A 144,179-nucleotide genomic window follows, 5' to 3' on the forward strand; every position below is an offset into this window, starting at 1 on the left:
ATAGTAGGAAACTGTGTCCTAGTAATCTAGGTTGAGAATGTCCCCAAGAGGAGCTCATAAGGATTGTCATGTTAAACCCTGCAGGTGGACTTAGTCCGACATGACGATGAAGTTGAGTGGTACTACTCTTGGAGCTAGATATTAATTAAGTGAGTTGTCAGTAACTTACTTAATTAGTGGACATTTGTTATCTTAAACACAGGGAGACTAACACACTCATAATAAGAAGGAGCCCAAAATGTAATTTGGGATTGGTGCGGTAGTTCAATAATAGTTCTCTAGTAGAATGAATTATTATTGATAAAATTAAGTTATGTGTTCGGGGAGAACACGGGATGCTTAATTTTATCGGGAGACCAAAACCAATTCCTCCTCTCGGTCCCTATCGTAGCCTCTTAATTATAGAGTACTATACCCACCTATACCCACCTTCTTACCCATCCCATAGGGGCCGGCCAAAGTTTGGTTCATGGGTGCTTCAAGGTGGCCGGCCCTAGCTTGGGTTCAAGCTTGGTGTGGTCGGCCCAAATTAAAATAAAAGGATTTTTATTTTTAAAATTTTTCTTATGTGGATAACATGATTTAAAAGAGAGTTTAAAAAATTTAAATCTTTCCTTTTATAAGATTCTACAAAAGATTAAGAGAAGAGCTAAATCTCTTTCCTTATTTGTAGATTAAAAGGTTGATTTTAATTTTGGTAAAAATTTTCCTTTTAACCATGTTCATGATTTAAAAGAAAGTTTAAAATTAATAATTCTCTTTTATTAGTTTCTACAAAAGATTAAGAAAAGATTTGATATCTTTCCTTATTTGTAGATTGAAAGGAGATTTTAATTTTTGAGATAACTTTTCGGAAATTATCCACATGTTTAAAGAAAGATTTAATTTATAAAATTTCCTTTTAACCAATCATGAAGGGATAAAAATTATTGGAGAAATTTTTTATAAAATTTCCGGAAGCAAATAAGGAAGTTTTAATTTGTGTTTAAAATTTTTATTTGCTTGGAGATTTGGTGTGGCCGGCCATTATAATAATGAGAAGAAAAATTATTTTTAATTAAATAATTTTTTTCCTTTTCATGGCAAAAGAATTAAGGAAGTTTTTATTAAAATTTCCTTATTTGGCAAGACCAAGGATTATAAAAGAGGAGGTGGAGGAGCCTTCATGGTTGAACAACCTCTATTCTTTTCCTCCCTCTCTTCCTTAGTTTTGGTAGCCGACCCTATTTCTCTCCTCTCCTCTTGTTGGTCGAAACCTATCTTCTTGGTGGAGCTCTTGTTTGTGGCCGGATCAAGGAAGGAGAAGAAGAAGAGAAAGCAAGCCTCGTCTCTAGCATCCCTTGGAGCATTGGTGGTGGCCGAAATTCTTCATCCTTGAAGAAATTTATTGTGGCCGAAATCTAGAAGAAAGAAGGAAGGTGGAAAGGTGGTTCTCATCTCGGAAGATCGTTGCCCACACCGTAGGTTAGATACTCGGAAAGATCAAGAGGTCTTTGTCTTCAAAAAAAGGTATAACTAGTAATATTTTTCTGCATCATGCTAGTTTTATTTCTTTGTAAAAATACCAAATACAAGAGGCATGCGATTCTAGTATTTCGAATTTATTTTTGATGTTGCGTTCTTTTGTTTTTCTTTTTCCTTGTGATTTGATTGTTCTTTTCGGTTGACCTAAAGTTATTTAAGGAAATTAAATATTAGCTTTCCTTAAAAGGCTTTGTCTAGTCGGTGGTGGTTGCTCCCATATCCAAGAAGGCCATGTGCCGCGCCACGTCAGTACTAGAAGCTAATTTTAGAAATTAATATTTATTAGAATTAATAACCTAGGTGATTTGGATCGAAAGTGTTAAGTTCCGCAGGAGATCCAAGTCTAAACCTAAAAGAACAAATAAATTAAACTTTGGATCAAACGTGTTAAGTTCCGCAGGCGATCCAAGTTTAATTTAAAAGAACACATGGTAGCTAGGAAAAGGTTCAGACCTTTGTACAAAATTTTTGTACAGTGGAACCATTAGGCTTTCCGAGTAGCAACCAACACAAGGAATATAAAAGAGAGGGTAGAGGTGCATCACCTTACAACAATCTATCTTCTATTCCTCTCTCTTTTCTTCCTTGGTGTGGTCGGCCCTCTTCCTTCCCTTCTCTTCTTCTTGTGGTCGAACCTCATCTTCTCTTGGAGTCCTTGTGGTGGCCGGATATTGCTTGGAGAAGAAGGAGAGAAAGGAGACTTTGTTTCTAGCATCCCTTGGAGCTTGGTGGTAGTGGCCAAACCTCATCTTCTCTAGGAGTTCTTATGGTGGCCGAAACTTGCTTGGAGAAGAAGGAAGCTTGGGTGGATTTTCGTCTCGGTAGATCGTCGCCCACACGACGTCCGAGATAAGAAGAGGAATACGACAGAAAATCGTGAGGTCTATAAGCTATAAAAGGTATAACTAGTTATTAGTTTCCACATCATAACTAGTTCATCCTTTTATTTAGATCTTGAAATACCAAACACAAGAGGCTAATGAATCTAGGTAATCAAATTTATGTTTTCGATTTTGTGTTTCTTTTGTTTTTTGAATTTGTGATTCGATTGTTCTTTTTGGTTAAACCTATGGTTACTATAAGAAAATTAAATATTAAATTTCGTTGAAAGGCTTTGTCTAGGAAGTGGTGGGTGCCTAAACCCATACCCAAGAAGGCCTAGTGCCTCGCCATGTTTAACCTGGAAGTCAATCTCTGAAATTAATATTTAATTAAATTTGTAACATGGATAGATTTGGATCAATAATGTTAAGCATCGTTTGCGATCCAAGTCTAAACCACTAAGAATAGATAAGTTGAATTTGGAATCAATAATGTTAAGTTTCGTTTGTGATTCCAAATTAAATTTCTAAAGAACACAATAGGTTGTTAGGAATGGTTCAAAACTTGTGCAAAATTTATGTACAAGGGAACCGGTACGATATTCCCAGTAGCAACCAACAAGTTGGACCGAGCGCCCGGAGTTGGTCCAGGCGCCCGAAAGGGATCCAGGCACCCAGAAGACAAAAGTTATCCTGATAGTTAGGCAAGCGATGATTGGATGACCAACGTCACGATCCAGTCACTCGGAAGGGATCCGGGCGCCCGGAGCATGCCTATAAAAGAAGGCATCCACACAGCATCAAGACAACAACTTCTTCCTACGACTGCTCCATTGCGCACTACTCCTGCGACACTGCGAGGCTACTCCGACAACCTACGATTTTAGCTTATTGTTTTTCTATTGTCGGTATTTCATCTTTATTCCTGTACTTAACGTTGTAATCAATTTTTGAGATGCTAGTGAATTGCCCAACGAAAGCACTCGACGAGTGCGGACCTTGGAGTAGGAGTCGACGAAGGCTCCAAACCAAGTAAAACTGGTTCGTGTTAGCGTTGTGTTTTGTCTTTTCTTTCCGCTGCTTACTCTATTTCGATAACGAATTTTTGATCGCTATTCACCCCCCCCCCCCCCTCATCTAGCGAGCTCTACGATCTAACAGTTTTGATATTGTTAACCAAATTAAGTTAGGTCCTGTGATATTTAATCCTTGTGTCTAAGTCTGCAGGAGCTTAGGAACACAAAAAATTGAGCGAAAGACGCAGCTAGTGAGAAGGATGACACAGGAAATGAGCCGACGGGCTCGGTGCATCCGAAAGATGAGATGTTGCTGAAGAATACACCGGTAGATGAGAAGAATATGCGCGACATTCGAGGGATGAGAAGCTGTGGAGGAAGCTTCCTTGAGAAGAAGGTTGGAGTTGGGTTCGAGTGAGCTCAACTCCGGTTAGCCATAAAATCACCTAAGTGAAGAGATCGACTACTAAAAAGCTGATCTGTCACTTGGAAGGTGCCTTCCATGGTTGGAAGGCACCTTCAATGAACAGTACGAAGGCGTATTTCAGCCTTTGAATGCACCTTCGTTTTATCCTCGACGGATAAACTCTATCCAATTAAAGGCGCCTTGGACCTCTTTGGAGGCGCCTTCAAGCTGTTGGTTGCTATTCGGAATATCGTACCGGTTCCCCTGTACAAAAATTTTGTACAAGTCCTGAACCTTTCCTAACAACCTATTGTGTTCTTTAGAAATTAAATTTGGAATTGCAAACAAAACTTAACATCAGTGATTCCAAATTCCACTTATCTGTTCTTAGTGGTTAAGACTTGGATCGCAAATGATGCTTAACATTATTGATCTAAATCCACCCATGTTATAAATTCAATTAAATATTAATTTCATAGATCGGCTCCCAGGTCAAAAAATTAAAGGAAAGTTTTATAAAAAAATTAGAATCTTCCTTTTAACTACAAATAAGAAAAGATATTAAACCTTTCTCTTAATCCTTTGTAGAAAGATATAAAAGAAAGATTTAAATTTTAAACTCTCTTTTAAAACCATGACTTCCACATAAGAAAATAATTTAAAAATTAAAATCATTTTATTGTGTTGTGGCCGACCACCTAAGCTTGGGTTCAAGCTAGGGTCGGCCACCTCTTGAAACCAACTCACCTTGGTTTTGCCGGCCCTAGCTTGGGCTCCAAGCTAGGCTTGGCTGGCCACCTTAAGGTGAGTAAGAAGATGGGTATAAATGAGTATAATACTTTATAAATAAGAGGCTACGACAGGGCCTAAGAAGAGAAATTGGTTTTGGTCTCCCGATGAACTTAAGCTTCCCGTGTTCGCCCCGAATACCCAACTCGAGTTCATCAATAATAGCTCATTCCACTAAAGAGTTATTATTGAACTACCGCACCAATCCCATATTACTATATGGGCTCCTTCTTATCATGAGTGTATTAGTCTCTCTGTGTTTAAGATATTGAATATCCACTAATTAAATGAGTTACTGACAACTCATTTAATTAATATCTAGTTTCAAAAGTAGTATCACTCAACCTTATTATCATGTCAGACTAAGTCTACCTGCAAGATTTAACATGACAATCCTTATAAGCTCCTCTTGGGGACATTATCAACCTAGATTACTATGACACAGTTTCATTCTATAATCAACAACACACCATATAAATAATATCATTTCCGAACTTATCGGGCCTATTGATTTATCGAACTAAATCATACCCTTTGATAAATCAAAGAAATGAATATTAAGTATATGTGCTTGTTATTATATCATGATTAAGAACACACACTTCCATAATAACAAAGGTCTTGTTCTTTTATTTAGTCGGTATAAAAAGAACTTACCTTAAATGTTCCAACTCAATACACTCTGATTGTACTAGTGTAATTTTATAGTCAAGATAAACTAATACTAAATTACACTACAACTATTCCAATGGTTTGTTCATATCCAACTTAGTCGTGAGCAACAGTTTATAATTTATAAAGAACTGATAACATGATCTTCTGTGTATGACACCACATACCATGTTATCTACAATATAAATTAATTGAATAACTACACTTAGCTTATAAATGTAGATATTTGATCAATATGATTCTTATTTCTAAGTAAATGTTTATACAAAAAGCTAGGCTTTTAGTATACATTCCAACAATCTCCCACTTATACTAAAAGACTATGCTGCCATATACCCTGCCATACATCTGATGCCCAACCCTTCAACATGCCCATCAAAAGCTCTTCCCTTAAGAGTCTTAGTCAAAGATCTCCCAGGTTATTGTTGTAGGATCGAAAAGAATTTAGATATATCCACAATGACATGATATTGTCCACTTTGGGCCTAAGCCCTCATGGTTTTGCTCTTGGGCTCTACCCAAAAGGCCTCATGCCAATGGAGATATCTTTTTCTCTTATAAACCCATGATCTTTCCCATGTGTTTCCAATATGGGACTATGTTTGCAACCTTGCAACCCCAACAATCCCCCCCCCTCAAACAAAGGACCATAGGCTTCCCACGTCCGATCCTCGACCCACCAGGTCTTCCTGCCCCTCGGTCCACCCGACCTACTAGGACTTCCTTGCCTAGTCGCAACTAGGACTTCCTGCCTGATGTCTGGTCCTCTTGATCCAAACATAAGAGACCCCACTTTCTTTGTTCGAGGTCAATATTGTACCCACATGGCTCAATCAGACCATAACTCTTGTGCACAGTCGGTGGTTAAACCTTCTGGCAGTCCGGGCTCTGATACCAATTGTAGGATCGAAAAAAATTTAGATATATCCACAATGACATGATATTGTCCACTTTGGGCCTAAGCCCTCATGGTTTTGCTCTTGGGCTCTACCCAAAAGGCCTCATGCCAATGGAGATATCTTTTTCTCTTATAAACCCATGATCTTTCCCATGTGTTTCCAATATGGGACTATGTTTGCAACCTTGTAACCCCAACAATTGCCTGATGCAATTTAGGCGGCAACAACTTCTCCTCGTTGTACAATATCTCGTATTGGGTGGTACTTGTGGTCTATTGTGTTTACTTGCCTTATGGACTTATGGTTTCTTCGAGTTTGCTACTGCACCACTATTATTACAATAAATTGTAATAATTTTTGGATAAACCAGAAATCATGTCTAAGTCCATGATGAAGTTTCTGAGCCATATAACTTCTATGGCTGCCTTAGAGGCTGCCACATACTCAGCTTCTATGGTGGAGTCCGAAAAAGCACCTGATCCGGCAGTAAGGACGGGGGACCCCCTTTAACAGTTCTTTATGCTTCGGCTGTCGGAAGCCTAATGTATGCTATGCACGAGATCAGAAATCTGTTTTGCCAAGGACATAGTTAACAGATATCAAAGTAACCCTGGACAAGGACAGTGGACTGCAGTAAAGCATATATTGAAGTACCTTAGAGGCACTAGAGATTATATGCTAGCTCACAAGGCAGTTAATTTGGTTCTTGTGGGTTGCATGGATTTTGACTTCCAATCGGATAGGAACAATAATAAGTCAACCTCGGGGTTTTGTGTTTACTTTAGGAGGAAAAGTCATAACTATGGAAGAGTGATAAGCATAGGTGTTTTTCTAGACTCCACCATAGAAGCTGAGTATATGGCAAGCCTCTGAGGTAGCCATAAAAGCTGAATGACTTAATAAACTCAAGATAGACTTAGATATGATTTCTAGTTTCTCCAAAGATTATTACAGTTTATTGTAATAATAATGGTGCAGTAGCAAACTCGAAGAAACCATGAGTCTATAAGGCAAGTAAACACAATAGAGCGTAAGTACTACCCAATACGAGAAATTGTATAACGAGGAGAAGTTGTTGCCGCCTAGATTGCATCAGATGATAACCTAAGGTCCTTAAGGCAAGAGTTTTTTTGAAAGGCATGGGAATCAGATGTATGGCAGCAGATATGGCAGCTTAGTCTTTTAGTATAAGTGGGAGATTGTTAGAATATGTACTAAAAGCCTAGCTTTTGGTATAAAACATTTATCTAGAAATAAGAATCACATTGGTCAATTGTCTACATTTGTGATAAATGTAGTTGTTCAATTAATTTATATTATAGATAACATGGTGTGTGGTGTCACACACAAAAGATCATGTTATCAGTACCTTATAAATTATAAACAGTAGCTCACGACCAAGATGGAAAGAAACAAACCATTGGAAGGTCGTAGTGTAATTAGGTATTAGTTTATCTTAACTATATAATTACACTAGTACACTTAGAGTGTATTGAGTAGGACCATTTGAGGTCGTTCCTTTTATACTGACTTTATGAAGGAACAAAGACCTCAGTTATTATGGAAGTGTGTGCTCTTAATCCTAATATAATAACAAGCACATATATTTGATATTTATTTCTTTAATTTATCAATGGGTGAGATTTAGTTCGATAAATCAATAAGCCCAATAAGTTGGGAAATGATATCACTTATAGTGTGTGTTGTTGATTATAGAAGGAAACTGTGTCCTAGTAATCTAGGTTGAGAATGTTCCCAAGAGGAGCTCATAAGGATTGTCATGTTAAACCCTGCAGGTGGACTTAGTCCGACATGACAATGAAGTTGAGTGGTACTACTCTTGGAGCTAGATATTAATTAAGTGAGTTGTCAGTAACTTACTTAATTAGTGGACATTTGTTATCTTAAACACAGGGAGACTAACACACTCATAATAAGAAGGAGCCTAAAAATGTAATTTGGGATTGGTGCGGTAGTTCAATAATAGTTCTCTAGTGGAATGAATTATTATTGATAAAATTAAGTTGTGTGTTCGGGGCGAACACGGGATGCTTAATTTTATCGGGAGACCAAAACCAATTCCTCCTCTCGGTCCCTATCATAGCCTCTTATTTATAGAGTACTATACCCACCTTCATACCCATGAGAAAGGGGTCGGCCAAGCCTTGGTTCATGGGTGGCCGGCCCAAGCTTGAACCCAAGCTTAGGTGGCCGACCCCCATTAAATTAAAAAGAATTTTAATTTTAATTTTTATTATGTGGAAGATATAATTTATTACAGAGAATTAAAATTAAAATATCTCTCTTTAAAAAGATCTACAAAAAGATTAAAAGAAAGAGATTAGATCTCTTTCCTTATTTGTAGATTGGAAAGATATTTATTTTTTCTCTCTGAAAAAATATTCACATGTTGAAAATTAAAATTATAGAAAAAAATTTTTATCAACCATGAAGGGATTTTAAAAGAAAATTTTATTTTTTTAAAATTTCCAAAGACAAAAAAGGAAGTTTTAATTGTTGATTAAAATTATCCTATTTGCTCTACATGAGGTGGCCGGCCACATACAATTAATTAGGAAAATTTATTTAATTTTTTCTTAATTAATTGTTGTCAAGGAAAGTTAAGGAAATTTTATTATAAATAAATTTCCTTATTTGCCAAAGCCAAGGAATATAAAAGAAGGGGTAGGGGTGCCTTCATGGTGAACAACCTCTATTATTTCTCTCCCTCTTTTGTTCCTTGGTGTGGCCGGCCATCATCATCCTCTCCCTCTCTTCCTCTTGTGGTGGCCGAACCTCTCTCTCCCCTTGGAGCTCTTGTGGTGGCCGGATACTACTTGGAGAAGAAGAAGAAGGAGGAGAGAAAGCTAGCATCTCTTGGAGCTTGGTTGGTGTTTTGATTTTCTTCCTTGGTGAAGCTTCCTTATTGTGGCCGAACCTAGCTTGGAGGAGAAGAAGGTGGTTGGTGGTTTTCTCATCTCGGAAGATCGTTGCCCACACAACGTCCGAGGTTAGAAGAGGAATACGGTAGAAGATCAAGAGGTCTTTCTAGAAGGTATAACTAGTAGTTTTTCCTTTTCCGCATCATACTAGTTATTTATGGAAATAATACTAAATACAAGAGGCTTACATTCTAGTATTTCGAATATGTTTTTCAAAGTTGTGTTCTTTTGTTTTATTTTTCCTTGTGATTTGATTGTTCTTTTCGGTTAACCTAAAGTTATTTTAGGAAATTAAATATTAGATTTCTATAAAAGATTTTGTCTAGTCGGTGGTGGTTGCTCCCATATCCAAGAAGGTCATGTGCCTCGCCACGTCAGTACTGGGAACCAATTATGGAAATTAATGTTTAATGGAATTAATAACTTAAGGTGATTTGGGTCGAACGTGTTAAGTTCCACCGGAGATCCAAGTCAAAACCTAAAAGAACAAATAGATTAAGTTTTGGATCAAACGTGTTAAGTTCCGCAGGCGATCCAAAATTTAATTTAAAAGAACACATGGTAGCTAGGAAAAGGTTCAAATCTTTGTACAAAATTTTTGTACAGTGGAACCTCTAGGCTTTCCGAGTAGCAACCAACAGTTTCTCCACCCAGAAGAAGTTCATATTAGCCGGTTATCCGGGGTTTCATCCACCGACGGATTGATAGGCTTCGTCCACCTTACGGACACGCCGAGGAGTAGGAGTATCATCTCCGAACCTCGTTACATCATCGTGTTTGAGGTTTGATCTTCTCCACTTTCGTTTCTACATTGTATTTTAGCTGCGCTAACCTAAATTGTAGGAAGAAACGAAAATTTGGGGTCGGCTATTCACACCCCCCCTCTCTAGACGCATCCGAAGGTCCTAACAAGTGGTATCAGAGCAAGGTTGCTCTTCGATGGATTAACACCCGGGGGAGCACAAGCTAGAGAATGGATCGACTTGGATAAGACATCACGATTCCACCCTTCTACGATCGCGACGACTTCGCGTATTGGAAGGTAAGAATGAAGTATTTTCTTATGACTAACCTAGTAAATTGGAATTGTGTACAAGTAGGTTTTATTCCTCCGGTGGATAAAGAAGGAGAACCTCTTGAGAAGAAGAAGTGGACGAAGGAACAAATCCACCGATCCATGATCAACGACGAGGTAACGAAAATCTTTGAATTTTCATTATACAACGATGCCAAGGAGTTGTGGAACAACTTGGCTAAGTTCCATGAGGAGAGTTCCAATTCAAGTCATGAAGAGGAGTCAAGTGAGCCAAGTAGCTCACATCATGGAGGTATGGAATTAGAAGTTGAGGGCTACTCAACATCTAAAGAAGAAGAGGAGAAGAGTTCTTCTTCAAGATTGGAGCAAGAAGAAGAAGTCTCTACCTCCGGAAGGGATGAAGAAGAGAGCTTATATCCATCCTCAACCCTAGGTAACTCAAGCAACTTAATTTCAAGTAAATTACATATAATGTGCTTTGAGTGTAGGGAATATGGGCATTACAAGAGTAAATGTCCAAAGAGGATTAGGAAGACTCCACCGGCGCCAAAGGTCAAGGAAGTCGGAGTCCCGATACGCAAGGGCAAGGAGCACGTGGTGTGCTTCCAATGCAAGCAAAGGGGACATTATAGGAGCCAATGTCCGAGGGAGAGGCAACCTCATAAGGACAAGAGACCAAGCACCTCTATGGGGGGAGCTAAGGCAAACCCTAAGGTACCCTTTAAGGCATATCCTTGCAATTCTAATAAGACACATGCTAGTAGCTTTATTGCATTTGTCAATAATGATAAGCATGATAACTATAGAAACCGATACATGTGCTTAGGTGCCAAACATGTTAGTCTAGATAAGGACAATACTAGAAGTACCAACCCTAGAATTAATTCATCTAAGGTTAAGGAAAACCTAAATAGGAATCCCAAAATAACTAAACACATGCCTAGGAATACCTCAAAGAAAAATGGCAAATTAAAACTTGAGGTATTAGAGAAGGAAAATCAAGTCTTAAGGTCAAGACTTGACACTTTAGAAAAGGCCCTTAAGAATTTGGAGAAGTCATCTTTAGGGTCTAAGGGTCAAAAACAAAAGCCCAAGGACATGAGAGGTTTGAGTCACAAACCTAAGTCTCAAGTGGTCAAGCCCACTTATCATAATGTTCCATTCGATTATGGAACAAGACCTAGGGCTAGGAAGACCATCACCAAGGTCACAAGGGGAGTCACCCCTAGAGTTGATCTTGATGAGTCCCAAATGACCAAGGCTTTAAAGCCTAGGAGGGTCATTAGGAGGGTTGCTAGGGAAGTCATCCCTAGTGAATATTTAGTGAACCCAATGAGCTCAAATAGGTTTTCGGTTCCTAGGAGCATGATTCCATCACGCTAGATGGGTTAGGGTGTGCCAACCTTAATTGGATAGGTAGTTAACCTAATCATGGCAAAATGTGGCATTTTAGGAATTTTTAAGGTGTAATCAAGCCTTGAAAATGAAATTTAAAATTTTACTCATTCCTAAGGTGATTAGGATGTGCCAACCACACTTGAGGAATTTTCTAGGGTCAATCTAATTGGCACATAGTGATCTAAAAATCTTTAGTATATGATTTTAGATCTATTACACTTAGGAATATAGAATTTATGGCAAAATGATCAAAATTATCAAAAATGGCAACTAAAGCTAGAATTAGGTATTTTCTATACCTTTATATGTTATTTGCCATATATTGTTTGCCATATGCCATGTCATGACATCATATCTAATTTACTATCATTTGAAATGTCATGATAATGCTTAGGTTAGTTATATGTCATGCTTTATTTAAGTTTCATACTTTATGCCATGACATCATGACATTGGCACATGTTTCCACTTATGATATTATTTTATGTCATGTCATCATCTCTTGCATGTATGATCAATTAAATTGATTTAAGGATAAAAACACAATTTGATATGGAGATCAAATTGTTGTTTAGAAAATGCATGAGAACTTAGCTTAAGATGACCTAAACCCATATCTCACATCAAAATTGACTTGGATGTGTTTGATACACCTTAGATGTGTGTGAGATATTAGGATTATAAGTTAGGATCAAGGTGCATAGTTCTTGTACCTAGATGAGCCTAATTCGAAATTGAGGATCATAGGGAAAGCTTGCGTACAAGTCATGTACACTTAGCCCTAAGATTGTGGTCCTAAATTAAATGGTTTAAAATCATTTCAAAATTGATTTGAAAAACCTTGATGAAGCTTTTCTAATGATAGCATTCATCATTGAGCAAGTTGACACAAAGATGGATTAACCTTGAGCTATTTCAAAGTTTTTTGAACTTTGTATCAAGATTTAAAAATGGAAGTTATTTTCATAGAAAACTATTTTTCCATGATAATATATGTTATGAGGAATGTATCCTCAAAATTTTACAATTCTTGGAATTTTCTGTGATTTTTTAGGGGTTTCTGAATTTCGGGAGAAAAAAACAGAAATCCCTATCAGAGATTTGTGGACCGATCAGAAGGGATCCTGATCGGTCCAGGGAAGTCTGGATCTGTCACTGGACCGATCCAGAGAAGTGTGGATCGGTCTGGTGACCGATCCAGTGAGGTTATGATCGGTCTGGTAACCGATCAGAGCGTGTCAAAATGCTGATTTTCGATTATTGTCTGAAATTTCAACTTTGGAAGTTGGTGTTTTTGATTTCTAAAGGGTTGAAACTCTCCAAGACATTGTTGGTGCAATGGTCAAGGGGGAGTTGACCTTTAGGGGGAGTTTTACCTATTGGTCAAAGGGGAGTTGACTTTTAGGGGGAGTTCTTACTCGATTTCTGAGAATGAGTGATATGGGATTATCACTAAGTTGATTATTGTCTTTAGTATCAAGGGGGAAATTAAGGGTTTCAATGAAAGGTATGGGACTTTCATTAGGAAGAAACTCTTAACCTTGATTCACTCTTTTTGATGTGTGTCAAAAAGGAGGAGAAATGTCTAGAGAATGTTCAAGGAAGAACATTGGAGTTTGGGGAGAATGTTCAAGGAAGAACATTGATTGGAGAACTATTGGAAAACCTAAGTTAGGTTAACATTGGAGTTTGGGGAGAATGTTCAAGAAAGAACATTGATTGGAGAACTATTGGAAAACCTAAGTTAGGTTATTGGGTTAACCTAACTTGATTATGGTTTTTGTCAAACATCAAAAAGGGGGAGATTGTTGGTGTAACCTTAGGTCAAGGTTGACCTGGTTGACCCGACTCGAGTTGACCTGACTCGAGTTGTATTTTGATGTTTGACGAGAATAGAAAAGTTGTATCTTGATGTTTGACAAGAATACAAACTTGGGAAATTGTGGGTGCAACCTTCGGTCAAGGTTGACCTGGTTGACCCGACTTGAGTTGACTTGATTCGGTAAAGTCCAAGTATGGAGACTTGGCATGGGAAAAGTCCAAGTATGGAGACTTGGCACGGAAAAGTCCAAGCAGGGAGCTTGGCATGGGGAAAAGTCCAAGTATGGAGACTTGGCACGGAAAAGTCCAAGCAGGGAGCTTGGCACGGGAAAAGTCCAAGTATGGAGACTTGGCACGGAAAAGTCCAAGAAGGGAGCTTGGCACGCAGGGAGCTTGGCACGGGAAAAGTCCAAGTATGGAGACTTAGCACGGAAAAGTCCAAGCAGGGAGCTTGGCACGGGAGAAGTCCAAGTATGGAAGCTTGGCATGGGAAGTCGGAGAGGGCTCAACAGCTCGTTCTCCGAACAAGGTCAGAGAGGGCTCGGGAGCTCGTTCTCTGGACCAGACGAAGTCGGAGAGGGCTCGGCAACTCGTTCTCCGGACTAGGTCAGAGAGGGCTCGGGAGCTCATTCTCTGGACCAGACAGAGTTGGAGAGGGCTCGGTAGCTCGTTCTCCGGACTAGGTCAGAGAGGGCTCGGTAGCTCGTTCTCTGGACCAAACGAAGTCGGAGAGGGCTCGGCAGCTCGTTCTCCGGACTAGGTCAGAGAGGGCTCGGGAGCTCGTTCTCTGGACCAGACAGAGTTGGAGAGGGCTCGGTAGCTCGTTTCTCTAGACTAGGTCAGAGAGGGCTCGGTAGCTCGTTCTCTAGACCGGGAAGGCTTTAGGATTTAGGGCTGGGAAGCTCTAAGGCATTGGATCGGTCTGGTGACCGATCCAGTGATACTCAGGTTTATCTGATCGGTCTGGTGACCGATCAGTAACCAAACAGTGGTTCGCTGTAGATTATCTGATCGGTCCACAGACCGATCAGAAAACGATCAGGAAGCTACTGATCAGGCTTTAAAGCCAACCCTCACAGAGATGGCTGACCGGTCTGGGGACCGATCAACCTAGGGCCTGATCGGTCCACAGACCGATCAGATGGCTCCCAGACCGATCAGGGTGGAGCATGATCGGTCCAGGCCTAGCCGTTGCGACATAACGGCTAGATTTCTGTGTTGCTCTTTGTCTTCTTCACAGGTGCAGCAGGTGGAGGATATATATCGAGGTCGAGGGCCTCTATAGAAAATGTTCTTGCTCTTCCTCCTTACTGCGATTTGAGCTTTGCTGAGCTCCTCTTTGCTGAAGCTTCGTGTGAGCTTCCCTCGACTGGTTGATCAGCTGTTGTTGGCATCATCCGTGAAGTTGCTGCTTCATCAACGGACTCCAGTCGACGAGAAGAAGGCAAGCAAACTTGGTAGAGTGTATTTACATTCATATTATCCATTGTTTCTTGCTTTATTTCTTGTACTCCTTTATTGATGTTGCAAAAGAGATTGTGGCGAGGTTTCTCCACCCAGAAGGAGTTCATATTAGCCGGTTATCCGGGGTCTCATCCATTGACGGATTGATAGGCTTCGTCCACCTTACGGACACGCCGAGGAGTAAGAGTATCATCTCCGAACCTCGTTACATCATCGTGTTTGAGGTTTGATCTTCTCCACTTTCGTTTCTACATTGTATTTCCGCTGCGCTAACCTAAATTGTAGGAAGAAACGAAAATTTGGGGTCGGCTATTCACACCCCCCCTCTCTATCCGCATCCGAAGGTCCTAACAAAATCAAGTTCTTTTTAAAACTTGGTACGTAAAGACAATCAATGTTTTATTCCTTTCAAAGGATAAACATCTCCCACTGCAACAGCTGCTACCTTTGTAGCGGTGCCCATGTAGACGGTATTTTCCCTTTCATATAGTTGTCAGGTTCCTAGAACCCCTATAATGAATTGTAGACATAATCAGTGGCTCCCGTATCTACACATCATGTATCGGTAGATAACACCACTAAATATGTTTCAACAACTAATGAATAAAATACACTTTTATTGTTCTCATTTCTGAGAGGACAGTTCACCTTAGAATCCAAGTTTTGTTTTCAATCATTATAATTGGGACTACTAAGTTTATTCTATAGTACAACAGCTAGGGGATTGACAAACATTTGAAATCCTAAGAATCCCAAAGATATTTGGTCAAGACCAACACCTCAAAATCCCCGTGAATTTTGTATGTCACGTTAGTGTGGACGTATACAAATCCAATTTTTAAGAGGAGATTTTATCCATTAATTTTATTATCTCGTCAACCTAACTTTATGATAAATAAAATTAATAATTGGTCTGTCTTTGATTAAATATTTGGTCAAAACTTTGAATTTAAAATAATATTGATTCCTCACAACAATATCATTTAAATTCACCAACACCTCAAAAACCGTGAATTTTACATGACACGTTAGTGTGGACGTATACAAATTTAGACATTTGTAAGAGGAGGATCTTACCCATTAATTATCTTGTCAACCAAACTTTATGATAATTAATAGTTGATTTTCCTTTGGTCACACAAATAATAGCAGTGACTCCGTTGGGGAGGATACTATTGAATGTGCCTAAGTGTATACCATTACTTGATTACTTATAGGATTGTGCTCCTTCACCTAGAGAAGATCACACAACCCTAAACAATTTCATATAATTACCCATAAAGGAAGTTTGATCTAGTGATCCACAATCAAACTCATCCGTTGTGGAGGAAGACACTCAGAGCCAACACGCAAGTTTGAATGCATCGCCTACAAATCAGTAATTATAAAGGAAGTTTGATCTAGTGATCCGTAAACAAACTCATCCGTTGTGGAGGAAGGCACTCAGAGCCAACACGCAAGTTTGAATGCATCACCTACAAACCAGTAATGATTCATAAAGGAAGTTTGATCTAGTGATCCGTAAACAAACTCATCTGTTGTGGAGGAAGGCACTCATAGCCAACATGCAAGTTTGAATGCATCACCTACAAACCAGTAATCATTCATAAAGGAAGTTTGATCTAGTGATCCACAAACAAACTCATCCGTTGTGGAGGAAGGCACTCAGAGCCAACACGCAAGTTTGTTGCATCACTTACAAACCAGTAATGGAGACAATGGAATTTATTTATAAATCTCTCTCCCACTTAGTTATTTAAGGTGAGGAATTTTAACTATGCAAGCACACATCACATGCACACACACATCATAGTAAATAAAAGTAATAAATTTGAAAATTAATTTTTCAACTATTATGACTTCTTCCATCACTATCCTCCGTGTGTTGCCAGCCCTAGGGTTCATGTCGTCGGGTCCATCGAGCTTCCTTTTCTGCTGCGCCTCTGGTCCTCCAATAGTACCACGCCTCGCAAGAATACGATCCGCGACAAAAAGGAAATTATATATCGATCCTATATTCCACAAGGGAATGTACATAAAATCTAGATCGAACAAAAAGGTAAAATTCTAGAGTTAATACAGCTCCTGCTGTATTTAATAAATACAATCATGCACACACATAAAATGCCCTTGACATGTCCAAGGCTCCAATCACACACAATCACATTAGGCCATAATAGTTGGAGCCTACAACCATAGAGTTAGCATATCCTACTATTATCCTGCCTAAAATATGTATGACATGTGCATAATTAAACTGAAAACCAAACACACAGAGGCAAACACTAGCTCTGATACCAATTGTTGGTTGCTATTCGGAATATCGTACCGGTTCCCCTGTACAAAAATTTTATACAAGTCCTGAACCTTTCCTAATAACCTATTGTGTTCTTTAGAAATTAAATTTGGAATCGTAAACAGAACTTAACATCATTAATTCCAAATTTAACTTATCTATTCTTAGTGGTTAAGACTTGGATCGCAAACGATCCTTAACATTATTGATCCATATCCGCCCATGTTACAAATTCAATTAAATATTAATTTCAGAGATCGGCTCCCAGGTCAAATATGGCGAGGCACTAGGCCTTCTTGGGTATGGGATCATCCACCACTGCCTCGACAAAGGCTTTCAACGAAATTCAATATTTAATTTCCTTATAGTAACCCTAGGTTTAACCAAAAAGAATAATCGAATCACAAATTTGAAAAACAAAAGAAACACAAAATTGAAACCATAAATTTGATAACCTAGATTCATTAACCTCTTGTGTTTGGTATTTCAAGATCTAAATAAAAGGATGAACTAGTTATGATGCGGAAACTAATAACTAGTTATACCTTTTATAGCTTATAGACCTCACGATCTTCTGCCGTATTCCTCTTCTTATCTTGGACGTCGTGTGGGCGACGATCTACGGAGACGAGAATTCTGTTGGAGTGTATACTGAAAGCCTAAGCTTTGTAAACATTTATTATGAATAAAGAATCACATTTGGTCTAATTGTCTACATTTGTTTGTAGTTGTTCATTTAATTTATATTGTAGATAACATAGTATGTGGTGTCACATACAGAAGATGATGTTATCAGTACCTTATAAATTATAAACAGTAGCTCACGACCAAAATGGAAAAGGAACAAACCATTAGAAGGTCGTAGTGTAATTAGGTATTAGTTTATCTTGACTATATAATTACACTAGTACACTCAAAGTGTATTGAGTAGGACCATTTGAGGTCGTTTCTTTTATACTGACTTTATAAAGGAACAAAGACCTCAGTTATTATGGAAGTGTGTGCTCTTAATCCTAATATAATAACAAGCACATATATTTGATATTTATTTCTTTAATTTATCAATGGGTGAGATTTAGTTCGTTGAATCAATAAACCCGATAAGTTGGGAAATGGTATCACTTATAGTGTGTGTTGTTGATTATAGAAGGAAACTGTGTCCTAGAGATACTAGGTTGATAATGTCCTCAAGAGGAGCTCATAAAGATTGTCATGTTAAACCCTGCAGGTGGACTTAGTCCGACATGACAATAAGGTTGAGTGGTACTACTCTTGGACTTAGATATTAATTAAATGAGTTGTCAGTAACTCACTTAATTAGTGGACATTCGATATCTTAAACACAAGGAGACTAACACACTCATAATAAGAAGGAGCCCAAAGATGTAATTTGGGATTGGTGCGGTAGTTCAATGATAGTTTTCTAGTGGAATGAATTATCATTGATAAAATTAAGTTGTGTGTTCGGGGCGAACACGGGATGCTTAATTTTATCGGGAGACCAAAACCAATTCCTCCTCTCGGTCCCTATCGTAGCCTCTTATTTATAGAGTTCTATACCCACCTATACCCACCTTCTAAACCCACCCAATAGGGGCCGGCCAAGCTAGCTTGGGAACAAGCTAGGGCCGGCCTAGGTATAATATTGGGTGGCCGGCCCTAGCTTAAACCCAAGCTAGTGGGGGCCGACCAAATTAGATTTAAAAGGGATTTTAATTTTAATTTTTATTATGTGGAAGAAATAATTTATTGAAGAGAATTAAAATTAAAATATCTCTCTTGTAAAAGATCTACAAAAGATTAAAGAAAGAGATTAGATCTCTTTCCTTATTTGTAGATTGGAGAGATGTTTTATTTTCTCTTTAAAAATTATTCACATGTTGATAAAATTAAAATTATAGAAATTTCCTTTTATCAACCATGAAGAGATTTTAAAGAGAAATTTTATTTTTAAAAATTTCCAGAAACAAATTAGGAAGTTTTAATTGTTGATTAAAACTTGTCCAATTTGTTCTCCAATGATGTGGCCGGCCATTGGTTTTAATTTGGGAAATTTTATTTTATTTTTCTCAATAAAATCATGTCAAGGAAATTGAGGAAATTTTATGGTAATTAAATTTCCTAATTTGCCTAGGCCAAGGAATATAAAAGAAGGGGTAGGGGTGCCTTCATGAGACACAACATCTATTATTTCTCTCCCTTTTTTGTTCCTTGGTGTGGCCGGCCAACCTCTCCCTCTCTTCCTCTTGTGGTGGCCGAACCCTACTCTTCCATTGGATCTCTTGTGGTGGCCGGATACTACTCGGAGAAGAAGAAGAAGAAAGAGAGAAAGCTAGCATCTCTTGGAGCTTGGTTAGTATTTTGATTTTCTTCCTTGGTGAAGCTTCCTCTTTGTTGGCCGAACCTAGCTAGGAGGAGAAGAAGGTGATTGGTGGTTTCTCGTCTCGGAAGATCATTGCCCACACAACGTCCGAGGTTAGAAGAGGAATACGGTAGAAGATCAAGAGGTTTTTCTACAAGGTATAACTAGTAATTTTTATTTCCGCATCATGCTAGTTATTTATGGAAATAATACCAAATACAAGAGGCTTACGTTCTAGTATTTCGAATATGTTTTTCGATGTTGTGTTCTTTTGTTTTCTTTCTTTTCCTTGTGATTTGATTGTTCTCTTTGGTTAACCTAAAGTTATTTTAGGAAATTAAATATTAGCTTTCTATTAAAGGTTTTGTCTAGTCGGTGGTGGTTGCTCCCATATCCAAGAAGGCCATGTGCCTCGCCACGTCGAACCTTTTATGGAAATTAATATTTAATGGAATTAATAACTTAAGGAGACTTGGGTCGAACGTGTTAAGTTCCGCAGAGATCCAAGTCAAAACCTAAAAGAACAAATAGATTAAGTTTTGGATCAAACGTGTTAAGTTCCGCAGCGATCCAAAATTTAATTTAAAAGAACACATGGTAGCTAGGAAAAGGTTCGGACCTTTGTACAAAATTTTTGTACAACCTCTAGGTTTTCCGAGTAGCAACCAACAATTGGTATCGAGCTAGGGTTTTGCCTCTGTGTATTTGGTATTTAGTTTAATTATGCACATGTCATACATAATTTAGGCAGGATAATAGTAGGATGTGCTAACTTTGTGGATGCAGGATCCAACTATTATGGCTTTTAGTTAATTATGTGTGTGATTGGACCCTTGGACATGTCAAGGGCAATTTATATGTGTGTGCATGATTGTATTAAAATACAGCAGGAGCTGTATTTAGTTTTATTAGGATTTTATTTTTGATCTAGATACATGTACATTCCTTTTATGGAATATAGGATCAAAAATGTAAAATTCTATTTATGTCGCGGATCGAATCTTGCAAAGCGTGGAACCTTCTAAGGACCAGAGGCGCAGCGGAACTAGGAGCAAGATGGATGCGACAGCTAGACCCGGAGGCGGTGGCCAAATATGGCAGCAGCTTGGGATGACAACACACGGAGGACAATTAAGAGATAAAAGCCATAATAGTTGAAAATTAAATTTTCTATTTATTGCTTTTATATTGTGCTGTGTGTGCATGTTAGTTTACAAGTTTAGTAGGCTAGCATATAAAATTCCTCATTTATAAATAACTAAGTGGGAGAGGGATTTTTAAATAAATCCCATGGTCTCCATTACTGGTTTGTAAGTGATGCAAACAAGCTTGCGTTGGCTCGAGTGCCTTCCTCCATAACGGATGAGCTTGTTTGTGGATCACTAGAGCAGACTTTCATTTTGGATGACTATAGGAAATTAATTAAGAGCGTGTGATCTTCCCCAACGGAAGGGGCATAATCTTATTAATGGACTTAGTGTCAAGTAATGGTATACACTTAGACACATCTAATAGTATCCTCCCCAACGGAGTCACTATTATTATTTGTGTGACCAAATAATACCAACTATTAATTTTATTTGTCAAAAAGTTAGGTTGACAAGACAATAAAATTAATGGGTTAAAACCCTCCTTTTACAAATGTTGAATTTGTATACGTCCACACTAACGTGGCATACAAAATTCACGGTGTGATGAGGTGTTGGTTAATTTAAAATAGTATTGTTTGAGGAATCAATATTATTCTAAATTTAGAGTTCTGACCAAAAGTTATTTGTGATTCTTAGGATGACTTTCAACACACTGTCCATCATATTTCAACAAAATAGACTTACTGGACCTAATTACATAGATTGGAAAAGGAACCTGGACATTGTTCTGACTGCTGAAAGCTATAAATTTGTACTGAATGAACCTTGTCCTGATGCACCCACTGGTGAATCTACCCAAGAGGAGATTGAATATCATAAGAGATGGGTAAAGGCAGATGAGATGGCGCGGTGTTATATTTTGGCTTCAATGTCAAATGTATTGCAACATCAGCATCAAGATTTACCAACAGCTTATGATATTATGAACAATCTCAAGGAGCTCTTTGGTCATCAGGATAGGGCTTCTAGACAAGAAGCTATGAGAAAGATAATGATGACCACCATGCAAGAGGGTACTCTGTAAGGATCATATCCTAAAGATGATGGCTTATCCGAACGAGATCTGATCCTTGGAGGAGAAATTGATGGGAAACCCGGATCGATATGATCCTCCAAACGCTACCTAGAAGTTTTGAGGCCGACTGAACTATAATATGAATAAAAGGATTTATTCATTAGGGGAACTACCAAGCAGCAGAAGGATTATTTCGTCACAATGCTCAAATTCACTATCGAAAATGGTTCTACTTCTAAACCGAAAGGAAAGAAGAAGAAGAAACAAGTGGTTCAGAAAGAAAGTGAATAAATCTCAGTGTACGGGTTAAAGTTGGAATGAAGAAGCCAAGGGCAAGTGCTTCATCTGTAAGCAGGACATTGGAAGGCGGATCGTCCTCGTAGGAACCAAAACAAAGGTATATCTCATACTCTAGTTGTTGAAACATGTTTAGCGGTGTTATCTACCAAAGACCTGGTGTGTAGATACGGAGTCATCGATCATGTCTGCAATTCCTTGGGGTTCCAGAAACCCGACGACTATCTGAAGGAGAAATTACCCTCTACATGGGCAATGCTACTAAGGTGGCATCTGTTAGTGGGAGACGTCTACTTATCTTTTAGTAGAAATAGAAATTTGATTTTAAGAAATTGTCTTTATGTACCCAGTTTTAGAAAGAATTTAATTTCAGTTTCAAAACTGTTTTTAGATGGATATTCAGTTTCTTTCAGTAACGATGTAGTTATTAAAAGAAATAAAGTGATTATCTGTTCTGGTGCATTAGTTGGCAATTTGTATATTTTAAATCCAATTTCTTCCACAAAGCAAAACATGGAAATTTATAACTCATCTTCTAATTCTAATAAGAGAAAAGAACCTTCAGAAATGAACCAAGCATATCTTTGGCATCTAAGACTTGGTCATATTAATTTAAGTAGGATTCAGAGGCTTATAGCCGATGGACTTTTGAGTTCATTAGAGTTGGAAAATTTTCCAACTTGTGAATCCTGCTTAGAAGGTAAAATGACCAAAAGGCCGTTCAAGGCCAAGGGGTATAGAGCCAAAGAAGTGTTAGAATTGGTTCACTCTGATTTGTGTGGTCCTATGTCTGTCCAAGCGAGAGGAGGTTTTGAATATTTTGTCTCTTTCATAGACGATTATTCAAGATATGGATACATTTACCTAATGCGCCGCAAGTCCGAATGCTTTGACAAGTTCAAAGAATACAAGGCTGATGTGGAGAAACGATTAGGTAAAAGTATCAAGACACTACGATCTGATCGTGGTGGCGAATACCTCTTAGGAGAGTTTAGGAATTACTTATCAGAGGCTGGGATTCAATCCCAATTGTCTGCACCTGGAACACCCCAACAGAATGGTGTAGCAGAACGAAGGAATAGGACTCTTATGGAGATGGTTAGATCGATGATGAGTTATTCAGAATTACCAAATTCGTTTTGGGGATATGCTCTGGAAACAGCAGTATATGTTCTGAACTTAGTACCTTCTAAATCAGTTTCTTCTACTCCCATAGAATTGTGGAATGGGCGAAAACCCAGTCTAAGACATATTCGGATTTGGGGTAGTCCAGCACATGTGCTGAAACCAGATGCTGATAAGTTAGAATCTCGTACAGAAGTTCGCGTATTTGTAGGATATCCCAAAGGAACGAAAGGTGGTTTATTTTATAGTCCTAAAGACCAGAAGGTCATTGTTAGCACCAATGCCCAGTTTTTAGAAGAAGACTATATAATGGATCACAAGCCCAGTAGTAAAGTTGTTTTAGAAGAACTTAGAGAGGACATGTCTACTTCAGTACCAACAGTACAAGATGAAGTACCACAAGAGACTGCAACACGTGTCACACATGATACACAACCACGCGATGCCTCGTCGTAGTGGGAGGGTTGTGAGGCGACTGAAGATTCATGTTTTGGGAGAGTCTTGGACTTGATCCGGTAAACATGAAACCTGATCCCCGTTATATAACGAAGCACTCCAAGATATAGATCGCATCTTGGCAAAAGGCAATGAATTCGAAATAGAGTCCATGTACTCTAATAAGGTTTGGGAGCTTGAGAACCACCGATGGTGTAAAAGCCGTTGGATGCAAGTGGATCTACAAAAGGAAAAGAGGGATGACGGGAAGGTAGAAACCTTCAAAGCTAGGCTTGTTGCAAAAGGGTACACTCAAAAGAGGGAATCGATTATGAGGAGACTTTTCACCGGTAGTCATGCTTAAGTCTATCCGGATACTCTTATCCATTCTTTGCTCATATGGATTATGAGATTTGCCAAATGGATGTCAAGATGACTTTCCTTAATAGAAGTCTTGAAGAGAACATCCATATGAAGCAACCGAAGGGTTCATTGAAAAGGCAAAGAGCATCTAGTGTGCAAGCTCAATCGGTCCATTTATGGACTGAAGCAAGCTTCAAGGTCTTGGAACATCCGGTTTAATGAAGTAATCCAGTCATATGGATTTATTCAAAGTCCGGATGAGTCTTGTGTATATAAGAAGTGTAACGGAAACGTGGTGGTATTTCTTGTACTATACGTAGATGATATTTTGTTAATCGGCAACAATGTCAAGGTATTATCAGACGTAAGGGTATGGTTGTCCAAACAATTTGATATGAAAGACTTAGGAGAATGTGCACACATTCTTGGGATCAAAGTTATAAGGGATCGTAAGAAAAGAATGTTGTGTCTATCCCAAGCTTCATATATAGATACAATCCTTGCTCGTTTTAGCATGCAGGATTCCAAGAAAGGTTTCTTACCTTTTAGACATGGAGTAGCTCTATCTAAAGAGATGTCTTCAAAGACATCAAAAGAGATAGAGGACATGAAAGCAGTTCCTTATGCTTCGGCTGTAGGAAGCCTAATGTATGCAATGCTATGTACGAGACCTGATATCTGTTTTGCCGTGTGCATGGTCAGCAGATATCAGAGTAACCCTGGACAAGGACATTGGACTACAGTAAAGCATATATTAAAGTACCTGAGAAGGACTAGAGATTATATGCTAGTTTACCAAGCAGACGATCTGCTCCCTGTGGATTACACGGATTCAGATTTCCAATCAGATAGGGATAACAGTAAGTCTACATCAGGCTATGTGTTTACTTTAGGAGGTGGAGCCATTTCATGGAGGAGTGTTAAGAAGAAATGCGTTTCGGACTCAACCATGGAAGCTGAGTATGTAGCAGCCTCTGAGGCAGCTAAAGAAGCAGTATGGCTCAGGAACTTTCTAATGGACTTAGATGTGATTCCTGGTTTGCCCAAAATCATCACAATTTATTGTGATAATAGTGGTGCAGTTGCAAACTCGAAGGAACCACGAGCTCATAAGGCAAGTAAACATATAGAGCGCAAGTACCACCTGATACGAGATATCGTGAAGCGAGGAGAAGTTGTCATCGCCAAGATTGCATCAGCGGATAACCTGGCAGATCCTTTCACTAAGGCCCTTCCGGCGAAAGCTTTCGATCGGCATGTGGAGGGAATGGGAATCAGATGTATGGTAGAAGATATGGCAGCTTAGTCATTAGTATAAGTGGGAGATTGTTGGAGTGTATACTGAAAGCCTAAGCTTTGTAAACATTTATTATGAATAAAGAATCACATTTGGTCTAATTGTCTACATTTGTTTGTAGTTGTTCATTTAATTTATATTGTAGATAATATAGTATGTGGTGTCACATACAGAAGATGATGTTATCAGTACCTTATAAATTATAAACAGTAGCTCACGACCAAAATGGAAAAGGAACAAACCATTAGAAGGTCGTAGTGTAATTAGGTATTAGTTTATCTTGACTATATAATTACACTAGTACACTCAAAGTGTATTGAGTAGGACCATTTGAGGTCGTTTCTTTTATACTGACTTTATAAAGGAACAAAGACCTCAGTTATTATGGAAGTGTGTGCTCTTAATCCTAATATAATAACAAACACATATATTTGATATTTATTTCTTTAATTTATCAATGGGTGAGATTTAGTTCGTTGAATCAATAAACCCGATAAGTTGGGAAATGGTATCACTTATAGTGTGTGTTGTTGATTATAGAAGGAAACTGTGTCCTAGAGATACTAGGTTGATAATGTCCTCAAGAGGAGCTCATAAAGATTGTCATTTTAAACCCTGCAGGTGGACTTAGTCCGACATGACAATAAGGTTGAGTGGTACTACTCTTGGACTTAGATATTAATTAAATGAGTTGTCAGTAACTCACTTAATTAGTGGACATTCGATATCTTAAACACAGGGAGACTAACACACTCATAATAAGAAGGAGCCCAAAGATGTAATTTGGGATTGGTGCGGTAGTTCAATGATAGTTCTCTAGTGGAATGAATTATCATTGATAAAATTAAGTTGTGTGTTCGGGGAGAACACGGGATGCTTAATTTTATCGGGAGACCAAAACCAATTCCTCCTCTCGGTCCCTATCGTAGCCTCTTATTTATAGAGTTCTATACCCACCTATACCCACCTTCTAAACCCACCCAATAGGGGTCGGCCAAGCTAGCTTGGGAACAAGCTAGGGTCGGCCTAGGTATAATATTGGGTGGCCGGCCCTAGCTTAAACCCAAGCTAGTGGGGGCCGGCCAAATTAGATTTAAAAGGGATTTTAATTTTAATTTTTATTATGTGGAAGAAATAATTTATTGAAGAGAATTAAAATTAAAATATCTCTCTTGTAAAAGATCTACAAAAGATTAAAGAAAGATATTAGATCTCTTTCCTTATTTGTAGATTGGAGAGATGTTTTATTTTCTCTTTAAAAATTATTCACATGTTGATAAAATTAAAATTATAGAAATTTCCTTTTATCAACCATGAAGAGATTTTAAAGAGAAATTTTATTTTTAAAAATTTCCGGAAACAAATTAGGAAGTTTTAATTGTTGATTAAAACTTGTCCAATTTGTTCTCCAATGATGTGGCCGGCCATTGGTTTTAATTTGGGAAATTTTATTTTATTTTTCTCAATAAAATCATGTCAAGGAAATTGAGAAAATTTTATGGTAATTAAATTTCCTAATTTGCCTAGACCAAGGAATATAAAAGAAGGGGTAGGGGTGCCTTCATGAGACACAACATCTATTATTTCTCTCCCTTTTTTGTTCCTTGGTGTGGCTGGCCAACCTCTCCCTCTCTTCCTCTTGTGGTGGCCGAACCCTACTCTTCCATTGGAGCTCTTGTGGTGGCCGGATACTACTCGGAGAAGAAGAAGAAGAAGGAGAGAATGCTAGCATCTCTTGGAGCTTGGTTAGTATTTTGATTTTCTTCCTTGGCGAAGCTTCCTCTTTGTTGGCCGAACCTAGCTAGGAGGAGAAGAAGGTGATTGGTGGTTTCTCGTCTCGGAAGATCGTTGCCCACACAACGTCCGAGGTTAGAAGAGGAATACGGTAGAAGATCAAGAGGTTTTTCTACAAGGTATAACTAGTAATTTTTATTTCCGCATCATGCTAGTTATTTATGGAAATAATACCAAATACAAGAGGCTTACGTTCTAGTATTTCGAATATGTTTTTCAATGTTGTGTTCTTTTGTTTTCTTTCTTTTCCTTGTGATTTGATTGTTCTCTTTGGTTAACCTAAAGTTATTTTAGGAAATTAAATATTAGCTTTCTATTAAAGGTTTTGTCTAGTCGGTGGTGGTTGCTCCCATATCCAAGAAGGCCATGTGCCTCGCCACGTCAGTACTAGGAACCTTTTATGGAAATTAATATTTAATGGAATTAATAACTTAAGGAGACTTGGGTCGAACATGTTAAGTTCCGCAGGAGATCCAAGTCAAAACCTAAAAGAACAAATAGATTAAGTTTTGGATCAAACGTGTTAAGTTCCGCAGGCGATCCAAAATTTAATTTAAAAGAACACATGGTAGCTAGGAAAAGGTTCAGACCTTTGTACAAAATTTTTGTACAGTGGAACCTCTAGGTTTTCCGAGTAGCAACCAACAAATTCACCCAAGCTTCCTTCTTCTCTTTGCAAGTTTCGGTCAATCAACAAACTCCTTGAGATGAAGAACTTCGGCCACCAACTAAGCTCCAAGGGATGCTAAGAAACAAAATCTCCTATCTCTCCTTCTTCCTCTAACAAGATTCGGCCACCACCAAGCTCCTTGAGATGAGATGCTTCTGGCCACCAAAGAAGAAGAATAGGAGAAGATGAAGGATGAGAGGGCCGACCACACTACCAAGGAATAGAAGAAAGGAATACTAGATTATGTGTTATGAGGTGAGGCACCTCTACCCTCTCTTTTATATTCCTTGGTCTTGGCAAATAATGAAAGTTTTATAAATAAAATTTTCTTATATTCCTTGCCAATGTTTAAGAAGGAAAATTTAATTAAAATTTCCTTATCAAACCTCTAATTGTCGGCCCCTACAATCTCCTCCAAATAAGGAAAGTTTTAAACACAAAATTAAAACTTCCTAATTTGTTTCCGGAAATTTTAAAAGTAAAATTTCTCTTTTAAAAATTTCCTTCATGGTTGGTTATAAAAGGAAACTTTTATAAATTAAAATCTCTCTATTAAAACATATGGATGATTACAAAAAGGAAAGTTTTCTCCAAAATTAAAATCTTCCTTTTAACTACAAATAAGGAAAGATATCAAATCTTTCTCTTAATCTTTTGTAGAAAACCATAAAAGGAAAGATTTATAATTTTAAAACTCTCTTTTAAAATCATGAGGATGGTTACAAAAAAGTAAAGTTTTATCAAAAAATTAAAATTTTCCTTTTAACTACAAATAAGAAAATATATCAAACCTTTCTCTTAATCCTTTATAGAAAGTTATAAAAGGAAAGATTTAAATTTTAAACTCTCTTTTAAAACCATGGCTTCCACATAAGAAAAGATTTTAAAAATTAAAATCCTTTTATTGTGTTGTGGTCGGCCACCTAAGCTTGGGTTCAAGCTAGGCTTAGCCGGCCACCTTAAGGTGGGTAAGAAGGTGAGTATAGGTAGGTATAATACTTTATAAATAAGAGGCTACGACAGGGACCGAGAGGAGGAATTGGTTTTGGTCTCCCGATGAACTTGATCTTCCTGTGTTCGCCCCAAACACCCAACTCGAGTTCATCAATAATAACTCACTCCACTAAAGCGTTATTATTGAACTACCGCACCAATTTCATATTACTATATAGGCTCCTTATTATCATGAGTGTGTAAGTCTCCCTGTGTTTAAGATATCGAATATCCACTAATTAAATGAGTTACTAACAACTCATTTAATTAATATTTAATTTCAAGAGTAGTACCACTCAACTTTATTGTCATGTCGGACTAAGTCCACCTGCAGGATTTAACATGACAATCCTTATGAGCTCCTCTTGGGGACATTATCAACCTAGATTACTATGACACAGTTCCATTCTATAATCAACAACACACCATATAAATAGTATCATTTCCGAACTTATCGGGCCTATTGATTTATCGAACTAAATCACACCCTTTGATAAATCAAAGAAATGAATATTAAGTATATGTGCTTGTTATTATATCATGATTAAGAGCACACACTTCCATAATAACAAAGGTCTTGTTCTTTTATTCAGTCGGTATAAAAAGAACTTACCTTAAATGGTCCTGATCAATACACTCAGAGTGTACTAGTGTAATTTTATAGTTAAGATAAACTAATATCAAACTACACTACGACTATTCCAATGGTTTGCTCATTTCCATCTTAGTCGTGAACTACTGTTTATAATTTATAAGGAATTGATAATATGATCTTCTGTGTGTGACACCACACACCATATTATCTACAATATAAATTAATTGAACAACTACACTTAGCTTATAAATGTAGATATTTGATCAATATGATTCTTATTTCTAAGTAAATGTTTATACAAAAAGCTAGGATTTTAATATACATTCCAACACAAGCTGCGGATAACTTTTTCTATAGACTATAAAAAGACTCCTGTACTTAGGAAATAAACAACAACTATTGTATTCATTTTCTCACAACTTTTTGAGTGTTCAACGAGTGTAAGAGACTTCTCCGCCTTCAAAAAAGAAAATTTTTAGTGTTTTATTTTGTCTTGAATTAACAACCACCTAAATTGTAGCCAAGTAATTTCTTTGTCTCTTCTTTTTAGTTGTTGATTTAATTTAATATAATTGTGCTACTAATTAAAGTTGAAGGATCGAGAAAGATCAATTTTATTTTATAGGGAATTCACCCCCCCCCCCCTCTTACTGGCCTACCTGCCCTAACATTATAAGGGTCAAATTGTAAAAAATCCTAGGAATTATATTCCATAAATTTTTTTGATAAATATAATAGATAGGAACTTATTTTAGATTCCTAAATCATACTTAGTTTGATTAAAATTAATTTTTAGGAATACTTTAATTTTAATTTACTTACATTTTTAACATTATTTACAAAATTAATTAGCTCATATACAAACTCTTTAAAAAATGAATTTTAATGATTAAAGTTATTTCAAAAATTAAATTTAGAAAACTTAATTTTCTTTGATAATGAATTATGTTTTCTGTTAGATTAAAAAATTTTGAGATTTTTTTAAGTTTATATAGTTTTTTATTATTATTTTTGAAAAAAGGAATTTTAAATTTTAAGAAAAATAGATAAATTTTGAAAACCCTAATTATTTTTGACTAAAGACCGTTATATTTTGAATGTTGAGAATAATCAGCAAGATTTTTATATAAAAATTCTATTTTTAAGCATTTAAATTTGAAAATGATTATTTCGAAATAAAATATTTATTCTAGTCAAAATAAAAATATATTTTTCATGAATTTTTTTTTATCCAACTTTTTCTATTAGAAGTTTTTAGTACTTTTTGAAACTTAAAAATATTTTTTTAATTATTTTTATCAAAACATAGAATTAATTAGTAAAATTCATTATATTTGAAAAATAATTTCGATTAAAATACATATAACTGATAATTTTGTTTTAAACCCTTAGAAAAAGTTTAAATATTTTTCTAATTGTGTTTCAATTTTCCCTAACATGTTTTTGATTTGATCAAATGGGAGAAAATTAAGGATTAAGTTAAAAGTAAGGTATATTATTTGATATTATTTTCCCTAACATGTTCTTGAATTGATTACAATTTTTTTTAATAATTACAACTTTATTTTGTTTTATTATTTTGTTATAACTCTAACTTAACTTGGGTTAATGCACATCAAAAAGGGAGAGATTTTAAGTATCCTAAGTTGATTTTGATGTATTCAACTGAGTTAAGTTAGACTCTACATTTTTTATATATTATGTCTAACTATGTAGCGACTTAGGAACATAAGAAGTCGAGTAGACGACGTAGGGAGTGAGAAGGATGACACAAGAAATGAGTCGACAGACTTGGTGCATCCGAGAGATGAGGAGTTGTGAAAGAGTACACCAGAGGATGAGAAGGAAGCGCATGACGCTTCCGACCGACGAGAAGCCTAGGAGGAAGGTTGCTTGAGGAGAAGACCAAAGTTGAGTTCAAATGAGCTCAACTCTAGACGGTCGAAGGATCACAAAAGTGATCGAAGAAGCAACCGGATAAGCAAATGCTAAGTCAACTTTGTCCAAGCGTCTAGACCTGGTCCAGTTGCCTGGATACAAAGTATTAGTACAATTTCCCTAGGTTAAGGTTAATCAGTTTTACTAAGCTTGAGTTGGCTCAAACTTGAGTCTTAATGTTTGAGTTTTGATATTTGACAATGTATGGAGATTGTAGTTGCAATTGTCTATGTGGGGAGATTGTTGGTGCAATTCTCCTCTGGTTAAGGTTTGACCAGTTTGATGAGAAAAAGAGTCAAGTAGGTCAAAAAGTTAACCAGATACTTGATTGGGAAAGTCCTAACTAGAAGTTAGACAAGGAAAAGATCAACGGGAAAGTTGGCAGCAAAAGGAAAATCCTAATGACTGAAGCAAAGTGAAAGTCCTGGTGAGTGAAACTAGGCAGTTGGAAAATCCTGGTGAGTAAAACCAGGTGAAAAGCCCTAGTGAGTGAAGGTAGGCAGATGAGAAGTCCTGGTGAGTGAAGCCAGGCAATTGGAAAATCCTGGTGAGTGAAGCCAAGTGAAAAGCCCTAGTGAGTGAAGCTAGGTAGTGAGAAAGTCCTGGTGAGTGATGTCAGACATGTGAAAATCTAGGTGGGTCAAAGTTGACCGGACACTTGGTGATTGGAAGTCCAAATAGGTCAAAGAATTGACCGGACACTTGGTACAAGGAGAAAAGTCCAAGTGTGTCAAAGGATTGACCAGACACATGGTAAAGAAGTTCTTGCAGGTAAAAGTTGACCAAATGCTAGGCAATGAGAAGTTCCTGTCACGCCCCAGAGGAGTCTCCGTCCGAAGAAATTTCGGCAGCATCTCCCCTGTACGGGTGACAATATGAAACATTACTACATATAAAATATACCTCAGCCACACTCGGCTAGAATATATATACAAAATATAAACAACATGACACGCAGTTTAATATACTCAGCCTACCCGGCTGAACAAAAATGAAATAAACACAACCACGCAGTTTATATCATCAGCCCACTCGGTTGGAACAAAATAAATACCACCACGCAGTTTAATAAGCCTACACGGCTGAACGTAAACACACAGCAGCGGAAGACATAAAGCGATACGAACGTAAAACACAGACCAACTCATACAATACCAAAATCACTGTATACTAAAAATACAAGTAAAGCGGAAATAAAACCGATATAGCGCAGGACCCAGGACTGGTAGCCGACATCTCTCCAAGCATCCATGACTCATCTATCTATTACCTGGCGAAAGAAAACCATTTTGTGGGGTGGTGAGTATTGGAACTCAGCGGGTAAAGAGAAGAGATAGTGCATGAACATAACATGTAAGTAGAGAGTATCAACAGTATACAGTCTCATAAGAGAAGTAGCATATACAAAATGAAACCATAATCAATGTTCATACCTGGAACCATATCCTAGGCTAGATATAGAAGGTCAAGAATGGTACTAATCTGCTACAATACTGCTCGTAACTATAGAGGTAATGTGTCAGACATATAAACATTTCCAATAAATACACCAAGGTCTATTCGCCTACAACGAGAGCATATCTCAACATAAGACAGCATATCAGCATAAGTGAACAACAACAAGAAGCAACGACAGCATAAATATACCACATCAGCATAAGTAAGCAATAATAACATACGTAAACAGCAGCAGCCAAAGCAGGCTTAATAACAGCGTATGTACGGATGGTCACCCCGCCCACCTCTCTGCACCACGACCCATGTATGGTCGAGAGGCCGGATCAATGACAACTGTACCACCCAAAGGCCGCCACTCCCGCGAGTGACCGGATGGACAGGTGCTGAGTAGCGAACTAGCTACACAGCGAAGGGGGTCCCTGCTGCTCGTACTCCAGCTACCACTCACACGAGTGGCCGAGTGCGGCACGACAGGACAAGTGGTATCAACTCCAGCTACCACTCTCACGAGTGGCCGAGGATGCGACATGCATGCAATGACATGATGCGAACAATGCAACAGTCATCATATATATATATATATAAGCAGAAACAGGTATGCTACATGAAACCAGTATGCTCAACATCGTACATAAATAAGCAACAGTCAAAACATACAAACATGGTGTCTATTATCTGCTACTGATCATGGACAACAACAAGAGACTATATAGATATGGAAACGAATTTCTCAAAGATTGCGTGGAAGTATCAAGCGCAGGAAAATAAGAGTGGAGTCAAGGTAAACAGTCCTTATCCAAAATAATTCATGCACTAAGGTCAAAGTACTAAAAGAAAACAAAGCAAGAAGTACCCGCCTTTACTAGGTAGTCTGAAACAAATCACGCTCCGTCACGTCAAAGTGCTCGTTTCGAAACAATGGCCTGCAATCATGTACTATACAATTAAGCTAATCTCACAAGAACAACAAACTAAACTCAAACCCAACTTAGGTTTCTTAAGAAAACATTGTAGACACATCCACCTAACCACACTAAATCCTATCCCTTCGAAAATCAAAAAGACATGACATGAAGAATTAAAACTTCAGATCCATCCCGAGCTCAGGAAAACCCACAACCAAAACCACCTTCCAAATTAAGCTCCCATCGAATCAAACTCATCCACATGGCAAGACAATCTCAATGAATTCCATGGTCGTCAAATAAACTCACAAACCAAGGCTATACAACAACAAAGAGAACCAAACAGATACAAACTTAAACCTCCAGAAACTTTAACTATTTAATGATACAGAGCATCAAGAATTAATTCCACTACAAATTGACCGAAACCTTCTTGTATCAAAAGGAAACAAATTCAATCAAAACTCCATCGAAGAATAAGAGCAGCTTCATTCAAATCCCAACAATCCAGTACAAAAAATTCAACCAGAATTTCGGTAAATGAAGTGCAGGGTAAACCATATCGTCACCCCAATGCTAATATAAAAACTCAAGTGTGAATACAAAGAGATGTGCGACATCAATAATTTAGAAATCAATCATTTAGCAACATGGAGAGATCTTGCGAAGTGAAACCAATTAGCACTGAAACACCTAATCTAGCATAAGAACAGACTCATAACAATTCCAGTCCGAAATTTCCAGGAAACCGCATACGATTTCAGCCAACAGAATATGCATTTTCAAGTAAGACTTCACAAGGTATCGAACCAATCTTCACGGAAGACACAAATTAAATCCTAATGTCACAGAAATTCTCAATCCGAAACTAGCATATCCTAAGGAACCCAAATCGTAACTCAATCCGCTGTTAGGCAGTTCTGTCAAGCATTTAAACAAGCAGTTGTCGCACCAAAACTAAAACATCGATACTCATAGAAGAATTCATACACAAGCTCATTCCTAATAGATCGGAAACCACAAAACCACGGCAAAGAACCCTCCGGCTGACAATCCAAACCCGTTGTAGAAATCACAGAGAAATTGAACAATCAAAAACGCACAGTAACAACCAAGAACATCACATAAAAATAAAGAAAACCTAAATCAGTCAAGAACTTCATAGAACGAGTCAATCGGAGCTCATAGAAGACCATCCAGCTGTTAGGACCTTCGGATAGCGGCTAGAGAGGGGGGGTGTGAATAGCCGACCTCAAATTTGCGTTTCTTTCTACAAATCAAGTTAGCGCAGCGGAAAAATAACAACAGAAACGTAAATGGAGAAATCAAACCTCAAGCACAGCGATGTAACGAGGTTCGAAGATGAAACTCCTACTCCTCGGCGTGTCCGTAAGGTGGACGAAGCCTATCAATCCGTCGGTGGATGAAACCCCGGATAACCGGCTAATATGAACTCCTTCTGGGTGGAGAAACCTCACCACAAAGTCTTTGCAACAGCAAAACAGAGGAGTACAACAATAGAGGAAACAAACAAGAATAATAGAAATTGTAAACACACTTGCTTGCCTTCTCGTCGGAGTTCGTTGATGAAGCAGCAGCTTCACGGCTCCAGCAGCTAGAAAACCAGCACGAAGCTCACGCGAAGCTTCAGCAAACCGAGAGCTCAGCAAAGCTCAAGTCGCAATTAGGAGGAAGAAGAGTTGTTCCTGTAGAGGCCCTCGACCTTGATATATAACCTACGAAGAAGAAGACAGATAAACTAGCCGTTGTGTCGCAACGGCTAGGGCCTGGACCGATCAGGCACACTCCTGATCGGTCCAGGAGTGTTCTGATCGGTCTTGGGACCGATCAGGCCTTAGGTTGGGCCCCTCCCGATCAGCCAACTCTGGGCAGCGTCGTCGGATGTCGATCCTGTCTAGTGAGCTCTCCTGAATGTTCAGGGTTCGTTGTCCCTCTTCTTCTCCCGATCTTCTTTTTCATATTTTTAAACGATTTTTTTCATATCAAAATAAAAATAGATACTTTCTCGGCAATTCCAGTGGATCCCCTAAAACTTAATTTGATCCGATCTTGATCTTGATCTTGATATGAAGAAGACTACTCCTAATAGCCCTTCGTATGAAGAAGAAACTGCAAAGGCCCTCTCTGACCTAGTCCGGAGAACGAGCTGCCGAGCCCTCTCCGACTTCGTCTGGTCCAGAGAACGAGCTCCCGAGCCCTCTCTGACCTAGTCCGGAGAACGAGCTGCCGAGCCCTCTCCGACTTCCCATGCCAAGCTTCCATACTTGGACTTCTCCCGTGCCAAGTCTCCATACTTGGACTTTTCTGTGCCAAGTCTCCATACTTGGACTTTTCCCGTGCCAAGCTCCCTGCTTGGACTTCTCCGTGCCAAGTCTCCATACTTGGACTTTTCCCGTACCAAGCTCCCTGCTTGGACTTTTCTACGCCAAGTCTCCATACTTGGACTTTTCCCGTGCCAAACTCCCTGCTTGGACTTTTCCATGCCAAGTCTCCATACTTGGACTTTTCCCGTGCCAAGCTCCCTGCTTGGACTTTTCCGTGCCAAGTCTCCATACTTGGACTTTTCACCAGATGTCTGGTCAACCTTGACCTATCTGGATTTCCCTTGCCTGGCTTCACTCACCAGGACTTTCCAACTGCCTGGCTTCACTCACCAGGACTTTCCAACTGCCTGGCTTCACTCCCAGGACTTTCCCTTGCCTGGCTTCACTCACCAGGACTTTCACCTGGCTTCACTCACCAGGATTTTTCGAATCAGGTCGACTCACCTCGGGTCAACCAGGTCGACCTTGACCAAAGATTACACCCACAATCTCCCAAGTTTGTATTCTGTCAAACATCAGAATACAACTTTTCTACTCTCGTCAAACATCAGAATAGAGCTTTTCTATTCTCGTCAAACATCAAAATACAACTCGAGTCAGGTCGACTCGAGTCAGGTCAACCAGGTCAACCTTGACCTAAGGTTGCACCAACACCAGCATCCTAGTTTCTAATCCCCTACCTCACAGATCTCCCAAGTTCATAAGGAAGTGTACTTGCCGGATCAATTAGGGCACAGCGCGAAGAGAGGAGGTCGGCGGCTGTGGCTCGTCACAGTGTCTCTGGTGTTGGCGCAAGGAGAGGCCAAGGCTCGGGAGTAGGTGGCGGCGGCACGTCTTGGCGAAGAGGAAAAGAGAGGATCACAAGAAGGGAATCGGCCGGTGCTCGCCTGGGTGAGGCTCAGGGAGAAGAAGCTCGGCGCGGTCAAGGGAGCTAGGGGACGACTAGGGGGGTTTCGGCGGTGAAGAGATTCAGGGCTCCTTGCTTGATTTCCGGCAATCTCCGAGTGTCTTCGGCTAGGAGAGGAAAGACAATGGTCGGATCGGAGCTCAGGGGTCGGTGTCGGCCATCCGGTGGCTGGCGATCGGTGTCGGGCCGAGGCGGTCGGCGGTGACGCAAGAGAGGAATCGGCAGGGGAAGAGGAGAGGTGCGCGGGTGAGGATGCTAGGCACGGCAATTTAGGTTTTTATAATATAAACTTAGGTTTAGCTAAATTAAAACCTAAGTTTATTCCTCAATCAACTGCCATGTTTCGGTATTCCAAACGGACCTTTTCCAAAACCTATAATTTTATCCTCTCAAAATATGTCATACGAGTTCCGATTAAATATCAGAAAATTTCTAAAAATTCCTGAAAAATCTAATAAGATTATTTGTCAAATAACCCTATTTTTAAATTATTATTTTGTTACCGTATTTTACATTCTCCCCCCTAATAAAAATTTGGTCCCCAAATTTACTACTCAACTCGGGGATCCTCATCCAAGGATAACAACCAAACAAGATACTCTTATACCATTCAATCCAAGTATCCATAAACAAATCTCCAATCGTAAGATATGACTCTGTGGGTTATGAGCTCATCATGTTGCCGCTACTCCACACTACTTTCTAGCTAACCGTAGTTAAGTCAACTACTTCAGAAATCCATAATCCACTATCAATAGATCCTCCAAATACTCAAGTATCCACCATACAAAAGTTCTAATCCAAAATCCAAAGGGTCAATCAATCATAAGATCATTGAAATCAGATCACCAACTACAAATCACCAAATCCATAACCATCACACAAGTGCTACTCCTTATGTTTCTATCCACCTCAAATACCAAACAATAAATCCTCAAGTCATATATCCACTAATAAAGTATCTGAAAATCAAATATTACCACATTTAGATGTTGTGTAAGAGGATATCCACCCGTAAATCATCAAGAATCAACATATCACAACATATGATCTAACCAATGACTGACACAACAAAAATCATACATGGCATAAACAACTAGTCAAGTAACAATAAATATGTACAATGACATTATACCAACATACCTCCTATAGCTTGGAGATGTCATGCCGCTGCCTGGTCCCACAACTCGAGAGTCACATCGAGGGATCAACTTACAAAGGGAAAACAAAACAATTGGAACACCAAAAATCATAAATCGAAACAAGATCAAAATTTCAAAACACAAAACACAACATTTGACTCGAACCATGCTCTGATACCACAAAATTGGTATCAGACTAACTCCAAGAATCCAAAACGAAAAGCAAGTATTGCAAATCCAATCTGATACCAAAAATTGGTATCAGATTAACTCAAAAATCATAAATCAAAACAAGATCGAAACTGCTCTGATACCACTAAATGGTATCAGATTAACTCGAAAATCAAAAATTCGAAAAACAAACAAACATCGTAAACCCGCTCTGATACCACTAAATTGGTATCAACTTAACTCAAAATCCAAAACATGAAAAACAAATCAGAAAATTTGAAACATAAAAATAGGCTTCGCAACTTGGCTCTAATACCACTAAATTGTCACGCCCCAGAGGAGTCTCTGTCCGAAGAAATTTCGGCAGCATCTCCCCTGTACGGGTGACAATCTGAAACATTACTACATATAAAATATACCTCAGCCACACTCGGCTGGAATATATATACAAAATATAAACAACATGACACGCAGTTTAATATACTCAGCCTACCCGGCTGAACAAAAATGAAATAAACACAACCACGCAGTTTATATCATCAGCCCACTCGGTTGGAACAAAATAAATACCACCACGCAGTTTAATAAGCCTACACGGCTGAACGTAAACACACAGCAGCGGAAGACATAAAGCGATACGAACGTAAAACACAGACCAACTCATACAATACCAAAATCACTGTATACTAAAAATACAAGTAAAGCGGAAATAAAACTGATATAGCGCAGGACCCAGGACTGGCAGCCGACATCTCTCCAAGCATCCATGACTCATCTATCTATTACCTGGCGAAAGAAAACCATTTTGTGGGGTGGTGAGTATTGGAACTCAGCGGGTAAAGAGAAGAGATAGTGCATGAACATAACATGTAAGTAGAGAGTATCAACAGTATACAGTCTCATAAGAGAAGTAGCATATACAAAATGAAACCATAATCAATGTTCATACCTGGAACCATATCCTAGGCTAGATATAGAAGGTCAAGAATGGTACTAATCTGCTACAATACTGCTCGTAACTATAGAGGTAATGTGTCAGACATATAAACATTTCCAATAAATACACCAAGGTCTATTCGCCTACAACGAGAGCATATCTCAACATAAGACAGCATATCAGCATAAGTGAACAACAACAAGAAGCAACGACAGCATAAATATACCACATCAGCATAAGTAAGCAATAATAACATACGTAAACAGCAGCAGCCAAAGCAGGCATAATAACAGCGTATGCACGGATGGTCACCCCGCCCACCTCTCTGCACCATGACCCATGTATGGTCGAGAGGCCGGATCAATGACAACTGTACCATCCAAAGGCCGCCACTCCCGCGAGTGACCGAATGGACAGGTGCTGAGTAGCTAACTAGCTACACAGCGAAGGGGGTCCCTGCTGCTCGTACTCCAGCTACCACTCACACGAGTGGCCGAGTGCGGCACGACAAGACAAGCGGCATCAACTCCAGCTACCACTCTCACGAGTGGCCCAGGATGCGACATGCATGCAATGACATGATGCGAACAATGCAACAATCATCATATATATATATATATAAGCAGAAACAGGTATGCTACATGAAGCCAGCATACTCAACATCGTACATAAATAAGCAACAGTCAAAACATACAAACATGGTATCTATTATCTGCTACTGATCATGGACAACAACAAGAGACTGTATAGATATGGAAACGAATTTCTCAAAGATTGCGTGGAAGTATCAAGCGCAGGAAAATAAGAGTGGAGTCAAGGTAAACAGTCCTTATCCAAAATAATTCATGCACTAAGGTCAAAGTACTAAAAGAAAACAAAGCAAGAAGTACCCGCCTTTATTAGGTAGTCTGAAACAAATCACGCTCCGTCACGTCAAAGTGCTCGTTTCGAAACAATGTCCTGCAATCATGTACTATACAATTAAGCTAATCTCACAAGAACAACAAACTAAACTCAAACCCAACTTAAGTTTCTTAAGAAAACATTGTAGACACATCCACCTAACCACACTAAATCCTATCCCTTCGAAAATCAAAAAGACATGACATGAAGAATTAAAACTTCAGATCCATCCCGAGCTCAGGAAAACCCACAACCAAAACCACCTTCCAAATTAAGCTCCCATCGAATCAAACTCATCCACATGGCAAGACAATCTCAATGAATTCCATGGTCGTCAAATAAACTCACAAACCAAGGCTATACAACAACAAAGAGAACCAAACAGATACAAACTTAAACCTCCAAAAACTTTAACTATTTAATGATACAGAGCATCAAGAATTAATTCCACTACAAATTGACCGAAACCTTCTTGTATCAAAAGGAAACAAATTCAATCAAAACTCCACCGAAGAATAAGAGCAGCTTCATTCAAATCCCAACAATCCAGTACAGAAAATTCAACCAGAGTTTCGGTAAATGAAGTGCAGGGTAAACCATATCATCACCCCAATGCTAATATAAAAACTCGAGTGTGAATACAAAGAGATGTGCGACATCAATAATTTAGAAATCAATCATTTAGCAACATGGAGAGAGCTTGCGAAGTGAAACCAATTAGCACTGAAACACCTAATCCAGCATAAGAACAAACTCATAACAATTCCAGTCCGAAATTTCCAGGAAACCGCATACGATTTCAGCCAACATAATATGCATTTTCAAGTAAGACTTCACAAGGTATCGAACCAATCTTCACGGAAGACACAAATTAAATCCTAATGTCACAGAAATTCTCAATCCGGAACTAGCATATCCTAAGGAACCCAAATCGTAACTCAATCCGCTGTTAGGCAGTTCTGTCAAGCATTTAAACAAGCAGTTGTCGCACCAAAACTCAAACATCGATACTCATAGAAGAATTCATACACAAGCTCATTCCTAATAGATCGGAAACCACAAAACCACGGCAAAGAACCCTCCGGCTGACAATCCAAACCCGTTGCCGAAATCACAGAGAAATCGAACAATCAAAAACGCATAGTAACAACCAAGAACATCACATAAAAACAAAGAAAACCTAAATCAGTCAAGAACTTCATAGAACGAGTCAATCGGAGCTCATAGAAGACCATCCAGCATCCTAGTTTCTAATCCCCTACCTCACAGATCTCCCAAGTTCATAAGGAAGTGTACTTGCCGGATCAATTAGGGCACAGCGCGAAGAGAGGAGGTCGGCGGCTGTGGCTCGTCACAGTGTCTCTGGTGTTGGCGCGAGGAGAGGCTAAGGCTCGGGAGTAGGTGGCGGCGGCGCGTCTTGGCGAAGAGGAAAAGAGGGGATCACAAGAAGGGAATCGGCCGGTGCTAGCCTGGGTGAGGCTCAGGGAGAAGAAGCTTGGCGCGGTCAAGGGAGCTAGGGCACGGCTAGGGGGGTTTCGGCGGTGAAGAGATTCAGGGCTCCTTGCTTGATTTCCGGCAATCTCCGAGTGTCTTCGGCTAGGAGAGGAAAGACAATGGTCGGATCGGAGCTCAAGGGTCGGTGTCGGCCATCCGGTGGCTGGCGATCGGTGTCGGGCCGAGGCGGTCGGCGGTGACGCAAGAGAGGAATCGGCAGGGGAAGAGGAGAGGTGCGCAGGTGAGGATGCTAGGCACGGCAATTTAGGTTTTTATAATATAAACTTAGGTTTAGCTAAATTAAAACCTAAGTTTATTCCTCAATCAACTGCCATGTTTGGGTATTCCAAACGGACCTTTTCCAAAACCTATAATTTTATCCTCTCAAAATATGTCATACGAGTTCCGATTAAATCTCAGAAAATTTCTAAAAATTCCTGAAAAATCTAATAAGATTATTTGTCAAATAACTCTATTTTTAAATTATTATTTTGTTGCCGTATTTTACAGTTCCAACATGTCAAGGTTGACCGGATGTTGGGTAAGGGAACCCTAGACTTAGGTTTGGAAGTTAGGGTTTGGTATTCGACTAGGTTAGTCGATTACTGAAGCTTAATCAATTATGATAATCACTTAAGCTTGAAATCATGAGAACAGTCTTCTAATTGATTGGTGTAATCGATTAGGACATCATAAGCGATTAGGGTAATTGCTTACGGTGCCTTTTGTTCGAACAGAATGGTTCTATTCGAAACTTAAGCTTAAGCTATTTTTCTATTTCGAACAGAATGGTGCTGAATTGATCTAACTAATCGATTCAACAAAGCCTAATCGACTAGGGTAGTCAATTAAGGCTGAAAATATAGTTGTTTATGCAGGTTGCTGACATAGTAATCGATTAAGAGGATTCTTAATCGATTAAGGCGCCAACGGTAACCCTAGAAAAGGGTTTCGAGCACTGTTTCAGCAGCTCTTTTCTTCCACACTCTTTACTGAGCATACGACTTCACACTAGATTCTTGGAGACTTAGAGAGAAGTGTTGCTATACTTCCAAGTTGATCAAGAGGTGTCTACAAGGAAGAAGTAAGAAGCTAGGGTTTCATTTGTTGTAAATCTTGTACAATTGCATATTATATTAGCTTCTTCTTGTTCTTCTTCTTGTATTTCTGTGTGTGAGTTTGTAAGAGGCTTCTTCGCCTCCGGATTATTTTCGAGAAGAAGTGTTTTTGATAGTGGATGTGTGAGTGAGGACCGGATCCTTAGATTAATTATCTCTTCTTGAGGTGGATACCAAGTAAATCCATCTTGTTAGCATTGGAGAAATTTGCTCCGAGTATTCTGCTGTAAAAGATCATCATCAACGCAAAGTGAGCCATTCCCCCCCCCCCCCCCCAGCTCCAAAGTGTCCCAACACCAAGCACCTAGATTAGCTCTAGGCACCTGGCATACTCCAGGCCACGTCGACGAGTCATTGCAGCGAGGATCGACATAGGAGTCCACGTCAACTAACTCCAAGAGGCCAGATCGGGTCCAAGCGCCCGAGAACCGATAAGTCGTTGACCAAGAGTCGTTGCGGAGTGAATTGAGGCCACCACATCCAGGCGCTCGAACCGAGTTCAAGTGTCTGGGAGCTACCACGTCAGCCAACGATTAACTTCAACCAGTGGGTTATAAATAGAACTCTGATCCTCGAAGTCAGACACAACACACTCGTACTTCATTTTTGTAATTTTGTTTTAAGTTGTTTGTGCTTTCATTTCTGTAAAAGGCTACTCTGTCTCGGATGCTTTGCTCGAATAATGAGTCTTTAGTAGTGTTTTTACATAATTCTTGGACTAGCAATAACTATCTAGCTGTAAACCAAATAATCTCTAGTCTCTTACTCTATTTTTATGTATTTTGTTTCTAATTAATTGAGTGTATGTCCTTGCTAAGTTCTATAGCAAGAGAAAGATAATTTTAACTTACAAAGCTGTTCATCCATCTCTTGCCAACCTACCGGGACGAACATCATGGTCAACTATGATGGTAAAAACTCACAACGGTACCTTCTCAAGTAAACCCCTCCAAGCTCTTTCTTTTCATAACTAACTGACAACATAGGAGCATCCAGTTAGGAAACTTTCTCGGCACATCATTTAGGTTGTGAGAACATCCCCCCCATAAGAATATCTCTACTGGACTCAGACCCCTTCGTTGATTTTTACTTTTATCATTCTCGCTAATACTTCTTTAACTAACAGTCTAACAGATAGTGCAGTTATCCAGCCACGAGAACATCCCTGAGAAAATATCTTCCCTAATCCTAAGCCCCTCAGCCATTCAGGTTCCAAGAACATCCTTCTTAGTGCAATTATCCAAGTCGCAAGAATATTTCTATCCACATATATCCCCTCTGGACTCCAATCCTTCCTAGTATCTTACTTAACCATCTTTGATAATTCCTCTTGCATCAGGAACCAAGAACAAGGCAAAGTTACAACAAAACCAGATGAGGTCGGCATACATGGTGGCATAAGGTGAGGCGATGTCAGCAATGAATTATCACTCGATAATGTCTGCAAACTGAGCGTGTCAGATAGCAAGCATGGGATGGTATGCGGTCAACCTCAGGTAAGGTCAATCTCTCATTCCTGGACCCTTATCTATGTCAGACGTTGCTTTGATTGATGCTCCCAGAGGTGATTATGACCTTACGTTAGCCCTTACCGATGGTTGCCTTCCGTCCACATGGGAGACTGGTAGTTGGAGCATGGGTTGATCCACGAGGAGTTGTATCTTTATATAAGGAGCCGAAGGTTGATCAAACGGACTCTCTTGGCTATTTTGTAAAAATAAATAACTACTGTGAGTAAAATGTAGTAGATTGACTTAGTTAATTATTGTGCTTCTTTCACCATCTGCTCTAGCTCAAGCCCTTCCTCAGTGGGAAGACACCTTCTTCTAGAGCTTGCCAAAGCCCCCGTGAGAGGCATCCTTTTTCTGAGTTCAAGCTCTTCTCTTAGAGAAGGCAATCCTTCTTTTCAGCCTAGTGCTGACTTGACTAGAGGAGTAAAGTCGGCAACGCTGATCCCCTGCTGACGGGTATTGATTTACAAAATGTAGGCTCGTCGGGGACCAGCTTAGCTATCAAAGATCGAAGACTTTATCAGTGTGGATCACAACTAGGTGATGCGGCCAATAAGGAAGACTAAGAGCAGTAAGAGAGATTTATCAAACTATTTAGGCTCCAATTTGGCTTTCACTTCGCTCAATTCTAGCAAATTGGCTTTCACTTCATCTCTCCCTTTTGATTTTGGAGAATTAGTTTCAATTCAAGTCCTATTATTAGACCTTGCTTGAGCTTAATTGGATTTCATTTATTTATTTATTATTATTATTTAGATATCAGACTCTTATACTCTAATAAATTTGTCTTTTTATGGTGCATAATTATTCTATCGCGTTGTACAAATGTAAGATATTGACAACACGGGTTGCACGTTGTGATTAAAAACATTCGCAATCTACGATAAGCATGATTATTAAGAGTATTCTTAGCACGCATTGCACGTTACAATTAAGAGCCTTGACTGCGCATGATACGGGCTACAATAAAGAGAATTCACAACGCGCACCACGCACTATAATTAGATGTGATGTTAAAATCACATATAATTATCAACACCAGATAGATATAAATTCAAATTTTAAATAATAATTCAGCATCTTATAATTATAATGTCATACCCAAATACCACGTATAATTATAATACCATATATAAATATCATATAAAAAATAATATAATTTCACTTGGTAATCATTCAAATAATTCAGATATTTGACCTTTATGATCGAATTAATCATAGAGACAATCAATCTAATTCATAAAAAAAATTCATCGATTTAGTATAAATAAACCCTAACCGACTATCCAACTCACAATTTGTTCAAAGTCATCATTTCAGTTTATTAAACAATTTAGGTTCCAATTTAATCATTGGCAGGGATTCTCACGGGCAACGATGCAGCAATAATTCATCAACTAAAAACAAAGAAAAATAATTGTTTGAACTGCCAAAGTCAGACGTCTTATCCAATATTGTCGAATCCGGCAGCATATCTACCATGGACATCAATGCAATTATTGCGCGATATCTAATTAATTTTCCATGTGCCGTTGAGTGCTGCTGGAAACTAGCAGTTAATTAGACAATAAAAAGCTATAAATAACGTATGAATGGAAAAGAAAGTAAAAGTAATTCCCTTACTAAATATTTTAACACAAAAAGGGAAATGATTATGCAGCCTGTAATGCAATGGACACTAGGCCAATCCATCGTATTATCTTATTTGTAAACGTGATTTGAGTGTTGGGAAGGAATTACATATATGAATTGTAATAGAATTTCATATGCAATCCTCAAATGCTCTTTAGGGAAAATATTTCCCATTTTCCCTGCAAGTATTGTAATCTTTAACTCCAATTGAACGCTATGAGACATGCCTTTACAAAGTACATGGAAATGCTGTAGATGTCCATGTGACCTGTAATTCATCCTTCAAACATTGAGTGGAAGGTCATTTTTGATGCAAAATAAGAGAGCCCAGAATTTTGAGGTCATTTTGATCCCCGTATCATAATTTTTAATTTGCATTGAAGTATAAAATCTTTAACATATTAATCGAAACTCATTTATTTATAATTGGTTACTGAATAGAATCTGTAACGACTCAGTCTTCTATTAAAAATATTATTTAAAATCTTTTTAAGGCTCCAAAGAATTTATCTTTTTAAGGATATTTCCATCCTTAATTGACAAGACTATTTAAATTGTTTATTTAGCTGATATTTAGACTATTTATTTATGTAATTTTAAAGCTATTTTTTATCAATAATTTTTTCTGACATTTAATTTTTGAAGACCTATTTTACTAATATTCTGCTAAATCAATAATAATTTTAGAAGATTATTTCCCGTGCTTGTCAATAATTTCCGTACATCACTTTTAGGTCAGATGTTAGTAGTTATGATATAGGAATATGAAAATTTTCGATCTAAATCCAAATTATCTATGCTCACAAGAATTTGATCAATGAAGAGGCGTAGCCAGTGCAAAATTTAGAGGGCATTAACACTAGAGTAGGGATCCTCATGCTCTAGTCATTGCGGTGATTAGAAGGATTCAATGGTCTCCACTTGATCCTCACCTATTTTGCAAGTGGAGACTATTGAATCTCAAGCACTATTGAATCTCTTCGATCACTACTCCTAGACTAGGGGTAGATCAGGACAGACGAGACTAGAATAAAGATGTAAATAAATCGAGCCGAACTCAATCTTGAGTTGGCTCGAGCTCGAGAAAACTAAAGAGGCTCGAGCTCATTTTTAAATCTGAGCTCGAGCTCGGGCTCGACAGTGAATTTAAACGAAACAAAAAAAAAAACAAGCTACATAAGAAAATTTGAACTCTAATTACCTAACGAAATATACTAACTACTAACCCATCCTTAACTTATTATTTAATTTTAAAATATAAATTATTTTAAATATTAAAATACTGAATTAGCCTGACAATCTTAAATGGGCTCAAACTCAGTTCGAATATTAAACGAACCAACTCAAGCTCGATCAACTTTGAGCTCGAGTCAAACTTTGACCGAGTTGCTCAGCTCATTTGCACCTCTAGACCAGAAGATCCCGCCTGTTAACCCTATGGATGGACGTGGCTTGGAACAGGGGCTTTTTATTAAATATGCTACAAATTTAACGTTGAAGTCATTTGTATTCCCAGGAGTTGTAAAGAAAGAAAGAAATTTACCATAAACATAATTTACAGCACTTACATGGCATGGTCCTGAGATCTTACCTTGCCCAAGACACCATCCAGTCCAGATTACAGGAAGGATGATACTCGTTATCCCCTAATGCTTAATGTTTTTTTAAGCCTCTGATGCTGTAAGTTTCAGATTTACAACAGCATAGTCTAAACTTAAAATGGCTCCATGAAAATACAAAGACGAATCATCAAAATCAGCCTCTTTTTTTTTCAGTTCCATAGAAAAAGGAACTTCTGGCTTTTTTCCCCCATTGCGCCAGTTTCCAACATGCAAGGGACCTCAGGCAAGAATTCATCTACTGACGTACACTAACGTACCCTTCAAATGTGCAAATGCCAGAATGCGAATGCTGTCAAGAACCTGAAATGGGCTGTGAAACCAAGAATTTGGCGACTGCTTGATAAAGCTGGGCTTCCTCAAAAGGCTTGGAAACGTACCCATCCATGCCGCATCTGACACACTGCTCATATGTTGCTTGGATAACATCCGCAGTCATTGCCAGGATTGGCACGCGCAATTTAGCCTTTGTTGATCCTTCTTCCATATAAGCTTCTTCACTTGCCATGTCCTCCAATTTACGTATCTCCTGAGTCGCCTGAAACCTGACAATATTAGCACAGTTAGATCCTGTTAACAGCATCCATGGAAAGAATGTTGGATTATATAGAACAGCTTTATATTCTCATTTTGTTCTTTAGTTGTAAGATTTGTATATGATAACAAAAAATCTAATGAAGGAGAACACGCCTTCTCCCAAGTTCAGTTTTCTTTACAAGTAATAAGCCATCCGTGAGTTTCAGAAGTGAACTAGTGATGAGCTCATTAAACGTTAACCTATATGCACTGTGTTGTTTTGAATTTCTACCATCTAGTTTTGTGGATATATATATATATAGACACACACACACACAAACTTAATTTGATATGATTATGGCAATATACCCGTCCATCTCTGGCATCTGGATATCCATAAAGCAAGCATCAAACTTGTGTGGGGGCTGGAGCAGAGAAAGTGCACTTTTGCCATTTTCAACACACTCTACCTTTGCTCCATACTTTTTCAGCGCTGCTGCAGCAACTCTCAGATTTACCTTGTTATCATCAACCACAAGTATATTTTTCCCATCCAACAAATGGTGAAGGAAATTTGAACCGCTATGGGTATCTTTATTTTGGACTTTACCCATCCCCAATGTTTGTTGCAAGCATGTCGCTATAGTGCTTGTTCGCAACGGCTTCATTACTACAGCATCTACATGCGATCCAATTCTTGTTTTGTCAGTTTCAGCAGTCAATAACAAGACAATCTTGGGCACATCATTTGTACGACCAGCTTCTTTCCATTTCAAAAGGTCATTCTGAATGCGAAAATCAATTTTGGAATCCCAGGAATCTTTCTCAATCAACAAGATGGATGGCTGCTTTCCAGGATGACTGCAGCAATATCAAAATATCATAAGTTGCACAAGAAACATTCATATTGACCTGATTCAAATTGTAACATGTCAAATACCAAATCAGAAAAAAAGTGTTTAAATTTTCAGAAACAAATCTATTCTCTATTTAAAACAGGAACTGATAGATGTTACCTACATGGGAAGTAGTTATAATAACTAAATGTTTGTGCTCCAAGAGTAATATTATGTCTCAATGCATGCTCTTGAATTGTTAAAGCGAATAGAAACTTCAACAAATTATCAAAACAATAACTAGAAATGTAACAAATGTAGCAATACAAGGAATGGTTCCCATAAGATGCCATGGAGATCGAAAACTTGAAGATTACCAATAAATGAAACTTGATGTATTGCAAGAATAAGACTTATTCAACAATCACACAATTGAAAATTTACCTAGAATTTGAATAGCCATTTTGTCCAGATAGTACAGAAAGTGCCTCGTTTATTGTACTAACGTCAGCAGCAATTATGCCCAACCTTCGCAGATGATATTTGGTTACAGCAGATCTTACTGGATGTCTGTCAACTAAAGTTGCTCTCATCCCTCTAAAACAGGTTGGCAAAACTTCAGACACTGATCTCTTCCTATCAACACCAGCACCTTTTCTACATCTCTGGAAGACTGCAGTGAAAATAAAAGTGCTTCCAATATCAGGTCTGCTACAGAAGCTTATCTTGCCTCCCATCAATTCAATTAGACACTTGCTGATGCTCAATCCAATACCAGTTCCTCCATAATTCCTAGAAGTTGAGCTGTCAGCCTGCATAAATGGTGTGAAAACTCGTTCTTGGGCATTCACAGGGATCCCGATCCCTGTATCCTCAACACTAACCATTAAAGCTACTTTATCTGCCAGAGTTTCAGAAACTGAACCATTTCCTAATGTGTAAGGTAAGGATTCGCCATCAGAGAGTAGCAGTCTGAAACTTTCCCATGTATTACTATAATCAGCAACTTCTAGACCACTTAATGTATTGAATGCACCATTGGCTGATGTACAGTTCACTTTACTGGCATGTCCATTCAAGCCGTGTTCAGCTTTTGCATCCATCACCATTTTCACATGATCAGCCAGATGAACTTGGACAAAAATGTGACCACGCTCGGTGAACTAAATTACAAAAAATATATATATGATCAAATGGTTCAATTTGATTGTAAACTAGTCTGTTTCTTATTCAGGAATTTCACAATCTAAAAATTGAACAGTGATACTATTTTATATGATGACTGGGCACAGAATCATAGAATTATTTTCATCTTGGCTAGAGGGTACACATTGCATGATAATACAATACACTTACTTTCACAGAGTTTCCAACAAGATTTGTGATTATTTGCCGAAACCTCCCAGGATCTCCCATAAGAATACTAGGAACCCTGTCTGAAACATAGACAGCAAGCTGCTTTTGACAAGAAAGAAAACAGAAAAAAGGAGGAAGTTAAAATGCTAATTATCAAATTCCAATACACATCTGGTTGCAGTTGTTTGTTTTCAACTGGTGCTCAAAGTCATTCATTAAATGATGCCCTTATTGAAGGATTTATGAATCAAAACATGTATCTAGAATTTTAAATGAGTAAAAGATGTTAAACTGACCTCAATTCCTTTTTCTCTTGATGTTGCAGAAAATAAAGATATGACATCATCTAGTATGGATCGTAGGTCAAATGGTACTGACTCAATCTCCAACTTTCCAGCTTCAATCTTTGCACAATCAAGTACTTCATTTATTAGTGAGATCAGTGCTCTACCACATACTTGAGCAGTTTGTGCATAATCCTTCTGAGTTGAATTTAGGTCTGTATCTAAAAGCATATCAAGCATTCCTGACAAAAGAAAAAAATAGGCAACATTCAATTTCCAAATAATTAAATCGTTGCTCTATGCTACAGAAACAAAGTTTCTAGCTTACCAAGGACTCCATTCATAGGCGTTCTGATTTCATGGGAGACGGTGGCAAGAAACTGAGAAAACAAAACTAATTCAGATAGACTATTTGGACATAAACATTAGTATAAATAAAAAAAAAAAAATCACCTGGGATTTAGCAACATCTGCAGCCTCTGCTTGCCTTTTAAGCTCTTCCATTTTCCGAAAATCCTCCTTAACATTGTCATAGTGGCTCCAAGCAGCATAACCTATATATCCTGCCAGCATAAAGATCACGAAAATGCCAGTTGGCGTAGTGATGGATGACAACGAAACTGGAGGCTTCTTGCGGTACCTGAAAGGTAACACAACATTAAGCCCATGAAAGCAAGACTCAGAATAATCTCAGGTTGGAACTGCACTCCAAGCAAACATCACCTGCAGTTCATTTCATGTTTCCTAAATGGATCTCCAAAATCGAGCATACTGACATGGGAAGGGGACATGTGACCATCAGGAGGATGGATTCCATACATTAGTAAGGGTTCACATGAATTTGTGACATCATACACATTCACAACAATTTCCTGGTTCCCAGCAAGTTGGCGCAACAGATTTTCCACTAGAGATTCAACATCAAATGCTCCTCCAAGATACCTGTTTGTAAAGGTAACCAAACTACTTAAACCAAGACAATGTACAATTATTTAACAAGTCAACTAGCAGAGAAGCTACCATTTCTCATAATTAATAGATATTAACAGCTATGTGCTAGCATCATGTATATGAATTACAACAAAGAACTAGAAAAGTAATTGCTCGTATTAAGGTATCTACAACAAGGTTCATTTAACAAGGCTGTTGATTGACATTTTGAAAACAACTCAAGTATGCCTATGTCAGTTCAACCTATACTCATTCAACGAGTTTGCAATCTGGATGCCATTAATTTCTGAAATAACCCACTAATTTAAATACCATAAACTAATGGATAACAATAACCGTTATGAATAAAAATTGCATCTCACCCTGCAGTTGCCTTCGCGCGTTCTTCAGCTGTTGCATCAAAAGGAAGACCTGATAGATATACAGGAAATGTCAAAACTACTCCAAGATGATTAGACTCCAATAGCCTGAAGGGTCTTGTAAGAACAGCTTTGCCAGTGGCTCTAGCACGTAAGATATTTTCACGATCCTCCTAACAGTAGAAAGAAATAAAATCAGCTTTGGAACTGAAAATCATAAGGAAATAAATATAAAGAGAGAGAGAGAGAGAAAAAACCTCTCCGGACATCATGTCAAGGGCTTCAATGTAGGAAACAGTTTCCTGCGAGTATATCACAGGAGCATACTCATCTTGGATAGGAGATGGCTCCCGTTTCATGGTCTTGATTGTCCAACCCTGCTGATTCTCAAACAGTTGTCTGTCAGGATGTATAACTCGTTGTGCATAGGCCACTCCATTCAATAATGGCCGTTCGAAAGATGTCCTTGCTGTATACTCAGCAAATGTCTCCTGAAAGCAAGTTTTTAATCCACATAAACTCATGTATCTAAAACTATCAAGTAAAATGAAAATAAAGCAATTCCTATAATAGGAAATAAAGGAAGCATGGACCAGATTGCTGAATTTAGAAGGTAATTGGGCAACAGACATTGGAAAAGATTGAGCATTTCAAGCTAAAAGAACATATGACAACATGAAAACCAACGAGTTTGAACAAAATTAAAGAACAGTACAAAAGAAGAAAACGAAAGACAATTTGTGATCATTCACAATTTGCAATAAGGTATGACAGACCCATTGATTACACATGTAAAAAAATATGTTTGCTAAACGGAAGAATGAAACCTAACTATTGCATAAATGGGAATCTAAACTCATACCAAACGATATGAATGTTGAACAGAAAACAAAATGAATCATGAGAAAGAAATTCGTCAAACCTGATCAAGGGCTGGTGGGTCTTTCTGGTAATGAAAGGTAGATACAAGAATCGCTAGAGCGTGCACATGATTGACACTCACAGCAAACTGCTCTTGCAGCATCCTTGCCCTCTCTTCGCACATGCTCGTTAACATTTCCTCTGCCTTTCTCATACTTTCTGTTCTCATGTGACAATGGAAACCTATGCAAAACCCTATCGAAAGCATCACCCACATCGCCATGATCACATTTCTGTTCCACCACCACATATTTTCAGCTACCGCTACTACCTCCAAGCCCATCTCAGGAGAGTCCAACACCCAATCTCGCCTCTCCCTTTCTCTTTTTGGCTCCAGTATGCACAAAGAGGTAAAAGAGACTCACTTGTTATTCTTCGCTCTTTCCCTTTTAAGGATGAAAGAGTGAGTTTGGTGCCTCCATTCTCAAACTCCTCCCTCAACAAATTGGTCACCACCAGGCACTTGGGTAAAAGAAAAGCTCACAGATCCCGGACAGGGGAGATGAGTGAAAGAGAGGGGGAACACAGCTATTAAAAAAAAGCCGCACCTTTCTGTTCAAATCTCTGGGGCTTTGGCTGGGGATTACGGACAAAGCCAGAGGCAGCACACCTGTTCTTAGATATTAAACAAACAAGAGAGCTGGCGAGGATAACAGCGAAGCAAAAAAGAAAGTGAACTCTTTGGTGGAGTGCAATGCAATGAAGGCGAGAAGATATTGAAGACAACTCTCCTCTCGAAGCAACAACTGAATCGAATTTCTGGATTTTCACGAGATATGCGGCGATTAAACTAATTATTTCCTTTCTGGATTATCTCACTATTTTATTCCCTAAATCTCATCCACTTGGCCCACCGATTTCTTTACCAATTGCTGGCCGCCTTCAACCCCCTTCTTCCCTCTCCGCCTCCTCCCCCTCCTCCTCCTTGATCTCTAGTCAGCAGATTGGGGGAAGAATCGAGGAACCGGAATAATAATAACTCTTCTGCTTCGCCTTTACATTGATCAGAAAAGGTTCTTCTTTCTCGCCAATTCTAATTCAAGATCCAAATTATTTTGTTCCCCTAGTCCGTGGAAATCTGGAGTCGAATAGGTATCAGAAAACATTATACCCAGCTACGATTCAGCTCGAAAGCGGGACTGTCAAGCTCGTTCACATCCAGCAACAGCTCCATGGCAATACCAAGTTGTTTTGCTTCCCGTTTTCAACCACACCTTGTATAGGGGGCGAGTGAACTCGAATTACCAATTACTGCGGAATCCAGCGTGAGCAAGTGGGGCATGGTATACAGCACCGGGAAGAGCGTTCACCCACCTTCAGCCATGGATGACGCGGAGGGAGAGGTAATCAATCTCTCGACGTCAGATCTACATTGAGGGATCAGGGATTGCTCAGGTTTATTTCTGTTTCAGCCATTAGGGTTTAACGTCTTCGGCCACGTGAAAGAGGACAAAATAAAAGACGGAAAAAAATATGGAGAAAAAACCAAAAAAATCGCTGTCCGAAAGATTTCGAAGGACGGGCACCTCACTTAACAAGATCGAAGAGCCGTGAAATTACTAAAATGCCCCTCATCTAACTTGCCTCCTTTGAAATACAGTGCTTGCTGTTTTGGGTAATATGGTCATTTAAGATACGGTTTCCTTTTCTAGTGTGGTAGTGGACTCTGCCGGTCTGCAATTCGCCTGCGGTGGACAAATCACCAACCAGCAACTGTGCAAGTGCAAACTCAAAACCGCGTGCGCCCCGTCCTTGCAACCCAAGTAAACAGCGTCAGTTTCCTGAACGGTGAATGCGCACCGACAGGATATTCTGAAGAACCTTTTTTTTTTTAATAAGACCGGTTTGTTCTCCGGATGCCTCGACACAGTGGCAGTTATTTGTTTCCTCGAAGCGGCCTGAAATGACTAAACCACCCGCAACTCCGTGGGCTCTCCTGCTCCGGATTTGCCTCACCGCCGATTCGCCTATTGGCCAGATACATGGCCCCCACCTGTTTGGACCCCATCCTGACCAATGGTTCTGTACCATTCTCTGTCGGCTTCTATTCAGCGGCAGCCAATCGCGCTCCGTAAGGACGGTTATGTCCCCATATGGGATGAGAATATGACAGGAGTTGTCAGTAATTCCGCGTCAAAAAAGGGACAGATTTGTCTAATGACGTCACGGTTGTGGTGACTCGGTGGTGAATAGCGAAAGGCACGGACCGTGGTCCATCGCACCCAGAGAGCGATCACATGGCTCTCTTTGGGTTATAATTATAATTATAATAATAATAATCTACAGTATATTGAAACTGACGTGACGTCAAAAAAATAAATATTTTTCTTTTTTTTTAAATTTTTTTTTGGCAAAAACGATACACTGCATTAAAATATTGGCATAAAAGAATGAATATGAAGACTGGGGCAGCAATGGAAGTTTCAGCTCATGAGCCACTCTGCAAGCAGATGCTGCAGCAAAAGTGATTCCTTTATTTCATGATGCGATACATCAGACTTTTTGAATTGTATCAGACTCACTTTTTTTTATTAATTTCAATTGATTTGGGGCTCTCACTAATGCTTTATAGCTAGGACAGATATTATTATTATTTCATTATCTTTCTTTCTTTATTTTATGTGAATAGGGAAAAGGAAAAAAAATCCTAGTGATGGCATAAAATCTGATGAAAAGATAAGATTTTTAATCCATCGACTAAGTTATCATGATGGATATGCCCACTTTATAGAAATATTGAAGGAGACTGGTGGCAGTGATAGGCTTTCACTGTGATTTTGTGCTATTGGAATTATGACATGTCCTACTCTATGTGTTTTAAAATATATGGTTTGATTAATGAGTAAAAATCAAAAGTCCCAAATTAAGTAAATATAAAAAAGCGTTATTTTTCATTAAGAAAATTCAAAAGGACTCCCGTTACATATTTTATCTCAAAAATATCTATACAACTAGCTCCTAAATTGGATAGAAATTACTTAGATAGTTATTACAACAAATAACACTTAATATAATTATAGTAACTATTTAGTAACTACAATCAATTATAACACTTATTTAATAGTTGTTATAATCATTTTCAAATAATTTTAATCAATTTAAATAATTTTAATAAAATTTAAACAATTTTAAGTAAGAGAGTATTTTGATATAATAGTATTCCTAATTTAGAATTTAAAATTTAAAATTTTAATGAAAATAATTGATTTTTTACATTATAACCGCTAACAAGAAGGTTATACATATAATAACTTCTACACATTATAATAATTACTGAATAAATTTTACACATTGGGATTAACTCTGAATCTTAAAATTTTCAATCCTAATATTGAAATAGTTGATTTTTAAAATTATAATAGCCATCAAATGCTTGTACATGTTATAGTAATTACAGAGTAGTTATACTTATACATAGTATGATTAAATCCTAATTCTTAAAATCCCGTGTTAATCATCATATGATAAATTTATATAAAATGGTTAATGATCAATTTCTATCCGCTTAAAAATACTCTACTATTAGCGATCAGTAATTATTACAATAAAATTAAATATGAGATATTTTTAAAATAAAATATTTGATAAATGACTCGTTAATAAATTATATTTTAAAAAGACCATTCGTGGAGGTTGAAATAACTTAGAATTATTATTAATATAATTTATTTATTTTGAAGAGATCAAGCTGGCTTGATTTTCATAGCACAAGCATTAAAAGATATGAAAAGTGATCTGCGCATTTTGTCCCACTAAACTTGAGTGGCCTCAAAACCAGTACTCATCATGCTGTGTATTGTCGGCAAAACAGTGTCAAAGATTTGACTATATAGAGGCAAAATCTAAAATTATAAAAGTAGGATTTGATTTATTTATTCAAATCTTAAATTATGACAGCCATGTCATCAGTCAAAGCATTCGGGGGACACACTGGCCCCACCTACCAAATCAATCCTTCAGTACTTCTTCACGAACACAACCTTTTACCTTAATAATTTGAAATAATATATACTTGATGATGGAAGATGGTCCTCATCCTTCTCATCTAATTATTATTTATTTGTTTGTTCATTTATTTATTTATGCCATTGTATTTTATTTGTATCAGGTTTGAATTTGTACTACTGGTGTAATATAACATTATAATACCTGCAGAAAATGTCATCAAGTTGAATAGTGTAAAGTATTTAAAGTTAGGACCATGATTGATATTTTTTATTATTTGATAGCAAATAATTAAAATTGTCTTTGGCTATGGGCATTTGTATTATACATGTTAACTAATCCATCATAAGTCTTCTTGCTTAAAAAAGTAACTCGATAGTAGATTGTATGAGTTGTTGTGTAATTAATTGGTTGATTATTAAAATAGGACACCTTGGTGACATAATTTAAAATTAAGTGATTATGTTTGCTTATAGTGATTCTAGATTTAGTCATATTTTTAAGTTAAGATGTTTATGACTTTATTAAGAAGGCAAATTGATCGTAGCAATTTATGTAAAAATAACTCCTTCAAAATATTTCAATCTATCTACAATCACGATCCTTTTATGATGATTGAGCTAGCTAGAGAGGGATCTTTGTTGCATCATATCGACAACTCAACAAAGATTTCATATCTCCATCACCTCCTAAAGTTTTAATAAGGTGCTAGTTATTAGGACACTTCAAGAGCTAGAGAATTATTAGCTTCAATTACTTTGTTGATGATTTATTTCAACAGAAAACTTGGAACGATGTTAATACTAAGATTTATTTGGTATCCATAAGATGACTAATCTAAGGATATACACAATGCACACACTTCACTATAAAGAACACTCATTCTCAGAAACAATCCGGTAGTGGAGAAATCTCGTACAAGCCTACATGTAAAAATACAATGAAAGTAAGATGTAAATACACAATACAAATGAAAATATTGCTTTATTAATCTCTTGTTGCTTATAGATGCCTCTTGAAATTTGGAAAGTGTAGCAACACTTCTCTTCCAAAACTTAGCACCGACGATGAAGAGATAATTTGAATCTTTGGAAAAACCTTTATATTGCGTAAATTAGGGTTCCCAATCGATTGACCTTACCCCAAATCGATTGCTACATTAGATCCAAGCAAATCCAATCATCCATACTTCACAACGGCTCTTTTCTTATTCTCTCAATCGATTATATGACTTCAATTGATCACCCAATCGATTCAAAAGTCCACTGTTCGTCGCAAACTTCTCTCAATTGATTGGAGACTTTCTTAATCGATTTAGCATAGAAAATGTTGTGCTTTACGAAATTTCACTCACTTCAATCGATTACTTAATCGATTGTAGACGCTTGAATTGATTAGTCAATCGATTTAGCACCTCTCTAAACTCGCGATAATGAGTTTGATATGATACTTGGATCACAAAGAACTGTGTACAATAAGTCCGGACTCGGATACAAGTCCAGCTCAACCAACAAATCCTTTATATCATTAGTTAAGCAAAATAAGAATTAAGCTAAAGCTTGGGTTGCTACGTCTAACCATGCAAGTAGGAATTAATCAATATTATGTACCAAAAAATGAAATTCATTACCTAAAAATAAATCCAACTAAACTCTTAAATTCAAACCAAAATGAATTCTTAAAATCAAAGTCTAAACTTAAAAATAAAACAAAATCAAACCTAAATCTAAAAGATAAAATAAAATCAAACGTACGAAACAAATTCATAGCAAATGGATCAAATTACCATCAAGTAAGCTATAACTATAAAAGTAATCGACATAAACCCAAAACTTAAACTCAAAATGTTCAATAATTCAGGAGGAGACTCCAAATTAGTTGGCACCTCCAAAATAATAACTTACCTGGTAGGATAATTAGGACTAGCTAAAATAAGGACAACAGTCTAACTTGACAAAAGTACTAGTGAAGTTTTGGATGATAGTAGATTAGGGAAACTATGTCTATGCATGTCTAGGAAGATATGGCTTTGACCTGGTGCATTTGGCTTAGTGGAACTAACTGAAACTATCCCTTACAGATTCTAACTAGTTAGACCAAAGTTTTGTACTAAGTTTAGTGGATAGGACTATTTGAAAACCTCGAAAGCATGATTACTCTAATGATGTCTAAGTGACTCACTATAGCTCGAAATTTTATCAAAAAAATGTTTGTTTGTTGAACCCAAAGCTAAACCTGAATCTAACATAAAGTTAAATCAAACCTTGAAATTAAACTTAACTCATCTCACAAAATTATAGGATTCCCTGATTGAAAACGTAGATCGGATGAGATCACTAAGGACTTAACATAAATTTATTCAAATATACTAATTAACATATAACTTAAAAATTACTTAAAAAATTATTATTTTAAAAATTATTTTCAAATTTACTTAAAAATTATCTTCAAAATTACTTAAAAATTATTTTCAAAATTATTAAAATCAAACCTAAGATAAACTCAAACTTAATTTACTCATCCTAATAGAAGTTTAAATCAAAACTTAATCTAATTTGGTTTTAAACTCCTACCTATTATAGAAAATCAAATGGATATTGGACAGTGGTTACTCCAAATACATGACTGAAGATCACACCAAATTCACTTAATTAACATACAAAATCTTAGGAACTGTTGCCTTTGGAAACAATGGCAAACTCAAGGTAATTGGAATAGGTAATATTAAACTCAATACTGATTTTATTAAGAAAGTATTACTTGTTGAAAATCTAAAATACAATCTCCTTAGCATAAGTCAATTGTGGGATTCTGGATATAAGGTTAGGTTCTTATCCTCGAAATGTTTAATTAAGCACATAGATAACCCTGCCATAATGTTAAAAGGGTTTAGAAAGGACAACATCTATGCAATTAACCTGATTGGTTCCTCACTTAAGTGTCACTTGACACAAAAAGAAGAAACCTAGTTATGACATAGAAGAATGCCACACATAAACTTTAGAAATCTAAATTAATTAAATGGATTAGTTAGAGGCTTACCAAAGTTACCCAACTTAGACTCAACAACTTGTAATGTCTGTCAACAAGGAAAACAAACAAAGTTAACTCACAAGTCAACTAATCAACTTCAAACAAATTCTATACTAGAACTGTTGCATTTAGACCTATTTATCTCCCATGGAATCAAATCAATAAGTGAGAGTTTTTACTTCTTAGTAATAATAGATGATCACTCTAGATTCACCTGGGTAAAATTCTTAAAGTAAGGATGAAACATTTGAAGTATTTAGTAATTTTTGCAAACAAATTGAAAATGAAAAGTATAGAAAAATTAAAAGAATCAGAAGTGATAATGGAAGTGAATTTAAAAATCACAACTTCAATCAATTCTGCCTTGAAAATGGATATTATCATGAATTTTCTTATCCTAGAATACCCCAACAAAATGGAATAGTAGAAAAAAAAATAAAACTCTAATTGAAACCTCTAGGATGATGCTAAATAAGTATAATCTACCTAAATATTTTTGGACAGAAGCTGCTAGCACAGCTTGCTATGTACAAAACAGAACCACAATAAATAAAACTTATAATAAAACTTCATTTGAACTCTATTATAATAAACAACCTAATATAAAATACTTTAAAGTATTTGGATGTCCAACCTATATACTAAACACAAGAGAATACTTAGGAAATTTTACCTCAAAATAGAAAATAAAATCTTTATAGGTTACTCATTAAACGGTAAAGGATACAGAGTATATAACAAAGTAACGCTAAGAATTAAAGAACCCTCTAATGTAATATTTGAAGAGACCAACCAAAACTTAGAACAGACCTAGGTTCAAACTCAAAGTAACAATAGTAAAGGAGAAGCCAGTGAAAACCTAAGTCACGAATACGAAGAAGAAGATCAACCTCAAGTAAAGGAACCTACTAGAACTGTAAGAGTCAACCCAAATCATCTAATTGACCAAATAATTGGTCACCGAGACCTAAGAGTTCAAACTAGATCATCATTTAGAAATTTAGGTCAAATAATTTTGATCTAAAAAATTGAACCCAAAACGATAGAAGAATCCTTACTTGACCTAGATTGGATCATAGTCATGCAGGAAGAGCTAGCCTAATTTGAAAGAAATGAAGTATGGGACTTAGTGCCACCACCCAACAATAAAAGGGTCATAGAAACAAAGTAGGTGTTCAAAAATAAGCTAAGTGAAAGTGGAGAAATTATTAGAAACAAGGTTATACTAGTAGCCAAAGGGTTTAGTCAAGTGGAAGGACTTGACTATGATAAAACGTATGCCCCAGTAGCTAGACTTGAGTCTATCAGAATGCTACTTAGCTATGCAGCCCATAAGAGATTTAAGCTTTATCAAATGGATGTTAAATTCATCTTTTTAAAAGGACTGATAAAAGAAAAAGTTTATGTGGGTCAACCACTTGAGTTTAAAAATCTAGACCATCCTGACCATATTTTTAAACTCAAGAAAACCTTGTATGGTCTTAAACAAGCACCTAGGGTTTGGTATGAAAGGTTGACTTTCTACCTAATTTCCAAAGAATTCAACCAAGGACAAATTGATCCAACTTGTAGAATTAATCAACCAAGATATCTTTATAGCTCAAGTATATGTAGATGATATAATCTTTGGTTCAACTAATTCAGAATTTTTACAAGAATTTATAATCTTATTGGAACAAGAATTTGAAATGAGCTTAATAGGTAAACTTGTTGGTGCAATATTCCCTAGGTCAAGGTTGACCTGGTTGACTGAGCTTGATTTGGTTCAAGCTCGAATCTTGATGTATGGGTTTCGATGTTTGACAATACATGGAGATAAGACATGGAGATTGCAGGTGCAATTTTTCATGTGGTAAGCTTGTGAAGGAGAGTCAAATAGGTCAAAGTTGACTGGATACTCGACTAGAAAATCCTGGTGAGTGAAGCCAAGTGAAAGTCTTAACTGGGAGGTTGGGCAGACTGGAAAGTCCTGGTGAGTGAAGCCAGGCAGATTGGAAATCCTGGTGAGTGAAGCCAGGTGAAAGTCCTAACTGGGAGGTTAGGCAGATTGGAAGTCCTGGTAAGTGAAGCCAGGTAGACTAGAAAGTCCTGGTGAGTGAAGCCAGACAGATTGGAAATCCTGGTGAGTGAAGTCAGGTGAAAGTCTTAACTGGGAGGTTAGGCAGATTGGAAGTCCTGGTGAGTGAAGCCAGGCAGATTGGAAGTCCTGGTGAGTGAAGCCAGACAGATTGAAAGTCCTGGTGAGTGAAGCCAAGCAGATTGAAAGTCCTGGTGAGTGAAGCCAGACAATTAAGAAAAGTCCAAGTAGGTCAAAGTTTTGACCGGATACTTGGCACAAGGAAATCCAGGTGGATCAAGGTTGATCGGACACTTGGTGGTGAAAGTCCAAGTAGGTCAAAGGGATTGACTGGATACTTGGCACGAAGAAAAGTCCAAGTGGGTCAAAGGGATTGACCGGACACTTGGTGAGCGAGTTCTAGCAGGTCAAGGGTGACCGGATGCTAGGCATGATTTACCAACAGGTCATAGGTGACCGGATGTTGATTTAGGGGGCTTTGGACTTGATTTTGGGCAAAATCAAGGAGTTGGATCGATCAGCCGATCGATTGGCTCATGCCCAATCGATCGGCTGATCGATTGGGTGAGTCCTCGCGATAAGCTTCCTCCCAATCGATCGGTGGATCGATTGGGAGAGGCTCGCAATCGCACAGAACAGCGCTGGATCGATCAGCGGATCGATCCAGAGCTCCCAATCGATCGCCCGATCGATTGGGAGGTGCAATTTTGTGCAATAAGCCCTGGATCGATCAATGAATCGATCCAGGCATTTCCTGAGAGCACAGAGGCACTTTGGATCGATCGGCCAATCAATCCAAAGCCTCCCCGATCGATTGGGAGCAATCCAATCGATCGGGATGCGACCGTTGGCGCTGGATAAAGCCGTTGGCGTGCGATTCCTTCGGCATCTCTCGCACTGTTCACTCCCGATCTACACAGCGATCTTCGAGGGTTCATCTCCATAGCTCACCGCCAGTTCTTGAAGCTTCTTGGAGTAGCGTTTCCAAGGTCAAGAGGCATCCCAAGCAAGAGGAAGAAGCTAGCTAGGGTTTATTGTACACAATCTTGTAAGATTTACTTGTATTTGCTTCTTCTTCTCTTCTTGTTTGCTGTGTGAGTTTGTAAAGGCTTCTCCGCCTTCGGTAGTTACTGTAAAGGAGTGTTTTCATAGTGGAGAGTGCTCGTGTGTGTGGATCCTTGGATTAGTCACCTCATCTTGAGGTGGATACCAAGTAAATCCTTTGTGCTAACGTTGTAGGTTTTGTTTCTTGTATTTCTGCTGCATATCATTGAAGAAACAAGCAACGAAGAGCACAAGGAGTGCGACGAGCTATTCCCCCCCCCCCCCCCCCCCCCCCCCCCCTCTAGCTACATAATCAGTCCCAACAAAACTAACTTACTTTTTAGGTTTACAAATTAAATAAACTAATGAATGAAATTATGTCTACCAACAAAAATATATTAAGGAATTACTTAAAAAATTTAGAATGGAGAACACCAAAGAAATAAAAACTCTAATGACAACTAACACAACCTTAGATAATGACCCAAATGGAAAATCAGTTGACCTAAAATACTATAGAAATGTCATAGGTAACCTTTTATACTTAACTGCAAGTCGACCTGACATTTTATTTGTAGTTAGTATGTATGCTAAATACCAAACATGTGCTAAAGAATCCCACTTAACTAACGTAAAAATAATTTTCAGATATCTAAAAGGAACCTTAAATGTAGGAATTTGGTATCTTAGAACACCTTGTTTTGAACTCATAGGTTACTCTGACTCAGACCATGCTGGCTGTAAACTAGACCGTAAAAGTACAAGTGGTGGATGTCAGTTACTGCCACATCACTTGTCAGCTGGTTCAATAGAAAGCAACATTGTGTTGCCTTATCTACTACTGAGGCAGAATATATAGCAATAGGAGAATACGTTGCACAATTGTTATGGATGATGCACACCCTAAAAGATTTTAATTTAAACTTTACAAAAATGAAAGTACTAGTTGATAATGTTAGCTCAATTAATTTAACAAAAAATCCTATGCATCATTCAAGAACCAAACACATTGAAATTAGACGTCATTTTATCAAGGATCTTGTCACTAAAGGTCATGTTGAACTCAATTACATTGAGTCCAAGTCAAACTTAGCTGACATATTCACCAAACCCCTCCGTGAAAGTAAATTTAGCAACTTACTGTTGGTGCAAGTTGCACCAGAATAAAACCTAAGGGGGCGTTTGGTTCTTTCCTAGGAATAGGAATCGGAATGGGAATCATTGTATTGTGGAATGGGAATGGGTATGAGCATGGATATCACTCTTAAAAGCAATGTTTGGTTAGTTGTATATCTTCTATCGGAATAAATCAAAGTTTCCTTTTTTACCCTTAAAGGAAAATAAGAGAAAAAATTAGATGTGAGAGAAAAATGAATGTGAGAGAAAAATATGATGAAAGAGAATGATGAGAGAGAAAGTATTATGAGAGAGAAAGTATGATAAGAAAGAATGAAGAGAGAGAAAGTGTGATGAGAGAAAATGAAAAAAGAGAGTGTGATTGGAGAGAGCATGATGAGAGAAAATATGATGTGAGAGAAAGTATGATAGGAGAGGATGAAGAGAGAGAAAATATAGTGAGAAAAAATAAGGAGAGAGAGTGTGATGGGAGAGATTGAGGAGAGAGAAAATATGGTGAGAGAAAAAGAGAACAGTGAATATGATGGGAGAGATTGAGGAGAGAGAAAGTGTGATGAGAGAGAAAGTGTGTTGAGGAAAAAAGGAGGAAGTGTGATAAGAGAGATTGAGGAGAGAGAAAGTGTGATGAGAAAAAAGAGAAAAGAGAGTGTGATGGGAGAGATTGAGGAGAGAGAAAGTGTGATGAGGAACAAAAGAAGGAAGAGAGTGCGATGGAAGAGATTGAGGAGAGAGAAAGTATGATGAGAGAGAAAGTGTAATGAGAAAAAAAGAGGAAAGAGAGTGTGATAGGAGAGATTAAGGAGAGAGAAAGTGTGTGATAAAATGATGAGAGAGAAACTATGATGAGAGAGAAAATATAATGAGAGAGAATAAGGAGAGATAAGTGATATGAAAAAATAAATAAATATATATATTTTGATATTTGATATTAATGGAGAAAATTTTAGTTTTAAGTCAAGGGTATTTTTAGAATAAGGGAATATTTTGATTGATGAAAATAGCGTAATGGCTCATTGAAGGGGAGGTACATGGGAATGAGTCATTACCCAATTTCAAGGATTCATTCCCTTATTTGTATTCCTATTCCTATAATCCAAACATTAACAATGAGAATCAATGATTCCCCCATTCCCATTCCCCACTCCTATTACCCTAAACCAAACGCCCCCTAAGTTTTGATGTTGTTAAAAGTTCAAGTTAAGTCTTGTTGTGATCTGACAAGTTGACTGAGTGTGCAGGCTATTTACTCAATCGGGAAACACCTAGTTGGAGGCTAGGCAGGAAAAATCTTAGCAGATCGTGGAATCCAAGTGCAAGTCCAAGTGGGTCGAGGGGACCCGATGCTTGGCGGTGCGATCGAGAGGTCTGGAGGACCGAAGATTAAGGAAAAAGTCCTGGCAAGCCGATAAAAGCTATGTGAAAAGTCCAAACTAGATCTGGAGGATCTATGTTTGGCAGGTAGGTTGAGGTAAACAACTGGAGGAGCGACAGTGAGGTCGGGTTCTCGTAGGGAACAACTTTAGGTCGCTGATCCAACTGAAGAAACCGGGAAGGTTTCCAAGTTGAGATCAAGACAGTTCCACTGTCCTACATTACTCATGCATTATTATATTGTTGTGCTAACATCTGCTTTGTAGGTTTATTATCTAACACTGTTTTACAGGTTTGGCTGGATCGGTCGATCGAACCAGATAATCGATCGACCGAACAAGAAGAGATCAAAGTAGTGTTCAGATCAGACCAGAACAGACCATCAAGCCATGATCGATTGACCGAACCGAGGATCGGTCGATCGAACCGTTATGACTCAGCACAGACAGCAACGATCAGGAGTAGAAGGAAACTACACTGATCGATCGACCGAACCGGATGATCGGTCGACTGAACCAATCAACATTAAATGCACAATAAATGCGAATCTCGGTGAACAAGGAAGGAGCCTATTCGATCGATCGAAAAATGAGAACGGTCGACCGAACCCTTTATGATTAATTAATGCCAGAGATCGAGCTAGCGTCAGAATCCAACCAGGAAGGAAGGGAGCTGGTTCGGTCGACCGAACAGAGGGATCGGTCGATCGAACCTCAAAGGTACTTATAAAAAGGGGATCGAGGTCTGAGGCAAAAATACAATTTTCTGATCATCTCAAAGTTAATTTCTACAAGCTGACTGTACTGCACGTCTTCTACATCTCTTCAAGCTACTTCATCCGGAAGAACCGACTGAACTTCAACCTTTACTTACTACTGTCGGTACATTTTATTTGTTTTGCATTTTCATATAAAATAGTAGGGTTATTACTATCTTATATCTTTGTATCTGTACGATCTTCTTCTTTCCGAGAATCTCGGAAAGCAAGATTATAGTGATTCGCCCATCAGTGCGATCAAGGATCGCGGGCCTTCGAGTAGGAGTCAACTGAGGCTCCGAACAAAGTAAACAAACTTGTCTCTCTCTTTACTTTCCGCTGCATAACTCTGTTTTCCAAAAAGAAAAAGTTTTTAAAGAGCGCGATATTCACCCCCCCCTCTATCGCACTTAATCGATCTATCAATTGGTATCAGAGCCTCGTAAGCTCTGAAATAACTTAACTGTTTTTCAAAGCATATTTTTAAAAAACTTTTTCTTTTCTTTTAGAACTTGTTTTCTCATCTCTATTTTTTTCAAGCACTACTAATCCCAAGATGAAAGTCTTGGAAATATTTTTTCTATAATTCTTTTCTTGCAAGGATGTCAAACTCATATCAAGAAGGATACAGTACTGTCCAGCCTCCACTATTCAAAAGAGAAAATTTCAGTTATTGGAAGAATAGAATGGAGTGTTACTTGAAGTCCGATATCGAGCTTTGGTTCACAATCTTGAAAGGCTACACTCCTTCGACGAAAGACAGAATACTATTAGAGCCAGAAGAGTGGACTCCCCCAATGATCAAGAAGGCACAACTGAACTACAAGGTGATTAATACCATTCAGTGCGGGCTCACAATGGAGGAGTTGAACCGAGTTAGTCCCTACGACAACGCTAAAGAACTGTGGGACTCTCTAGTCAAACTACACGAAGGGGATGACGAATCTAAGGTAAATAAAAGAGATTTACTTTTAAATAACTTGTTCAACATTAAAATGTTTCCCGGAGAGACGGCCTCTCAACTACACGCCCGATTGAAGGACATCCTAAATGGCCTACATCTGATTGGACACAACTTGGAAAATCGTGGCACAATAAGGTACGCGCTGAATGCCTTTCCGAGGAATACTTTGTGGGCATCAATTGTAGATGCTTATAAAGTTTCTAAGGATCTTTCAATTCTAAAGTTAGATGAATTATTTTGTGAATTGAAATTACACGAACAATCTAATGTAAGCCATGTCGAGAAAGGAGTTGCTTTGTATGCAAGTCCAAGCAAGGAAATAAAATCAAAAACAAAGATCGAGTCAGACTGCCAAAAACACACCTCTCAACCAGATCCAAAACAAATCAAAAATGATTTGTTACGGTTGTAACAAGAAAGGGCATTTCAAAAACGAATGCCCAAATCGGAAGGAAGAAAGACCTAAATCAACAAGACGAAAGAAGGTTCTTCAAGCGACATGGGATGAGACTTCTTCCGACGAATCCGACACAGAGCAAACAAAACATTCGAGCCATCTTACTTTTATGGCAAGAAATGAAGATTCCAACTCCGAGTCCGACGAAGAGTACGAGTCCGAGATCGACATTGATTCCGAGGGAAGCCACGGATCGGAAGATCCAAATATGGTAACGATTTATTCTAAGTCTAACTTGTTGAAAGTAGTTAAATGTTTGTTTAGAAAATTGTCAAAATCTGAAAAATAAAATAACTTGTTACTTAAGGAAATAGACCACCTTAAGCAACAAGTTAACTTAAGTGATTCGACTAACCAAGTTCAAGTTGGAACCTCAACTCAAGTTGAAAAACTCGAGGAAGAGAATTCCAACTTGAAGGGTCAAGTTGAGCGACTCAAGAAAACGTTGGAAAGGTTCATACTGGGATCCAAATGTCTAAATATGGTACTTGAATCACAACGAGCCGTGTACAACAAATCAGGGCTTGGTTACAACCCTAAACAAACAAACAAATCATATTTGTCGTTAATTAGCCAAAATATTAGAAGTCAAGTCCAAGCATGGATTCAAAACAAACATTTAACCAAACCAATTAAAACAAACATCTACTTGGTCCCTAAGAGTCAAATTCATTACTTAGATAGACTTTATCTAAGCTATGACTTAGGGGGAGCAACTAGAAAGACAATTCAACCAACATGATTAACCAAACTTATACATTTAGGATTAGGTTTACTTTATGCTTAGAACGGTTAGATAAAAAAGGTTTACCAAACCCTACAACATAGCATCGGAATGAATTGGGATGATAGTACCACTACAATAAAAACCTTCATAGACATCGGTTTTCCACCGTGTCTATTTCATTTTCGACCGATGTCTATGAAGCCGATGTTAAAAGTCTGTCATTTTAGACATCGGGTTAAAACCGGTGTAGTATCACTTAACGACACCGGTCTTCGAATCGGTTATTAACCGGTGTAGTATCACTTAACGACACCGTTTTATCAACGGTGTAAAACCGATGTAATATTGTATGTTAATAACACCAGTTTTGGTAGCGGTAAATGACCGATGTAATATTAGTTAATAACACCGGTTTTGCAGCGGTGGAAAATCGATGTAATATGTATATTTTTTCACAAATTTGATTTCCGAAACAATGAAAAACCGATAATAACAAAAAAAAATACACAAATATTCACAAATTATATAAATATTCTTCATTCAATAATATCCATAAAATACACAAATATTAACAAATTATATAAATAATCTTCTTACAACAATATCCATAAAATACCCAAACATTCTTTTTACATCAAAAGCTAGCTAATATATATCAAAATCAAGGTAGAACATTCTTTTAACACATCAAGGTAGAACCGCACTTCAAATGTAATCTAGCATGCATTCAGCCCACTCGAACCGCACTTCATCAATTTCAACTCTGGAGTACTTGAGATTTGTAAACTGTAAAAACACATAAATCCACCATATGTCAAATAACTAAAACAAATGTGTACATGTATCAAATAAAATAGAATACTGAGTTTTTAAAGGATGCTGTGGAAGATAACGAATATAACATAGAATCTAAAACTTTCATATATGACACTTAGTATATGCTGCTTAGAATATAACATAGATAATTTGCTCCTTCTAATTCAAGTGTACAGATTGATAAGAACCGGCAGCATCATACAACAACTTACTAGGCATGTAATGGTTGAATAAAGAAATATGACTACATAACAAATCCAGTGAAGGAAGCATAGAAGAACAAATCTACCTCTGATGAAGAGATATACTATTTATTGTACTACCTCTGATGCCATCTTGGTATCCTGAATATCCTGCACTAAGCCCCCTATTTTCTGTGATTTCTGCTACCAACCACAACAGCAAGGAATGCGGCAAGAAGGCAGCTGCCTCCTTAGTTCAGCACCCAAAACAGCAAGTTAGAGCTTCCTTTTGGGTCCATTCAATCCTCTAGTAAGTAGAAACTATTTTCCCTTTGGTTTATGATGGATTTGGAGTGTCTTGACCTAAGATATAATCCTCTTGTAGCCCTCTATATTAAAGGCCAGCATACATGGAAAATTCAGCATGTTCTTCTGAAGTCAAAAAGACTAGTTTAAATCATCATGCACTATACCAATCATTCACAAAAGGTTTGACAACAGAAAATATCATAACATGAGGTATATCTCCCATGTGACATGATATGCTAATCACTACTGCATGCACAACTGGGCTATAAAGAAACATGGTTAAGAGTGATGCAACTAGGTAAATACTGAAATGAACAAAAAATAACAGCAAATTGGAGAACTGCATCATCATCAAAGAAGGAAATCTAAAAACGAAAATATATATATATATATATATATATATATATATATATATATATATATATATATATTTACAAAGCAAGAATCATGTAAAAACTATAGTTATTTAAAACTGAAATAAATCAGCCAAGCAAAGATAAATTTCATGGCAAGCCAATAATTATCTCATCACTGCTAGAACACAAATATATTAAAAAAAATTCACTACCCCATGAAAACCCCATTAAACTGACCTAAACAAACTAAGATAAATACAGTTAAATGAACTAGCTAAACATAGTAGGGTATTTGCATTTAGCAACTACAATTAGGATGCTTGTATGCTAATTACTTTGTGTGAATTCATATTATATCAACCACAGTAAATTTATCTAATACCATTCAAGAATTTTGTCATTTACCGTCAAAGAAATCATCTAATATCAAATTATCAATTAATGGTGATAATGAACTTTAATTTTTCTTGTATTCCAATACACTACTGTACTTCCAGCAGAATCAAATTACTTATTTCTAGATGAATAGGCGCAAACATAAAAATTAGTAAAATTAAAATTAAAAAATGGACTTACCTTAGCTCCTTCATCGCCAATATTATTTCCTGATAGGTTCAGAGTTTTAAGCATGGTATTCGTATGAAGAACATCATAAAGTGCCTTTAGGCCAACTGCTATAATCCCATTGCCAGAAAAATCAACTTCCTTTGCTGCCTGAGACTTGGAAAAAAACTAATGAGATGCTAAACGACACAAAAATTTGGCTACTTGTTAACAAGAGGCGAGCAAAAAAGGAAAAGCAATCCAGTGCAAGAATGCAGAACATATCAACTTTTAGAATATCACAATGATCCATAATGATTAACATACAAATTGAAAAACTTAATCTTAAGCAGTATGAATGTGAAGATGAAAATAAAATGAGAGGACGTAACCACACAATCACTAAAATGGGCTTAATATTATGTGTAATAAACAATGAAAAAAAAAGAATCTGAATTTCACTCAACATGACTGGTTGCTAGACTATCCATGCAAAATTTCCTTAAAGAAAACATAAGTATTTGTGATTAAATGAGTGTCAAGAGGGTAGATGTGTCCACAAAATTATTACTCGTGGAAGGCTGTCCCATGGTAATTCAACAAGCGGTTCACAAATTTAAAAAAAAAGTTCCATGCAATAAGTAAAGTTCAGGAAGGATAAGTTTCACTACTATCGAGCCCCAGGACCAACAGAGTTTAGATGTCTGGTAGAAGTGTTGTATGCAAAATCAAGAACATCATTCTAAAATTTATAATTACAATAGTATCAGATATATGGCCTTTGATTAGGCTAACAGCTGTTCTTTAATAATGACATGTATCAGATTCAGAATTATGTGATTGAACTTTAGAATTAGCTAGCATTTGCACATTAGTGGCCTCAACACATTTTGCATGCATTACAGATTTCCTTCCATAATATATTTTATTATTTACTCAAAACCAAATTCATTGATGGGGGAGCATTGCTAGAAGAAATTTAAAATGATTGTCATTGTAAAGATAAATAAGAAATCATGATTTCAGAATGATATAATTTATACACATACGTAAGGCCAGTGCCATCTATGTCAAACTCCAAATGGATGCAGGACCGGTCCGAAGCTGAAGTATGAAGCTCTCATCTCACAGCCACATTAGCCCTTGAAGATACAAAAGTTGTGTTAGATATGCTTTTCACGGACTGGAAAATCCTAACCAGTACTGTTTTTAAATTGTCTTTGTAAAGAGCATCTCTACCTGCATGGATGTTGTATGTCATGAATAGCATGGCCATTTGCAAAACTCAAACTTTTGTCCAGATATGGAACTTCTTCAGGCTTGACAAATACAACCCGGTATTCAGGAATGGCAGCTGTATAAGGAGTAGATGCACCTGTCTCATTTTCATCCTGAAGCAACTTATCCAACTCCGACCAAAGAAGCTCCCTCCTGAAAGTACAGTTGATATTTCATATTCCACAAAGGAGTAATGAGATAGTGATGGGCAAAAGAGAAAAAAGAACAGAAAACTGAAAAATAAATGTAGCCGACATTGGAATTTGGATGGCATGCATAAAAGTTTGCCGATACTACATACCATGCAGAGAAGTCATCCTCAATACACTGATCATCATCTCCCAACCCCACTTGGACAATGTGCTTGGCGCCTATGCAGAGGAAAAAAAGATAGAAGAATATGCAAGTAAGAATGATGCTTAAATTCATTAAACACATCTACAAACTTGCACATGACTACTACATTACAGTTGTATTTATGAAACTCACAGATAACATGACTACTCAACTGTTTCTTAGTAACTCCTCAGACCATGTTGACTTTACAAGTTTTTAGAGTAACAATTAGTCTACAAAACAAGTTAAATTCTCTAGGAAAATGAAATGCATGAACTTTGAGATTGCAACTGAAGATAGGATTTAAAATCAGCTTAAGGAGCATATGTGACTTAGTCAAATCACAAACTAAATAAATCGAGTATATACCTTGCTCATGAAGCAGTTCATCGACCACCACAGCAACCTTTGCAAGGACACAATACACAAATATATCAGCCAAGCAATTCCCACAAAAAGAATACTGACAATTTCATCATGCCAAACCTTATTAAAATGTTCATATTGCCGATTGCCCAAACCAAACACACCAAATTGAAGATTTTCCAACCAGATTCCTCTCTCTTTCCCCTATAAAAAACTAATAATCAGTAATCGATCAAGGCAAAAGGATTATTGGTAGAATAGATTAACTAAATGTTCATGCTTCCAGAACCTCTGTAAACTATTTGTAGAACCGGGCAGCATTATCAGTAGGCTCACCATCTCCATACCTAAAGAAAACAAAGGGATCAGCTCGAACTTTGAGGAAGCTGATTGTTTATACAAACAAAAAATTCCTGGCTTTCAACTTACGTAGCCAAGAAGAACAAAGCCAAGCTCTCCTTTTTCAGGTTCTCCTCGTACTCATCATCCTCAGTAGCATATTCGTCCTATAATTGAGGAAACTAACTACATATCAGTCAATTAATCAGTAGTATTTCCAATTATCTGAAATAGAAGGAAGATAATCTTACGATATCCATGACTTTAAATATGGCATTAGGGTACCGTGCTTTTGCCTCCTCAGCCAGCGCCTAGAAGGGGGGAAAATCTAAGATCATGGGAGAAAAATTCAAAAAATGAACTACTCGGATAAAAACCCTAACCTTCGCGAACCCCTTAGCCATCCTGGTCTGCGTCCCGAAGAAGGCGGTGACCTTCTTCTTCCCTTGGTCCTCCTCTGTATCCATCTGGGTCTTCACCACTAGCGGCTTCGGCGGCTCGGCGGGCTTCCTTCCACTCGATCGCCGGACGAAGAAGATTGCCACGCAACCGACAAGCACGGCGATGACTATGCTCAGGACGGCGATCAGCAGCCGGTTCTCCACGAACGCATCCTCGGTGCTGGAATTGAGCCCATATCCGTCGAAGAGGGAGGCGACGACGACCGACAAGAGATCAAGGGATGACGCCTTCTCGGAACCTATCTACATCTTGGCGGATCGAGCGGTGAATCGGAAGCACAGATCTCCGATCTCTGTTTCTGTCTGCTTCGAATTGGGAGAATAAAGGAGGTCGAGATTGGGTCAGCGATGGGAGGGGAGGAGAAGATAGAGGCGGAGAAGGTGAGTCGCCCGAAGACAGCTCTCTCTCTCTCTGCCTCCCGTGGACGGCATCATATAGGGTTAGGTTAGAGGGAAGAGTTGAAAATTTTAGCTAAGTATTGGTGGGAAAATTATCATAGACATCAGATTTTAAAAACCGATGTTAAAATCAGTGTCTATTAACGAAAAAACGGATGCTCATAGACATCGCCTAAAAAACCGATGTCTATGAGCGAAAATCTGCGCTCATAGACACCGATTTTTGGAAAAATCGGTGTAAAATACTCATAGACATCGATTTTTGCTTAAAACCGTTGTTGTTCCACTGATGTCTATGAGGGTTTTTGTTGTAGTGTACGTCAAGGAAACTTTGTCGAAAGCATGTCAAGGCTGAATCTTGTGTATTCTACCTGGTGCACTAGACATAGTGGATCTGACCGAAGCTACCCCAATCAAACATGCGCTAGTTAGACCAAAATTTAGTATTAAGTTTTTTGAGCGGGAACAGTTTAGAAAGTTTTCAGCAAGTGGTCCACCGTTGATACACAAGAAGGTCATAAGCCTCGCCACTGAACTGAAAGCTTATCCTTAGAAAGCTTGCTTGATTAACCCAAAGCTAAGTTTGAATCTAACATGGGTTCAACAACCTTTTTCAATAATTCAATAATTAAAAATTATAAATAAATAAAAATTAAAAAAATAAAAAAAAACCTTAAAACTTAATTAAAATATTTTTAAAACTTAATTAAAATTATTTTAAAACTTAATTAAAATCTTTTTTAAAACTTAATTAAAATATTTTTAAAACTTAATTAAAATCTTTTTAAAAAACCTAATTAAAATTATTTTAAAACTTAATTAAAATTATTTTAAAACCTAATTAAAATTATTTTAAAAACCTAATTAAAATTATTTTAAAACTTAATTAAAATCATTTTAAAACTTAATTAAAATCTTTTTGAAACTTAATTAAAATTATTTAAAAACCTAATTAAAATTATTTTAAAAACCTAATTAAAATTATTTTAAAACTTAATTAAAATCATTTTAAAACTTAATTAAAATCTTTTTAAAAAATCAAAATTATTTTAAAACCTAATTAAAATTATTTTAAAACTTAATTAAAATTATTTTAAAACTTAATTAAAATTATTTTAAAGCCTAATTAAAATTATTTTAAAAACTTAATTAAAATCATTTTAAAACTTAATTAAAATCTTTTTGAAATTTAATCAAAATTATTTTAAAACCTAATTAAAATTATTTTAAAACTTAATTAAAATTATTTTAAAACCTAATCAAAATTATTTTAAAAACCTAATCAAAATATTTTTAAAACTTAATTAAAATATTTTTAAAACTTAATTAAAATCTATTTTTAAACTTAATTAAAATTTTCTTTAAAACCTAATTAAAATTATTTTAAAACTTAATCAAAACCTTTTTAAAACTTAATTAAAATTATTCTAAAAACCTAATCAAAATCTTTTTTTAAAAAAAACTTAATTAAAATTATTTTAAAACTTAATTAAAATATTTTTAAAATTTTATTAAAATTATTTTAAAACTCAATTAGAATTATTTTAAGACCCAAATTAAAATTATTTTTTTAAAAAAATAAAAATTTTGGTTTTCAAAATATTTTTATTTTTTTTTCGGAGTAGCCTAGGTACTACCGTAGAATTACATGATCCTATAGTTCTAGGAGACAGCATCTCACAAGCACAGTAGAATCCCTTGTTTGATAACTTAGAATGGGTGTGATGCTTAGGACCTAGCCTAAGATTGCAAATGCTTATGTAAGTGCATCACTATAAATTTGGACTTTAAACAACATACATGAATCAATTTGAGTTGACTCACTAGTAACAACTTAGTCAGTCCACGTGACTCAAATTAATCAACCTGAGTCAATAGCTACTATCTTGTGATAGTTAGCCTTGTAAAATGGTTGGACATTTCATCATAAGGACGCTTTTTCCTTAGTCTTTCTAACCATGGTTAGACTTTTAGGTTGTCATCACTTTTAGGGGGAGCTTTGAGCTTTTTTTTAAGACTATTTTCCAAGTTTTAAAAATCAATTTTGACATTTTGTTGAAATATTTTAAAATCTTCTACTTAGTCAAAATTTTCACACTTCTCAAAATTATATATCTTACTATGTTTTTCAAAATTCATTTTCAAATTCTTTTTCAAAATTTGTTTCAAAAGTTTTAACTTAATAAAAATTTTCACACTTTTCAAAATCTTTTTCAAAAGTTTTAACTTAGTGAAAATTTTTCCACTTCCCAAAATTTTCAAAATTGTCTATTTTTTTCAAAACTATTTTTTTACTTTGTTTTGAAATTTTTTATCTTAACATCAATATTTTTTTAACTTGGTAAAAGTTTTCAAATTTTTTACTTCCTTATTTTAAATTTTCTTTATAATTATGATTAGAATATACATATTTTTTATAAAAAAACAAAAATATATATTTTACCTATGATTAGAATTTTTCTATAATTTTTTACATGTTCATTACTACTAGGTTCACACTTGAACTAAGTTGTTTTCTTTGAGTATGTTTCTTTTACTTGCTTTTATAGTTTTTCCCTATTTTTGATGTGTGTCAAAGGGGGAGAGATAGTGAATTCAGGGGGAGTTATTTAACTCGGGGGGGAAATTAAAAGTTAAATTGTTTGTTTATTTAATTTCTACATATTTTAACTTAACTTTGAACTTTGGTTGTCAAACATCAAAAAGGAGGAGATTGTTGGTGCAAGTTGCACCAGAATCAAACCTAAGTTTTGATGTTGTCAAAGGTTCAAGTTAAGTCTTGTTGTGATTTAACAAGTTTACTGAGTGTGCAGGTTGTTTACTCAATCAGGAAAGACCTAGTTGGATGCTAGGCAAGAAAAATCTTAGTAGATCGTGGAACCCAGGTGCAAGTCCAAGTGGGTCAAGGGGACCCGACGCTTGGCGGTGCGATCGAGAGGTCTGGAGGACTGAAGATCAAGGAAAAAGTCCTGGCAAGCCGATCAAAGCTAAGTGAAAAGTCCAAACTAGATCTGGAGGATCTAAGTTTGGCAGGTAGGTTGAGGTAAACAACTGGAGGAGCGACAGTGAGATCGGGTTCTCGTAGGGAACAACCTTAGGTCGCTGATCCAACTGAAGAAACCGGGAAGATTTTCAAGTTAAGATCAAGATAGTTCTACTGTCCTACATTACTCATGCATTATTATATTGTTGTGCTAACATCTGTTTTGTAGGTTTATTATCTAACACTGTTTTGCAGGTTTGGCTGGATCGGTCGACCGAACCGGATAATCGGTCGATCGAATAAGAAGAGATCAAAGCAGTGTTCAGATCAGACTAGAACAAACCATCAAGCCATGATCGGTCGACCGAACCGAGGATCGGTCGATCGAATCGTTATGACTCAGCACAGACAGCAACGATCAGGAGCAGAAGGAAACTACACTGATCGGTCAACCGAACCAAATGATCGGTCGACCGAACCAATCAACATTAAATGCACAGTAAATGTGAATCTCAGCGAACAGGGAAGGAGCTTGTCCGGTCGACCGACAAATGGGATCGGTCGACCGAACCCTTTATGATTAATTAATATCAGAGATCGGGTCAGCGTCAGAATCCAACCAGGAAGGAAAGGAGCTGGTTCGGTCGACCGAATAGAGAGATCAGTCAACCAAACCTCAAAGGTACTTATAAAAAGGGGCTCGAGGTCTGAGGTAAAAATACAATTTTCCGATCATCTCAAAGTTAATTTCTACAGGCTAACTGTACTGCACGTCTTCTACATCTCTTCAAGATACTTCATCCGGAAGAACCGACCGAATTTCAACCTTTACTTACTACTGTCGGTACATTTTATTTGTATTGCATTTTCATATAAGATAGTAGGGTTGTTACTATCTTATATCTTTGTACCTGTACGATCTGCTTCTTTCCGAGGATCTCAGAAAGAAGGATTATAGTGATTTGCCCATCAGTGCGATCGAGGATCGCGGGCCTTCGAGTAGGAGTCAACCGAGGCTCCGAACGAAGTAAACAAACTTGTCTCTCTCTTTACTTTCCGCTGCATAACTCTGTTTTCCAAAAAGAAAAAGAAAAAGTTTTTAATGAGCGCGATATTCACTCCCCCCCCCCCTCTATCGTACTTAATCGATCTATCACTTACGACGTCAGTTAGGAATGTGTTTAATAGACTAGGACCAATCTTTTTCAAAATTATTTTCAAAAATTTTTAAATTCTAGGATAAAATTCTTTACTTATACTTTTTTCAAAATTCTCTTATTTTTAGACTTTTCAAAATCACTTTTAGCCTTAGTCTAGGTCAAATCCATAGAAAGCAAGTTCCTATAGATCTAGGACTTGAGCATCTCACCAACACATTAGGATTACCTTGTTTGCGATTGTCAAACTTAGAAAGGGGTAAGATGCATAGACAGATTGCTTGGAATTAAGATGCTTATATCAGTGCATCAACATAAGTTTAAGCGTTAAATACTAAATTTATGGTAATCAGGTTAAGTAATTCAGGTTAGACACACACTAACTGGATATAAATACCTAACCTGACTAACCAAGTGAACACTGCTATCTTCTAATAGTTAGTTAGTAACTAACGGTTAGACAGTTAAGGACAATTTATAGTTGACTAGATTATTTTGAAATAAGCTCACGTTCAGGAGGAGGATTAATAAGTCAAAACATTTATCTTATTTTTTCAACAATAGATTATCACATGTTTTGAAAAATTATTTTAAAAACTATTTCAATTTTTTCAAACTACTTTAAAATAATTTTACAACACTTAGTATTTTAATTTTTGCTTTGGAAAACTTTAACTTTAAATCCTTTATGTTTTTTTTAGAACTTAGCATTTTTAATTTTTTTTGGGAAAACTTGAAAGTTTCTGAAGTTAGTAGATTTTAAAGTATTTTCAACTTTATTTGTGAAAATGTTAATATACAGTGATTTCAAATTTGTTTTGAAAGATGCCTTTAAAAATGTTTTAAAAGTTTTTGAAATCTACTTTACAAAATGTCTTGAAAACACTTTGAAAAAAATTTTGAAGATTTTTTTAAAACTAATTTTTTTGGTTAATTAGTTGTTTTTTTATCATTCTAAAATGCTAAGTGGTTTCAAAATCATCTTTGAACATACTTTAACATATGTTATAAAACATTTTTTATTTTGAAAAGCTTTTATGGTTATAACATTTTTCCTCCCTCAAGTAATCCTGAGAACTATTTTATTGTAACAAATTTTTCTCTGTTTACTTTCCTTAGCACATTTTTTTTAAAAAAATAGCTATTCATGTTTTTTTATGAATGCCAAAGGAGGAGGGTTAAGAGGTTAAGTTGATTAAGTTAGCAAACTTTGAAACAAATCGAAATCCAAATAACTTAAACCATATTATTTGTCTATTTTGTATTTTTCCCCCTAACTTAACCCAGATTATCATTGCATCAAAAAGGGGGGAATTGTTGGTACGATTTGTACTAACAGTCTAACTCGGGTTTTGATGAATGACAAGTAAGTTAAGTTAGGCTTTGTTGTAGTCTAACCACTTGATTAAGTGTGTAGGAAATTCAACTAGGTCAACGGGTTGACCGAATAGCTAGTACGAAATCCAGCTAGATCAACGGGCCGACCAGATAGCTGATATGAAATCCAGCTACGTCGATGGGCCGATCGGATAGCTGGTACGAAGTCCAGGATAGGTCGATGTGCTAACCGGATATCTGGCAAAAAGTCCAACTAGGTCAACGGGCCGACGGGATAGCTAGCATGAAGTCCAGATAGGTCGACGGGCTAACCGGATGTCTGGCAAACTGGTAAGTTAATGTAAGTCACTGGAGGAGAGTGACCAAGTGAGGACGCATCCCAGTTGAAGGAACAGTAGGCGTCAGTCCAGTTTAGGTCCATTTAGGATTCCTAAGTTGAGACCTTGACTAGTTCCTGGTCCTGGAAGGATAGGAACTAATTAATACTACTCATTATTATACTAATATTTGTCTTGTAGGTTATTATTTTATTTATTGGACTAACGTTGTTTTGCAGAACAAAGGAGCACATTTGCCTTCGAATGAATGATGTCTGAAGGCGCCTTCAAGCTTGATAGAAGGCACCTTCGTACTGTTCATAGAATGCACCTTCCATGACTATGAAAGGTGTCTTCCGCAGGATAAAGTTTGGCCGAAGTCGTGGATAAGCACCGGGTTATTCAGGATCGAACCTTCCTCATTGGAGGCGCCTTCCATGGCTATGGAAGGTGGCTTCCATGCCTTTTATAAAACTGTCTCGAGAAGACATTGGATAATAATACTTATACAAGCTATTGTGCATTCATTTGAAGTTCCGATTGCTCCGGGCTCCTGCTACGACTCTGCTGCAAAGCTGCTGCGCTCGACGACTGCTCCGAACACTTTCGATCATGGCCGACAGACCGACATCAACATGAGCGCTCCCACTTTAATCTTTAAGTGTCGGTAATTTTATTTTTAATTAATTATTGCAAAAGGACAAGTACAGTGTGTTGCACTTGTTTAACTTTCTTTATACTCGATTTCCTCTTCCGAAGGTACCAGAAGAGGCCTTTAGTAGATTACCCATCGATAGGTCTACGAGATTTGGGTCTTGTAGTAGGAGTCGCCAAAGGCTCCAAACGAAGTAAACCGTTCGTATCTTCTTGTGTTCTCGTTCTTCTTTATTTTCCACTGTGTTCGTACTTTGATTTTAAAACAGAAAAGATGAATCTTTAAAAACCATGTGATTCACCCCCCCTCTCACGTGCGATCGATCCAACACCAAGTTTAGGTTCCCTTGCTGAATATTCGGTCAACCATGACCTGTTGGGACTTCTTCACAAAGTGTTTGATCAACCTTTTAAATCACTTGGACTTTCTCTTGTGCCAACTGCTAGAAGCAATCTTGAGGGTTCGGTGTGACCATAAGTTTTCATGTTTGGGAAAAAAGTTTAAGTTAGGTTTACCCTTGTATTTGATATATATATTTGAGTTGTGCGGTTTTGAAACATACACATATGACTTAACTTGATGGCTTCAGGTACAGTGAAGGATGAAGCATCCGAGGGATTCGAGGGACCGTAGACAAGGTAGCAAGGATAAGCCAAGGGAAGCACACTTCAAGGCATATGCGAAGGATGACATTGGGACAAGCTATGGGCTTGGATGTATTTGAGGGACGAGAGTCAAAGCATGGAGGCTTGAAAGCAAGAGGTCAAGGTTGTGAGAAAGAGTCAAGTGAGTCGTATGGATCTGAGTGTGAGAGAAATGTACTAGAGAAGGGAACCCCTAGGTTTAGGATTTTACCAGCCGACTAGTGTTTGGACCAATCGACTAGGGCAGGGAACATAATGTTTCTGTGCCCGATGACTATAAAAATTAGTCTACTAGTACTGTAGCTAGCTGACTGACACTGTAGCCAACTGACTGATACATTGTAGCAGTCGACTGGTACACTATAGCAATCAACTAGTAAAATAGAATCATGGATTATGGAGTGTTGTTGGGTCTATCTAACGGTAACACCAATCGACTGATGGAGATATCAGTCGACTGTTAACATGAAAATCAACCTATGTATTTTCCCCAACTCTATATAATGGAGCTTGAGGTAGCTTGCTTGGGTGTCGAAATTAGACTTAGTTAAAGCTTAATTAGAGATATCGAAGTTCTCGTATGATCCAAACGTCTTGATCGAGTTGTGGTGAGGTTTCTCCCCTTACAAGGAAGTTTGAGCTAGTCGGAGGTTTTGGGGACTAATCCACCGACGGATAGAGATCATCCACCTTACAGATAGCCGTGAAATAGGAGTCCTAATCTCCTAACCACATAAATAAATATATAGTGATTTGCTCTTCTTGTCTTTGTAGTTTATCTTTCGTATTCATATTTGTTTGTTTGTTTTCTACTATGCATTAACGAATATATAGAAAGCGAATGATTGAGGTAAATGTCTATTCAACCCCCCTTTTAGCCAACCCAAAGATTCTCAACACCAACTTCTCATTAGACTTCCAATCACTAAGTGTGGTACTTTTTGATCCATTTGGATTTTCTTCTTACCTAACCACAGTTAAGTCTTTTCTCTTGCTAACATGCGTTCCTTCTTGATCCACTTGGATTTTCTTTTACTTAACCTTAGTTAGGTCTTTTTCTATACCAACGTACGATCCTTCTTGATCCGCTTAGACTTTCTTTTGCCAACGTGTGGTCCTCCTTGATTTACTTAGGCTTTCTTTTGTCTAACCCTCGATTTAGAACTTTGCAATCAAGTATTCAATCCTCCATGACCTACTTGACTCCCGTCTCACATATTGTCAAATATCTAGTCAATCTTGATTTATTTGACCTCTTCTCATATATTATCTAAACATATTGTCTAAATATGAAAACTCCAACTCGAATCCACTCGAGCTTATTAGTCAAATTTATTAACATTGATTCGAGGATGATTACACTTATAATCTTCCAATACTAGGGACTTTAATAGCATGATGCTGGATTTCTGGGTTGGTTGTTGTGTGTGCTTTTCGATTTACTCCGGTGGCTAGTGAAAAATTTCCGTGGGACTGAGTCGATCACTCAGAGATAGTCAATAAAACTAACTAGAATAATCATTTATTTTTTTTAATTGCATGATGGTAATACAAACCCAAAGATTGCATGTGTTTTAGCACGAGTATAAACTACGATTAGAATGCTAAACACATGAACAACATATATATTCCTAACTTCTTGGGCCTTTTGAAGGTCTCACTAAGGACTTTTCTAATTCACAACGGCAGGAAGCTCATTCGACTCTAATAAGACGAGAATCATATTAAGGTTTCAAATTTGACGGTGGAAAACACAATTGTAAGGGTTGAAGAAACAAACTTCATCAGAAGAAAAATCAGACGATCAAAAAAAAAAAAAAAAAAAACAACGACAACAAAATGATGAATCAGGAAATATTGAATTTAGGATGACTAATTTGATTTTATAAAAAAATTTCATCGATCGTTAAGATAAATTAAAAAATATTAAAAAAAACAGTTTAAATTCTTATAAATATGTCATAGTTGGGAATTGAATCATGAATGATTAAGTGATAATTGTCTGTAATTATGGGCTGAAAAAAGATGATGAAAAGTAGAAGCTTCGGTGGCGATCCAATAATAAAAAAAACTAAGGTAGAGGGGGATGGAATCAAGTTTATTGTCCTGCAACATGCTCTCAAAGTTTTAGTGGGTAGCCTAAGAGAACTCTAGAAATGTGTTGATGAAGAAAAATTTTACTAAATCAAGGTCTTCGTGCTCTAGAAAAGTAGAGTGTCCCGGGCTCTGGTGTTTCACAGTTCATCAGATGTGTACGGATCAATTCTTAATTGGGGTGCACTGTATAATTAATTTTTTTTCAGTGGATAAAGATAATTCCGGAATACTAGTTGACGAGTCGTTACTAATTTTTTTTATAGACTAAATTGAGTATTCATCAAGTTGAATACTTATTAAAATAAAAGAGAAAAAAACAAAGATGACACGAAGTAATGCTTTAAGGGTTCTATTTAAGCTTTTGTTGGAACGCTCGGTGATTCTTATTCTTAAAAAGGTTTAGACAAGACAATTAATTTAAACGTTGCAAAGCTTTATTATTATTATTATTATTATTATTATTATTAATTAGGAGTTTTGATATTTTACAAACATTTTAATAGATTTGTTATCTTGATAAATTTAGACTCCCAAGCATGCATGTTTAGAATCTCCACGTATTTTTCTCCAGTCAAATGGAAAATCTGAAACATTGGCTACTAGCTAGGCATAAGTTGTGCTCCTAACTTATCTAATAAATTAAGCATGAATACTTTGATTATTAGATAAAAAATTATATAACTGTACAACAGTCCTTTCTTCAGATAAAAGATCATCATAATTTTCATGATATGAATCTCCTTTTAAATATTTAATCACTCTTCTGGACCTCCCCTTAAGGTTACTATTTTACTCACATAGCTTAATATGGACCATGACTCTGATACTATTTGTTGAGATTAAAAAAATTCACATATCTCTATAATAGTATGATATTGTTCACTTTGAGGTTAAGCTCTTGATTTATTTTTGAACTCTGCTAAAAAGACCTCGTACTAATGAAAATATCTTTTATTTTTTTAATACATGATCTTATATGTATTTCCAATATGAGATTTTGATTGTATTCTCAATATAAATTACCAAAAAAGATATTAAAATGCACTTTGTGCCCACTATAAAATCTATATAGAGAGAGTTTTGTTATCCTGCACATCCATCTATAGGCAATCTGTGAGCACCTAGTGTTAGGGGTGCTAATTTGGATGAATTGTGAAGATATCTAAATTCTTTTTATTCTAACACATTGGGTGGGTTCGGATCGGATTGAAGATAAGTTAAAAAAAAAAAATCCCAACCCGAATCTGACCAAACCTAAACTCAAACAAAAAATCTTAAACCTAAACCTGGATAACCCAAATAATCTACCCAACATGAAAAAACCTTTTTTTTTTAATTATTTCACTATAATTTTTCACTTTTATTTCAATATTTCATCATTGTTATACTACATTATATTATTTTGTACATAAAACATCATACTTTTTAATATAAAATTTGATTTAAACCCTCGAAACCCCTAAATCCTAAATTTAGGTCAATCTAGGTCAATCCAAACATGATCCGAAACTAAATCAACCCCAAGAACCCCTAACCAGAATCCGGAAACCCCTAACCTGAACTTAATTTTTTCGAATCGACTCAGATCGGGTTGGTGGATCAGATTCATTTTTGACACTTATACCTAATGTTAATTTTTTATTTCATTTAGCTTAAACATTAAGCCCTAAATACTAAATAAAAAAACAGGAATATATATATATATATATATATATATATATATATATATATATATATAGATGATATCCTACACACTCTTAGGTGAGTGACTGTGGGTGATATCCAACGTGAGCAATCTGACACGGTGTTGTGAACAATCGCATCTCTTTTTTTTCTCATTTGTATACAACAACTTTTCTCTCTTTCCTCTTAAATTTAAATAAAATTTTCTTTTCTCTCTTTTTTGATTGGATGCAATAATCACTGTGATGTTGAAAATCAGCATCACAACTTAATTACACCAGCAATCACTGTATAGATGGTGATGGTCTTTAAAAACACCAAGGTTGGTGCAAGACCAATACCAAGGTGGTATTGATCTTTAAAAAATAGAACTAAGATGGTGATGTTTTTATTGTTGGTCTTTAAAAACAAGCAGCAAGGTGTTGTTGATAAAAACAACACCAAGGTAGTATTATTTTTTAAAAACTAGCACCACTTTGATATTGGTCTTGCACTAACCTTGGCGCTAGTCTTTAAAAATCAGCAACAACCTTGGTATTGGCTTTTAAAGACCAACACCATCTTCATAGCGGTGGCTGGTGTAATTAAGTCGTAGTGCTGGTTTTTAAAAATCAGCACCATAATAATTATTATATGTAATAGGAGAAAGATTATTATATGTAGATGAGAGATAAAAGAGATTAGATTTGCCATAATGCTATATAAGATATAGAATATTCATTAAATATATTAAACACTTGATTTTAGTCTAGTGAAATAGTTATGCCAATCAATTACACCCTCAATCTTATATGCTACAATTGACTAAATTTTCATATGTCATCTAAGCTAAATTTCATAAACTTATTAAAAAAAATTATAATATATATAGAGAGAGAATATGTTCATCTTAATCTTAATGTCTCACACACATAAAAAAAGATGTTGATACAAAGTTGAATGTATCTTATATTTAATTAACCTCATAACTCGTGCTATTCTAGAATGTAATCATAATATATGATTCATAATCTTGAAGCTTTCATTTCCTCCTTAATTTGAGTTCCTTAAAAGTCACCTGAGTGTCTCCTTGATGCAGGCATCCTGCTCCATCAAGATCTTCATCAATTTAAACTCTTTGCCCTAATTACTCCGAGCACTTTCTCGATCCAGTTCTTCTACCTTCGAATCGATCAACTTTTTTTCCATAATTTAGACTCTTTTGCCAGCCCTTTCAAAATCCATAAATCATTTCAATAATCCAGCAATTAAGTTTACTCACTGACCCTGCTTCAATAAGGATCATGTGAACTCCTCTGGTTTAATAAGTAATATTTTCCATCGGTTTGATAAACTGATGTTGATAGTTCATAATTTAACCTTAAGTAGCACGATTTAACGAATTAAATTAGATGGCATTAACTTTATTTAGTCAGTGGCAGTGCCTTCCTTCCACCATGCATTTGATTAGTGGTGTCATACTCTGGTGAAATGTATTTTAATGATTCACTCGTTGAAACTACGGACTTTGACCATGGTTTTTGTTTCTTAATCTCAGTGGCGCCAGGCAATCAACATTGCTATCACTCGTGATAAAGATCAATCTAAAGATAATCAGCAAATCTAACTCTCTTCCCTTTAAGATGATTCAGGTTGCCAGTTGTCTATTGTCCTACTCTCCCACCATATTAATTTAAGAGAGTGGAACACTTAAATATAATTAAGAGAGGTAGTTAGAGATAACTACGAGCAAAAGCACTCGTAAATAAACAGATAGGGATTTTATCCTTTCAGTATTGTATTCAAAGAGAGTGGATCTTCTCGCTTTGTCAAAGGAAGTTGGAGGACACATGAGAAGATTTTTAATGTTGTACTTTGATCATCATGTGAGTGGCTGAACTATTGCGTTTGGACCTCCATCGTTTCTTTCTTTCTTTCTTTCTTTCTCTATCATGATAAACGAGCTTTGATGGGAAGTGTCAGGTTGGGGCCAAAGGAGTGACCTCGATGACAGATGTGTGACAAGGGAAAGGCAGGTGGTCCAAGATTCCAATCAGTGCTGGAAGGCGTCGACTTAACTTGGCCTGTTCAATGAAGAAGGTGTCCAGGCCTTCTCCTAAGATTCTTAGACCAGTGCCTTGGTTCATTATTGAGACCTTTGTAAATTAACTACAAGAAGCTTAAATTACACACACTAAAGAAGGCCTCTACAGTTTGGACTGCATCCAAAGATGGCCAGATATCCAACATAAACATCAACAACTAAAGGCTATTAGTTATTGGATTGCAGGAGATATCCCACATCAACAGAGACATCCATTACATCTGCCTTAGTAGCAAAAAGATTAATTAACTCCATAAGTTCTTGTTGAATACAAAAGATGCATGCTAAGGGACAACCTTAATTAAGTCCTTGTTGAGGTGAAAATGTCTCTCCATAGGATGTCCAGTTTGTCAGAGAGTGATAGACTTGTTTTAATGAGACAAGAGATCAATTTTCGACATATGTATGCTCTCAAGTAAAAAAAGCCTTCCCGTCTCTTAACTAATTTAGCAGTCGATTATAAGTTGATCTCGTGATTTATCTCCTTTCGTATAATTTGGGAACATATTGCGATGAAAGTTTGGAATGAACATAATTATCTTTTGCTATAATTGTTGAGGTGAAAAGGTGAAGAGAACACCTTAAGTTCTTGCTAAACTCAAGAAGGAAAGCTATAAGCGGTAAAGAACAAGCTGAGAAGCAAAATTTTAAATCCTCAACAAACTGAAGAGGTGAGTTGTAAGTCACTAAAGGCACTGAGGAAGGATCTTTGAATCTTGAGTTCTTTCTGAACTAAAGAAATGAGCTATAATGATAAGCTACGTACAGAACAACCTTACATCGATCATTAATGAACTGAAGAAAAATTTGAAGGACGACATTAAGCCACATTTAACTGAAGAGGTGAGCTAGTAAAAGATTGACTAAGGAATGGCATTAAGTTATTACAAAACTGAAGAGGTGAGCTTTAAGCTATAAAACAAGTCACCAAACACAAAAGGTGAGTTGTTGATTGTAAAAGGCGAACCATGGAACAACTTTTGAGTCCTTGTCAAATCTGAAAGGTTAGACTTAAGTCCTAATGACAAACTAAGGTATAGTATTAAACTTCATTGAACCAGACAAGCGAGTTATTAGTCATAAATGGTTATGGTATGTTGAGAAATTGCCAGAGGTTCTTACCAAACTAACCTATAAATTTCATGCAATAAAAGAGGAAATCTGCTATAAGTTCCTACTCAAATGAAAGATAGAGTTAGGTTGTAAGTAGGGAGCTTAAAAAATTATAAATCGCTATTAAGATATATATAATTAAGGAAGAGTTTAAGAGCCATAAATTCCATCAAAGATAGTAAATCCACATGAAATTTAAGGATGTTTCTTAAGTGGGATAAACCAACTGTAGGGGAAATTCTTTAAACTTGTAAAATCTTCTTTAAGCTCATCCAAACAACTCTTTATTTCGTGTAGACCGAATGAATTTAGGATTCTCTCAAGTCTCAATTCATCCATACTACTACTAAAATGCCACGAGCTTATGTATAATGTATAATTGTACTTAGTTAACACAGTGCTTTTCTTATCTTTTAAAAATGTAATTCAAAGGAAAACCACTAATATAATAAAAGTCACTTATGAATATATACCTATCAATTAAAATGCAATGTGATCTAAATAAAAGGGTAGCTAAAATATTGGATAGGAAGTATTCGTTTGTAATCTAATCAATAATTAATATTCATTTCTTGATTTATGTGGATCTTAATGCCACTATTTCTGCTTTATGATTAAAACAGTTATAATCTGACAAAAAGAAATGAAGCAATATGCATGTATTTTTCTTAAAGAGTTGCTTGTATATTTACTATCCATCCAATATACGAATATACGATTGTTCATTGTTTTATTTAGTAGGGAAAATAAATACAAGAAATATTCCACCATTCTTCGATTTCAAAAGGGAGCTCTGCGAGGGAATCCTTTCCTCCTGTGAACTTTGCGAACCGAGGGTTCTGGAATCGAACGGCCAGCGTCCTCCTGGCCTTCATCGAACGGCGGAGGCGACGCAGCGGGAGATGGGGACGGCTGCTCCTCACTACTGGCCGGCCGATCTGCAAGCAGCGGCTCGGATTGGCAGCAGACGGTGGGCTCCTTGACCGTCAGTACAGGGCTGTCCACGTCGGAAACCTGCGTGAAATCACGCGTCAGCAAAAAAATTTCTTGAAATGACAAAAGAACCCCTGACAAACCAGGCGTAGTTCGGGAATAGAATAACCAAGCAAGTGATGGAGCAGTAGCAGTGGGAATCGGAGATGGACCGACGGCAGATTTTGCATGCGGGGCCACTGGTGTTCGTTTTCAATGGCTTGGATTGCCTCCGCGGCTTTAGCAGCACAACTTTGGCACTGTTCACAACGTAAGGCTAGAAAAAAAGAGTAATCACTCTGTAAATAATTGATAATAATGAATTTAATTTTATATTCATAGGAATTATTAACAAAAATTTCGAGCAATTTAGCCAGTAAATTACCGTCTTTTGTACGTGAATTTAAACATATATCTAAAACATTGTGTACTATAAGCGATGCTCTTTTTCCAATAATAAATGAGCTAGAATATGAACGTACAGAGATCCTGGCCAAAGGAATGATTACAGGAAAATGTTAAACAATGATTTAAATATTGAAAAAAAAAAATAAGTTTAGGAAATCAATAAAAGTAGAAACTGAATAAATAGACGTAAAAAAGAATAAAAGGAAAAAACAGGAAGGAAGGAAGGAAGGAAGGATTTTTGCTAGACATGGAACCATTCAAAGAAGAGAGGAATTGGATCTCCCAAAGCAAAAAATGGAGATGTAATTTGCAAGATTGAGGATATTTTCTTATGAGATTTGAAGAATTATAACTAACCTGGACTTTGGAGCAATCCAGCAGATTTGCCATGTCGTGGACGCGAACGACGTCCTGGTAGACGTAGCGGCGGATCTGGAGGAGGCGGTGGTCACTGTGTCTGCCGGCGAGGCAGTGCGGGCACATCCGGCTGCCGCAGTCCACGCAGAAGATGTTCTCCTCGCTCTTCCTGTCCTCTTTGTGCTGCTCGCACGACCCGAAGAACTCGCCGACCAGAAGCAGCTCCACCCACCGCAATTTCTCGATCCTCTTGCCGAGTTCGATTTCGGACGACTCCTCCTCCCCCTCCTCCTCTCCCTCCTCCTGCTCCACTTCTTCATCTGCTCTGATGATGCTCTTGTTCTCTAATTGGAATGCACAACCAACCTAAGTACGAATTCGAATCGCCGTCAATTAGTTAAACAACAGCGATTGGATATCGATCGATCGATCGATGGAATCGCTTCTACGAAGACAAAAAGCTAAGATTCGCAACTCGATCAGTTCAAAAATCTCCACCAAATTATAAACTGAGACAATTGTCGAATACCCAAAATGAAATCGAGTACGAATCAATTTGCAGTAGAATCCCAAGCAACCAATCCAGATGAAAGAAAGAAACAGCAAATAAGATTGAAGAATATATATCAATTAATTAACCACAATTCATCCGGAAACAAAAATAAAAAATAAAAATAAAAATTGCTCCTTGCTGAAACCTAAGCTAGGGTTTAAACAATCAACAACTCGAGTGAATTCGCAATGAACAGATTCATCAGATTGAAAAATTCGACGACGCAATTGAACGAACAAGGTTCGATAACCTGATTGAGAGGTGGTGATCTCTTACCATGTCGCTTTCACTGCGGTAGAAACTGGTATGTGACCAACGACTCGTAAATACTTCTAATTCGATAGATTTTTTTTTTAAATGATAATGATAATAAGAATAATAATAATAATAATAATTGAGAAGATTGCCAATTGTTTTATAACGACAGATAGAATGGGAGGTGGATTTGAATTGGAAGGTTATTAATTTGCTTCTCCAATTTTTCTTATTCACCGAGAATTTTAAGACTTGGAGATTTTCGTCTTCGTTTCCATTGACCGTGCTTGGGGCCCGGTGGCATCGAGACTGGCATCGAATCGTAAAGCGAGTAAGCCAGCGGGTAGCGTTTGGGTAATTGTTTGGAATGGAAGACGCTATAAATAGAAAGAAGCAGGAGTTGTCTCATTTAATGTGAGATGATACGCACGAAGGGGCGGGAGGTGATGGATCTCGTTCGTCCATCTTGACGACGCGGTGAACGGTAGCCGTGCGATGGGCGGCGGCGTAGGGTCCCACGTGAGTCTCGAGGGGCGCGTCGCCGCCTCCTGCGGCCAGCCATACTCACGCGGCAGGGGCCCACGTGGTGCATCGGGAGCGTCTGAACACGTGGAAAATCATTATTGGTCATGGTGTTTTTTGCCGCCATCGAGAAAATCATGATGGCAGACAATAATTGTGTTACGTCGAGTTCAACCCGGTCCGTGTTGCGAGTCGTGTTGGGATGGCGGGGGAGCTTGGCCTGCAGGTCAGGCTACGCATCGTCCGATCACAAACCGACGCCGTGCTAAATTTGATATTAGAATAATGTTTAAATTAGAATAAGGGTGTTCAAAATGATAATATATATATATATATATATATATATATATATATATATATATATATATTGTTATTATTTATTTAAGAATAAACGATTCAAAGATCTCGGACTCTAAGTTAATGTTCATCATATTTTTCATATAAAAAAACCTTATTCAATACTATTATTATAGAGCTATATGGTCGTCACAATGTGTTAAAATAAATTATTATTTTTAATTCAACTTAAACAATAATATTATATATAATATTTTTGTTAAAGAAACTCTTTACCAATTTGGTAAATATCACTTAACAAATACAATTATTGTAATTGCTATCAATAATTTTTTAAATAAGTTGATAAAAATTAATATAAAAGTATTATATATAAAATATTTTTTTTATAGGTTTAATCGATTTATTTTAATAGGTTATAGTAAGTACTAAATAATTGTCATAGTAGTTGAATAAAGATATTTTCAAAATAAATAATATATTAAGTATTATTCCGACTTCGATTTTTAAATATATTTTTTTGACGTTTCTAATAATTAAGGATGCCCTTTTAATTTTTACCTTTTTTATCTTTTAAAACGTAACCGTCGACTCATTCAATGAGCTTTGCGGCTAATATCATTTGGCTTAGACTAACCATTCTAGTCTATTTGATTGGTTCATTCGGCCATCATCCTGACCATTTCAATAAATTTGTTAGATTTGACTAACTTGTGACATTGTCAACAATGTTAATTATGTCGATTAACTATATATAACTTAACTCGATTAATCATATTCTTTAATTCAATCAGACACGACCATCCCTCCACTCAACCCAATTGAACCGCTCTGACTTGCTCCGCCTATTTGGATTGACTAACTCATCTAGCCTAGTTTGTTCAATTGAACCAATCAGTACACTCTTCCCCTCAATGGGACTAATCAAATGAATCACTGATAGATTTAGAATAATCATTTACTTTCAAAATGGAGTAAAACTATTTTTTTTATATAAATTTAAAATAATTACACGAAAATAAAGTAGGTATTCCCATAACTAAAAAAACAGTCTTGTCGAAGATATGACACGAATATTCCTATAATCATTAAAAAAAATTACAAAAAAAAAGTTTATATTCGACTTTGTGGGGGTGGTAGAGAAGATATGACACGCATATTCAAAAGATCATCCCACTTGAAAATTTTGACATTCGCACAATTGTGTCCACCTTTTTTGATAAGATATTTTGGGAATGCAACTGGATCCTGCTTAAGGACCATTCTTATAGCAATAATCAGTTTTCACTGAGTTGACCTTTTAATTATCACAAGAAGCATCCACTTGTCTTATTAATTAGTTACATAATTATCAGTCTCACGGATTGCTATAATTTATAAGTAATTATTCCAATATAGATTTTATAGTCAATTTTCAGAAAACAAAAACTAAAATAACAATCAATAAAGTATCTTTGTCACAGCAAATCAAAATCTAAAATTAACAAGAACTTTAGAAAACAAAAATAAGAATTTCGTTGGTCAACTTTTATTTTTTTAGATTATTGTCAAACTAGTGATCTAGGATATTTAAAGAGTTGACCGAGACCACTAGCAAATATCTTCCAAATGACTCACACATCACAAAAATGGAAGCAACCAATAGGAGACAAGCAAAGCATTTCTTTTTTTTTTAATTAAAAAATTATCATTTAGATCCTCCCACAACATCATAAATGCAATTTTATAATTATTATTATTAGTAGCAGCAGCAGGATTTTCTTTTTTCTTTTTTTTTTAAAAAAAAGAAATTAAAATATCTTAGTGTGTGGACAAGTTGTTAATAAAATCTTGTCTATGTGGGCCCGTGGTGGGCCAATCCAAATTCACCAATAATGTTCCGTCTCCTTTTAACTTATTAAAAAAGCATCGTGAAGATTTAAATGTAGAATTTTCAGGAATCTCATTTGCTCTGACATGCGAAGATATTTTGCAGCTTCTCGTCCACCGCCACTTCCTCCTTCCCCAATCCCGATCCCTATCCCAATCTCCTATTAAACCCTAATTCAGAAGCTCTCTCCGATCTTGTACGAGTGTTGATCTTTCTCTTTTAGCGAATTCGTCTTCTGTTGACAGTTGTGGAGGATGGCGGCGGGAGCGGAAACGGGGGGAGGAGGGGAACAGAAGCCGCTGAAGCGGATGAAGTGGTCGCCGGACGACGAAATGGAGGTGGAGGAAGAGTTTGAAGTGGTGGCGGAGGAGGAGATGGTGGACCTCGGGCGGTTCTACTACCCCCTCACCCCCTCCGCCTTCGTCGTCTCCGATGCCGCCCAACCTGACTTCCCGATCATTTACGTCAACTCCGTTTTTGAGAACGCCACCGGGTACCGCGCCGACGAGGTCCTCGGAAGGAACTGGTGGGTTTTTATTCCTTCTGTGAAAACTTACTTCTTTTGTGGTGGATGCAGTTTTGCTAAGAAAAAAGTTCTCTTTTCTTCTTGAATCGGTTTGAGTGGGTTTGACTGATTCATACGTAATTTTTTTTTTCCCGATTGATCGAGTGTTGGTAGTTCGATCGTCTTGTTTCTGAGTATGAAGTCTTAGCAAAATCATTGTTTTGACTAGAGGTGGAGATTCGATGTCTTAGCAAAATCATTGAGGTGGAGATTCGATGACACAATTGGCATTAAAATCCTTTTTATTTTTATTGTGACTCAGGCAAAAAAGAAAAAAAAAAAAAGGTTGTGTGTATGATCACCTTGATATGTTTCCTTTGTTCTTATTTAAATGCCTGATCTTCTCCCCTACTTCTGTCAGTTGAACTAATTTCTCAAAGAAGGAATTCCATGAATTATATGTGATTAATGATTAGGCTGATAGTCTTTCGCGTTTAGCTTGTTTCAGTGTTAGTCCGATTAAACTCGTATGAATAATTTTAATTTCCTTGAGACATCATGGATGTACACAAATTATTCATTTTATATAAAAATATATGACCGATGGAGCAATGGGATGGAATTTGGCTAGTTACTGTTTAGAACGTTAGGAATTGTGAAAAATGAATAGTTGGGGGCCATTGGAGTTCTAGTGACCTATACAATTGAAGTTGTACAAGGTACAAGCTTACCTCAAATCTATACGGGTAGAGAATTTTTCAATAAGAATGGAAGTTGCATACATTTGAATCATTCTGGTCAAACAGTTCGCTTTAGCACATATGAGAATTCAAGAGGCTTCTATTGTCCTGTTATTATTTGTTCAGCTTTTTTGCCTCGGCTCATTTTGCTACTTGAGAATTACAATTAGGACATATTAATTCCAGTTTTTGTAGACCTAGTGATGTTGGAAATGTTTTGATAGAACACAATCATGTTATTATCTGTTCCAGTTTTATGTTTGGAATTTATTGACGCTTACATGTTGATGTTCTGTTTGTCAAAAAGAAGTCACTATTTCTTGTGCCACATTGCTCAGATATCTGAGTCTATATCATGGTATACATGATCCCATCTGTTATCTTGGGTGCTATATTATTTTGATATAATCAGACATTATTTTCTCCACTTCTCTTCCAATTCTTATACTTTTTTTTTCAATCTTTTCATTTAAGAAATAAAGATTTAATATCCGATCTTATTCATTTTAGAACTCTATTTCAGCCGATTCTTGCAGTTTCGTGATCCACGAGCACAAAGAAGGCATCCCCTGGTGGATCCTATGGTTGTTGCTGAAATTCATAGATGTCTAGAGGAAGGCATAGAGTTTCATGGAGAGATTCTCAACTTTCGGAAGGATGGAACTCCATTGGTAAACAGATTGAGGCTCATGCCCATATATGGTGATGATGGTTTTGTGACCCACATCATAGGGATTCAGTTATTCTCTGAAGCAAACATTGATCTCAACCGTTTATCCTACCCTGTCTTCAAACACAACTCCTGCATTAAGTCCTCTAATCAGGATGCAAATTCTTCTATTTCTGAAACTGACTGTATTATCAGATACCAAGACTATTGTGGGATTCTCCAGCTCTCGGATGAAGTCCTTGCTCACAACATTCTGTCACGACTAACACCTAGGGATGTAGCATCTATTGGATCAGTATGCACAAGGATGCGTCAGCTAACAAAGAATGAGCACTTGAGGAAGGTGGTTTGCCAAAATGCATGGGGAAGAGAAGTGACCATAAGATTGGAACTGAGCACCAAAAAATTAGGCTGGGGCAGACTTGCTAGGGAGCTAACCACACTGGAGGCAGCTTCATGGAAGAAGTTCACTGTTGGTGGTAGAGTAGAACCTTCCCGTTGCAATTTCAGTGCATGTGCTGTTGGTAACCGGTTGGTTCTCTTTGGAGGAGAAGGCATCAACATGCAACCAATGGATGATACTTTTGTCCTTAATCTTGAGTCAACAAATCCAGAATGGCACCGTGTGAAGGTCACTTCTTCTCCTCCAGGACGTTGGGGGCATACTCTTTCATGTCTAAATGGATCATGGCTAGTTGTCTTCGGGGGCTATGGAAGGCAAGGATTACTCAACGATGTATTTGTGTTGGATTTGGATGCCAAGCAGCCAGGATGGAAAGAAGTATTTGGTGAAGCTCCCCCTTTGCCCAGATCCTGGCACAGCTCTTGCACTGTTGATGGATCGAAACTGGTTGTATCAGGTGGGTGTACAGATGCTGGTGTGCTTCTGAGTGACACCTATCTGCTGGATTTGACAAGAGAGAAGCCAACATGGAGGGAGATACCTTCTTCATGGGTTCCCCCAAGACTCGGCCACACACTTTCAGTATATGACAAAACTAAGATTTTAATGTTTGGGGGTATGGCAAAGAGTGGTACACTAAGGCTGCGGTCATGTGACACTTACAGTATTGATTTAGAAGAAGAGGAGCCACAATGGAGGCAGCTTGGGACTAATGGTTTCCCAGGTGCAGGGCCTCCACCTAGATTGGACCATGTAGCAGTGAGTTTACCCTGTGGAAGGATCATCATCTTTGGTGGATCAATTGCAGGACTTCACTCCCCATCTCAGCTCTTCCTCCTGGATCCCCTGGAAGAAGAATCGACATGGAGGATCCTCAATGTCCCTGGTCAGCCACCAAAGTTTGCGTGGGGGCATAGCACTTGTGTAGTTGGAGGGACGAGGGTTCTTGTTCTTGGCGGGCGCACAGGTGAAGAATGGATTCTGAACGAGTTACATGAGCTGTGCTTGGCCAGTAGACCTGATGGAGATGCATAAATTCAGAACATTATGGTTTAGGGAGCTGCAGTGGGTACTATCCTAACTTGCTCTTGTTTTTAGGGTAGTCTTTGTGAGTGTGGTAATAAACGTCCTCTGTTGTTTCTAAATATGGTGTGTATGGTCCTTTTGCTGGTATAATATATATATATGCTTGTGTTTTCTATTTCAACACTGATTCAGCTTAAGTTCAAATATACCTTGTTAGCAAGTGTCACAGGCTCTTACAAAATGTTCAAGCCCTGAATAAACTCTCTTGAACAACTTGATCTAAGCCTGCACAATTTGCTGAGGGCAACATTAGAATAAGTTTCTAAAGACGTGGTGGATCAACAGCTAAATTGGTGTTATTTTTTACAGCTACTATACATAAATGATTCATTCTGCCTTTTTTTTTTCTTCTCTTTTTCCAGAACCTTTAGATTTAACTGCCAGAAGCAAGGATGTCGGAATTACGCTTGAAGGTGATCAACTAGGTCTCTTATTTTGTGATTTACAAGGGTGCCTATTGGATTTTTTTTTTTAATTAAAGTTAAAATGCACTATTTGGTCAAAGATTTCTTTCATCAGTATACCATTGTTGAAGTAACAATCAATGTGGAAAAATAAACCACATTGATTTCTCAAGTAACTATCAGTGTTCTAGTGGGTCATATTTGTGTATCTTGTATTTTGCAAGGACTAGAAACTTGGATGGGGCAAGTTTTATACATAAGGTGCACACTTGTGTAAGATTCATATCTTGTGTTTGACTTGTCCTATAGTGAGATCATTATGGGATCATGGCTTTAAAATAAACCATAATATGTTGGTAAGCTCTTTTTGTCGCAAAAACTCGATCAAGGTAAAACATACCCTATTCGTAAAACTATGATGATGTGCTTGTGAAATTGTGGTGAATTGTCCATTGTTTAGTGTCATCAAAATAGATGACATGGTATTAATAGTTGTCAGATCTTATGCTACGCAAACTTATAACATGCTCAATGAGCTTACTAAGAATATGATAGGAAGGTTTAGATTGAACCTTCAACTTGAATAAGCCCTCCTTTTGACCATGTTTTTCTTCATTTAGTGGTATCTTATTTATTTTAGATCTTAATATGTTTAGTTATTATAACATGTTAAAATGGTTTACGATGCTTAGAATTTCTCATATAAATGCTTGCTTAGATCGTTGTTAATTTTACTAATACATATTTAGCAACTCTTTAATTTTTGCCACTTACTTTAGTATATCATGCTACAAAAGGCATATATCCTAACATAGAGAGTTGAGGTACTTATCATACATGATAAACAAATTGTAGTTAGAATATAAGGAACTTCTTAGACTTATTTTAGTGACATTTAACTTAGTAAGTATAATGCCACGGTGCAATGTTAAGCGGTAGGATGATATATCCATATGAGAAAAGTTCAATTCTCTCATAGGGCTTATTTGTTATGCTGAACTGTCTGTCAAGATCCATCCGTGCTTTTCAAATTTACCAGTGACTGGTATGTGGAACTAGGCCGTCCATCTTAAAAATTAATCAAATCGTAAGAATTAGATATCTAAGTTATGTAAATGAGGTGAGAATGAAATGTAAATACCACCTATGTAGGTCGAGACAAGTCTAAGAACCAGTAAAAAGGAAATTGAAATCTAACACAAGATTCTGTCATTGTCAACTAATTCCCAACAAACTCAACAATTAGTTAATCACAAGGAGCCTACTTTCATCCATGAACGTACTACCTGCATAAGACACAACTTGTCTATCCTAAAAACCGATTCCACCCGATTAGAAGAGGAACAACAGCGTGTGCTTTTAGAAATAAAAGATCATATAGCAAACTACTTAATCACAAGGAATGAAGAAACTAACTAGGACGCGGACCAATACATTGTTGAGTAACTCAAGGTAAAGCAGGCCTAGTTCCTGTGAGCTACTGTTAATTGCCACCTTCGATGCTTTGTGGAGCACTCTGGTGATCTTGGTAGGAGGATGCGAGGCTTGATTTCCGAATCTCATCGATACGGAGCACCACATCAGACATGGACGGCCGCTTGTCTGGGTACTGTGCCACACAATCTATAGCAAGTTGCAGGAGCTGCACCATGTTCTCCTCCACATTCTGGTACCTCAGTAGCTCCTCATCGAACACCTTGGCCGTCCACTCCTCTTTGATGACCGATTGCACCCATCTCGGGAGGTCAACTCCTTCCTCGTTCATGAGGACCTGTGCTGGGGCTTTGCCAGTAAGTAGCTCAAGAAGCAGGACCCCGAAGCTGTACACATCAGCCTTCTGCGAAACCTTTTGGGTATCGGTGACCTCTGGAGCTCGGTAGCCTGCAACACGACCAGATGTCGATGATGTTGACCCCACAAGAAGAGCCAGGCAATGATCAGAAACTCGGGCTTCATAAGACTTGGTGAGGAGGATGTTGGAAGACTTTATATTGCCATGAGAGGCTGAAGGGCTTGTGGAGTGAATGTATTCTAGGCCTCGTGCAGCTGCGAGGATAATCCCAGTTCTTGTTTCCCAGTTGAGGAGAGTTTGACCAGATCCTCTGTTGCCTGGGCAGTTGATCGGACAAAGACATAATAAGAAATCACTTCACTGTTCTACCATAGATCGGCTACTTGCTAGGAAAATGGAAAAACCAAACAAGAAAGTAATTGCCTTGTCACTGCATTCGAATCAAATGAACTATTAACAGAAAACAATGACCATGATATAAGTGCTTCATATCAAAACCAAACTCACCTTGATGATCATCAAAATTAGCGTATACACTTCTATATCCTATTATATAAATGGACAAAAATCAAAAAGGTATCTCAAATTATGTGAATGAACATCTAGTTTTTTTAAATCAAAATGACACCCCACACTTTCGAAGAATATTCTTAATTTGAGTGTTGTTGTAACAACTACTATGATTAGTTGTTACAATGTTTCATTTTAATCAAAATTATTATAAAAAAATACTCTTTATCAATTTGGTCATAATTATCTAAATTTAATCAAAAACACTTTAAATTGGTCAAAATCACTTTAAAGCAATTGCAAAAGCTATTAAGTAGCTATTGCGCAATTGTACAAGCTACTAAGGTAGGTGCTACGCAATTATAACTTAATTTTAAATCCCAAATCTAAAACCTTAAAATTTTGAACCTTAAATCCGGAATATTATTATATCAAAATATTTTTTAACAACTTAGTCCAAAAAATTTTAAACTTCATCAAAATCACTTTAAAACAATGGTAGAAGTTATTAGATAACTGCTACAAAGTTATAGAATATACTAAGTAGTTGCTATACCGTTTTGTAAATTATAAAGTCTAAACCCTAAAATTCTAAACCATAAATTATACAGTCTTGTAAATTATAAAGTCTAAATCCTAAAATTCTAACCCATAAATTTTAAATACTGAATACTATTATATCAAAATACTCTTTACCATTATTTAAACTTCATCAAAATCACTTTAAATTAATCAAAATTATTTTAAAACGGTTGTAAAAGCTACTAAGTAGCTACTACACAATTGTAGAAACTACTAAGTAGTTGTTACAATACTACAATACTAATAGTATTGTATTAATTATTACATGTCATTACAAAGTAGTTACTAGTTGTAGTTACTATAATAACGCTGAAAGTAAAAGTATTCTCCAAAAATGAGACGCCCTATTTTATTTTTTGAAAAAGAGGAGTTCTTCCGACGATTTGCATGATTTGAGGTGCTCATTTGATTTTTGCCCAACATAAATCTATCTACAGAAAGTATGGGCATGACTCAATCATCAAGAACATAACCCAAGGAATTGGTAAGTCGAGGAAGAGAATAAGGATTTAAAACAATGAGGGACAGAGAGGCTAAAAAACCTAAATCAGAAAAATGCATGCATCGCAGATGAATGCAAACCGCATGAACATAGATTTAATCATTTATGTAGATCAAGAACGCGAAGATAATACTAGAAAATTTGACTGAATTGAGCATTTGAAAAGGGAAGAATGGGGGCGGGGGCAAACCATGTAGAAGGGCAGAGAGGCTTCCCATGGGCACGTACTCGTAGACCAGAAGCTTCTCATCCTTGCTGAAGTAGTAGGCCATGAGGGGCACCAGGTTGGCGTGGTCCATGACGCCGATGTCTTCGATTTTCTCCTTCAACTCCATCTCCTGCAAGTTCACCTCTTTCAGACGCTTCACGCTGAACGTCATCCCTGATTCAAGCACCGCCTTGTACGTCGTTCCAAAAGTGCCCTTCCCCAGCACCTCTGCCGACGCCCGCAGCAGATCCTCCAGATCGAACGGCCTCGTCGTCGTTCGTGCGCTGCCGAAGAACACCAGGTTGTTGGTGTTGGAGGAAGCTTTTGCGGAGGCCGCAGTAGCCGAAATCACCGCCGGGCCGTTCCCGTTCCCTCCGCCGGCCAAACCCTCATTATCCCTTTGCTCTGCAATCGCTCTCATCTCCTTCGGCTTCTCGTTAGCAGATGCTGCTCCCGATGACTGCGACCTTCTTTCACTGCAGAGAAGGAGAAGCACGACGACCAGGACAAACACAAGGGAGGCGCCACCGATCGCGATCCCGGCGATTGCCCCTCCCGAGAGCTTCTTCTTCTTGCCGCTGTCTACCACGCCGCCGCTGGCATTGACCGCAAACGCTCCTTCTGTTGGCGGAGCAGGCACGATCTCGCTAGGACAGGGTCCAAGGGGGGCACCGCAGAGACTTGTGTTCAGGAACGCGCTCCTGGGAAATAAGCGGAGGCTGGCCGGGATGGATCCGTTGAGCTCGTTGTACGACACGTTGAACTGTGCAAGGTTGGGGAGGGCAGGGATCTCGCCACGGAGCTGGTTGACTTGCAGGTAGAGCGTGCTAAGGCGAGTGAGGTTGTTGAGCACGGGCGGGATCCCGCCGGTGAATCGGTTGTCGGCGAGGTCGAGGCGGACGAGGTTCTTCAGGGAGGCAAAGAAGGCGGGGATCTCGCCAGTGAGGCGGTTATCCTGGAGGTAGAGGTTACGGAGCTCGGTGAGGCCCGCGAGCTCGGGAGGGAGAGGGCCAGCGAGGGCATTGAAGCGGAGGCTGAGCGTACGGAGGGCGGTGAGGCTACCGACGGCAGAGGGGATCTGGCCAATGAGACCAGCGCCGGGGATGCGGAGCTCGCGGACGCGCCCGGACACGCAGGAAACACCCGGCCAGTTGCAAGCTGGGACGGAGGAGTTCCAGGTGCGCAGCGCGGACCGGCCGACGGCATCGCGCAGGGCGACGAGCGCCGCAGTGTCGGAGGCCAGATCAGGCCTCCCGGACGGAAGGAAGAGGAGGAGCGCAACGGCGACGAGGCGGAACGACAGCAGCGAGGCCATGTGGGAGCGCGCTGTTAACCAAACCGACCGTTTCAGTTATACTGCGACATGGAGCTCGAACTCGCAAAGACGTTCTCTTTGTTCGGGCATTGTGCAGGTTCTGCTGCTGCTTTTTTTTCCCCCTCTTTCGGATAAAAAATGAGGCGGAGGCAGGAGGCAGGAGGCAGGCGGGCCGATGCCCTAGCTGTAAAATGGCAGTATTGCTGCTGCAGCTGCATGCCTCGCATACTTTGGAGTAATAAAGTAGTAAATATTTGACACAAGGAGAGGATTCTGGGGAGTGGAACTGGCATTTTCTATGCAAATGGCTACATCATCGGTATCCCTCGGTTAGCGCACAAATCTTTTTTTTTTAACATAAATAAATAAATAAAACGGTAAAGTGGAGAAAAGTATTAGTTTTTTATTCTCTTTTGAACGTGCATCGAGAAAATCCTACTCGTCGGGCGACTAGGATTTCTGCGTCGACTTTCACCTCCTTGCTCAGCTTAGGCTGATTTTTTTTTTTTTTTTAATTTCAGATTTCAGACTCAGGCATAATCGACTGTTCCGAAAGCGGACAGTCTATTCGCTCTTTGTAAGGTGAGTTTATAGTTGACGAAGAAGTTTTTTCTGATAATGGACTGTCCGCTGCCGCATGGAAATTTATTAGGGGACGGCTGACTATCAGTGTCACTCCGAAAGACTTATACAAATTATATAAAATAAGGAGTTTAATTTTTCTCTTGATGATAAAAAGATGAATATATTCGTCCTTAGTGTCCTGTCAATCCGTCTCAGGGTCAATACGGAGAAGTTTAATTTTTCTCTTGATCATATTTATAATTGATCTATTGAGAAATGAGCCGATCATTTTGATCGATATGTAAGGTTGACCGTCCTTAATCTTGGTCACCTTAAGGTTTGATCATCTTTAAGGCATCGAACTCCTAAAGTCCGATCAACTTAAGGGCTAGTCTAGTCAACCGAATTATAACTCGATCGGATTAGATCTGAGAACCCTAGTGTCAGGCGATTAAGCAAAGCAAGATAAGGGGATGTTATCCTTTCTCAACTGTGACCGTCATACCATCTTGACTTTGACTGTCATGTCACCTCCTGGGTTCACTCGTCACAATCTGTATCTCTAGCCTCCTCTTCAAGTTTAGTCAAAGGAAGTGTAACTGACTAATTGGATCCAAGTCCCACTTTCACCCATTTGGCCCTTTCATTACGATCGTTGATCAATTCACACTCTCATTTACGCCTTGAGGACCTAACAATTTTGTTTTTCAAAAGTTGCTTGTCCGCAGCCAGTTGTGTGGGAAAGATTACCGAGGACGTGCGGAGAGGTGCACGGTCAAAGGAATGATTTGGTTGTCATCTCCATCGTAAATGTCTATTTATGAATTACCACCATGTGGCTCCCCTCTTCTTTTTTTGAAACGGCTTCTAACACACAACTCCTCATACAACTAAACGATTTCTCTCTTTATACAAATCAATGATTCGTTGCATGCTATCTTAATCTAACGGTCACTATTGAATCATACTTTATGAAAACCTTAAACAGCTCATACTCTTCACACTTTGCCTTTCGTTTTCTCCGTCTTCTTCTCCGACGACCTTTCACATATAGTGTTCTCCTCTCCTTCCCCTTAAGCAACTAGTAAGTCTTTTGCCCTTTCTTCACTTCGTATTCTCTTATGGCTCCCCTAGTACACTTTGACCTTTCCAGATTTTGATGTCACTGATAAAGTTTGCATTCGCTCTCGGTATGAAATCCCGAAGAGCTATCGAATCGTCATCCCTTCTTTCGACACACATCCTCATCATCTTCCTGCTAATTACACAACCTTCTTTATGGACCAGCTAGCAGTCGGTCTTCGTTTCCTTGTTCCCCCATTCTTGTCAACTATAAGCCAATATTTTCATATCCCCCTACAACAATTTGCCCCGAATGCTATCAATGTTGTATGTGACACATTCATGCTATTCTGTCTATTTAGCATTCTTCGTATACACAGAAATTTATTTTTATTCTCCCATCCCAAGAAATCAGAACCGGGAGTTTTTGTTTTCCAATCTCGCCCAAAATCTGTTTTCTTCAAGGGCATGCCCTCTTCCAATAAGGTTTGGAAGTCATGATTCTTTTTCCTTGAAATGTTCGAGCCCGCTTCTTGGCCATCTGACAATCTTTCTTTCCTCATCTTCTTGACATAGGGAATTATAAATAGGACACTACTTACCTCACCTACTTTCCATGTTAGGGTCGATTTGTAGCTAGAGGGGGAGGGGTGAATAGCTCGTCGCGCTTCGTTTGCTGGCTTCGTTGTTATTGATATGCAGCGGAAAGACTCGAAACAAGACTCACAACGCTAATACGAGGATTTACTTGGTATCCACCTCAAGAAGAGGTGACTAATCCAAAGATCTGGTCCTCACTCACTCATCCACTATGAAAATACTCCTTTACGGTAACTATCGAAGGCGGAGAAGCCTTATACAAACTTTAAATACAAGAAGAAAGAAAAACAAGCTTATAAAATACAATTCTTACAAGATTTACAAAACCCTACCTTGCTTCTCCTTGTGTGGAGCGCCTCTTGACCTTGGAAGTGCAGCAATACTTTGCTCCAAGAAGCTTCAAGAAACTGGCGTGAACCTGTGAGAATCGTAAGAAGTGGAGAGGAAGATATATGGAATCGCTGCGAGGAAGACGACTTTAAACTCGACGCTTCCTTCGCAACGGTCACAACCCAATCGATTGACCAATCGATTGAGGAGGATTGAATCGATCGGCTGATCGATTCAGAGCGCCTCTATGCTCTTTAGAATAAGACCTGAATCGATCGATCGATTGATTCAGACTTTCTCGTGATCGTGCGAGAAAATCAGCTCCTAATCGATCGACCGATCGATTAGCGTTGCCTAATCGACCGATTGATCGGCTGATCGATTGGGGAAGCTTCTGTGGTCGCGATTTCGCTTCCCAATCAATCGCTCGATCGATTAGGCCAGCCTTCATTCACAGCACATCTTCAATCGATCGGTCGATCGATTAAACCATAGTTCAATCGATCGGTTAATCGATTGACTTCCCTTTGACTTGCTTAAACCAAGTCTAAAGTCCTAAAATCTAATATCCGGTCAACTATGACTTGTTGGAATTCCTCATGCCTAGCATCCGATCGACCTTGACCCGCCGGGACTTCTTCGCCAAGTGTCTGGTCAATACTTTGACCCACTTGAACTTCTCTCCTCGTGTCAAGTGTCCGATCCTTCATGACCCACTTAAACTTCCACCAGATGTCTGGTCAACTGTGACCCATCTGGATTTCCTTGTGCCAAGTATCTAGTCACTCTTTTGACTTACTTGGACTTCCCAACACCAGGTGTCCGATCAGCCTTGACCCACCTAGATTTCCACGTGTCTGGTTTCACTCACCAGGACTTTTACCTAGCTTCACTCACTAGAGTTTTCACCTGCCTAGCTTCACTCACTAGGACTTTTCATCTGCCTAGCTTCACTCTCTACAACTTTCCATTTGCCTGGCTTCACTCACTAGGGCTTTCCATCTGTCTAGCTTTACTCACTAGGACTTTCACACTGCCCGGCTTCACTCACCGGGACTTTCACCTGCCTATCTTCACTCACTTGGTCTTTCACCTAGCTTCACTCACAAAGATTTTTCAACTGCCTGGCTCCACTCACTAGGTCTTTCACCTGGTTTCACTCACCAGAATTTTTCCTTGCCTAACCTCTAGTTAGGACTTTCCCAGTCAAGTATCTTGTCAACCCTTTGACCTACTTGACTATTCTTCACATCTAACTGGTCAGTCCTTGACCAGAGGGAATTGTATCAACGATCTCCCCAATCGAACGATTGTATATTCAATCTCCATGTATTGTCAAACATCAAAACTCAAACATCAAAATTCAAACATCAAAACTCAAACATCAAGACTCAAGCTTAGTCAACCAAGTCAACCTTAACCTAGGGATATTACATCAATATTCCCAAGCTAAGCAGCCAACAATTTAAGATTCATCGGTGGCTACAAGAAGGCCTCCTACACTTGTTTGGCTTGAGCCCAATACAAAAGAAGATTCCTATCTCTTTCAGTAAGTTTCGATAACTTAATCATTGCATTATCACTAACTAAGTTTGTAAGGCCCCACAAGCAGTAATTAAGAAATTAATTTACCAAAATTAATTACGAATTTTTAGGAATTTTCGGGAGTTAAAATGAACTTCTGCACATGTTTAAGGGGGTAGAATAGTAATAGAGAGAGAAGTTTAAGATAACACCCAATTAAGTTAGGAGTTGGTAAATCTAATTACCCTAAGTTAAAATCATTAACCTAGGTATAAATCCCAAATTCTCGAATTCTCTTCACTGTGCCTCCCAAAATTGCCATTCCTCTTCTCCTCCATCGCAGTCTTCGACCTACCTCGTCATCGGACTGTGAGATCTGGTCAGACACCTTCCCACGTCGGCGAGCTGCAGAGGACACGATGACTGGACACAGATGGCCTACGCACACTCCCTGTTGTCATGACATCATAGGGCTACGCGAGAAGGGAAAGGCAAGTTCAATCTCTATGTTAAATGCGAGATCTGTGAGGTATGGAATAGAAAACTGGGAGTCGATGAAGTCCTTATCGACGAGTTCTGCTTGCTTGTAAGGAACGCAATACATTCTATCCAGCGATGTTTTTGGATTTTTTACTAGGGTTTTTGTGTTTCTTTTGATTCGGAGGATGCTCTTTTTGAGTTTATGTTTTGAATTCGTGATTGTCATGAGGTTCTTGTTGGATGGTGGCTTTAATCAGAGTTCCGTGGGGTTTTGGAGGTTGGGTTTGAAACAACGATGTTTGATTCATGTGCTGTGGAGTGGATTCGATGCGGATCTGGTTTCAGTGTGATTGTGATTTTTACCGTGAGATGTTGATTCGATCTGTCATCTGTGGTTTCATTGATGATTTTGTTTGGTTCGCATGATTTCTAGATTTTGCCAGTGCATTCTGTTATTAATGGAGTTCGTTTGCTAGAGGAATTGTTTAATTTGTGATTCTTGCAGTGTTCGCTTGGCTGTGAATGAGTTTGGATTCAATTTCCTCCATGTTGTTGATGTTGTGAGCTTTCTATATGATACCTATTTGTTTAAATGCCTGGCCAAGATGTAACTAGTGGAATGAGTTATGTTTTGAGTTTTCTGTGGAGCTCTGGATTTGGTTTTGGTTCCTGTGAGGACTTCGAGTCGATTTCGAGGATGATTTGATTTCTTCTTGGGTTTCCAAATTGATTCTGATGTTGTGTTTTGATCAGGGATTTCTAGGCACAGAAATGATGGTGCATTCTAATTTTGTTTTGTGTTTTGGTTCACGGTGGATGCGACCCTTGATGATGTTTTTACTTCTCTTTGTAGCCTCTGAAATTCTCAATGGATTGTTGGGTAAACTAAGCTGTGATCGATGAGGTTCTTATGTCTCTTTAGTGCTTCCGAAATTCTGGACCAGATTTGTTGATAGATTAGGTTTCGAATGATGATGTTATGCTTATTCTTATTGCCTTGAAGTTTGAGACAATTTCTTTGTTAATTAAGCTATGTATGACGACGTTCTTATTGCTCCTGGTGGTTTTGAAAAATTGGGCATATTTTGGTCTAATGATGTTGTGCATATTCTTTCCTTGAGACAGAATGGGTATATAGGAAAAATTTGGAATAGATATTGGTTCTTCTGCATTTTGCCGTTTAATGTTGAAGCTCTTTCCCTTCTTTAAGATGAGCATGGTTAAAGAATGAATGGAGCTAATTTTGGACTGGTATTTTTCTTTTGTGTTGGCTTGGGATTTTGATTGGTCTCTCTTGGAACTGATAGCAAGATATTGATTCGGTTTGAGGTGTACTGGTTTTTCTTGTGAAGGTTTTGAGTTCCTTTCTCTTCTAAACAGATTTAGTGGATGTTGGATCGATTTCAAGTTTATTCTTATGTTTTACCGATGTGTTTGGGACTTTGTATGAGATTGGTTTGGTTTTCCTCTAACTATTGTAGCTTTGCTGTGGGTTTTGGTATCAAATAGTGTACCATGTGTCCAAAGGGATTCAAGCTTTCCATGCTAGTTTTGTTTCTCGTGAGCTATTCTCTATTTTATTATGCATGAGTTGGGTTCTTACTTAATAGTTTTCTTATGCTATGCATGAATTTGACTCTGGAAAGATTCTTGTGAATAGATATGCCTACGGATTAAATGAAGTATGCTAATGTTATAGAAACGAATATGGAAGGAATGATTGGAATATACTAAGGAATGAATGACTGGAGTTTATTATGGTTATATGAATCCTATGTGGTTAATTGGATGAGTATGTGCATATGTGGTGACAGTACGGGATGAGTGCCCCGACATGAGCTCCGGGGAGGGCCCTTCCAAATTTGACTGATAATTTATTTATGTTAACTTCGGCTATATGACTGCATGTTCTCTAGGAGATACCCCTAGGGTCATAAGACTGTTTGACTGGCTCTATTAGTGGTTACCGGATATGTGGCATATTCACTCATATTAGCTATGTAGAATCTTTCACATATCGTATTTTCCTTCGCTATACTTTATTTGTGTTATGATTATGTCTACTAGCTTTCATTCCTGCTACTTTATGAGTGTCGTTTATTCATATCGGATTGTACTTGCTGGGTTCGTAGACTCATGATACCTACGTTACATGTGAGGATGTCTCCCCAATTATGACGGAGGGCTTGCGAACGGAGTAGACGAGAAGACGGGATGGACGCATGGCACTGTCCGAGTATTTTAGGAGTGCAGAGCATATTGTCTATCATGAGAGAGTTGTTCTTTTTCAAAAAAAAAAACATGAGGGTTAATCTAGGGATGTTGCAAAGTTATTCTTTATTTTGTACAAGAATGTCATTTTCGCGGCCCTAGTCGATGACTCAATTGACTTGGACGAGGAGGAGATCTAGGCTAAAGAGTGAGAACTGCAAGCCGAGCGAGGCTTACAGCCGGTTGCCCCTACCAATGGGATGTTCGATAGCCCGACCGAGCCCAGTGCGGTTGCTGCTTTAGTGGAATTACCATTCGCTCCCATTCTTATGCCTGAAAGTTCTCTCCTAGAGGGGGAGGATGTTACTTTGAAAAGGCGTACACTTGTTCACGCCGAAGTCTTTGAAGTGTCAACGACAACAATCTAAGCACCCGCAAGTGAGGTGCCTTCTGCTCACCTATCTCCCATCCAAGCAAAGCCTGTCCAGGAGGAAGTATAGGAACAATCGTCTGAGCGGACCTTGTCCGCTCCTCCTTCTGCTAGCCCAACGTTTTAGCCTACTTGGATTTAGGAGGTGATCTCCCTATTGGACAAGGCAATAGATCCCACCTTCAACCTATCTCCTCGTGCAAAGACTCCTTCAGTCTTTACCAGGTTGAGACAACCTCATCAATTTTCAACCACCTTCGATGTGTCATCCAGCCAGGCCACAACTTCCCCTTCGTCTGCCCCGACTGGCCAGATACTTTTAAGGGGGCTGCTAACTCCTGGGAAGTTAGCAGACAAATATGGCTATATACGAACCAAGGTGAAGTATTTTGACCTACCCCCTCATACATTGACTATTTCTAATGCTACTTGCCCCTTTCTTCAGAGCTAGGCGATTGACATGAGTGTCACCCAATAATTGTACTCTGTCACAGGAAAACAAAACACTAAAATAGAAAATTTCTGAAGCTATTTTTGCACCTTCCTCCGAACGGATAAGTGGACTAGAAATCCAACTCCAAGAGGCTTAGCGACTGTCTAAATCTGAGTCTGAGAAGGTGACCAACTTTAATACTGCCTTGGAGGTTGTTGAAGCTAAACTCCAATCAGAGACAACCCTCCGGGTGAGTATGAAGCTTTGCCTTCAAGGCACTTTATCTTGGCCATATATTCTAATTCTGTTATTCATTACTCTTTGCCAAGATGTTGCATCTTTATCTTGGAGTGTTTCGTCATATGTCCGGAGATCAGGTTCATGTCCTCCAGGGATCGAGTCCAAAAACTCTCCCAAAACATGAATCTTTTTAGGTTGCCTAACAACCCTCCCACTACGACAAGGCACTTTCTGCAATTGTGTATCATTTGTGATACATGTTGCAGTTTCCTTGTGGTATCTCATCTTGTACAGTTGGTACTAGATTAGACATGTCTTTTATTATTTCCTTAAGAACAAATTTTCTTATGGGCACATGGTTTATTACATAGTCCTTTTCTAAAAATCGGTCATTGATGCTAACAATGACCTTCTGATTTTTAAGACTATAAACCTACTTTCATTTTACTAGGATAACCCACAAACAAGTGAATTCCTGTCCAACTTATCATTGTCTCTCTTCTGCATATGTGCTGGACTACGAAATAGGCTTCCGCCTATTCAGCAGTTCTATATGAGTAGAGAGTTCTGACTTTAGAAGGTACTATATTCACTTCCGTTTCCAGAGTATATCCTTAAAATGATTTTGATAATATTCTTAATAACTCATCAATCTACTTATTTCCATAAGAGTCCTATACCTTCCTTTTCCTACACCATTCTGTTGGGGTGTACCAGGTGCAATTAGTTGGGATTGAATCCCTACTTCTGATAAATGACTCCTAAATTCTCCCAAGAGGTACTTGCCACTACGATCTTACCGTAGTGTCTTGATACTTTTACTTTGTCGTTTCTCCACATCAGCCTCGTACTCAAAGCACTTAGACTTGCGGCACATCAAGTAAATATATCCGTATCTCAAATAGTTGTCTATAAAATAGATGAAATATTTGAAACAACCTCTTGCCTGGATGCTCATAGGATCACACAAATCAGAATGAACCAATTCCAATATATCTTTGACTCCATACCCCTTAGACTTAAAAGCTTCTTGGTTATTTTTCCTTTAAAGTAAGACTCGTAGGTTGGAAAGATTTCCACTGCTAATGAACCCAAAAGTTCATCAGCTACCAATGAATCCTACTTAAGTTAATATAACCTAACTTTAGATGCCAAAGATATAATTGGTTCATTTCCGAAGGTTGCTTTCTCTTAAAGTTAGAAGATGTGTTACTAATTTCTATTTGTTGCATCGTGGGAGTTATTGGATTATAAATTTTCAACCAACATACCAGAATAGATAACTTCCCTATTTTTCTTGATAACAACTTTATTATCAAAATAGACACAATATCTATTCTATAATAGTTTAGAAACTGAAATCAGGTTCTTTCTAAACTTAGTATGTAAAGACAATTTCTAATAATCCATATTTTATTCCTTTTAGAGAATAAACCTCTCACACTGCAACAGCTGCTATTTTTGCAGTAATGCCCATGTGGACGGTGCTTTTATTTTCATTTAGTTGTCGGGTTTCCTGGAACCCTGCAATGAATTACAGACATGATTAATGGCATCTGTATCTACACTCCAGGTTCTGGTAGATAACACCACTAGACATGTTTCAACTAATGAATTAAATACACCTAAATTGTTCTTAGTTCTAAGAGGACAGTCTACCTTAATGTCCAAATCCTATTTCCAATCAATTATTATTGGAACCACTAAGTCTATCCTAAAGTATATCAGCTAGGGATTGACCATCATCCTAAGAATCACAAAAATATTTGGTTAAGACCAACTCCTTAAAAATCCCCATGAATTTTGTATGCCACGTATACAAATTCAAAGAGGAAATTTTATCATTTAATTTTATTATCTCGTCAACCTTACTTTATGACGAATAAAATTAATAGTTGGTCTATCTTTAATCAAATATTTGGTCAAGACTCTAAATTTAAAATAATATTGATTCCTCTAACAATACTATTTAAATTTACCAACACCTCAAAACACCGTGAATTTTGCATGCCACGTTAGTGTGGACGTATACAAAATCAACATTTGTAAGAGGAGGGTTTTACCCATTAACTATCTTGTCAACGTAACTTTATGACAAATAAAATTATCTCAAACACCGTTAATTTTGTATGCCACGTTAGTGTGGACGTATACAAAATCAATCATTTGTAAGAGGTGTTTTAACCCTTTAATTTTATTATCTTGTCAACCTAGTTTTATGACAAATTAATAGTTGGTTTCATTTGGTCACACAAATAATAGCAGTGACTCCGATGGGGAGGATACTATTAGATATGTCTAAGTGTATACCATTACTTGACACTAAGTCCATTAATAAGATTATGCCCCTTCCGTTGGGGAAGATCACACGCTCTTAATTAACTTCCTATAGTCATCCAAAAATGGAAGTCTGTTCTAGTGATCCACAAACAAGCACATCCGTTATGGAGGAAGGCACTCAGAGCCAACACGCAAGCTTGTTTGCATCACTTACAAACCAGTAATGGAGACCATGTGATTTACTTAAAAATCCCTCTCCCACTTAGTTATTTATAAATGAGGAATTTTAACTATGTTAGCCTACTAAACTTGTAAACTAACATGCACACACAGCACAATATAAAAGCAATAAATAGAAAAATCTAATTTTTAACTATTATGGCTTTTATCTCTGGTTGTCCTCCGTATGTTGTCATCCCAAGCTGCTGCCATATTTGGCCACCGCTATCTGTCGCATCCATCTTGCTCCTAGTTCCGCTGCGCCTCTGGTCCTTAGAAGGTTCCACGCTTTGCAAGATTCGATCCGCGACATAAATAGAATTTTACATTTTTGATCCTATATTCCATAAAAGGAATGTACATGTATCTAGATCAAAAATAAAATCCTAATAAAACTAAATACATCTCCTGCTGTATTTTAATACAATCATGCACACACAGATAAATGCCCTTGACATGTCCAAGGGTCCAATCACACACATAATAACTAAAAGACATAATAGTTGGATCCTGCATCCACAAAGTTAGCACATCCTACTATTAACCTGCCTAAATTATGTATGACATGTGTATAATTAAACTAATACCAAATACACAGAGGCAAAACCCTAGCTCTGATACCAATTGTTGGTTGCTACTCGGAAAACCTAGAGGTTCCACTGTACAAAAATTTTGTACAAAGGTCTGAACCTTTTCCTAGCAACCATGTGTTCTTTTAAATTAAATTTTGAATCGCCTGCGGAACTTAACACGTTTGATCCAAAACTTAATCTATTTGTTCTTTTAGGTTTTGACTTGGATCTCCTACAGAACTTAACACGTTCAACCCAAGTCACCTTAAGTTATTAATTCCATTAAATATTAATTTCCATAGTTGGTTCCCAGTACTGACGTGGCGAGGCACATGGCCTTCTTGGATATGGGAGCAACCACCACCGACTAGACAAAACCTTTTATATGAAGCTAATATTTAATTTCCTAAAATAACTTTAGGTTAACCGAAAAGAACAATCAAATCACAAGGAAAAGAAAAACAAAAGAACACTATATCGAAAACAAATTCGAAACACTAAAATCGTATGCCTCTTGTATTTGGTATTATTTCCAAAAATAACTAGTATGATGCGGAAAGGAAAAATACTAGTTATACCTTTTAGAAAGACCTCTTGATCTTCTATCGTATTCCTCTTCTAACCTCGGACGTTGTGTGGGCAACGATCTTCCGAGATGAGAACCACCAAGCACCTTCTTCTTCCTTGCAAGTTTCGGCCATCAAAACTTCTTCTAGGATGAAGAGGTTCGGCCACCACCACCATGCTCCAAGGGATGCTAGAAACAAAGCTTTCTTTCTCTCCTTCTTCTTCTTCTTCTCTAAACTTGATCCGGCCACCATATGAGTCTCCACAAGAAGGATGAGGCTCGGCCATCAAAAGAGAAGAAAAGAGGAGAGGATGGCCGGCCACACCAAGGAGGAAAAAGAGAGAGGAAAAATAATAGAGTTGATCACCCGTGAAGGCACCTCTACCCCCTCTTTTATAATCCTTGGTCTTGACAAATAAGGAAATTTTAATAAAAAATTCCTTAATTCTTTTGTCATAAAAAAGAAAAATTATTTTAATTAAAAAACAATTTTCTTCTTTTAATAATAATGGCCGACCACTTCTAATTCCCCAAAACAAGGAAAATTTAATTCACACAAGAATTAAAACTTCCTAATTTGTTTCTAGAAATTTATAAAAATTTCTCCAATAATTTTTATCCCTTCATGATTGGTTAATAAAAAGGAAATTTTATAAATTAAAATTCTTCTTTTAAACATGTGGATAATTTTCAAAAGGAAAGTTATCTCTAAAAATTAAAATCTCTTTTCAATCTACAAATAAGGAAAGATATCAAATCTTTTCTTAATCTTTTGTAGAAACTAATAAAAGAGAATATTTAATTTTAAACTTCTCTTTTAAATTATTATCATGGTTAAAAGGAAAGTTTTTCTTAAAAATAAAATATCCTTTCAATCTACAAATAAGGAAAGATTTCAAATCTTTTCTTAATCTTTGTAGAAAGCTTTAAAAGGAAAGATTTAATTTTTAAACTCTCTTTTAAAACTATGATATCCACATAAGAAATAATTTTAAAAAAAATCCTTTTAATATGATGTGGCCACCTAAGCTTGGGCTCCAAGTTATTGGTCACCACCTTAAGGCCAACCTTTAGGCTTGGCCGACCCTAAGCTTGAGCTTCAAGCTTAGCTTGGTTGGCCCCTATTGGTTGGGTAAGAAGGTGGGTATGTGGTGGGTATAAATCTCTATATACAAGAGGCTACGATAGGGACCGAGAGGAGGAATTGGTTTTGGTCTCCGATGAAATTAAGCTTCCCTTCCCTAACACACAACTTAATTCCATCAATAATAATTCATTCCACTAAAGAACTATTATTGAACTACCGCACCAATCCCAAATTACATTTGGGCTCCTTCTTATTATGAGTGTGTTAGTCTCCGTGTTTAAGATAACAATGCCCACTAATTAAGTAAGTTCTGACAACTCACTTAATTAATATCTAGCTCAAGAGTAGTACCACTCAACTTCATCATCATGTCGACTAAGTCTACCTGCGGGGTTTAACATGACAATCCTTATGAGCTCCTCTTGGGACATTCTCAACCTAGATTACTAGGACACGCTTCCTTCTATAATCAACAACACACACTATAAGTGATATCATTTCCCAACTTATCGGGCTTATTGATTCATCGAACTAAATCTCACCCATTGATAAATTAAAGAAATAAATATCAAATATATGTGCTTGTTATTATATTAGGATTAAGAGCACACACTTCCATAATAACTGAGGTCTTTGTTCCTTTATAAAGTCAGTATAAAAGGAACAACCTCAAATGATCCTACTCAATACACTCTAAGTGTACTAGTGTAATTATATAGTTAAGATAAACTAATACCTAATTACACTACGACCTTCCAATGGTTTGTTCCTTTCCATCTTGGTCGTGAGCTACTGTTTATAATTTATAAGGAACCAATAACATGATCTTCTGTGTGTGACACCACACACCATGTTATCTACAATATAAATTAATTGAGCAACTACATTTATCATAAATGTAGACATTTGACCAATGTGATTCTTATTTTTAGATAAATATTTATACCAAAAGCTAGGCTTTTAGTATACACTCTAACACCTATGATCTAGGATTGCGATTTTACAAACATGGCTGGCAGGTATCTCGGCCGAGCTAATAGTTGCCCGAGTAGAATTAGAAGCATATCGAGTAGGAGAGGATGAACACTTTGAGATGAAGAAAAAAGTTCTCTTCCAAACACCTGCCTTTAATGTGCCCATTGCCCGCTCCATCAGCAAAGCACTCCTTCTTGGAGTGGAGGGCGCGGTGGAGCACTTAAAGGAAGGTGATTACTTAGCTTCCGATCCTCCTGCCTGCTTCCTTCACCGTAAGAGGATAAATTATAAGGCTCCGCTTGACCTGTTTTCACAACTGCTTTGATTTGTTAAGGCTCAATATGTAATCTTCTTTTCCTTTGGTCAAGTGTCACGACGCTATGTTTGTAGTTGTGAAATATATAATCAACTTGTGTGATCAACTTTCTGTTAAATTTGTCGTGTGTCATTACTCTAGTGTTCACTCTGTCCAATAACTTAGGTCCTGATAACTTGTGTTTTTTCTTAAATGTCCAATATATAATCACTTTGTCGCGTGTCAATATGTTTGTAGTTGTGAAATATATAATCAACTTGTGTGATCAACTTTCTGTTAAATTTGTATCGTGTCATTACTCTAGTGTTCACTCTGTCCAATAACTTAGGCCTCGATAACTTGTGTTTTTTCTTGAATGTGCATGATATACTAAGGATAGTGCAAGTCTGTCTGAATCAAAGTCCGTCAGACTATAATTTATGTGGCCATCCATTCGAACTCAAAGGCCGAACAAACCATAATGACTAAAGATTTCTTTAGAGTAAGGATATTTAGAACTGATCAGGGTCAAATTCGTCTGACCTAATCCGCACTCGGCTTTAAGAACTAGTTCAACATGCATCCGACCTAACCTCTTCCTTATCATTTCACTTATTTTCTTCTCGAGTGAGCTCTAAAGCTCGTTCAACTTTTCCCTAGTGAACCCTAAAGTTCGTTCGACCCCTGATCAGTCGAGCCTTTGCAGGAATGGCACAAAAAACAAAGCTTGCTTCGATAAAGGCACTGGTGCTTCGAGAGGACTATTACATGCTTTCTACAAGTGACATGTGTGTGTGCGTTTATTATAAATGCACATATTTTATTGTACCCGTTTTTCGCCTTCCTATCCAACAGTTCAAAAGTTAGCCTGCTTATTTATTGTTATAATCTGACGACTTTGCTTGAAGAAGTGACTTTTAGGGATTCCCATGAGAAAGACTTTGAGAAGTTTAACTTCTTCATTTCTCCTTTTTCTTCTTCGTTGTCTTTTCTTCGCCGTCCCCTTATTTCAAATACTCATCTCCCCCTTTTTTTTTTTTTTTTTTGCAAAAATGGCTAAGGATGACAGATGGTATACACAATGCTCCTCCAACTTCACCTTACGAATACCTACGACCTCAGCATCAACTATGGGTTGCCCTCTTACGTAGTGATACTAACTGGTCAAGATCGTCCCTATCTTCCTCCATCAAAAAGAATTGCAGTCTTTAGAGAATAAATTGTAGCAAGACTCTGTTTCCCCCTCCATCCTTTCATTGTCACGGTTAGCTAATATTTTGACATTCCCTTTCATCAACTTCTCCCCAACTCCCTTTGCATTTTGAATGGCGCTATTATGGTTTTCCGTTTCTTTGGCCTCCCTTTGTCTCCATGTCTATTTCATCACTACTACTACCCTTGGCAAGTGACGAATAACCTATTCCATTTTCGTGCCCACTCTAAGACATCTTTATTTGATAGGATTCCAGCCCAGAGCTAATGGAGAGATAAGTATTTCTTTCTTCATCTTCCAACCCCTTCACCTTGTCCTCTAACCTGGCGCCAAATTTGATCATGTTTGAAACCCTGCAGAGATGACGCGCTGGGCATGGCAGATCAAGGGTTGACTGGTAGAAGACCTTTTCCTCTAAGAAGAAGCTTCTCTCAGAGCTTGCGCACACAGAAACGATTCAACAAAATGTTAGTGCCTAGAAACCAGGGGGAATCCTTGGTGAAGGCCCTCCGACACTCAAATTAGTATAAGCCTGAACGGGTGGATGAAGAACAGTAGTAGATGCGTGCACGAGGATGAGTTATAAATGTTCAGAGAGCATATCTTCGTCACAGAGAGGACTCTCATTTTATATACCACCTTATAACTTTCGCAATCATGAGGTGCAAAGTATATCAGAGTTTGTTAGACAACGCGTAATAATTGTCTGAAGAATCTTTCTTTTACCCACATGCATATCTTTTTTGTTATTTATAGCTTCTGTTATTGTCGAGGTTATCGAAGGAATATGCTGTTATAATTGGTCTGCTGATGGGAGACATGGTGGTTCCTGAAGAAGTTTTCAGAAGAATATTCTTTGACACAAAAGTTGTTATTTTGACAGGTTGTTAGGATGTTGTCTGATAAATATATCTCAACCAGTCTATAAGTCAGACCACCTTGTTAGGATATTGCCTGCTAAGTATATCTCTATTGGTCTTTAAGCCGACCGCTTCTATTGGGCTATTCGGTTGTATTTATATATTTTACTATGTAGTGTATCATATTGCATGTATCCTGGTCGGTCAGTGATGCCGAATGTCTTTATATCTGTCTAGCATTAAGCCGCTCGGCTATATTTTGCACAGCCTTGAGACATTCATTCAGAGAATGTTTGATTGTATTTTCTACTGTGTAGTGTATCATATTGCATGTATCCTGGTCGGTCAGTGAGGCCAAATGTCTTTATATCTATCTCAGCATTAAGTCGCTCGGCTATATTCTGCACAACCTTGAGACATTCATTCAGAGAATGATATAGTTTCTCGATCATGTTGGAAATCCGTTAGAGAAATAATACAATGCCTTATGCTTCCTGAAAATTCCTCTGATAATTTATGCTTTGTTGGAATTCCATCCAGGTCGTAATATAAGGATAAATGTTGTGAGCTTAGTCGTCCTTTTACTCGATTGGGCATATAATGAGCTACCCAGAGAAACGCCGCTATGCTCTGAAGGGTTCTGTCAATGTTAAGCTGGGTTGTGTTTGCCCCGACCGGATATTTGTGCGGCCGCGCTGGGCCATATATGAACTTGTCCGACTTCATAATCGGCTGGATACACAGGTATACTATCACATGGAAATCCATTAGGGGTGATGATAATCAGGGCCACCTGAGCACATACAGAGAAACTCATACGAAGTAAGGAGTTTAGCTTTTCCCTTGACCATATCTATGGTTGGTCTATTGGGAAGTGAGTCAGTCGCTCTGGCCGATATATAAGGCTGGTCATCCTTAATCTTGGTCACCTTAAGGTTTGGTCATCCTTAAGGCACCAAACTCCTTAGGTTCGATCAGCTTAAAGGCTAGTCCAGTCGATCGACTTATAACTCGATCGGATTGGCTCTGAGAACTCTAGTGTCAAGCGGTTAATCAAAGCTAGATGAGGAGATATCATCCCTTCTTAATTATAATAGTCACACTATTTTGACTTTAACTATCGTATCATTTTCTGAATTTACTTATCATAATTCGTATCATTGATTCTATAAGTTAGTGTATATAGGCTTATAGAATCATTTAGTAATTAGCCTCGGATGCTATTAAGTTGATTAGTACCGAATAGAATTGCTACCGTAAAATAAAATTTGAATTTGGTAAAATGGAGAAAAAAAGTCACGTCAATGTCCTTACAAAAGCAACGACCCATAGTAACTAATTATATTTAATTCAGCACGTTTCATGATTATACATTAATATCTAATATTAGTGATGTTGCTCGTAAAAATTTAATTTAATCTTAAATATAAAATATTATATATTATATATTATATAAGAACATATACATATTGGATCTTAGCCAAAAGATTAGATATACTTCTTAATATCATCTATTTAAGATATTTATAAAAAAATTTCTGCTCATCTTATTATCAATTTTGAGCATCTATATCAATTTTCCTATTACTATATCTAAAATTTAAGATAAATGACTCACTTTATTAAATTTAGACAATCATTTTTCACTATACACTACATCAACTACCCTAAAATTTATATTATCCTTAATTTTTTATTATTTTCTTCTATTTTTTTATTATTATATTTATGAAATGAGTGGAATGAGTGACACGGAGTGGAAGGAGAGAGATTAAAAAGAAATATTATTTTATTTTTAGGGTAGTGGGTTCATTCCCTAAATTTAAAAAATCACTATTCATCAAATCTAAATTTAGGGAATGGATAGAGTAGTTGATGTAAAGATTTTTTAGCTATCCGATCCAAAATTTAAAGTAAAATCTTTGAATAGGGTAATTGATATGGGCGTTCTTAAGATATAGAAATAAAAAGAACTATGACACATACTTTTATATAAAAAATAATAAGAAAAAATTATTAATAAGTCTAAAATTATTTTTCATCGTTAAAAAAAATGATATTAACATGATTTCATTTTAGCTTCACCAAAATTATTCAATAAAAAGTCCATATTTTAATAAAATAATAATATAATTTAATAGTTAATAAAATTTAATATCTACAATATAAATTTATGGTGTTTAAAAATTATAACTAGATAACATTTTGTGTTTTTTAATTTATATAACTAAATATATTTTCGATCAATTTATATTTTAAAGCCATCGAACAATTTACAATAAATCATATATGATTATTTGAAAATTATTATCAATTAATTGATTAAATCCATTTTTCAATCATTTTGGTATACAATCTATTTTTTTAATATAGGTATTTAATTTTTACGGTCCGATTAATTTTAGAGATGACTAATCTAATCTTATATGTTTTTCAAACTTTTCAATGTCTCATCTTTTACCCACGCATTATGATAATGGGGTAAAATATTTATTTGTTGATATTTAGATAATATCTTAAGGTTGGAGCAATTAGTATTGTCCTCTAGGGCCTTCATTATTGTCCAGCTAGATTTGAAGGACATCAAATGCTGATCAGGCGCGGCTGGATGTGGATATTAGCTACGATGAGGAGAGCGATAAGTGAGGTTTGGGGTTTGAATCTTGATAAAATCGAGATAAATATTTTCTTTATGTGTTAGTCACTATTCCAAAAGTTAGTAGTCGCCTATGATTTACCTCCTCCGTGTTGACCTTGGGACGGATTGACGGAGACACTGGGAGCGAACGTATTCGCCTGCCACGATGAGGAGAGCGACCGATTTAATGTTGGGGGTGATTGCTAGAGATGTGCACGGCCGGATTTTGAGCACTAATTAAGGCTGAGGTTATTCGGTGTTTGAGATAAGTGAAGAGGGCTAAGTTGTTGGCAATTCGATATGGAGGTGATCTATGTGTATTACTAGGCGTTCATAATGTTTGTATTTATACAGACTCTTTTCAGACGGTTCAAACGGTAAATTATCCGAAGAGGGAATTGGGTCTAGATAGTATGTCGACAATGAAAATCCAGTCGCTTCTGAGTAGTTATAACGACACACATGTTATCACGGATAGTGCTTGATCCTACTTTTTAATTTTAAATGGCTAGAAGGGATTTGTCATAGTTGACTTATGCAAGTTCTAGTAAACAATTTGATGTAAGACATAGTAATATTTGGTTAAAAAAATAATTTTTATCTAAATTTTATTTTCAACCAAAATTGTTAATATTTATATAAGAATAGGAATGGCATTATTTTTGACGTTTTAAATAAAAACTACACTGTTTTTTGAAAGCTTTCTAAAATAAATATTTTAATTAATAAGATTAGGTTGAAAACAAAAACAGTGCGGGATAAAGATAATCCTTAATTTACAAGGGCATTGTTCCACACGACACGATGGTAAAAAAATAAAGATGATTGGATACAAATTTACATGATATTGGAGTGTCATGCTAAGACTCACTCGTACTTGTCGAATTTGTTTGGTGGCATAGGATCCTTCGTCCCTACAATTTTTTATTTTTTGTTTCACTCGTCATCCCAATTCATCATCGACGGCCTCCGGCCGTCGACCTAACTAGAACTATTTCCTGAGGAAGATAAATCGATGAAAATCGCCACAAGCACGTCGATATCGGAATCCAGCCGGATTTTGACAAAATTTTCTCAACCATCGATCAAAGCTCCTGTTTAGATCCTACCGGATTTTGGTGCCATTTATGCCGACGGCGATCCCCCTGGGTTTGCTTTTCTCCCAGGATATAATTTTGATCGAATCGATGATCGAAAACAGCTGACGGTGGACTAGGAGCGACGAGTGGAACACAAGAACCGGGACAAGCCGACGGTGAACTGGGGGAGTGACGAATAAAACACAAGAACAGGGACAATTAAGAACAGAGGATCCGATGTATAATCTACCGGACCGTCCAACTTTTTTTCTTCGTTTTGTTGTTTATAAGGCAGTGGCATCACGGCCGGCGTCGCCACGTGAAATTTGGAGTTGACTAGCGGCTGTTGGATTTTGCGATCAAATTGTCGGCAGATGGATCAGACTCGTTGCGCACACCCTCACAATCGCACTCACTATCCATGCCCTCCCTCAACAAAATTTTTTGGAGATATAATTATTAATTATTAATTATTTTATTTTATTTTATTTCATCTTCACATTATAAAATTATTCACCACTTGATATGAAAAAAAAATAAAATTAATTAAATATTTTTTCAATATATTAACTATTTTAAAGACAGCAGCAGTGTGAGGGGGAATGCCCAGCCTCCGTAGCATCGTTCACGTGGTAGCTGTCAAGGCGCGACAGCCAACCAAACACGACGCGTTGCTCTGCCGGGCCCCACTCTCCCCATGTGGACGACGGTCCCAGAATCTAATGGATTATGATATTAGAAATGTCTCTCCAAATTAATTTTGTTTCACAGTGACTTGCTACGTTATTAATTGGACTGCAAATTGCCAAAAAAAAATAATTCTTCAAAAAATATATTATTAGTGGAGTCTCAATCTCACTGCTGAAGCATGAGAATGCCAGTTGCTTTATTTATTTATTTATTTTTTGAAAGTTTTAATTTGTTTTTCTGTTGGATAATAAAGAGAAAGATTGGCAGCGATCGTACGCATGCTTGCTTCATCATCATTCCTACAAAGCTGAACGCCGTAGGATTGTCCCAAAAAGAAATTGACCAAAATCAGGAATCTGATCAGCGAATTTAACCTTTGAGGGCCCACTTCATTCCCACCAAATTAAAGTAGATCTCTCTTCATTTTCAAAACATCACAGGGCGGTTTTTTTATTTGTTTGCTTGCCAGTGTGTTTGTCATGAACACTCCATAATTATTGAAAGCCCTAAATATACTTTAAACTCACTCAAATCCATCGTAAGAATTGCATCCATTATTATTATTTTTGTCAAAAAAAATAAATAAAAATTTAAAAAAATCAAAATAACTCTCCATCTTATTTTAAATCTCAAAAATATTTTATTCCAGCACTTTTAATATGTAATAATTTTATTTAACACTATTACGTATTATGATATATAATTTTATTCCAAATTTATATTACTGGTAGTAGTTTTGTTTCCACCACCACCATCAACATCATCACTATTTACTCTTAATATAACATGATAAATTGATATCTGTCAACACTTATTTTCGATCACGTTACATTCCACCAATCTATTTCTATAGCAATTGATTAGTGAAACGTTACACGACCATAAAGTCATTCACAATCGTTGACATATTTACTAATCAATTACTACAATCTATCAATCAATTGGTGTTGGTGCAATCATCCTTAGATTAAGATTGACTAAGCTCAGGTTGGTCTAAGCTTTCGATATTTGATAATGTATGAGAGAAAAGTCAAGTAGATCAAGAGAGGACCAAATGCTTGACTACGAAAACCTTAACTTGAGGTTAGGCAACCGATAATGTTAATGTAATTGAGGTTAGACAATGAAAAGTCGTAACTGGAGATTAAGTAACAGAAAGTCCTATCTAAGATTAGACAACAGAAAGTCTTAACTAGAGGTTAGACAACAGAAAGTCCTAACTAGAGGTTAGACAGGTAAGAAGTCTACCGAGCAATTAGTCTTAACTGAAGGTTAGACAAGGAAAAGTTTTAACTGAAGGTTAGGCAGGTGAGAAGTCTAACGAGTGACTAGTTTTAATTGAAGTTAGGTAAGGGAAAGTCCAACGAGAAGGTTGGCAAGGAAAAAAATCCAAGACAAGACAAGACACTTGGTGATCGGAAGTCTAACGAAAAGTTGGTAAAGGAAAGTCCAAGTGGGTTAAGAGTTGACTAGACACTTGACGATTGGAAGTTCAACGGGAAGGAGGTAAAGGAAAATCCAAGTGGGTTAAGAAAGACTGAACATTTGGTGAAAATGCCTTGGTAAGTCAAGGGTGATTAGATGCTAGACAACGAGAAGTCTTAATAGGTCATAGATGACTGAATGTTAGGCAGAGAAAGTCTTGGTAGATTTAGGTCAATCGGATATTAGACAAGACGTAATTTCAGTCATGACAAGGTTGAAATTAGGGTTAGTAATTGATTATGATTGATTAGCAAACCCTAAACCTAAAATTCAGGTTTGTTGCTTGAATCGATTGAAGCAATCAATTGAGCAAGTTTCAATCGACTAGTGCAATCAATTAAAGGTTTCTCATGAGCAAACAAAAGCTTACTGAATCGATTTGGGGCAATCGATCCAATCTATTGACTGTGTTTTTATGAAGAGAACATAAGGTTGCTAAATCTATTAGATTAATCGATTTAATAGACCCAATCGATTGTAGGAGTCTACCAAGCGAACAGAAAGTGTTCGAATCAATGGGGGCAATCAATCAACAAAGGTTTTTCATGAGGAAACAAAATGTTGCTGAATCGCTTGGGCTAATCGATTTAGCATGATCAATTGGTTGAATTAATTGATTGAGAGTGTTTTCTCGCAAAAACAGAAGGTTTCGGAATCAATTCATTCAATCGATTAGGAAGCTATGATTCAATTGGTATGACTCACTAATTAATTGGTCGGGCAAAAAAGAGCCATTTTACAAGTTTGAACAGTTGGATCCTACTTGACAATCGATTGGAGGTAAGGTCAATTGATTGAGAAATATTTTCCTACCTAAGAGAAACCCTAGAAAAAAAAGGTTTAGCAATGTTTTAGAGTCGTTGGTTCTTGAGAAGTTTGAAGCAAAGTGTTATTGCATTTTCAACCGATCAAGAAACATTTCTAAGCAACAAGATAACAAGCTAATCAAGATTTTATTATTGTAAAGTTGTTTTCAATTTTCTTTGTATATGCTTTTACTCTTCTTGCTGTATTTTCGTTCTCAAGCTTATACGAGCCTTCTCCACTTTCAGAAAGTTTATGAGGAAGCATTCATAGTGGTGTTGTGCATGTGAGAAGTAAACTTTTAGATTAGTTATCTTAAGAATATGAATATTAAGTAAAATTGTAGGAATTAGTGTCGTGCTTGTTTTACTTTAAGTTTTTACTGATCATTAAGCTCCTAACAATTGCAAACAATAAGAAAGGTAAAATATTGAGTATGGGTGGTAATTTTCAAAATTATCTATGAGATTTGGTTAATCAACCATTTTTATTACGCGCTTTAGTAATTTCTAAATGATTCTATATAACAGGTTGGGCAACTTGGGTCAGGTGTCTATTTTCCCTACTTGATTGATCCAACTAGCCTACTTACCTAACTCCTCCTATTGATCCGACTAAAAAAAAGGCAATTCCTCTCCGGCTCTCCCTACCCCAAACAATCATATCCCATAAACAAAATAATACGTTTCTTTTTTTACAAAAAAGAACTACAAACAAACTATTTTCCGAGAAAATAAATGAAGCTTTAGCAGCGCCTAATGTCCAAAGAAAAATAAAACTTAAATGCAGTAGCTAAGTAATCACAGACCTAAGAGCAAAACAATGTGTGCCCCCGGCGCGTTGCAACGGTAAAATAGTTTGATTCAAATTTAAAAAAAAAAATTAATATGAATGAGAAATTTAATTTAGATTATTGAATTAAGATTGATAAATCTAGTTCATTCATATGAAAAGGTATAAGTGCTCTTTCATATGACTCAATCATAATTATTGATTTTAAAAGGAAGACATCCAAATGAAGAGACATTGTACCCCCTAGAAAGGGATGTGATCAAGATCATCTAATTCAAGTTGGATGGATGAGATCTAATTAAATCAAAAGATTCTTTTACCCCTTCATTTGATATAAATAAGATCTCTCACATTTTCATTTGATTCATTCTAATTCAAAGCAAAGTAAGCATTACATTGCATACTTGTATTTGGAGAATTCGAGAAGCTTCTTTTAGGCCTTGCGATTTGTAAGGTTGCTATCATAAGATAAAGTCATTGTATTTTGGGAGACGATTGCCGTGTTCCGTTAGTACTGTGTGCCAGACAAATTCGTCTTAAAGAGATAGAGTACAACTCTAATCTCGACTTTGCCAAAGCTATGTTATACCATCATTCTGCTCGCCCTCAGATTGCGCCACCACCATATCCAACAATTTAAGATGAATATTTTCCATGCAATCTTGATGGATTCTTCATCAATGGCTTTTATTTTAGCATCGCATAATAAAAAATCGGAGAAGTTTATAGGTACCTATTTCAAGAGGTGGTAGCAAAAGATATTGTTTTACCTAATCACGTTAAATCTTGCAAGATTTTTACATGCAGATGTCCCCTCCACATCTCAAGGTAAGACTAATAAAGGAAAGAGGGTGACATATGATATTTGGGGGCATAATGACTTCTTATGTCAAAATTATATCCTCAATGGATTAAACAACACGTTATATAACATGTATAATCTAATGTCAACTACAAAGGAGTTATGAGAATCTCTTAAAAGGAAGTAAAAAATAGAAGATGTTGGACTGAAGAAATTTATCGTTGGTAAATCTTAGACTTCAAAATGATTAATTCCAAAATCGTGATGACTCAAGTTGAAGAGTTACAGTTGATTCTATATAATTTGCATGCTGAGGGCATGACAATGAATGAGTCCTTTCAAGTTGCCATAATAATCGAGAAACTCCCACCTTCATAGAGGGAATTCAAAAATTATCTAAAGCAAATGAAAGGAGATGAAACTTAAGGATCTAATTATAAGATTGTAGATTGAAGAAGACAATTGCAAACAATCAAAATCAATAAAAATGTCTATATTTGCAAAGATATATCTGATAGAACCAAACACTGGCAAGAAAGAAAGTATATTGGCAACGGGTAGAGCCAAGGGAGGGCCAAGAAGTACTAAGGAGCATGCCACAACTGTGGCAAACTAAATCACAAGGTCAAAGACTGCCGACGTCCAAAGAAAGTCACTCAAGTGCACATGACTGAAAATAAGTCAGTGCCAATATACATGTCAGAACTAGACCTGGCCATCATTGTATTTGAAGCTAACTTGGTAGACCATCCAAGGTAATGGTGGGTCGATACTGGTACCATAGTCACATTTGCGGGAACACTATTCACGCGAATGAGGGGGGCTTTTGGATGGGTTCTTATGCCACCTCTTGAAAAGGATGCTCTGCCCTCCTGCGTGTCGCCTCCCTTTGACGCCGCCCCACCATCCGTCGCCACCTCACCGGAGGCCTTGTCGCTGGCTCTCCTCATGCAAGTAGCCGCCCTCACTAGCCACCCCTTTTCTTCCTAGCACAAATGACACTACTCCTTTCTCCAGCTGCGCCTTCGTCGGTTGCATCTCCTTCACATGAGCAGTGCCTCTGTGAGCCGCCGCCACCAACAACCGTTGTCTTTGGTGCTGTCTCTAGTAGCTCCCTCTCCCTCTCCACGCTGACGCCAACATAGATACACCCTCTTCTTCTCCTGATCATGCTGCACCGCCCCCTCCGGAGCCGCCTTGCCGACGGCCTCGTCGCAGCCTCCGCGTGACCCCAGCACAACAGCCGAGTTCTCACAAGGACGTCGACAACTTCTCGCAGCCGCCACGCCCGTCGCTTCACTTGCTACCTCATTGCAGGCTGTCTCAGACGTAAATCCGACCATTGCTGGCGTATTCCCTATTGATGTCTACCTCTGATGTTGTTTGGGTCTCCGGGCCCTTACTGCCATTTTGCTTTGATATGATCTGTCTTTGGCCTTTGAGTCGATATTGTGCTATGGAGTTCTAGCCGATATTGTGTTTTGGCCTTTAGTTGAGTCTATGTTTCGGTCTTCATGCCGTCCAGCTTGTGTCATATTTTGGCTTGTGTGTCGCTGCCATGTTCCGGCTGTGTACCTCCTTCCAAATCTATGCCACATTTGGCTCTATACCGTCGCCTCTAGACCTAACTCCTCATTTGGTTCACATTCATCCACCCTTCAGGGGCATAACGACTTGATCAGCGTCGTGACTAGCTCACCAATCTACCAAAGGGTGCCCCCTGGGTCAGGCTACGCCATCGTACTCACTTTTTATTCTTCATGCATTTCATTATTCTACTATTTATTTGACTCTTTATATATTTTTGGGACATGTCTCGAGCATCGGGGTACCAGGGGCCGGGCAACCCGATCGTTATTTACAGGTAGCGTTGACCAGAGTCCTTCAGATGACTGAGTCAATATAAAAGATAGCTCATCACCCCCCCCCCCCAGGACATGACGACTTGGTCTGCATTCCAGCCACATCACATCGGTGCTCCACCTTCTCAACTTTCAGATGAGATCACATAGTTTTCAACTTATATCCCTATTAATGGGAGAAAACTAATCATGGGTAATTCTGTAACTTCCAACATTGTTGGTTTTGACAAGGTGGTACTAAAGAAGACATCAGGTAAAGAAGTAACATTAATTGATATGCTTTATGTTCTTAATATCCAGAAGAATTTAGTGTTAGGATCGTCTCTTGTCAAAACTAGTTTCAGGTTAGTATTTGAATCAAATAAATATGTATTGTTAAAAAATGATCAATTTATAAGTAGAGGGTTTATGAAGAACGGTTTATTCAAAATGAATGTAATGATTAAATACTGTGCTTTAATAATAATAAAATTATAAATTTTACTTATCTGATTGAGTGTTTTAATTTATGACATGTTAGACTTGGACATATAAATTACAACACTTTATGATGATTTGTGAATTTTAAGTTATTGTCAACATTTCATGTTAATCTAACACATAAATGTGAAATATGTGTTGAAGCTAAAATGACAAAGTTATCTTTCTAGTCAGTGGAAAGAAGCACGACCCCCTCTAGAGTTAATTTATAGTGACATGTGATTTAAAATTCATGCAAACTAAAGGAGACAAAAATATTTTATTACTTTTATTGATGACTGCACTAAATACTATTATGTGTATTTATTAAAAGGCAAATATGAAGCCTTAGAAGCATTCAAAAATCATAAGAATGAAGTTGAGAATCAAATTGATCAATGAATTAAAAGAATTCGAAGTGATTGAGGTGGAGAATATGATGGTCCATTTTGTTGGTGTGAGAAACATCCGATAGTCGAACCTGTGTTTTGATTATGTCAAAGGATCCAAAGTTAAGTTGTTTTGTTATCTAACAAGTTTGATGAGAATGCAGGAAAGTCCTAAGTGTACTTAGGCAAAATTCTTAGTTGCGGTTAGGTAGGTGGAAAACCCTAAGGGGTGGTAACCCTAGGTCCTATAGGGGGTGGTAACCCTAGGTGAGGAAAAAGTCCTAGCTACGGTTGAGCAAAAGTAATACCCTAGGGGGCGGTAACCCTAGGTCCTAGGGGGTGGTAACCCTAGGCGGAAAGTCTTGGCAGGTCGAGAGCTTGGGGCAAAATTCTAGGGGGTGGTAACCTTAGGTTGAAATCCTGGTGTCGCGAACTGAGTGGAAGACTGGATGGGTTGTGGAGCGGACGTCCAGCATGAAGACCAGAAGCTTCGGATGCTGAGCAAAAGTCCAGTTGATCTGGAGGATCAACTGGCAACAAGTAAACTCTCCTGAGTGGAGTAGGTGACGGCGCGTTCCCCGGTGAGGGAACAGTAGACGTCGGTTCGACCTAAGGTTTTCGGTCGGGAATCCGAAGTCAGAATCGGACAGTCCGATGACTGTCAAATACTTTATTTTACATATCTATATTGTGCTAACTTTGTTTTGTAGGGTATGTTGGTCTGTTGGACTAACGTATTTTGCAGGAAGCGAATTGGACATCCTTGCCTCAGATGAACAGTACCCGAGGCACCCTCCATGGAGCTTGGAGGCACCTCGGGTCGCATACAGAGACAATCTCGCAGCAAGGCGCGAGGGCACCCTCGTGGAGCTTGAGGGCGCCCTGGACCTGACGTGAGGGCACCCTCCATGGCCTTGGAGGCACCCTCAGGTGGATAGGCAGCAACTTGGTCGGAGCTCATCAGCGCGGATGAGGGCGCCCTCCATGGTTTTGGAGGCACCCTCCACGGGCCTTATAAGGCAGTCTCGAGCAGCAACTTGAAACAACAACAAAAACGTGATCCATCTTTCGTGCACTGCTCAAAGAACCATCCGATAAAGCTGTAACAAGACACCGACAACCTGAAACTTTGAATTTCCTATTCTTAAGTTGTTGGTATATTTTCTTATTGTACTTAATTGCTGTACTCTAAACTATAACTTTTGCGAACTTATAGTGATTGCCCAAAGTAAACGCTCAACGAGCGTGGGCTTGGAGTAGGAGTCACCCCCAGCCTCCGAACCAAGTAAAAAAACTTGGTGTTTGCGTGTTTGCAATTATCTTATATATTTTCGTTGCGTTTTACTCTTAATCTTCTGAAACGAAAGTGAAAGCCACGAGCGCTATCCCCCCTTCTAGTGCTTTCGATCCAACACATTTGATGAATTTTGTGTATAATTTGACATTATTCATCAAACAACATCTCCTTACTCTTCTCAATCAAACAGGATTGCCGAGTATAAGAACCAAACTCTTAAAGAAATGATGAATGCTATGTTGATAAATTTGGACTTACCTCAGAATTTGTGGGGGGTAACTATTTTATCAGCAAACAGTATTTTAAATAAAATTTCCCACAAAAAGAAAGATTAAACTCCTTATGAGTTATGGAAGGATTATAAGTCTTCTTATAAATATCTAAAAGTGTGAGAGTGTTTGACTAAGGTGGAAGTGTCTAAGCCAAAGTAAATCAAAATAGGACCAAAGACAATCGATTTAGTCCCCTCGGGATGGATAGTCGGCTAGCACATGATGGTGTTACCACCAAAGATAATCGATTGCATTTTTATTAGATATGCCAATAATAGTAGTGCATTCGATTTTTGGTACACAAATTAGCAGTTCTTTATGTACATGTTGGAACAATAATTGAATCAAGAAATATTGTATTTTTTGAAGATATCTTTCCTTGCAAAGATAGGAAAGAAGAAAGTTCAAAGAAAAGAACTTATAAACTGCAAATAAGGATAATCTTAGAAATAATGAAGAACCAAAATACAGTAAAAGGGCCTAAATAGTGAATTCATTTAGTCTTGATTTCATGACTTATATGTTGGAAAATAAACTAAGGGCAATAAGAGAAGCATTATTAAGTCCCGAGGCTCCCTTTTGGAAAGAAGTCATCAATAGTGAAGTAGATTGTATCATATACAACCATACTTGAGGATTGGTGGATATTCTATCTAGAATTAAGCATTTAGGATGTGATCCGGTGGTAAGGACGGGGGACCCTCGTGGGCGGAAGGTCAACGACACGTAGAGGTCAAAGGTCAAGAGATTCAACGCTGAGACCCGACCGACCGGACGAAGAGGGTCGACCGGCCGGGAATCCCCCGAGCCAAATGAAAGACAACCCGACTAGGGGTCGGGTTTCCGATGCTCAAGGTAAAAAGGTTTCAGGGCCGAGCGGGCTGTCCATTTGGCCGGGGCACAAGGCAACAAAGACAGGTAGGAGCAATCTCATCCGAGCATACGACCGGGGCAGAAGTGATATGCCTACCGAGCGGCCGAACCGCTCGGCCCTGGAACAGACAGGAGGCGCAAGAGGACAAAGGAGACAGGGGATAACATCATCCTCGAGACATCTACCGCCGACAGGCAGCAGGGTTGGTGACCGAGTCGTACACAGGATCATACGGTGGAAGCTTCCACCGTCACATCCGGGATATGCTCGGACGATTGCGGAATGGCGTGAGGGGTACTTTTCTGACATGAGCTCGTTAAGGTATGTTTGGGGAAGCGTGTACACATCGAGAAGCGTGCCCGCATCTCCCCGGGGTCCTATATAAGGACCCCCAGACGTCAACGAAGGTAGGCGCAATCCTTACTGTAGCCACAGTTACGCTGCCTCTCTCATTTCTCGTTGCCTGACTTGAGCGTCAGAGGGTCATCGCCGGGAAACCCCTCCCGGCTCGGCTTCTTTGCAGGTTCGTCGGAGATCTACGCCACCAGTCGGATCAGCAGCGGAGAGTGCCACGTCCCCAACGTCCGTCGACTCAGTGCTCGGACAGGATCAAATTGGCGCCGTCTGTGGGAATACACCTGAATCCGAGCGGAGACGATGGAAAAAGTTGGACGCCAACTCATGGTGACGCTCTCCCCAGAAGAACTCGACACACTCATCCAAGGGCGAGCAGCAAAAATCGTGGAGCAGCAGCAGAAAGCTCAGGCTGAGCGGGCAGCGCGGCAGGCAACATCAGCATCGGGGGGCCGAGCGGCACCCGAAGAGCGGCCAGAACAACTCTCAATATGGGGGCAAAATAAGGGGCCGACCGGCACCCAGGTGGGGGCGCCGCCCGCCCTGATACCGTTTCATTGGGCTCTGTTCCAGACGCCCTCGGAGGTCGCACAAGCTAATCAGGACAAAGGATCTTCATCGGGTGAAGCACCCGTCCGAGACGTCAGAAAAGAAAAAGCGCCCCGAACAGACGCGCCACTCGAGCGGATCAACTGACAGTTCTCAGAGGCCATCCTGCGTGATCCACTGCCGAAACATTATGTGCCCCCGGCAATGGGGGAATACAACGGGACAACCGACCCAGACGACCATCTGGGTAAGTTCGACAGCACAGCCACTCTGCATCAATACACAGATGGTGTGAAGTGCCGAGTGTTCCTCACCACCCTTTCGGAATTGGCGCATCGGTGGTTCCGGAGGCTGCCGGACGGATCTATCACAAGTTTCAAAGAATTCCGAACGGCGTTCCTCCATCATTTTACGAGCAGCAGGCGCCGCCAGAAGACCAGCGTCAATATGTTCGCCATCAAGCAAGGCTCGAGGGAGTCGCTCCGAGCTTACATCCAACGCTTTAACCATGTGGCAATGGACATTCCAACGGTCACCTCGGAAACAATGATGAACGCGTTCACGCAAGGACTCGCGTACGGTGATTTCTTCCGTTCGCTCATCCGGAAGCCGCCCCGGGACTACGACCACATGTTGCATAAGACCAACGAGTACATCAATGTGGAGGAAGCCCAGGCGGTGAGAAGAAAGGAAGCCCTGAATGACCAACCAGCTTCCGCCGAGCGGAAGCAGCCCGTCAGTCACCAGCCCCCCAGAGGACCGCGAGCCGAAGTCACCCGTCCTCATCAGCATACTCGGTCGCACGCCGTCCAGCAAGTTGTGGCTGATCGGCCCAAGCCCAAGGGGAAGGTATGGACCCTGATGTTTTGTTCACTCCATCAGTCAGCTACTCACAACACCCGCGACTGTCGGAGCCTCCCTCCCATCACTCATCCTGTGCCAAAGAGCTACCGCCGCCGATCACCTTCACCAGACCGGTGACATCGACAACGGAGCCCCGTTCAAAGAATAGACAGGAGATCCCTCGAGCGGCAGCATCGTTAGCAGCCCGGAGCCCACCATCGGGCGTCGCATGAACGACCTCGACCATCCGCTCGGGAGGAGGAGAATAAGGGCAACACATCTCGAGGCAAGATCAACATCATTGCCGGAGGCCCGACCGGAGGAGACTCCAATAGAGCCATAAAGGCACATGCAAGGCAGCTGAGGATACATGCGGTCGGCTGCAGCCAGGAGAGGGCGAGCGGACCCGAGATCAGCTTCGGGCCTAGGGACCTCGAGGGGATTGAAGTCTCACATGATGACGCCCTGATCATTCGAGCAGTAATAGCTAACTACACTATTCACCACATTTTCATTGACACAGGCAGCTCGGTCAACATAATATTCAAGAAGCCTTTGACCAACTGCAAATCGACCGAGCTGAACTACTGCCAATGACAACCCCCCTCTACGGGTTCACTGGGAACGAAGTCTTGCCAGTTGGCCAGGTCCGGCTAGCTATCTCGTTGGGAGAGAAGTCGCTCAGAAGGACGAGGACCACCAGCTTCATCGTGGTTGATGCTCCTTCTGCGTACAACGTTATCTTGGGGCGACCGGCTCTCAACGAGTTCCGGGCGGTCGTCTCTACCTTCTGCCAGAAGATCAAGTTCCCGGTGCAAGATCAAGTAGGGGAGGTGCGGGGAGACCAGCTAGCAGCTCGAAGACGCTATGTGGAGATGGTCGGAGCCGAAGCCAAGTCCGCTCGGAAAGTGCCGCGAGTCGAGGTAAATGCTATAACCGAAAAACCACCTTCTTTGGTTTACGAAGAAAAGGAGGAGGTGCAGATTGACTCTTCTCGACCGGAGGCCACCACCTTCATAGCATCCGACCTGGAGGAGAACCAGAAGGAAAAGTTGATCAAATGCCTCCAGCGAAACTGCGACGTCTTCGCTTGGTCGACTCAGAAGCTGCCAGGGGTCTCGCCAAGCATAGAGCAGCACGAGCTTCACGTCCGGCCAGACGCTCGGCCGGTGAAACAAAGGAAAAGGGACTTTAGCACTGAGCAGAATGTAATTATCCGGGTGGAGGTAGAGAAGCTTCTGGAGGCCGACCACATAAGGGAAGTGCAATTTCCGAGTTGGCTCGCAAATGTGGTACTGGTCTCCAAGCCGGGCAACAAGTGGAAAGTCTGCATCGATTTCCGGGACCTGAACAAGGCATGCCCGAAGGACTTCTACACCCTGCCCTCGATCAACTGGTAGACTCCACGGCCGGGTGCGAGCTGATATGCATGCTGGATGCATACCAAGGCTACCATCAAGTGTCGCTCACCCGAGAAGACCAGGAGAAGGTCAGCTTCGTCACGGCAGATGACACCTACTGCTACAACGTAATGACGTTTGGGCTGAAGAATGCAGGAGCTACCTACCAGCGTCTGATGAACAAGGTATTCAGGGAGCAGATCGGACGTAATTTGGAAGTGTACGTGGATGACATACTTATCAAGTCCTTCCGGACGGCAGATCTCTATGCGGATATGGAGGAGACTTTCCAAATGTTAAGAAGATACGGAGTCAAGCTTAACCCTCAGAAGTGTCTGTTCGGAGCAAAAGGTGGGCGCTTCCTGAGTTACATCGTGACCGAGCGGGGCATAGAGGCGAACCCCAGCAAGATAAAGGCATTGCAAGACATGCCGCCTCCCAGAAATCTTCGAGAAGTACAGTGTCTCACCGGTCGGATAACGACGCTGTCAAGGTTCATCTCTAAGATCGCTGACCGGAGCCTGCCGTTCTTCAAGATTCTGCGTAAAGCTAGCAAGTTTCAATGGGACGAGGAGTGCGATCGGGCATTCGAGGAACTGAAGACTTACCTGAATTCCTTACCCGTGTTGGCAAAATCGGCCGCAGGCGAGCCACTCCACATTTATTTATCTTCAATCGAGCATGTTGTGGGCTCGACATTAGTAAGGTCGAACGACGAAGAACAGCCTGTGTACTTCTTAAGCCATATCTTAAAGGATGCTGAGTTTCACTACACCGGTCTCGAGAAGTTGGCCTTCACCTTGGTCTTTGTCGCTCGGAGGTTGCGCCCTTACTTTTTGGCGCACACCATTATTATGATGACGAACAGCCCGTTGGGAAGGGTACTCCTAAACCCTGAAGCATCCGGACGGCTCATCAAGTGGACGACGGAGCTAAGCGAATTCGACATCCAATACCAACCTCGCTCGGCGATCAAGGCACAATCCTTGGCAGATTTCGTGACTGAGGTACAAAAGCCCGAGCCCGAAGCTACATGGAAAGTATATGTGGACGGATCGTCCACTCGGCTCGGAAGCGGAATTGGGATCCTGCTACTTTTGCCTCAGGAAGAGCGGATGCATTTGTCTGTTGGCTGGACTATCAGGCAACAAATAATGAGGCAGAGTATGAATCCCTCATAGTCGGACTGCAGGCCGCACGACATGTTGGAGCCAGCCGGGTGGTGATCCACTCGGATTCCCAGCTAGTCGCTCAACAACTCATGGGCGCCTTTGAGATAAACAACGCAAGACTCAGGCTGTACGCGGAGGCCTTTGAAAAACTCAAGACCAGCTTTACCGAGGTGGTGGTCCAGAAGATACCTCGAACGGAGAACCAGGAGGCAGATGAATTAGCCAAGCTCGCAAGTTTGATATCGCCGGTCGTCATCCAGCAACCAATCGAGCAAGTATCCTTGGTAGCGCATGTGGACCGGATGGAAGACCTTACATTCCTAAGCGATTGGAGAACAACCATCATGGAGTTTTTGCGCTCAGGTGCCACGCCGTCTGATCGGGAGGAAGCCTAGCTACTGAGGAGGAGAGCCGGCCAGTTCACGCTCATCGGAGATCAGCTTTACAAAAAGGCGTTCTCCCGACCTCTGCTGAAGTGTGTCAGTTCGGAAGACGCCGAGTACATTCTCTAGGAGGTACACCAAGGATCTTGAGGAGGTCATCCGGGCGGCCGGTCTTTGGCTAGGAAGATCCTACTAGCCGGATACTTCTGGCCAACTCTACACGAGGACGCCGCTCGGACCGTCGCAACATGCCTTTATTGTCAGAAGTACCACAGTTTCTCTCATAAGCCGACGGAGGAAATGAAAGCGCCCACAGTGTCCTGCCCGTTCGACCAGTGGGGCATGGACATCGTAGGACCTTTCCCTATGACGATCGGACAATGGAGGTTCCTATTGGTGGCAGACGATTACTTCTCTAAGTGGGTGGAGGCTGAGCCATTGACCAAGATAACCGAGCAGATGGTCAAGAAATTCATCTGACAACACATCATCTGTCGGTTCGGCATTCCGCGTCTGCTCGTGTCGGACAACGGGCGACAGTTCATCGGAAAGTAGCTCGAGGAATGGTGCGAGGGATATGGCATTGAGCAGCACTTCATGTCTGTGGCGTATCCCCAAAGTAACGGTCAAGCCGAAGTAACCAACCGGGAGATCCTCCGAGTTCTTCGGGCTCGACTCGACCACAGGGGAGGAAGCTGGGTGGACGAGCTGCCGGGAGTCCCATGGGCCATCCGCACGACCCCTAAGAAGGGAACGGGAGTAACATCGTTCCACCTGGTGTATGGAGGCGAGGCGGTCGTCCCAGTCGAAGTTGGTGTAGAGTCCGTCCGGATCCAGAACTACGACGAGGATAATTCCGAGCGGAGGCAGCTAGAATTGGACTTGATCGATGAGGAGCGAGCCAAAGCATCCGTCCGGCTGATGGCCTACAGGCAGAGAATGAAGCAGAACTACAACCGCCGCGTGATTCCCCGAACATTCCAGGTGGGTGACTTGGTCTAGAAGAAAGTGAAGCCGGTTGGGGACATAGGCAAGCTGGAGGCTCCTTAGGCAGGACCCTTCAAAGTCGTCGAGAAGCTCCGATCGGGAGCCTACTACTTTGAGGATGAGGATGGATGGCGGCTGGAGAGACCATGGAGTGCAAACCACCTCCAGCCCTATCGGGCCGGATGAAATGTGCGCCGATGTAATATATTTCATAAATATTCCGTTCGGATGTATCCTTTGGCTGCAAGAATGAAAATTATGAGAACAAAGCAAAGACATGAGCATTGTGCGCCCAGCGGGTAGCTGCATGAAGGCATGGTGGAGACCCCGTGCCGTTGAGCCCGGCGTATATTATCCAAGTTATGTCGGAAGACCATCGAGCAGCGACGTTAAATCTTAGAGTCGAACCGGCGACGATAAATCCTCCGGCCAGAAGACCGTCGAGCAGCGACGTTAAATCTTAGAGTCGAACCGGCGACTATAAACCCTCCGGCCGGAAGACCGTCGAGCAGCGACGTTAAATCTTAGAGTCAAACCGGCGACTATAAACCCTCCGGCCGGAAGACCGTTGAGCAGCGACGTTAAATCTTAGAGTCGAACCGGTGACTATAAACCCTCCGGCTGGAAGATCGTCGAGCAGCGACGTTAAATCTTAGAGTCGAACCGGCGACTATAAACCCTCCGGCCTGAATACCATCGAGCAGCGACGTTAAATCATAGAGTCGAACCGGCGACTATAAACCCTCCGGCCAGAAGACCGTAGAGCAGCGACGTTAAATCTTAGAGTCAAACCGGCGACTATAAACCCTCCGGCCGGAAGACCGTCGAGCAGCGACGTTAAATCTTAGAGTCGAACCGGCGACTATAAACCCTCCGGCTGGAAGACCGTCGAGCAGCGACGTTAAATCTTAGAGTCGAACCAGCGACTATAAACCCTCCGGCCGGAAGACCGTTGAGCAATGACGTTAAATCTTAGAGTCGAACCGGCGACTATAAACCCCCCGGCTTGAAGACCGTCGAGTAGCGACGTTAAATCTTAGAGTCGAACCGGCGACTATAAACCCCCCGGCTTGAAGACCGTCGAGCAGCGACGTTAAATCTTAGAGTCGAACCGGCGACTATAAACCCCCCGGCTTGAAGATCGTCGAGCAGCGATGTTAAATCTTAGAGTCGAACCAGCGACTATAAACCCTCCGGCCGAAAGATCGTCAAGCAGCGACGTTAAATCTTAGAGTCAAACCGGCGACTATAAACCCTCCGGCCGGAAGACCGTGAAGCGGCGACGTTAAACTCTAGATTCGGACCGGCCACTATAAACCCCCCGGTTTGCAGACCGTCGAGCGGCGACGTTAAACTCTAGAGTCGGACTGGCGACTATAAACCCCCCCAGACGAGGCAGTGTCGCGTTGAAGCACTTCAGCGAGACACTAGCAGAAAATCCATATAAAATGGAGAGTCATTTGACCGATCGACGCAGTAAAGAAAAACACTACAGCAAAAAGCTCATAGAAGTCCCAGGTAGAATGGGGGGTCGTTTGACCGATCGGCGCAGTAAAGAAAAATACTCCAACGACAAACTCATAGAAATCCCAAGCAAAGTGGGAGGTCGTTGGACCGATCGACGAAGTTAAGAAATTCCCCGCGGGAAAAAGGGTCGAGAGACCGATCGACATAGTTATAAGGAACACTCAAAACGAAAGGTTAACAGTGCAAAAGTTGGCATTACAAAATTACACTTAAAATCTTGCCGACCAAGGGTCAAGTCACAGATGCCATTCATTAAAGGTAAGGCTGTAGGAGCCGACCGGGAGAATTACAGAAAACACTTTTCATTCAAGAACGTCAAAAATGGGCTGCGAATGTGCTCCAGCAGCCCGGCCAGATCCTTGGGGGGGGGGGGGATAGAAGACGCCTTCGGGAGCAGGCCCTTAGCCTTCAAATACATAGTGGTGGCTTGGATGGCTTCTTCAAAGGCAAGGACCAGCCGATCGCTGAACTTGTTACCAAAGTCATCCGACCGGAAGTAGTTGTGCCTCATCGCCGCGAAGCGCCCTGGTTCGCCATCTTGATATTCTTTGAAAGCGGCTCAGGCGGCTTCTAAGGCGTCTTGGAGATCTTTAATATCTCTTCGAAGTTTAGCTTCAGTAGTCGATCGACCCTTTTGCTCAGCAGAAAGCAGATCGACTAACTCCTGGACGCACTGCTCCAGCACTCGGGCCTGCTGATTCTTGGCCTCTAAGTCAGAGATGGCTGTATTCTTCCTATTGGTCGCCAGCTTCATCTCCCGGTCGTGCGACTTGACTTGGGCCTCAAGGTCGGCTACCCTGGTCTCTAAACCAGAGGACTTGTGTCGTTCGGCCTGCAGTAGTTTCTCCGATTTGCTCAATTCGGCTCGGAGTGTGGCATATGATGGGCCCTAAGCTGGCGCCCCTCTAGAAATTTGAAGCTTTTTCAATTCTTCTTCCAGGGCAGCCAGGCGATTGCTGACCGCAATGTTCTCCACCCAGTACTGTTCGGACGGAATAATGTCAAGAACCAAGATTAAGCATAAAGTAGGTTAAAGAGCATACCCCGGTTGTTTGTTGCAGATGGCTGTCGCCGAGTTGTCTGGGGGTCATCAGGGCAACGTGAGCCCTCGCATCTTCCCATACTTTGGCGAGCGGTCCTCGGATGGTGATCTGATGCTCAGGAGCAGTTGGCCGATCAGCGACCAAAATGAACTCTTCAGTGGGAAGATAGAGGACGACCTTGACCGTTCGACGTTTGCTCGGATCGGATTGAGAAGAGGGGGATTGACCAGATGACTCGCCGAGCGGAGCAGAAACTATTCCTGAGCGCCTAAGCCGGAGACGAACCCGGGGCAGGGAACTAACGGGTCTCGCTTCGAGGGAGGCCGCTGGTTGGTCGAGCTGGGAAGGAGTGCGGTCCGAAGAGATGGCCTCGGTTGAAGTAGGAACTGGATTGACCGCTTCAGAGGGGGCATCAACTGGCACGGTCACTGGTTCTACAATTGTGATATCCGTTCGGTGCCGCTTGCGTGTTATCAAGGGGGAGTCGCCGACCGACTGCCCCACGTCTTCGGAGGTAGGCTGACCAGCTGACGATATAGCATCACCGATCGCTCTGGTCGTAGGGATCCGGCCGATGGACTCTCGGGCCTCTGTTGGAGCTTCTTCGCTCTCGCCCTCACGCAAGCCGATCGACACGATTCCCAGATCAGCCATCTCCTTAGCCACTGCTGCTTCTATTTCGGCAGCCTTCAATTTCATCCGCTCGATGGCGTTGGCGCGCCACATGATTTCACCTGCATAAAAGAAGAATAAATCAGTTAGACCAAAAGGAGCGGGGACAGAGAAAGCGCTTACCCATGCTGCTCGGAAGCTTCGTTCGGATCGGGCTCAATCCAAATATGTATAACACCCCCTCGTGAAGTAGCTTATTGATACTGAACCTCTGGCCGGCTAATAGATTGGCTACATAAAGATAATTCGGCTGGCTCTTGTATTTACCAAGGTCCAGCGGGCTCGGCACAGTGGTCTGCCGTTGGGTGCAAAAGGAGGGCCGTTCGGGAAAGCGAAGGTAAAAATAATTTTCCTTCCAATGCTTGTTCGAGGTCGGCATCTTGTCGAAAAAGACAAGACCGATCCGCGATTGGAAGAGAAAAGTACCCCACTCGGACTGTTTGGGATAGTAAAAGTAATGGAAAATTCTAGGGACTAAGGGAATGTCGTGCAGCTTGAAAAGGACTACTACGCCGCACAGCAACCTAAAAGAGTTGGGGACAAGTTGGCCAGCGGGATGCGGAAATAATTACAAACCTCAGGGATGAAAGGATGTAGAGGAAAGCGCAGACCGACCACAAATTGGTCGCGAAAGAAGCAAACAGTGCGGTCGGCGGATTGTGGGGCCGATCGGAAGAGGTGGCCAAAACTAATCTATGGTCAGGAGGAAGTTTGAATTCGTTAAGGAAGCGTCCCGCGTCATCCTTGTCAAACCGGCTTATCATGGTCATATATCATAGGCCAGGAGAGGGATCAGAAGGTTGCGAGGTGCTAGCCATCGCCGGAACAATACCGAGGAAGAAAGGACCAAGGGAAGAATGAAAGGTTTGAAAGAGGAGATCGAAACTGTATCGAACTGGCGCAAAGGCCACTGGAAGGGAAAACACGGTGGAAGGAAGAAGATGATGAAGGGGACAGCGATCAGAAGACAAAACTTGACAAAAAACACAAGGGAAATAGAGAAGAAAGGCAGAAGAACCTTACAAAGAAGCTGAGGATTGAAGGAAGGATGTGGGGAATCATCGGAAAACGGAAAATCAGAGTCGCCGGAACGCTGAAGCACCAAAGAAGGTTGCGGGACACGTGAACGCAAAGGTGCGACGAAGGAAGAAGGCGAAGGCTTTATAAGGTCGGGCCCGATCAACCTCGGCCGTCGGATGTAGGTCACAAGAACCGAGGCCCACATCGGGCCGTTCATTTCAAACCGTCGATGTCCCATCGGACACATCGCCGAACCGTACAATGACGCAAGTGGAGGTGCCACGTGGCGCCATGCCACAAGGGCGTATTTAATGAGTACTATTACGGCGCGCAGCGCGCGTGCTCGGTCTTAATGGAGAGGATTTGCATGAATTCTGAGGAGATCCGAAGGGCGTCAGCGTTGACCGTCGACACGGTAGCAAAGCCAGCGGCAGTAAGAGGCCGAGCGGCCGTAAGGAGGAACATTCCAGAAAGTGGCAGAGCGGTGTCACTCCGGCCGACCGGAAGTCCAGTTAGTCGGACTTAGCGGCTCCTTCGACTAGACTTGAGGGGGAGGCATGTGATCCGGTGGTAAGGACGGGGGACCCTCGTGGGCGGAAGGTCAACGACACGTGGAGGTCAAAGGTCACGAGATTCAACGCTGAGACCCGACCGACCGGACGAAGAGGGCCGACCGACCGGGAATCCCCAGAGACAACGAAGAGGGCTGACTGGCCGGGAATCCCCCGAGCCAAATGAAAGACAACCCGACTAGGGGTCGGGTTTCCGATGCTCAAGGCAAAAAGGTTTCAGGGCCGAGCGGGCTGTCCGTTCGGCCGGGGCACAAGGAAACAAAGACAGGCAGGAGCAATCTCATCCGAGCATACGACCGGGGCAGAAGTGATATGCCTGCCGAGCGGCCGAACCGCTCGACCCTGGAACAGACAGGAGGCGCAAGAGGACAAAGGAGACAGGGGATAACATCATCCTCGAGACATCTGCCGCCGACAGGCAGCAGGGTTGGCGGCCGAGCCGTATACAGAATCATACGGTGAAAGCTTCCACCGTCACATCCGGGATATGCTCGGACAATTGCGGAATGATGTCAGAGGTACTTTTCTGGCATGGGCTCGTTAAAGTATATTTGGGGAAGCGTGCACGCATCGAGAAGCGTATCCGCGCCTCCCCAGGGTCCTATATAAGGACCCCCAGACGTCGACGAAGGTAGGCGCAATCCTCACTGTAGCCACAGTTACGCTGCCTCTCTCATTTCTCGTTGCCTGACTTGAGCGTCGGAGGGTCGTCGCCGGGAAACCCCTCCCGGCTCGGCTTCTTTGCAGGTTCATCGGAGATCTACGCCACCAGTCGGATCAGCAGCGGAGAGTGCCACGTCCCCAGCGTCCGTCGACTCAGCGCTCGGACAGGATCAGGATGTAAATAGATCCTAAAAAAGAAATATAAGGTTGATAGAACTATTGATAAGTACAATGTAAGACTAGTGGCAAAGGGATTCAAAGAAAAAGAAGGTCTTGACTTCTTTGATACGTAACAAGGATTATATTTATTTGAGTACTCATTGCTATTGCTGCAATACAGACCTAGAGATACATCAAATGAATGTGAAAATAATATTTCTAAATGGTGAATTAGAAGAAGAAATATATATAGAGCAACTTAAAGGGTGCGTGGCTCAAGGACAAGAAAATAAAGTGTGTAGACTCGTGTAGTCACTATATGAGCCAAAACAAGCATTAAAATAGTGGCACAAGAAATTTGACAAAACTATAATGTCAAATGGATTTAAATAAATGAGTGTGACAAATACATATATATCAAGGACACACTTGATTCGTTTGTCATCATCTGTTAATATCTAAATGATATGTTTATCATGGGTAGTAATCATGATATAGTCATAATTATTAAAAAGATGTTAACCAAGAACTTTGATATGAAAGATATGGGTATACGGACGTTATAATCAAGATTAAGATAGATAAGACATTATATGAAATTACCCTTTCACGATCTCATTATATTAAGACAGTACTAAATAAAGTTAATGCATATGAACTTTTCCTTGTAAAAAACTGATGGACTTAAGCTTGCATTTGACTAAGAACCATGATGAATCTATATCCTAATTGGAATATTCAAGGATAATTGGCAGTTTGATGTATATCACTAACTGTACACGTCCGAATATTGCCTATGCAGTTAACAAATTAAGTAAATTTACAAGTAATCCAAATGATGACAATTGGAAGATATTAATAAGGGTTCTTAAATATTTAAGATACATCTTAGAATATGAATTGCATTATATAAGATATCTAACAGTACTAGAAGATTATTATGATGTAAATTAGATATCAAATACAAAATACTCTAAATCAACGAGTGGATATGCATATAGTATTGGTGGTGGAGCGGTGCCATGGAAATCCATGAAACAAACTTGCATAACTCGATCAACTATGGAATCTTAGTTTATAGCCTTAGATAAAGTCGTCGAAGAAGTTGAGTGACTTCGTAACTTCTTAGAAGATATCCCATGTTGGGCAAAGTCAGTGTCTGCCGTGATGATACATTGTGATAATTAATCGGTAATTATAAGGACACAAAATAGCATGTACAATGACAAGTCATGATATATACGTCAATAAAATAATACAATTAGGTAGTTGATCTCTAATAAAATTATTTCTATCGATTATGTCAAATCGAAAGATAACTTGACAGATCCATTTACAAAAGGTTTAAATAGAAATCAATATATTGCACATCAACATAATACATTTTTTGCTTGATTTGATTTAGTCATTTGAGTTCCCAACTATGATATAGTTCTAGTTCTTCGTCGATCATGACTTATTTTTGCTTTTGCAGTTGCTACCATCATTGCAAGGGTGCACTCAATCCAAGTCCTGTTAGAGGATTCTTTCATCTCAAAATTAATTGGACATGTTATTGGATACATTGAGAATTCCTTTTGCAGAGAGGTATAGCTTTGTTATGTATACTGTATGCCATAGGATTATTCATTCAATTAAAATTTTCAATTGTGCTATAAGTGTTATCCACAGGTTCAAACTAGCCAATTCTGAATCTTAATTGACAAAGAATTGAAAAAAGCTGTTTACAGTAACTACTTTTCCAATGCCATGAGCCTGATCCATCAATAATGCCATGTTTAAGTAGACTAGTTGTAGCTTACACTATCTTTCTGCGGAAGGCAAGCAAAGAGGTGATAAATGAGGAGAAAAAAAAAGGTTTATGAACAAACTGTGCCAAATTGTTTCATGATAATTAGGTCTTCGATATGTTCACTAGCCTCTGCATGCATGCAGGGATCATTGTTTGTGGTGGTTCATGTCCTAATTCAACCCAAACAGTTGAACAGCGACACAAGCCTCTGCAGGGATCATTGTATGATCTGTATAAACATATGATAAAAGGTGA

General features: G+C 38.8%; 4 protein-coding genes, 1 long non-coding RNA gene and 1 pseudogene across 6 annotated transcripts; 2 read left to right on the plus strand and 4 right to left on the minus strand.

Moving 5' to 3' along the window:
* The first annotated feature begins 43,477 nt into the window (after positions 1-43,477).
* On the plus strand, positions 43,478-44,261 carry LOC122012909. The gene is made up of 2 exons (XR_006120354.1): positions 43,478-43,708; positions 43,839-44,261. It is a non-coding gene; the product is annotated as an uncharacterized LOC122012909 (long non-coding RNA).
* Positions 44,262-47,161: 2,900 nt separating this feature from the next.
* LOC122038562 (probable histidine kinase 4) lies at positions 47,162-53,977 on the minus strand. Its single transcript, XM_042598361.1, has 11 exons — positions 52,486-53,977; positions 51,821-52,054; positions 51,567-51,736; positions 50,977-51,195; positions 50,707-50,893; positions 50,582-50,633; positions 50,266-50,495; positions 49,970-50,068; positions 49,058-49,776; positions 48,147-48,638; positions 47,162-47,806 (listed from the first exon to the last, which is right to left on the minus strand). Exons 1-11 carry the CDS (start codon positions 52,765-52,767, stop codon positions 47,557-47,559), a joined length of 2,934 nt encoding a protein of 977 aa, XP_042454295.1. The 5' UTR covers positions 52,768-53,977; the 3' UTR covers positions 47,162-47,556.
* A 15,589-nt stretch (positions 53,978-69,566) lies between these two features.
* LOC122007554 lies at positions 69,567-79,514 on the minus strand (annotated as a pseudogene).
* Positions 79,515-88,154: 8,640 nt separating this feature from the next.
* On the minus strand, positions 88,155-90,212 carry LOC122012920 (protein RGF1 INDUCIBLE TRANSCRIPTION FACTOR 1-like). The gene is made up of 4 exons (XM_042569571.1): positions 90,018-90,212; positions 89,189-89,554; positions 88,554-88,700; positions 88,155-88,465 (listed from the first exon to the last, which is right to left on the minus strand). Exons 1-4 carry the CDS (start codon positions 90,018-90,020, stop codon positions 88,232-88,234), a joined length of 750 nt encoding a protein of 249 aa, XP_042425505.1. The 5' UTR covers positions 90,021-90,212; the 3' UTR covers positions 88,155-88,231.
* Positions 90,213-92,742: 2,530 nt separating this feature from the next.
* On the plus strand, positions 92,743-96,776 carry LOC122038564 (adagio-like protein 3). Of its 2 annotated transcripts, XM_042598364.1 has the most exons (3): positions 92,743-93,211; positions 94,454-96,072; positions 96,452-96,776. In XM_042598364.1, exons 1-2 carry the CDS (start codon positions 92,940-92,942, stop codon positions 96,036-96,038), a joined length of 1,857 nt encoding a protein of 618 aa, XP_042454298.1. In that variant the 5' UTR covers positions 92,743-92,939; the 3' UTR covers positions 96,039-96,072; positions 96,452-96,776. The 2 variants fall into 2 exon arrangements, with proteins under 2 accessions (XP_042454298.1, XP_042454297.1); XM_042598363.1 differs by lacking the exon at positions 96,452-96,776 and having other exon boundaries at positions 94,454-96,210.
* Positions 96,777-97,656: 880 nt separating this feature from the next.
* LOC122038563 (probable inactive receptor kinase At1g48480) lies at positions 97,657-101,628 on the minus strand. Its single transcript, XM_042598362.1, has 2 exons — positions 100,070-101,628; positions 97,657-98,602 (listed from the first exon to the last, which is right to left on the minus strand). The coding sequence occupies exons 1-2, from the start codon at positions 101,400-101,402 to the stop codon at positions 97,977-97,979; spliced, it is 1,959 nt and encodes a 652-aa protein (XP_042454296.1). The 5' UTR covers positions 101,403-101,628; the 3' UTR covers positions 97,657-97,976.
* Between the last annotated feature and the right edge of the window lie 42,551 nt (positions 101,629-144,179).

The sequence above is a fragment of the Zingiber officinale genome, chromosome 1A, assembly GCF_018446385.1.
Source record: "Zingiber officinale cultivar Zhangliang chromosome 1A, Zo_v1.1, whole genome shotgun sequence".
NCBI lineage: Eukaryota > Viridiplantae > Streptophyta > Magnoliopsida > Zingiberales > Zingiberaceae > Zingiber > Zingiber officinale.

Excerpts from the sequence above, each read along its gene's own strand:
- LOC122038563 (XM_042598362.1), bottom strand. The coding sequence starts at position 101,402 with ATGGCCTCGCTGCTGTCGTTCCGCCTCGTCGCCGTTGCGCTCCTCCTC. Across the intron at positions 98,603-100,069 it reads CCTCTCTGCCCTTCTACATG|GCAACAGAGGATCTGGTCAA; the intron begins GTTTGCCCCCGC and ends TCAACTGCCCAG.
- LOC122038562 (XM_042598361.1), bottom strand. The coding sequence starts at position 52,767 with ATGGGCTTGGAGGTAGTAGCGGTAGCTGAAAATATGTGGTGGTGGAAC. Across the intron at positions 52,055-52,485 it reads ACCCACCAGCCCTTGATCAG|GAGACATTTGCTGAGTATAC; the intron begins GTTTGACGAATT and ends ACTTGCTTTCAG. Across the intron at positions 48,639-49,057 it reads AATGGCTATTCAAATTCTAG|TCATCCTGGAAAGCAGCCAT; the intron begins GTAAATTTTCAA and ends ATATTGCTGCAG.
- LOC122038564 (XM_042598364.1), top strand. The coding sequence starts at position 92,940 with ATGGCGGCGGGAGCGGAAACGGGGGGAGGAGGGGAACAGAAGCCGCTG. Across the intron at positions 93,212-94,453 it reads GAGGTCCTCGGAAGGAACTG|CCGATTCTTGCAGTTTCGTG; the intron begins GTGGGTTTTTAT and ends ACTCTATTTCAG.
- LOC122012920 (XM_042569571.1), bottom strand. Across the intron at positions 88,701-89,188 it reads TGGATTGCTCCAAAGTCCAG|CCTTACGTTGTGAACAGTGC; the intron begins GTTAGTTATAAT and ends CTTTTTTTCTAG. Across the intron at positions 88,466-88,553 it reads ACTGCTCCATCACTTGCTTG|GTTTCCGACGTGGACAGCCC; the intron begins GTTATTCTATTC and ends GATTTCACGCAG.